The sequence below is a fragment of the Protopterus annectens genome, chromosome 2.part0, assembly GCF_019279795.1.
Source record: "Protopterus annectens isolate FY-2018-M chromosome 2.part0, PAN1.0, whole genome shotgun sequence".
Lineage (NCBI taxonomy): Eukaryota > Metazoa > Chordata > Ceratodontiformes > Protopteridae > Protopterus > Protopterus annectens.
Genome location: NC_056728.1, coordinates 1237754488 through 1237898666, shown reverse-complemented (window position 1 = coordinate 1237898666; position 144179 = coordinate 1237754488).

Here is a 144179-nt window from a genome sequence, read left to right as displayed (position 1 = left end):
CAAAACAGCATACCCATCATATCTGTTTTCTCCCAATCCAAGATGAGGACAGGTTTGTGAGGCCACTAACCCACCAGGGAATTGCATCTACTTTTGAAAAATAACACACTGTGAGCTGCCCTTACATGAGTTTGAGAGATGGCTTTCCTACACCAAACTGCATATGGTTGCAGGCTTTCTTCCTCTGACTCTTGAAACCTGCAGTATAACTCCACCTGTATGTAAAACTCAGTAACACAGACAGTTTGGCTTCTCACTATGTGCAACCTGTATACACTAGCGACATACAGGAAGATCTTCTACCTTGCTAGGAAGCCAATTAAGTTCAATGGATAGTTTCCATTCCAGGACTAACCCAGTCAATGTATAACACATACAAGCATGCTTCTCTAAAGGCTATCACAGAGGTATTTCACATACCCCTAGTTTTCTTGCTAAAAATGATCATCCATTATAGAGAAATATTTATTACAGTAATATCTGTGTTATTAACTGCATATCAACCATTATACATTTTACAAAGAGTCTTATTATATTCCATTTTGCTTTAGTTACGATTTATTTGAATACAAATGCACTTATTTATTGATTTATTGTCTGCTTGCTTAATTGAGTGCCTGATTGTGCTGCAGCCTGTGTTACTTTGTTAAAATCAGATGCAGAATATAGAATACATGCCAACCTACTACAGGCTGCTTAACCCTGGTATTACAGTATCAGAAAGTAGAAAGGTATTAGTCAGAAAATGGATACACAGACCAAGGTCACCAGTTGGTATGAACTGGTAAATATAGGGTGTGAGAAAAGAATGATCTTGGAAGCCAGGGGCGGCCTGTGCTATTGGACTGCTGGACTGCAGCCCCCCAGCTGTAAAACATAAAGAAATTAGAAAATAAAAGAAAGAAAAAAAAAATTCAAAATTCGCGGACTTCACGCATGGGCACTAGTCCGGACTGCTGCTGAGACAGTCTGGAGCATGCACAGACTGTTTCGGCAGCAGTCCGGACTGGGAAATATGTTAGATCAAGATCCCAGAAGTCTATGTAGTACAACTGCTATAGACTGTCCTGGAAACTCACTGGGAAACCTCATCGGAGTCAGACTGAAACATCAGCAGTCTCGTCGGGAAGATCTCGCAAGCTGTACAGGCAGGGTGGAGTTTGCTGCAGTCTCATCGGGAAGATCTCGCGAGCTGGACAGGAAGGGTGGATTTAAGAGGGATTTATTTGCTTGCAGCTATGGCGGAGTCTTGTGTGGATGTTTTTGCTCTCAGCTATGAGATCAGCCTACTACAGGTAAGGGTGTGTGTGTGTGTGTGTGTGTGTAAATGCCCCAGTTGCTATATACTGGTGGCTAGACAAATGGTGGTGTGGTAGGGAATACCTCAGGCTTGAACCCTGTACCTTGTATTGAGGTGTTCAAGACCTGAATTTTTTGCCTCATATTTGATCTGATCTGTTCCTCATAATATCTGTGGTTTCTAAATACTGCAGTGCTTGATATTTGATGGTGCAGTGGTAGCATTGTTGCCTCACAGCTGCAGGTTCTCAGGTTTGATTCTTGGCTGTTGTGCCTTCTTTGTGGGGTCTGCATCTTCTCCCTGTGTTTGTGTGGGTTTGCTTTTGTGTCCTCCCTTGTTACAAAGACATGTCTGCATTATTTCTTCCTGGGCCTCTGCTGAAGTTTTTTTTTTTGTTGTTAAATAAAATTGACAGGCATTTGAATTTCAGACTTCAGGTTTCTGAATGTTTAATTCCTTACATATTTGATGGTGCAGTGGTAGCATTGTTGCCTCGCAGCTGTAGGTTTTCTGGTTTGATTCTTGGCTGGGGTGCCTTCTGTGTGGAGTCTGCATCTTATCCCTGTGTTTGTGTGGATTTGCTCTGGTGTCCTGCCATTTTACAAAGACATGTGTCTGCAGTATTTCTCCCTGGGCCTCTGCTGAAAATTGTTTTTGTTCCATCGAAGTAAAATTGACAGGCATTTGAATTTCAGACTTCATATTCTTCAGAAAATACATAGTAACACAACTTAAGTTTATAAGATGAATATTTGAAATTTGTCCTTATTTTTGGGACTGTATTACCCCATTATTGGCTTTGTCCAGGTTTTTTGTGCTAAGTTTGACAGCTATGGCAAGAACTGAATTCACTGAATATGTTTGAGGGCTTTATTCCCTCATTACTGGGTTTGTCTAGGTGTTTTGTGCTAAGAGGTTGACAGCTATGGTGAGAACTGAATTCATTAAATGATAGCCATTTAAGTTTCAGTCTTCCGCTCTTTCACAAAGCAGCTGATTTGGCGTAGTGGTATGGTGCTCTGACTGTTTTGCACGGGGACCTAGGCAGTAAAATGTATGGTGGTAACACAGCATTTTTCTTTCACAAAGCAGGTGATTTGGCATAGTGGTATGTTGCTCTGGCTGTTTTGTACAGGGACATTGGTAGTAAAATGTATGGTGGTAACACAGCATTTTTCTTTCACAAAGCAGCTGATTTGGCATAGTGGTATGTTGCTCTGACTCTTTTGCATAGGGACCTTGGCAGTAAAATGGATGGTGGTAACACAGCATTTTATTCTAGCAACTTTCCAAGATTATACAAGCAATGTTTAATGTGTCCCTAGTTTTTGGGCTTTTGACCACCCCCCAATAAATTTGGCTTTTTCCAGATTTCTTGTGCTGCGAAGTTGAGATGCAGTTGAGTATTGAGTAGATTTTACAAGGAGCTGAGAGCTGCAGGGGAAGAGAAGTTTAGTGCTGCTTATGCTAAGTCAGCTTGCATTGTTAATACCACAACAGGTTGTGTACTTGCTTTTGATGCAGAAGGTTGTTGGTTCTACTCCCACAAGGGGTGAATGCTGCCATACTGAAAAAGTTAAGATACTAACTATGAGCCTGTTATCAGTTTGCCATCCATTTCCTATTGCAATATTACTAGCTTATCATTTTTAATGTAATATAGGCAATTTATTCCTCAGGGGCATCAGCCACTTTATTTTTCGATGAAACCATGAAATATAAAGATGTTTGCTAGCAGCAACCTCTTGATTAGTTACAGATTTATTTAATGTGGAATTATTTAGATGACTTTTTTACTTCTTCAGAGATTGTGCATATTTACTGCTAATGGTGGACTGTAGAATTGTATATTTACTGATAATGGTGGACTGTAGAATTGTGCATATTTACTGATAATGGTGGACTGTAGAATTGTGCATATTTACTGATAATGGTGGACTGTAGAATTGTGCATATTTACTGATAATGGTGGACTGTAGAATGGTGCATATTTACTGATAATGGTGGACTGTAGAAGTTTGAGTAGACTTTTATGATGGAAATGTTCTGAACTGGGCAGTTTTGTCATTATGGGTGCATGCATTTTGTTTCATTGTTTACTGGAAAGATGTTCTGAATTGGGCAGTTTTGTCATTATTGGTGCATGCGTTTTGTTTCATAGTTTACTGGAAAAATATTCAAAACAATAGGAAGGTGTATCAAAGAGCATATGTTTCATATGCAAGGGGCCTATGATTTGAAAACAGCCCAGAATTAATCTTTATCTGCCACTGGTAAAATGTATTTTATTTGAATATGGGTTTCAATGCTGTTTCAATGAATGTGAGTTTCAAGGGCAGAGAAGTTTTAATGCTAAGTTTGTTTAGCAGATGTCTTAGTGTTTGTGCTGTAAAATGCAAAATAAAACTTTCAAATGAAGTCCAAATCATCATAGAAGTAAATCGGTATGCACATTAGTGTTTATGGTAAATGGAGTGAAATAGCCAAGTAATGGATCATTGGAATGGCTACAGGGGGAGGCTCCATTTGACCATGATTTTGTGAGGGGGAAGGGCGGCAAACTTAAAGACAGCCCCATCTGAACTATACCTCCCAACTGTCCAGATTTTCAAAGAATGAATAGATTTCTGCTTCTTATTTTTGGTTTGTTCCTCATAAAATTGTGGTTTTCTGGCAAATCATTTAGGAATTAAGTCACCTAATAATGACACACTAGTTTCAGACTTCATAACCTTCAGAAAAATGCATGCTAAAGTAAGACCTGTTGTTCTATCAACTGTCTCAGTTTATACAAGAGCAATTTTTAGTACTGTTTATATGTTCCCCCAATATATTTGGCCTTGTCCAGATTTACTGCATTAACAGGTTGAGAGGTACATGCAAATAAATTGCTTTATAGAATTAGACATGGCCAAACCCCTCAACTGTCCCTGATTTTGGCTCAAAATGTTGCTCTTCCCCCTAATAATCCCTCCTCAAAATACCAATTTTGGAAGAAAACATGGAGAGTTTACAATTAAGAAATAACTGTAATAATCATTTATAGATTAGTTTTATTTCAGAAATGCATGTAGATTCTTTTATTTTGTCAGCTGCTCAAGTTAGCAGTACTAATATTGAAGTGTCCCTTCTTTGACAGGTTCCCAGCTGTATTGTGTGGCTATTTTATATTTTTACATCACATTTTTGGTCCATTTTTCATAAAATTGTGTTTTTTTTTGGCAAATTAGTGACAAATCATTAAAGACTGAAGTTAGAAAATAATGACAGACATTTGAGTTTCAGATTTCATACCTTTCAGAAAATTCATACTAATGCAAGACTTATTCTATTGTCTTTCTAAGTTTATAAGAGCAATATTTAAAAATTGTCCTTATTTTTGGGCCTTTCTCCCACTTCTTTGTATGGCTTTGTCCAGATTTCTTGCTCTGAGGTTGAGAGGTATAACAAATGTGTCAGGGCCATCACAGTCAGCCAGAGACATTTCAAATTGTGACATACTTGTTGCACCCCACTCCCCCATGTAGTGACTCTGGATGTGTCGAAGCAAGGCAAGGAGTAGTTATGCAGTGTAAATGTGCAGATTATCCCCCCCATCCAAGGTAGACAAGTACTAGAGTGGCTTTTCATCTGTCCTTGATTTTTGCAGAATGATCTGGTTTCTGTCATATTTTTTGTACTGTTGATTTATGCTTATTACTCAAAGTGCCTGTTGCTCTGTATTTATGTAGCAATACTTTAATGACAATCAGGTAAGCTTGGCTGAGATCGTAAGATGCAAGTAAGCTTTAATAAGCATACTGTTAAAGAATTGCCAACATTGAAAGCCTTTCTGTTGTTTGCCATGTAAAGAATACTTAACTAGATAATGTATAAGCCTTGGGTATTGAAATGCATATGACAGTATTTGTAATAAAGGACAGGATTACATTATTTTAAGAAGCTCATTACACTTGGAGACTTCCAGTCATCTCTGCAGGCTTTACCCATAAACTAAACAAAATGCCAATCGTGTGGTACATGACCTGTACAGTAATCCTTTTAAGCAATGTATCTTGAGCTTATTTCTTGTTTGCTTTTTATTTTTTACTTTGATCATGTTTTCCCCATGAAACAAGTAGATAGTTGTCAGGCAGCAGGTCTTTTTTGGATAAGAAACATTTTTACAAGTGGGGGCATCAGAGATTTCTACTTTCAGCATGTTACTTGGCACTTTAATAAAGCTGAATATAAATTATAATTAGAACTGCAGTACAAGAAGTGGTTTGAGTTGAGTGCTGCTTGTTTTTCTTATACTTGATTTTGACTGGCATTCCATTAATGTATTTAAAAAGTAATTTATTTTTTCATGCCTCACAACCTTTGTTTCCATTTAGATATTAAGTAAGCTGTTATGCAGCCAATGCATTGAAATATTTTTATTCTTCTACACTTCATTTTGTCTTGATTGGACTCTCATAATGATGGTTTGGCACACAGGGCAGTGTATTTAGTTAGTTTTTGTGGTTTTGAGCATAGCTCCTCCCCTTTCCAGTTGGCCACACCCCTTCACATTGACCCCCACCCATTCAGCTGTCTCCTGCAGCCCCTCTTTGATTTGAAGTCACCAGCCGCCACTGTTGGAAGCCACAATTGCTACTCAGAATGGATGGCTTGACACCATACTGGGAGATCCCACCCCTTTTATGCTGGCATAATTCAGATGGCTATTTTCAGCTGTTAAGCTGAAGCTTCTCTTTAGACAATTCCAAGAACCCTCCAAAAATGGTGACAATCCTCATGGCGTGCACCTGCTCTGACCACTGCTCATGGTTCTGGTCTTCACTGGGTCTTCAAGAATGACCCGCCTCAGACCACAACATCATTCCTATGACCTCTCTGAAGAGCAGTAAGCAGGCATAGCCACGTCATCCTTCATTGTTCCCTTACTCCACTAGTCCACACTGGTGCTTGGGCCACCACATGACTTGAGCCCTAGTAAGGGCTTAATCCTTCTACACCAGTAGAGCTGGCTTTCTTTTCAAGACTTATGGATTTTGGCACATATATGTGGACTCGACAAAATTTGGCAGGCATGACATTGAGTGATAAAAGTCCCCAAATTTCTGCAACTTTGTATGCTAATGAAGTCCATTAGTGACATATGGTGCTGAAGAGCAAAATATGGCAGCCATGTATGTTATACATATCTGCAGTATTCTGAGATGCTGACATAAACTGGATTACTTTTATACAGGGAGATAGTGTATCTGCATTATACCAAGGTATGTCCACTTACATTATGCCCCATCCATTGTGCTTTGCCACTTTTTATGTCTGTGCTCAATAATATGTTCACAACCACACATGGAAAATACGGCCTGTATACTATACTGCCACCATTTATAAGGCTTCATCTGGAAACCACTCTGTGTTCATGATAATACTTTAACTGAAATGCTTGTTTTGACCATGATTGGTGGGCACTGATACATATTTTGTCACACATGTATGTTAGCCATATTTATGTGACATTTTTAATATAGAAAGCTGTTTGCAACCACATCTTCCCATACATGTATGACATATACCTGCACCATCCACAAATAATTGCATACCTATGTGGCTTTGTATCGAAAAGTAATCAGTATGTTTGGATAAAGTATGTTTCATATGTTTCCCTCTCTCTCTCTCTCTCTATATATATATATATATATATATATATATATATATATATATATAAAATCTTTGTGTGTGTGCGTGTGTGTGTGTGTGTGTGTGTGTGTGTGTGTGCGCGCACGTGAGTGTATCTATCTATCTTTTTACATATGGGAGAGTGTATCTATATATATATATATATATATATATATATATATATATATATATATATATATATATATATACAGGAGTATAGCAGAAACCATCAAATGCCAAGTTGATGTCGCTAACATCAACATACATGTCAACAAGGAAGCACTGACATGCTTCTGAGCATGCTCCAAGGGTAATCCTCGAAACATGCAAAAATAATCAAACTGTGTTTTTGCAGGGGGGAAGCCCTATTGCTCCACCCATAGTCTGTGATACCTATTTATTCCAACTCCAAGATTGTACAATCCCTGTCTGCTTGTGCTGTGCTGATGAGGTCAACACTCTGCTTGTGCTGTGCTGATGAGGTCATAACAAGGCCAAAATATGCATATCCACAGTGGGGGGTTTGGCTTTATTGACCTGAAATTTTCCATTAAAATGACGAAACAAGTTATGGGCATTCAGAATCACCAATTAGCTGAAACACCTGATGTTCATAAGGGTAATGTGCATATATCCCATGTGCCTCTGATTGAAGAGGTTTGAGAGGTCATTCATTGGAAGTTCTAGCTTGGCTGGACTTTTATTTAGTTTTTACTTATTGGTTTTTCAGTGTGACCTTCTCACTTATTGTTTTAATCCCTGGGAAAATGGCATATTTCTCAAACCCAGGGTTTGACAGAAGCCCAGTAAGTAATCAAAAGGAAGAAGGGATGCAGTAAAATGTGGGAAATAGAAAAGACAGATCAGCTAAGAAGGAATACTGGTTGGCTAACAAAAAGGCCAAGAAAGGAGCTGCAGTACCAGAGAATAAGGCATCAGAGACACTCTGCCAACTTCTGAAAGTGAATCAGTGGATGACACTCTATTAGGTTACAATAAAGAAAATAGTTAGACACCCTTCATAAGGGATGCCATAAACAAACTGCTCACCAGTCCATAGGACATCACAGACAGATGTAAGAAGTACTTCCACCATCCTCGAAATGAAATAAACACCACAGAAGCTGTACTGCCCTAGACACATACTACAGTGAGAGAAAAGGAGGAGCCCACCCTAGAAGAAATAAGAACACCACTAAGAAAAATGAGGTCTTGGAAAACAGCAGGCTCAGATGAGATCACAACAGATATGATCAAGATGTTGGGTAAGACAGGGGAGAAATGGCTCCTGAGAGTATTCATAGCAGTATGGAGAGAAAAACATATCCCAGATTGCTGTCGAATAAGCATACTAAAGCCAGTCTTCAAGAACAAAGGGAACATTCACAACTGTAGGCAGTACAGAGACATCAGCCTGCTATCCACGGGTGGCTCATGCTATTGGGCTGCAAGACTGTAGCCCCCCAGCTATAAACAAAGAAGAAAAGTAAAATAAAAATGAAAATAAAAAAAATGAAAATACAAAATAAAAACATGAGTCACGGAACATCGTGCATGCACACTCGTGGCATTTCCCGACTGCTAGTGAACCAGTCTGCTGCATGCGGACAGAATCCAGACTGTCTCACCAGCAGTCTGGATTAGGTAGAAAGCATGCAGAAGCACTATCCCAGAAGTCTATGCAGTTGCAACTGCATAGACTTGATGGGGGATTAGACTGCAACATCCACAGGCTGGGTAGCACTCAGCTTCCTGCTCTCATAGGAAGGACTTGTTCACGGCATCGCAGGCTAGATGGAATATGTGGATGGTGTTTTACAGACAGAGGCTAGATGGAAGGGCTGTGGATGTTATGGATGGCTGGGATGGACTTTGGATGCATTTAAAACCTGAGGTAATGAATACAGTGTGTGTGTGGTGGGTAGAGAACAGGCTAGAACCCTGTACTTTGGGTCCAGGTGGCAAGAGCCTGAATTCCCTACCCACCACCATTTGTAAAAAAATTGCAGATTTTTCCCTCATACTTGTTCTGTTCTATTCTGTTTATCATAAAATCTGTGGTTTCTGTATTTTTGCATCCTTACAAAGTCAGTAGTGCATTGGTGCAGTAATAGCATTGTTGACAACTACCAGTTCTCTGGTTTGATTCTTGGCTGGGGTGCCTTCTCTTTTGAGTCTGCATGTCCTCCCTGTGTTTGTGTGGGTTTCCTCTGGGTGCTCTGGTGTCCTCCCATCCCATCTTACAAAGACATGTGTCTGTCTGGAGTGTTTCTCCCTAGGCATCTGCTGAAAATTGGCTTTTGTTCCAAGTCAGAATTTCCTGGTTTACAAATGTTAAATAAAAATGACAAGCATTTGAATTTCAGACTTCATATTCTTCAGAAAGTACATGGTAACACAAAAGCTTTTATTCTAGCAATTTTCTAAGTTTATAAGATGGATATTTGAAATTTGTCCCTATTTTGGGTCTGTATTCCCCCATTATTGGCTTTGTCCAGGTTTTTTGTGCTAAGGTTGAGAGCTATGGTAAGAACTGAATTCACTGAATATGTTTGGGGGCTGTATTTCCCCCATTACTGGCTTTGTCCAGGTGCTTTTTGCTAAGAGGTTGAGAGCTATGGTGAGAACTGAATTCATTGAATAGATGTGGGGCCTGTATTCCCCCATTGTTGGCTTTGTTCAGATGTTTTGTGCTAAGATGTTGACAGCTATGGTGAAAACTGAATTTACTAAATGGTAGCCATTTAAGTTTCAGCTTTCCTCACTTTCACAAAACAACTGATTTGACATTGTGGTATGTTGCTCTGACTGTTTTGCACAGGGTGCTGGGTTCAAGACTTGGCAGTGAAATGCATGGTGGTAACACAGTGTTTTATTCTAGCAACTTTCCAACATTATACAAGCAATGTTTAAAATGTGTTCCCTGATTTTTGGGTTTTTGCTGCCCCCCCCCCCAATACATTTTAGCTTTTCCAGATTTCTTGTGCTGCAAAGTTCAGAGATACAGCTGAGTGAGTAGATTTTACAAGGAGCTGAGATCTGCAGGGGAGCAAAAGCTTAGTACTGCTTATGCTGAGTTGGCTTGCATTTTTAATAGCACAGCAGGTAATCTACTTGCTTTTGATGCAGAAGGCTGTGGGTTCTACTCCCACAGTAGACAGATGCATTACTGATACTATACTGTGTTACAAAGGGGGTTGATTCTGTACTCCTTTTTGGCAAAGACGCCTAGTAACTATGAACTTGCTTTCAGTTCGCCATCCATTCCCCATTGCAATATTACTAGCTTATCATTTATTAGTGTAAGATAGGCAATTTATTCCTCAAGGGCAACAGGCACTTTATTTGTAGATGAAACAATGAAATATAAAGTTGTTTGCTAGCAGCAACCTCTTCATTAATTACATATCTCTTTAATGTGGAATTATTTAGATGACTTTTACTTCTTCAGAGATTGTGCATATGTATTGATACTGGTGGACTGTAGAAGTTTGAGTAGACTTTTATGATATAAATGTTCTGAATTGGGCAGTTTTGTCATTATTGGTGCATACATTTTGTTTACTTAATTATTGGAAAAATGTTCAAAATAATAAATTTAAAATGCCCTCTAAAAGTGTACTGTATTGTACAAGGAATATAATGTAATATAAGCAGGAAGGTGTGTGAAAGAGCATGTGTATGTTTCGTGTGCAAAGGGCCTGTGATTTGAAAACAGCCCAAACCCAAAGTTAATCTTTATCTGCCACTGGCAAAATGTATTTTCTTTGAATGTGGGTTTCAATGCTGTTTCAATGAATGTAAGTTTCAAGGGCAGAGAAGTTTTAATGCTAAGTCTGTTTTCATTGTGAGACTGCATTGCTTTGTTTAGTAGATATGTTTTAGTGTTTGCGCTGTAAAATGCAAAATAAAACTTTCAAATGAAGTCCAAATCATCGCAGAAGTAAAGCAGTATGCACATTAGTGTTTATGGTAAATGGGGTGAAATAGCCAAGTAATGGTTCATTGGAATAGCTGCAGGGGGGAGGCTCCATTCGACCATGACTTTGCGAGGGGGGAAGGGCGGCAAACTCAAAGATAGCCTCAGCTGAACTATACCTCTCAACTGTCCAGACTTTTGCAGAATGAAAGATTTTTGCTTCTTATTTTTGGTTTGTTCCTCATAAAATTTGTGTTTTTCTGGCAAATCATTTAGGAATTAAGTCACTAAATAATGACAGACACTGAGTTTCAGACTTCAGAACCTTCAGAAAAATGCATGCTAAAGCAAGACCTGTTATTCTATCAAATGTCTCAGTTTATACAAAAGCAATTTTTAGTACTGTTTATATGTTCCCCCAATATATTTGGCCTTGTCCAGAGTTTCTGCATTAACAGGTTGAGAGGTATGTGCAAATAAATTGCTTTATAGAATTAGGCATATCCAAACCTCTCAACTGTATCCGATTTTGACTCAAAATGTTGCTCTTCCCATAATAATCCCTCCGCAAAATAGCAATTTTGGAAGAAAACATGGAGGGTTTACGATTAATAAATAACTGTAATAATCAGAGTTATAGATTACTTTTATTTCAGAAATGTATGTAGATTCTTTTATTTTGTCAGCTGCTCAAGTAAGCAGTACTAATATTAAAAAAGCTTCCCTTCTTTCACAGGTTTCCAGCTGTATTGTGTGACTATTTTATATTTTTGCATCACATTTTTGGTCCGTTTTTCATCAAATTGTGTTTTTTTGGCAAATTAGTGGCAAATCATTAAAGACTGAAGTTAGAAAATAATGACAGACATTTCAGTTTCAGATTTCATACCCTTCAGAAAATTCATACTAATGTAAGACCTACTATTCTATTATATTTCTAAGTTTATAAGAGCAATATTTAAAAATTGTCCTTATTTTTGGACCTTTGTCCCACTTCTATGTATGTCTTTGTCCAGATTTCTTGCTCTGAGGCTGAGATGTATGACAAATGTGTCAGGGCCATCACAGTCAGCCAGAGACATTTGAAATTGTGACATACTTGCACCCCACTCCCCCATATAGTGACTCTGGATGTGTCCAAGCAAGGCAAGAAGCAGTTATGCAGTGTAAATGTGCAGAGTATCCCCCCATCCAAGGTAGACACAAGTACTACAGTGGCTTTTCATCTATCCTTGATTTTGCAGAATATTTTGGTTTCTGGCATATTTTTATACTGTTTATTTATGCTTATTATTATTCAGAAATTGCCTGTTGCTCTGTGTTTAAGTAGCAATGCTTTAATGGCCATCAGGTAAGCTTGTCTGAGATTGTAAGATGCAAGTAAGTTTTAATAAGCACACTGTTAAAGAATTGCCAACATTGAAACCCTTTCTGTTGTTGCCGTGCGGACAATACTTACATAACTAGATAACGTATAAGCCTTGGGTATTGAAATGCATATGACAGCATTCGTAATAAAGTACAGGATTACATTATTTTAAGAAGCTCATTACATTTGTTGGAGACTTGCAGTCATCTTTGCAGGCTTTACCTGCAAACTAAACAGAATGCCAATCTATCATGTGTAGTCCATAACCTGTGCAGTAATCCCTTAAGCAATGTATGTTGAGCTTGTTTCTTGTTTGCTTTTCATTTTTTACTTTGATCATGTTTTCCCCATGAAACAAGTAGATAGTTGCTGTCAGGCAGCAGTTTTTTTTTTGGATAAGAAACATTTTTACAAGTGGGGGCATCACAGAGATTGCTACTTTTAGCATGTTACTTGGTACTTTAATAAAGCCGAATATAAATTATAATTAGAACTGCAGTGCAAGGAGAAGTGGTTTGAGTTGAGTGCTGCTTGTTTTTCTTACACTTGATTTTGACTGGCATTCCAGTAATGTAGTTAAAAAGTAATTTATTTTTTCATGCCTCACAACTTTTTTGTTTCCATCTAGATATTAAGTAAGCTGTCATGCAGCCAATGCATTGAAATATGTTTTTTCTTCCACACTTCATTTTGTCTTGATTGGGCTCTCATAATGATGGTTTGGCACCCAGGACAGTGTATTTAATTAAAGTTAGTTTTTGTGGTTTTGAGCATAGCACCTCCCCTTTCTAGTTGGCCATATGAATTTCCATTGACCCCACCCATTCAGCTGTCTCCTGCAGCCCCCCTTTGATGTGAAGTCACCAGCCGTCACTGCTGCTTTCACACTTCATGAAAGTTCTGGAGAAGGTGATGGGTAAGCAAATATGCAGACTAGTAGAAAGTAAGTAGGGAAATGAACAGTTCAGATTCAGATCAGGATGTAGCCCAACAGCCTTAATGTTAGCAATGAGACAGATACTTGAAAATAATACTTGTACAACTGGCAGTAGAAGTAAAAGACACAGAAACTTGGAAGTAATCACTAAAACACATCTTCAGGCCACTTTATTCCAAGACAAATAATACACACATGAAAAGAAGCAAGAAATGAGGAAATAGTCCAAATGGGAATTCCCTGACTTGGAAAAGCATATGACCTTCCTAGACTTGGAGAAAACATGTGACAAGGTACCAAGACAGCAGTAGCTCAATGTCCCAGAAACATTGGTGGAATTAGTACAATCTATGTACATGGACCCAGTGACTCATGTATGGACAGTGTTCGGTGTTAAAGAGGGGTTCCCAGTGATAGTGAATGTGCATCAGGTTTCAGCTCTGAACCCACTGCTGTTCATACTGGTGATGGACTTCATTAACAAATAGGTCAGAGAGGACAGATCAAGAAAGTTGCTGTATGAAGATAATGTGGCATTACAGGCAGACTCTGAGCAAGAACTTCAGCAAAGGGTGGGGGAATAGAATGCAAAACCTAAGGCACATGGGATGAAACTGAGTACAGATAAGACAGTCATAACAACAGCAAATTGGGGAAGTCAGAAGATGTTAAAAATTGAGATGGAAGGGAAACTAGTGGGACAAGTTAACAGCTTCATGTGTTTGAGAGGGGTATGTGAGGAGACAGGAAGTCTGAATGAGGAGATCAAAGCTAGAATCAGAGGGGCTGCAGCCAACTGGTACAGAGTGTCAGGAGTAATGTATGTCAGAAAAATGCCTAAGAAACTGAAAAGAAAGGAGTAGAAAGCAGTTGTGCAACCAGTATTACTGTATGGTACAGAAACCTGGGCAGTAAAGACAGAGCAGGTGAGGAAGCTATGATGCAGATGAAGTGCCTGAGACTGGTGGAATGCACACTGTGGGACAGATGAAGAAATGGGGACATAAGAGCAGAAGACAAAGTAGCTCCAGCTGTAGAAAAAGTCAAACCAAACAGATTGCAGTGGTTCAGGCACATGAGCAGGAAAGTGGAAGACAATCTGGTGAAGATTTGAGACAGACAGGAAGAAGGCAAGAGGAAATGAGAGTGTTCAGCAATGAGGTGGATGGATTGTGTGAGAGAAGACCTGTGACAGTCAGGCATGAGTGTTTAAAAAGGTAGACGAGTGGCACTGAATAGGGAGAGATGGCAACTATTGACATGACCCCCGAACCCATGTTGAAAATGTGAAAATGGGGTGAAGATGGTGATGATGATGATGAAGATGATGATTACTGAGGACATGCAGCAGGTACTAATGGAGACAAGAAAGCATATTACTGGAAAACCATATATTAGCAAATGGAAAAGGTTTTATAATTGGTGTCAACAATATAACCAGCACCCATTCAGGGCTTGTTGTTTCTCTGATTTTACAAAATTTGACTGTGCTAGTAGCCTTTGGTCTTTCTTACTCTTCCTTCAACGTTCATCTATCGGTCGTTTCAACATGTCTGCTCATGGTTCCTCTTCTTTCAATGCATTCTCATGTCAAGATGTTTTGGAAAGGGGTTTTGCATAAGAGGCTTTCAAGAAAACTGGTCCCCTCCTTGTGATCTTAATTTTGCTTTAGAGAAGCTAATACTTGTTCCAACTGAACCAGCTTATCAGGTTAACTTGAAGTTCTTAACATGGAAAACAGTCTTATTGATTGTGCTGACCTCTGCAAGAAGGGTAACTGTTTTCAGGCTCTTATGGTGAGTCAACCCTATCTCTTCTTCCACAGGGGACAGGGTTTTTTTGAGAACTAATCCTTCATGCCTAAAGTGGTATCCCAGTTTACTTTAAGCTGAACTATCCATCTCCCATTTTCTTTCCTGAACCTATAAATGGGGGAGAAAGGATACTCCATACCTTTTATGTCCACAGACAACTCAGGTAGCATCTTGATAAAACTAAATCTTTCATATTTTTGGATCAATTGTTCTTTTCTTATGAAGGTAAGAAAACAGGATAACCTGCATCAATGCAGATTATTTCCAAATGGTTGTCTAAGGCTATTACCTTTTGTTATATACACCACACAAAACTATTCCAGGTAGAGTCAAGGCCCACTCTACCAGGACCTTGGCTTCATCTATGACTTTTTGGAAAAGGTTTGATTTTAGAAGTATTCTAGTAGCAGTAATTTGGTCCTCTGTAGATACATTTACAAAGCACAATAGGCTTGATTCCTTCTCTAGGTCTAGATCAGGCTTTGCTAGGACCATTCTCCAGTAGCTCTTGGACTTTTCCCTTTCCACCTCCCAATTGTAGTCAACCTGGAAATACTGGAACTGGACTTCTTGTCTGAGCAGGGCTTTCACCCTTCATTGGCATGGTAGGCTCAGCCTCATTGGTGATCTCAGCCTTGTCTTCCATTATTGATGGCTGTAATGGGGATGACTGGTGGACAGCTTTCTTTCATTTATGACAGCCATAGGAGTAACACAATGGGAAGGCTGAGGCAAGTGGGAACTACCATAATATGTAACTGAAATCTAATTCACTGTAAACCATCTGCCAAGCCTCCCCACCCTGCTGTGCCATATTAGGTCTTTGCTGCCTCCTGTGGCAGCCCTTCCCATTCATCTCATACTTATCACATGTTATAAGGTACAGATGTGCATCAGGACAGTGTTGCACATGTAAGATGAAGAAATTAGAACAAGGCAGGACTAGCACTGCTACTGGTCATTCCAATGCAATGGCTATAATGTGTTACACATCCCTATCTGCTCCAAACAAATGATACCACAGATAGCCATTGTGGCTTGTAGCTAAGTATAATCAGAGAAAACAGCCACATCTCAGTGTGCGCCTATGTTTCCTAGTTTCAGTGACATACACATTGCAAATAAACTTAAATAATTTATAATAAATATCCATATATATTTTTGTGTGTGTGTCTGTATATATATATATATATATATATATATATATATATATATATATATATATATATATGCGTGTGTGTATATCATTCCCTCCACATTGGCTCTACAGAGAGTGCAATAACTGTGTTTAGGTACACACGAACAGCACATCTCTAGGTGCTGCTGTTGAAGTTCCTCGTCCCGCAGATAAGGATGGTATCACCAAAGGTCATCATGATACTATTAACATTGATCATAGTTTTTTTTATTACACCAAATGCGACCCCTTCTCCAGAACTCATTCTTTGCTGATGCCTATGCAATGAGTACTCTCACTCCTTAACTGCAGCAATATGGTAGATAACTGCACATTCCGCAGCTTGTGTTTTTGAAGCATGAGTAGTGTGTTAGAATGGGAGTGTCTTGCAAGTGAATTGTGACATTACACCGTTTGACATGTGCCTCAGAAATAAATTGTTTATAAATGCTGAAGTGCACAAAGTGATAATAAAGTAAGTCATAGATGGTCATGCTCTCACCACCTAAATGACATTGTAATATAAAAGAATATACATTTGTAAATCTTGGAAATGCATTATCTATTTAGTCACTGTGAAGCAGAAAAGAACACAAAATGATACAGTCAGTTCTTTATTCAGCTTGGAAGAAGCATCTTTTTCATTTTTGACCACTGTGTTCTCAAGTTAGGGAGCTGATAGAACAGTATTCCAATTTTCCAGGTGTAGTGTTATAGCCCAACAATGGTTTCTTGTGTTTGTCAAGCACATACTGCAAACATAACCTATACAGCTGCTTTAAGTTATATGTGACGTCTACAGAGAACTTACCCTTTTCGCCAAACACATGTATGCCCAAACCCTTGCTACAGGTATTACAAAGTACACCCTAGTTCAGTTATGCAAGAGTCTCTAGTTGAGGGAAAGATGTTAGGACTACTAATGTATCTTAAGACCATAGGAATATTTGAAACAGAAGCAAAAAGGTATGAAAAAGCTCTTATAGGTTACATGGAAGGAGCCACTTTTGCCAATGAAACCTAAGAACCTCCATTTAGACTACTAACTTTGGTCATACAGTAAATGCATTCTACCTCTTATTTGCCCCACCCTATCCATCTTAATTGGACAAAAAATATCCACATATGTAGGAATTCTGCTGTGTTATAGATGTAATTTGTCAGATGTATACCATATGAGCTGCTAACATTCTGGAGATATTTTCTCCAGTAGGTTGATATCACATGCATTCAACTATTTAGTTATGTCTACCAGTTATGGGCAAACATACTTTTACCAGTGCTCAGGTCAGGAACCCACCTTGCTTACTATCCCCTTAGCTGAGCTGCTGGGGGCTGCATGCTCTGAATAGTGCCTGTGAGAAGCAAGTACATTCACACTATCTGTACACACATCCCTTGTAAGCATAATAAATGTTACTAGAGGATTCAGCATGTCCAGAGGATGACTATCTTAGCAGAAGGTGGAAAATGAGGGAATGAGATGCTGCTGTGAGTCCTCAGATAGCATGGCCTACATCTGTTGGACTTAGGGGAGCAGAATAATAATCTCAGTATCATTTGGAGCAGTTGTTGTAACAGGACATCAGTAGGGAGATTAACCACAGAAGATGGCTGTCTGGGGTCTACACAACTCAAAGGAAGAGAGAGAGAGAGCCGAACTGCCAGTACTCATGTCAGGAGTTGATGGATCATGCTTATCCCTGGATGTGGACTAGATGTTGGTTGCAGGATACCCACTTGTCATATTTTTGTGGGTGAAAGTCAGTGTTAGTACTATGTATCAAAAGTTTGTCTACCCTGCTTTTACACATGCTAAGTGTAGAACATTTAGAGTGTATGATGCACATTTGTCTTTGTAGTCATCCTCAGGCCTGCAGCAATGTCCTAAGGTTGGGTAAATCACCACATGCTACATAAACAGCCTTACCATGCATGCCTTATGAGCACCCTAATAAAAAATGTAATTGATTTATCCATGATGTTGTACATGTCTTGCATTCAGAGTTAGCATTAGTGATGGGCATGACAGAGGAATGTATGAGGCTAGACAAAGGCCTGATGTTGGCATTATAGCTGTGTCCAACAGCAATGTCAACAAACATAGCTATCAGTTACATTGCAGAGACACAGAGCTACTGTCTTTGACATTTTGGGTAGTGAGACACATCCACAAAGGGTATAGATATGGCCAGAATTATTGACAAGGCTTTGGCTGTAGAAGGTGAGTGCATTCCCCAAATATAATGGGGTTCCATTGGATGATACCTTCATATGTAGTTTTCCTGTCTCAGAACAGGCAAGTTCACATGTGCACTGTTTTTGATGTGAGTACACCTAGCATAGGCTAGTGACAGAAGGGATACCTGATAGCATCACAGCTGCCATTTGGCCTTTGAGATTCAGTCATTGCTGGAAATAAAACCACAAAGGTGTAGGAATGTCAGCCATTGCCAGTCTGCTGCTATGTAGTCTGCAATGGAGAAGATGGTGCCTTGCACCACTGTGACATCCATGTGGACATGGAGTATTGCCATTGGGAGATGATAGATGCAATGAGAGTTTTAATGGCACACACTGCTGCAATGAGCAGTTCTGTGTTTATGAATGCCACTGTCATCATGGCTTCACAATCGTAACAGTGGGGAACATACCCACAATGCACTATACTGGGCATTTACAAGGTACATACAGAAAAATATTGTCATGAGATGTCAAAGGCCCTGTCCCCTCTCTTGATGAGTACTGTAGATCAAAGCATGTGTATGTACCTTTAAGAAGCATTTCCAGATGTAGCACATGCATATAAGTACTGAGCATGTGCAGGCATTAGTGCCATTTTGAGAGCACAGCCAGAATGTTAACATGTATGAGTGCAGTAGTCAGTCTGTTTATAAGTCTATTTAAGTTTAAGTTGCATAGCTTCATTTCTGATGTGTTTGTGTGCAATAAAGCAGCTTGAACAGAACCCATTAATGTTCATTTGTTTTATCCTGACCAGACGAGCGACATGGTAGCAGAACCAGGTTTAAAAGTACAACTTCTATGAGCCATGAGGTACAGAGCTGAAGGTGAAGGCAGACTAAGCATGTTGAGTGAAAAGGAGCACAGACAAACAAAAAAGGTCCAGAAACAAGCTAAATGTAAAGAAAACTGTGTGACGATGGGGGAGAGATGGGCGAAGGCTGCCAGCCTAGTCAAATAGAATTTGATACATAATTCTATCAACTGTATAAATAAATGTAAAATACAGGCTTGTGTTTTTAAATGTAAGAAAACACTGTAAATGTGAACTTCAGGATTCTTGCAACATTGCCATCTGCTGTAATAAAAATCAAGCCAAGTATTTCAAATGTGTCTTTTTAAGTTGAAAAGATCTTATGAATCCCTTTAATGCTTTACAATTCGTCTCCAGTGCGGCTGGATGAAGGTTTCATGTCCATTGTTTTAAGGCTAAAGTTTTTGACCAGAATTTAGATGTGGAAGGTGTTTTATTGCTCTAGTTTCTGTTAGAATACACATATGAAATATCTTCTATTGTTGTAAGTTTCTGTACAGGTGTTAGATTGCTAAATAATGAAGTTTGTTTGCCTGGGAAAACCTAAGTGTGAAAAATGATGCAATTTGGGGAGGGACCCAGCAAACAAGTTTGTTAGTAATGTTTAAATACTATTTCTCACAAGAGACTGGGAGTATTTTGATCTGGATATCCCACTTATCAGCACTCTGCCCTGAGCTCACACGGAAGTGTTAGCATTGTGATTTCTTGTAGGAATAGTTAAAGCTAGTAAAGATTAATTAGGTATTTTTCTTTGAAATCAGACCTGTCCTACTGTATTATTTTAAGTTTCTGTGGGATCTCTGAACTCTTAGATATCTCTGCGGTGTAGTAGTTTTGTCTTGTGTTTTAATTATTTATTATTAAATATTTTTAAAACCTTCTACCTGTGGCTGTTTTGTGTAGAGATAAGCTCTAGAGTACATTGCATATTTATAGAGGTTATTGTAATAGGCCACTCTAAATTAAGCCTTGACTGTTAGTCATACTACCATTAGATAATAATATTGCACAGTAATAACTGGACACCTTTTAAGGGCCTTTTAGTAGCTGATATTATTAACTGGGTGGCAATAATTACTACCATATAGTCTGGATAAAGGGGCACAGTTGGAGAATCTGTGTAAGCCTTTCCCAGGAGTGTCTGTGAAGTTGTATAAATACTTATCTCAAAGTGTGTGTGTGTGTTGTGTCAGCTACTTGGCAGGGACACGAAGCACTGGTTTGGACAGAGAGGGTATGGGAGGTTTTAGCTTGCCTAGTTAGACTGAGACCTGGACCCTATAGCTGTGCCAGTGGGGAGTCTTAACAGGGAGTGGTGAGCAAGGGAGCAACCAGCCCCAGACTGACTGTGTTCTCTGTGTACACTTAAGGGAAATTGTACTTTACTGTGTGTATTAGTTATCATTTCCCCTTCTATGAGACAACCTCCCTGGTGTTAGTGGTGAGGACTGAGGCTCCTTGATTGCTGGGCCAGGGCATGGTCGTCACAAGTGTTTGGCAGTGGTGGGATCTACTTCACATGCTAATTGGCTTGTAGTGGTGTGGGGTAGAGCGAATTCCTGTAGCTTATGTACAGTGATCTGTAAAAGTGTTTTGTACTCTAAAACAGCCATGCAGTGTATACTCGGAGTTCAGATCACAATTGTTTTATTTCTTTTGTTAGCTTAGTGTTAATCAGTGTGAGGAGGCAGCATGTCAGCAGAGGAGTATGGAAAGCTGACAAGGAGCCAGCTAGTGGAGATGTGCCAGGCTAGCGGACTGGTGCATGGAAACCTGACTAAAGCAGACCTGATAGCAGCCTTGGTTACAGCTGCATCAGAAAACAGCAGCTGGGAGGACAATCAGACTGACAGTGGAGATACAATATCCTTGGAGAATGGACAGCTCAACCTTTCTGCAGTGGACTTAGAAATCCAGCTGGAGCTAAACAGACTTGAGTTGGAGGCCAGGCATATGGAACTGGAAGCAGCCGAGAAAATGAGGAGTCTACAAGCTGAGGAAAATGAATGGCAGAGGAGGCATGAGAGGGAAATGCTGACACTTCATCAGAGTCATGGAGGTAATGGGGAAGGGAGTAACTGGATCCCAGAAGCACAAAAGGTCAGTAAATTTCTTCCACAATTTAAAGAGGGGGATAATTTTGATAGCTTCATTCATATGTTTGAGTGGGTATGTAAACAGTATGAAGTTGACCAAGGGCTCTGGGTACGGTTCCTGACCCCCTTACTCCATGGCAAATCTGTAATTTCTTTAGCAAAAATGCATGACACTCACTGTTTTGATTATACTGTTGTAAAAAGACATTTATTAGAATGTTTTATGCTAATACCTGAAATGTATAAGAAAAAGTTTCATGAGCATAGACGCAAGGCAGATGAAAATGTATGTAAATATGTTGTTGAACTGAGCACTTATTTTCATAGCTGGGTGAGTGGATGTCAGGTCACCACTTCTGAAGGGCTGGCAGACATTTTGGTAAGGGAACAAACCCTTAGCACTTTGCCTGAGGACATGAGGATTTGGTTAGCTGACAGTAGTGTGCTACTTCAGAGAAGTTGGGGAAGAAGGGAGACCTATACCTAGCAAGCAGGGACTAAAGGAACCCATGGTGGGCAGTACAGACTGCCCCAACAGAATCCGCCAGTAGCAGGGGAAGCCACTAGTTCAGGTACATGTCCAGGAGCTAGGGTTGAATGTTTTGAATGCAACCAGTGGGGCCATGTGGCATACAGGTATCCATGGAGGCAAGGTGGGGAACCAAAGGTGAGGGAGCCAGTAAGTGGTAAAGACAAAATGCCAATAGTAGGTTACCTTGAGACAACAGGGGTATGGAACTACCATCCTGCAGATGTCCTGAGAGGGAAGGATTTGGATGAGGCAGTACTATGTACTTATGCAGTTACATGCAGTAAATCTAGGAGACAAGCATGTGGGTCTAGTAGCCTGGGGGAGACCCAGACAGACTGCATACTTGCGGCCAGGACTGCTGAGGTGGTTACTTCAAGGAGTGAGCTACGCTGTAGCAGTGAGACTGACTGTGAGCCACAGATGCTTGTAGGTACTGATGCTCCCTTGGACAGGGTAACTACAAAGGTAGAGGTGAGTAGTAGTACCCAGGCTGACAGTGAGGCACCACTGTCAGAGGATGCCAGATGTCCTGTGGAAGGGGAACTGGGAAGGGTTAGCAGGAGAGACTTGAGACAGGCTCAGTTCTCAGACCCTACATTGCATAGTCTGGGTAAAGTGGCACAGTTGGAGAATCTGTGTCAGCCTTTCCCAGGAGTATCTGTGAAGTTGCATAAATACTTATCTCAAAGTATGTGTGTTTTGTATCAGCTACATGGCAGGGCCACAAAGCACTGGTTGGACAGAGAGGGTACTGGAGGTTTTAGCTTGCTCAGTTAGGGTGAGACCTGGACCCTATATCTGTGCCAGTAGGGAGTCTTATTGGGGACCTGTTGAGCAAGGGAGCAACCAGCCCCAGACTGACTGTGCTCTCTGTGTGCACTTAAGGGAAATTGTACTTTACTGTGTGTATTAGTTATCCTTTCCTCTTCTATAGGTTGATAGGTTCATACTAGGCTATCTGCCCTGGGGCATTTATAAGCCTAGCCCGATTGTGTTTGGTTTACGCCACCCCTTGATTTGAGTATACTGTGCCCTTTTTAAAGTTTAGTTTACTGTGCCTCTGTCTAATAGTGACACGGAAGTAATCCCCGGGACAAACCTACGATCCCCCATCCACTCATCAAGATTCTTCTTGAAGAGAGTCAGTGAGGTGCTCTGCCTAACATGAATTGGAATTCTATTCCAGAGCGAAGGGAGCCTCTGGGTTATGAATCTGTCCCTCCAGCATGTTCTATTTATTTCTGTGCTGAGGTTCAAGTCCCTCGAGCACGTGGCTCTAAGGGATTTAGATTTACTGAGGTGGAACATGTCCATTAATTCTGGGTTGGACATAGCTTTATATGTCAGGCATAGATCACCTCAAAGTAGGTGGTATGCAACTGAGTAGAGCTGGAGGTTTTTTTAACCGAGCAGCATATGGCATCTGTTTGAGTACCTTGATCCTCCTGGTGAGGTACTTTTGGGGTCTTTATAATTGCTGCAGGTGTTGGGCAAGGTACATCCCAAAGGGGGCATTGTATTCTATGATGGGTCTGATGAGGGATGAATAAAGGGGCACGATTACCTCTCCTGATCTAGATGTGAATCCTTTCATGATGAGGTGGGCTATGTAGAAGGTCTTTCTAACCACTTTGGCAATGTGGTTGTCAAAGGAGAGAGTGCTATCAACTTGGGTCCCCAGATCCCTAATTACTTTCTCTGTACTTAATGGGTTACCACCTATGTGGTAATTTGTGGGCACATTGTTTTTGCCAAAGGGTATGACTATACACTTTTTGGCATTTAGCTTTAGACCATGGCTCTGGCACCAGTTATCCGTCTCTGTGAGACCTTTTTGAAGGATGTTTGTGTCAGCTGGAGAGTTGATTATGGTGCCCAGTTTGCAGTCATCTGCGAACTTGGTGAGCCATAGTCCTCCCACGTTGGCCTGTACCTCAGAAAAGTAAATACCGAACAAGAGAGATCCCAGGACAGAACCTTGTGGGATGCCACTTGTGACCGGTTTTGAGTCTGACATGGCTCCAGCAACTCTGACTCTGTGGGTTCTGTCTTTGAGCCAGTTTGCGACCCATCTTGTGACATAGGGGTTTATATTTAGGCTGGATAGCTTATCTATGATGGCCGAGTGGGGTATTGTGTCAAATGCCTTTGCGAGGTCCAGATAGGCTGTGTGGACTAGCTTCCCTTCATCTATGGCCTTGGTGACTGTTTCGAAGAAGTCGACCAGGTTCAAAAGGCAGGATCTGCCCGTGACGAAGCCAAATTGGGTAGGATCTAGTGTCTGTAGGTCTCCAATGTCTTTGTTTATGAGTTCCATGATGATCCTCTCCATAGCCTTGCAGACTAGGCTAGTCAGGCTTATGGGGCGATAGTTTCCAGGGTCCGCAGAAGCACCACCTTTGTGGAGTGGGACCACTGTTGCTGTACGCCATTCTTTGGGCACATATCCTGTAGTGAGGCTGAGACTGTACAGCAGTTTTACTTGAGGGATTAGTTCTTCTTGGAGTTCATGTAGGACACAACCCGGGATGCCATCTGGTCCCATGGAAGCAGTGTTTTTTGCTTTGGAGAGGGCGGCCTTCACCTGAGCATCAGAGATGTTTGGGAGGCTGCACTCTGCCGAGATAGATACTTGCTCTTTTGGGGAGGAGGGGGTGGAGAAGTTTGCACTGAACCTGTCTGCCAGGATATTGGCGATATCTGTGGGTTCAGTGTATTTTTTGTCGCTTAGACTCAACTCAGAACAAGTCTGGGAGTTGCATCCCAGTTTCCTAACATAACTGAAAAAAGCCTTATGATTGTCTTTAGTGTCCTGTGCAACTTTTCTCTCAAAGCTGGCCTTGGAGGATTTTATGAGGTATCGTAATTTTTTGCTAGTACTGATCAGAGATGCCTTCCCTTTTAGGGAGCCTCCCTGGTGTTAGTGGTGAGGATTGAGGCTCTTTGATTGCTGGACCAGGGGCACGGTCATCACAAACTGCACAAATGATTTATTTGGCAAAGAAAATGAAATGGCTCATTTATAAGGTGCAAAACATACTATTAATCAAACGAGTAGCACAAAACATATTATTAATCAAATGAGTAGCACAAAACATATTATTAATCAAATGAGTAGCACAAAACATATTATTAATCAAACGAGTAGCACAAAACATATTATTAATCAAACGAGTAGCACAAAATATATTATTAATCAAACGAGTAGCACAAAACATATTATTAAGCAAACGAAAGGCACAAACTGCATTATTAATTAAACAAAATGTTCAAAGCCCTGATATCTAATAAAACTAACAAAACTATTCTTAAGGGTCTCAGAATTATATTTGGTTTACGTAATGAGCATGTTTAAAGTAACATGGGCACAAGAAAAGTATACAAGTACAATAAAAGGGCAAAATTAAGCTTAAAAAGCAAGGTGACTGGAAGTTATTAGTAAAAGACCTTGTTTTGGTCACAAACTACTATTTCCCATTGACCAAAGCCAGTGAAAGTATAACAAGAGTTGTTCGAAGAATCTCAGAGGGTACAAAGTGTTTGCAAAATGTGTGCTTTATTATGGTACAATTATTTCAAAGAGTTTGTTGTGTGCAAAGTACAGTTATATATCACAGTACAGTTAAAATACAGACATTTCAAAAAGTTTATTGTGCTGTGTGCATTTACTCACAAAAAGCCATTTCAGAGGGTTTCTTACACTGTGCAGAGTTATTTTGCAAAGTACAGTGATTTTAAAGTGTTCTTGTGCTACGGAGACTTATTTGGCAAAGTGCAGTTATTTCAACAAATTTGTTGTGTTATTGGGCATAATTACAAGTACTGGCATAAAGTTCTGGTATATATATATATATATATATATATATATATATATATATATATATATATATATATATATATATATATATATATATATATATATATATATATTTTATATATATGTGTGTGTGTGTGTGTGTGTGTGTCTATGTTCATACATGATTTCAAGCACCTTCACCACTGTGTGTTGATGGGATCAGTACTGATCCCCAATGGAACTTTTCACCAAAACACAAACAGCCGGACATACTTCCACAAAAGTGCTTTTTACCGAAAAAGCACTTTCACAGACGTATGCCTGCAGCTAGAGGGAGTCGTGGGGGAATGACTGTTGCAGAGATTGTACTATAGTGCAGATAAGGGAATATTCCCTTTTCCTCACTGTAGTGCAATCTTGGAGTGAGAATAATAAAGTAGGGGGTGTGGGGTGCAGCGGGGCTTGCCCCCCTGCATAAAAGTAGATTTATTGTTTGTTTTTTTAACACACTTTAACGAAAGTGCTTTTTGGTGAAAGCGCTTTCATTAAAGTGTGTTCGGTGATTGTGGATTTGGACTATTGAACTTTTGTTCAGTAGTCCTAGATCCGTGTTGATATGGCAGAGGCATGTCGCAGACCAAGTCCACTTGTGTTTGTTCATAATATAGCAGAGAACTGGATAGTATTCGAGCAGGAATATATTTTCATACAAGCAGCTTTTTCTGACAAAGATGCACATACAAGGGCATTCATTTTGTTTAACTTAGCTGGGTCAGAAGCTATTGAAGGAGAGCATTCATTTGTGTATGCACCAGAAGTATACACAGGAGAAGGGGAAACCATCATATTATGGTACTGGCTGAATCAAGGGAGGACCCAGAGTGCTTAAAACATAAACTTAGAGAAATGTGCAACCCCAGACAAATGTTACATTAGAGAGGCACTTATTTTACACAAGAAACCAAAAGCCATGTGAAACTTTTGCAGCTTATATCACTGACTTGAGAGACAAGGCTTAAATGTGCAGATTTGGTGACTTGAAAGACGAGTTAGTAAAGGACAGGCTTGTGTGTGGTATTAATAGTGCTGCAGTGAGAAAGATTTTGCTTCGTGACAGTGATTTAACATCAAGCAAAGCCACAGAGATTTGTTAAATTCATGAGCTCACAGAAAGGCACACAAGTATGCTTACAAGTGATAAGAGCATGGTTTCAGAAGCCTCTAGAGAAAACGTAGACAGCATGCAACACGTGGCAAACAGAAACAGGCCTACTCACATGGCAGCAGCAACCCCTGTGGGGGTGGCAAGAAAAACCCGTAGCTTTCTAGCAAGTTCCAAGGCTAGCTTAATTAAAGGAATATGCTCAGTACAGTACAAGAGTGGGTCAATAAAACCCAAGTCAAGCCTTATTGCTTACTGTCATAATTGTGGAGGCAACCATGAGTCTAAAAGAAAGAAGTGCTTAGCAGTTGGTCAGCAATGCCACAAGTGTAAAAAATTGAATCATTTTCAAAACATTTTGTAAATCAAGCAAGCCTCATTCAGTTATTAAGAAAGGACATTCAAAAAAGCAAGTTGATCATATAGAGAGCTGCAAACCTACTTTCTATGTAGATGGTGTATTAGTGGTTGGTGAAAATGTTAATGTAGTAGATTTATTGGCAAAGAATGAAGTATTTTGTACTGTCCTTATCAATGGTAAACCCACAGAGCTCAAAGTAGACATTGGTTCAAAGTGTAATGTTATATCAGCAGAAACATTTGCTAATGTGAGGGCTGGTGAGCAACTTAATTTGGCTAATTGTGCAAAGCTTGTTGCTTATGGAGGTGACGAAATTCAAACAAAAGGCTCAGTAATGCTTTCATGTTATTCAGCTGGAAACAGTTACATCTTGTAATTGTATGTAGTCTGAAAACCTGTGCAGTCATTATTAGGTCTCAGAAACAGTGAAACTGATATCTTTTACTAAAGAAGTCCATCATGTAAACCCATGTCCCAGTTCCAGCTTCAGTGATATTATTTTCTCAGAGTATGTCGATGTTTTCAATGTCAAGCTAGGCAAACTTCCAGTCGCATTCTCCATGAAAGTAGACCCAGAGGTTAGTCCAGTGGTCAGACCAGCAAGAAGAGTTCCAATAGCAATGCAGGACAAAGTCAAGGTTCGGTTAGACAAAATGCTGCAACAAGGTGTGATTTGTCCAGTCACAGAACCAGCTGAGTGGATGTCTTACATGGTAGCTGCTCATAGGAAAGTTTCAGATGAAATTAGAATATGCATTGACCCAAGAGACTTAAGTACAATCTTGGAAATTGCAACCCTCATGCCAAATGCCACAGTTTTTTCCATCTCAGATGTAAAGAGTTCATTTTGGCAAGTAATGCTTGAATGCAAATCTTCACTACTGACTACATTCAATACCCCATTTGGTAGATACAGATTCCTCAGAATGCCTTTTGGAATATTTTTTCCAGTGAGTCTTTCAGTGTGCAATGGAGCAAACTTTTTTTTCAGGTAACCTGTGTGCAATAATAGCTGATAATGTACTAGTTGGAGGTAATGGTGAAGCAGATAATGACAGAAACCTAAGGAAAGTTCTGCATAGAGTGTGTGAAGTGACTTTAAAGCTCTATCCTCTGAAGTTCAACTTCAGGCTACCAGAAGTTACTTATGTAGGTCATTTAATTACCAGCACATGCTTACAACCAGATCCTTCTAAGCAAGCAGCCATTTTTGAGATACCAGCTCTGGAAAATGTCCAAGCCATACAGTGTTTTCTTGGTATGGTTAACTTTTTGGGCAAATGTATCCCTGACTTTAGTGAGTTATCAGCACCTTTACAAAAGCTGACACACAGAAATGTTGCTTGGTCATGGTTAGAACAACACCAGAGAGCATGTGATAACTTTAAACAGCAAATTTCAAACCCTCCTACATTAAGATACTATGATGTCCACAAACCAGTAGTTCTTTCCTGTGATACTTCAAAGTTCGGTTTTAGTGCAGTTATTCTTCAAGATGGCAGACCAGTTGCCTGTGCATATAGAACTCTTACCCAAACTGAAACGCAGTATGCTCAAATTGAGAAGGAACTTTTGGCAAGTGTGTTCGCATGTTCAAATTTAAATGATTATATTTATGGCTGAGATATCTAGATGGAAACTGACCATCAACCTCTAGTCACTATTTTAAAGAAGCCTATAATTCTGCTCCAGCAAGAGTACAAAGAATGATGCTCAAATTGCAAAAGAACAATTTCAAAATGGTCTATACAAAAGGTAAACTACTTCATCTGGCAGATACCTTATCCAGATCACCTAGATATACTACGGAACAGCTTGATGCAGAGAAATTTGACTTTGATGTCATGGACGTGCATAATTACACGAGACTTGATGAGCTGAGAGATCATACAAAGACTGATCCAATTTTACAAAAGCTCAACTACTTTATCAATGCAGGATGGTCTATCAAAGTAATCCTGTGTACTGCCAGAAGTACAACCTTACTTTCCATACAGAGATGAGATGTTGATGGAAGATGGTATCATTTTCAAAGGTCCAAAAGTTATTGTTCCTACTTCTTTACAACATGAATACATTCAGATTTGACATCATGTCCACCCAGGTTCTGACTCTACCAAAAGAAGGGTGAGAGAACTAGTGTTTTGGCCTTCTCTATCAAAAGACATTGATAAAGTGCTTTCTTCTTGTTCGTTGTGCAACAGTACTAAGCCGCATTTGCAAAAAGCCACTTCAGCTAAGCCAAATTCATGAACTATCTTGGTCAACAGTAGCAGCTTGGACATAATTGTTTTCTATGTATCTAATTTTGTTTAATTGCATGTCAAATAATTAGTTATGTATAATTGCATGTCAAAAGATCATTTCTGTAAATTGCATGTCATTGAATGCTGTCATTTTGTATAAGGACTATTTCTCAAAGAGGGAGGATATACATCACAGCGTGTGTACCTTTATGAAGCATTTCCAGATGTAGCACATGCATATAAATACTAAGCACATGCAGGCAGCAGTATCATTTTGAGAGAATAGCCAGAGTGTTAACATGTATGAATGCAGTAGTCAGTTTATAAGTTTATTTAAGTTTAAGTTACAAAGCCTCATTTCTGATGTGTTTCTGTGTAGTAAAGCTTCTTGAACAGAACCTACAATTGTTCATCTGTTTTATTCTGACCAGATGAGTGACAAGTACCTGCAAAGCTTAGTATGTAGGTCAATCACCTCACCCCTGCCACAGGAGGTCATGAGTCCTGTCAACCCCTCACCAGCCAACAAGACCCAAATCTAGTACCTGGTCATGCATTGGCACCACATCTGTGTCAGAGGAGGTCATGATCCCTTTCACCCTTGCCAGCCAACAAGATATACATCTAGGCCCTGGGCACTCAGCGCCATTCCATCCCTCTCACAGGAGTTTATAAACCATATCACCCCCTGACAGCCAACAAACTCTGCATTCATGCCCTGTCAGTTAACAGTAGCCCATCCCTCTCTCAGGAAGTCTCAAACCCTGTTATTAGTGTTAGTTATGCATAGACAGCCGACACTGCCCCCCCATCCTTTGCCCTGTCATGTGCTGCTCCCACCCCATGTGTATCCTGCATTTCTCCCCATGCATATTGACAGTCTAATGATATTATAACCCCTGCCACCTGTGCAAATGATGACAGCTGTGGTTAAAATCACCCTCCATCCTGTGTTGTTTGAGATGATGTCTGATACAGTGTAACCCGTGTATTATTTTCAGCATAGCCCAATTTATGTCCATCATGGCAACTTGAGCGCAACACTACACTCCTATGGTTCATTCTGTGCAATACTGTCATTTTACCAATGTCAGAGCCTATAGTTGATGATACATCACCACATGTCCAGCTCTGTCATATACAGTGCCCTTTGCTGCTCTGAATGTGAAGGGGTCTACCTGTATGTGTCAACATGTTCCATGTCAGTGTCCTCTCCTGCTCCTACTGCTGCTGTAATGCCTGGACAAATTTCAGCGAAGACATTTCATACCATTGATTAGCTTGCCTCTATATGATCATGTTGTACAGCATGGTGTAGACAACAACCAGCTGGCTTGCAATGTCAGAGATACATTGCTATGTTCCATCAGATGTGTCAAGGCAGAAAAAGCATGCCGTCAGTACAACAAAAATACATTCCTCAATATTCCTTTTTTCAACTTGGGTAGTGTTATATGCATTTCAGCCACAGTGTTAGGATATTGAAAATGAGTCATTCAGTAGGGCTCCATGGTATTCGACATTGCCTACAACACACAAAAATTTTTTTGTGGGATGTTAGATGTTATATGCACAGTTAAGTTTTAGTAAATATTTTGCATGCTTAACCTGCACTTATGAACCACATTGCATTGGGGGGTGCTGAAGAGACATTTGTCTTGTATGGGAATTATAGGAACTGCTATGGTAATGTGCACACACATACATTGGAGATAACATCCCCTACATGGCACATGACCTGACAGTTAAAGAAATGGTACTCCTTCCTTTTTAAATACACTGCTTAGAGGTCTCTCTCTTTCTCCTCAGTATTCTGGAGGGGGTGGACTAGATATGCTCTTCCACATACTAAATCATAGTACTGAGGAATATCATGTATATATCATGGAAAAGGACAGGTTAAAAATAAAAAAAGATGGCTGAGATTATAGGTCCCAGGATAAAAAAATGCCCAGTCCTGGTATATGCATTGGTACCAGAACCTGAAAAAAGGGCAGAACGAAATCCTCAGGACATGGAAATATTCCTACCACAGGGTTAGGCCAAGATCAGGGGGAGGATGACCACCTTGTGGCAAAAAGTAGTAGTCCACAACAAACACAAAAATTGACAGAGCAAAAAAGTAGTCATATAGATGACAAGGCAGACTACTGAGGATAATTTAAAATTTGCATATCGTTACTATTATGCAAGAAGCCCAGAATTTCCATATAGAGGATATTCAGAAAGATTAACAATGAAATTAGAGGAAAGAAAAATACTTGCACCAGAAAAACTGTCAAAAGCTACAAATGAAAATGCATGCTCTTTAACAGATGAGTTGAACAAAAAACAACATATAGACAAAAAATGAGCTGCCTGGAAAAAGAAATGATAGAGAAAGTGAGAAAGTGTAAAGAACAAAACTTATAGCTTTTTGAAAGGTATAAAAAAAGAAAACAAGATCGAACGTGGTGCCAAATATATGCATTGGAGATAGCCTAATTAATCAATGTAAAAATGCAGCTCTAAAGATATTTGAGAAATACAGACAAAGGTGGAAGTGGAGAAGAGGATTATTAAGCTAAATGTTAAAAAGAAACTGAAGTTATGGACCATCTGTGAAGGGAAGGGTGACACCATGACTATGACCATGGGTCCTTTTTTGATTAAGGAGCAGCAGCTAGAGCTGGAGGCATCTGAAGAAAAATTGCTTCTTTGTGGTACTCTGAATCCTTCTGTTAGGAATTGGTATGAAAGTCTAGTTAACATTTTACAGCAAGAGAAAGCTCAGGAAACAGTGACAACTCTGATGAAGGTAATGTTGTGGACTGATAGGCTAACTGGTTTCCATATGTAGGGGTAGAAATGAAGCAGGGTGCACTTGAAGAGGATATGCCACAGGAAGATGTTCTGGAACTTTCTGTAAAATACTCCTAGGAAACAGACAGCAGAAAAGATACTCTCAGCCCAGAAGCAAATGATCTAAGTGAACACACCTGCTTGATTTAATGGAACTGGATAGACATATTAAGATAGATGCAAGAAACAGATTACAGAAATTAAATAAGGCTTAAGATGAACACAATGATCAGTACTATTAAGAAAAATTCCTATGATGTAAGATAAATAAATAGGATGTATTGCTGTGCAGCTAAATTAATAATGGATAAAGTGTTACCACAAAAATGCAGGGTAACAAAGGAAAGGAGACGTGAGGAAAGGAAAGGAAAGGAAAGAGGTAGACTGCCACCATGGAAGCATAGATTAGAGAAAACCATAAACAAATAAGACAAGAAGCATCACTGTTAGAAAAATATAAAAGGGAAGATTTTCAAAAATACTTAGAAAGATAGGCATGGAAAAAGCAATGCACAGTATCAAAACAGTCCAAGATTTAGCATGCAGTATTGCTAATAATAAGCCAAAACTATCAGCAGAAATCTCGTTACCTGATCCTTTCATAGCAAGATTCCCAACCATTCATTACCTCATCATTGTGACATAGTGAACTGAGTGAATCCTGTCAATGGGATGATGTCATCTGGACCAAAAGGGAGAGAAATGCTTCCCCTCTCACTGGTAAGCAAGGTAACTTCTGCTGTTCTGGTCCCAGATATTCTATGTTGTTTGATTCTGTGGCAACCTGTGAATACTGTAGAATTGGCCATCTACAGAACAGATAAAGAAACAGACTACAGAAAATAAATAAGACTGAAGATGAACACAGTAATCAGGACTATTAACAGAAATCTGTCAGAATATTGGCCGGGATTAACTAATCCTCCGTGCAAGACTAAATAAGTCTTACTCGGAAACTGCAACAAGAGGATGGCGTCAGCGTGCCATGCATATTCATGAGGTTTTTTTTCAAAGAACAGGCAGTGCGGGGTGTAGTACAGCAAACAGTCTATAAATGCTATTAACCAGCTTTACAGCTAACACAGAAATGAAATCCGCTACAATACAGTTTATAAGTAACAAACACTCCCCACATTATAAATCCCTGCACAATTCTAAAATGTAAAGCTTTCCTTTTTTTATTATTCTGATAAAACAGTTGCAATGTAACAGCAAGGCAGGCGAGCTACAGTTAGGTATTCAGATGATAAAAGCAACAAAAAAATACTTATTTATCAAGAAAAGCAATAGCAGTGGTAGAACCCTTTTTCAGCTCTCTGTAGCCAGTATAGATAACTCTGCTGACATTTATCTTTAAAACTTTAGTAAAAAGCATTGAAATGGCCTATGCAGTAGTGAACTATATTTTATATATATATAAGAATGTGAATTGGTTATGCATACTGATGAATGCATAAGTAACATTGCTTAAGCAATGTGAAGCACTGCTAAGCAAAGTTTACCAGTATTAAGCACATTTAATTATAAATGCTCATAGCTTAGCACTACTTTAACTAGCGCAATGACTTTGCGTGGAGCTGCGCATCACGCCAACTAGCACAAACAAAACATGTTTGCGTGTAGCTGCGCACCGCGCTAACTAGAGCGTCGTTGGGCAACATAGGGCACCGTAGAGCAATGTAGAGCAATGTTGGGCAAAGTTGAGCAAAGTCAGCTAAACACAGCCACACCCCCTAGCTGGTCAGGCCAGTAGTAAAATAAAAAGCAATGACAGGCTTCGAACCCGGGATACTGTGCACCATAATCACAGTACTGAACCACTAAGCCATGACAGCTTTTGATATTCATGCACTGTCAACACACATATACATATTAATGAAAGTTTACCCAGTGCTAAGCAGGTGTGCTTTCAGCTGAGAATTTTCAAAACCGGCCAATCACAAATAAGTGCGGGAAATGAGGCATATTTAAGCTCCATAGGTGGGAATACTTGCCATAACTGATTGTAGCTCCTATCTGCAGGCAGCATGGCTGGTGCTGGAGAGGGCTCTTGCTTCTGAGTGCAACGGTGGGGCATTGAGGAGTCAAAAGTGATGGTTTGGCTCCTCATCCATAATCATGATGCTGGACTTCTGCAGGGCCAGTTCCAGGGCACTGAATACAAAGCAGAAGCCTGGAACCATCTCACGCATGATCTCACCAGTGTCACAGGCATCCCTCGGACTGGTGAGCAGGTCAGATACCACTACTCAGACCTGAAGAGAGGCAAGGATGACCGACTGAACCAGTGGATACAGGAGGCCTGTGGGATGGAAAATGCCCCACTACTGAGTAGGTAGCCATGGAATTAATTATGTAAGAACTGCTATCGTAGTCTATATTATGGATAGGTATGCCTCAATATCACTTCATTTACTTCACAGCTGTAGGTGTCCGTGCTGCAAATCAGCAAGCCTATGCAGATAGGCTGCTAAGGCTGCACCGCCAGGCAGGTTAGTAATTATTCTGCATGTATTGTTATGTAAAATAAGTGAGAGAGCCTGAAAAAAGTGTTGTAGCCCAATAATAAAGGTATAATAAGTCGTGAATAACATCTCTGCATGCACTGTTATATAAAATAAGTGAGAGAGCCTGAAAAAAATTGTTGTAACCCATTAATAAAGGTATAATACGTATTGAATGAGTCTTCTGCATGCACAGATATATCAAATAAATGAGAGAACCTCTAGAAAAGTGTGTAATGTAATTAATAAAGGTATAATTCCTGGAGTGTGTCCGTGTCACTTTCTTCGAAATGTTGTACTCTTGTATTATAGAAGTAGTACTGTTGTATTAAGTACTGTCAACCCACACTTGGGTAGGCCCATAGAAAGTGGATGAAGGGAGTGCCAGTAGCTGTTAAGCATATATACAGTCCTCAACTGTTGGTTCATGGCTGGCATGTATAGGTAAACTGGCACATGGGTAGCTTGTTATTGTGTTCCCCAGAAATGTCAGTGTGCTGCTAGAAATGTAGGGGGCTGTTAAAATATAACTGATAATGTCACCTGAACACATCCAGATATGTAGATATATAAATATAAATAAAATATATAAATACATTGCAGTAACATCTGCATCCTGGACAGTTTGTATGTTTGATACAGGTCAGGTATATAAGGAACTAGCAAAACCCATTTCACAATTTAACAGACATTGCCTAGTATAATAATACATGTAGGGGATATATACCTGCAGTCAATAGGAATGTCGTGTAAACTATAAGTACATATAAGTTGTTAATGGAGGTATCTTTTTACACCCTACTGTATGTGCATAAACAATGCAATTCCACACCTCAATGGGTATGTCTAATCTCAAAACATTTGTTGGGACATATGTCCTATTGATTTATAAATATCTGCATTTACTTTGATGCATGTGCCCTGTTCAAATACCACAATCTTGGTGGCCTGTTGCCACCAATCAATCCTGCATGTTGTTGGAATGTCCACTGTTGTTCTATATATGCATGTGTTATGCTTGCTGTTCAACTGTTGGAACTCTGGTGTGTTGGGTTAATGGGAATATTACTGCATGCTGTTACAACTAGTTTGGAATGCTGTTGGCTGTTACCAACCCATATTGTCATTAAACCCTCCTAAACATAGAACGTAAGGGAAGGCTGGTCCCAGCGGACCCACCTATCCCACCTCAGCTGGCGATGGCACATGGCACCAGTAGGTCCGGTGCCCAGCCCGGACCTCCTCCTCCATTGGCCCTGTGCCACCTTTGGGTGGAAGCACTGCAGGGAATGGGGCTCGTCCCCCCCTGCAAGCATGGCCAGAGGAGGGCCACCTATCACCCTCCGAATGGTCCGGGTTGTGGTGCATAGGGAGATCAAGCGTTCAGTCGCTGATCCTCTATGCCAGCTTGAGGCACGTGTGGCATGACTCATGGGTGAGCCTGCCCCTCCTACACAGCCCCCAGGACAGCCACCCTCTGGGCTGTGAAGGTGCAGTGGTGACTGCCCATGGGTGGGGATCTCAGTTCCACTGTTGCCATCTGTGGGCTCATGGGCTTGTGATTTCCAAACATCCTTCCCCGTCAATGTTGTTCACCCACCACATGTGTCATATTCTGCCCCTGTATGCATCTTGTTTGTCTTGTCTGTTTACCTCCCCAACCTACCTCCCCAAATATACCTACTTCCGCTACCCCACATTATACTCTCACCTGAAAAAAAAAGGGCAATCTGCTCCCAAAAAAAAATTACGCCCCATACATAGCTGCCCATTTTGCACACATGTCTGATGGATACATAAACTGATATTTAATTGGCAGTACAACATACTTTGTTGTCCTCACCCCTCTCTCAGAGGTGGAAGGTTTCAAATTTCCCTCCAAATTACTAGCATATGCACAGCTGTTGCTGTTAAAGAAATGGGCAGCTATGGACCTTCCCTACACCCATCCTGCACATCCCGAGCTGTTTTCCCTACTGTATTTCCCTCTCTGTGCCCCTTTTTCACCACTTTCCTATCTCATTTTCTTTTCTTTCAAAGAAATGAGTGCATGGGTTTGCGGGAGTAAGCACTTTTAAGCAGTAGTTAGTGGGTTTGCGCGAGTGTGCTCTTGTGTGTGCTTAGCTAAGTATGGCTAAGCTTCATGCAAACCCACGCAAACCCGCATACAACTGCTTAAAAGTGCCTTAGTCACCCTGCATGTGAGGGCCCCTGTTCTGCTCAGCAGCAAAATAAAACACCACTATCAGTCTCGAACCCCGGACCTTGGACACACTAGACTGCATGAAGTACAACTAAGCCACAGTAAATATACATCAAGTTGTTGCTGAAATATATATATATATATATATATATATATATCATGCATCACAATGAGTGAATGTAAAGGAAAGATAGGAATGCCATAACACAAAACCTGTTCTGTGGAACTTTACCAGCAGTTGTTGTGGAATTGCATTACATGAGTGTTATAACAGAACCAGACATTCTAGCAGAAAATAATGTTACAGCAGCACTTTACAATCCCCAAACACTATCATAGCAGGACAATCCCCACCCAAACGTACAAAATACCTGTGTGTTCACGGTCCAGCAAGGATGTAGGTAGGCATACTCAGTACTGGAATTGTCCAGTTTCCATGAGCATCCTGTGCTAATGTCAACAATACAAAAGCACCAACTGTGCAGAAGTGAGTACATTAATATTCACAGTATAGCAGTTCACAAACAGTTCATGTGCCAAATGAATACATCTCAATAATTACGTATGTATGGCAGCTAAATGTGTAAGTAGAAAATAAACTACATACTCCCATGTATCTTGTGTTAGCATTTGTAGGGGTGAGTACAATTCTACACTGACAACTGTGTACTGGAAGTGGCAACATTCAGGTCTGAGTACAACATTCAAATCACTGGCTACACCCCTAGCTCCAGATATAAGAAGTATACCAACCTTCTGACTTACACAATGGTGTCCACAGCAAACAAGCATGGGCCCCACTTTGGAAAACTGAAAGGGCTATGCCTACCTGACCTAGCAATTTATAGCATTGGGTTGCTATGATAGTGAGTACTGCAATTACCACACAGCAGGCTGCATGCAATTACCAAATGGTGGCCACCAATTGGTGCAGAGGCCATCACATGCACATGTGCAGATACCTATAAAAGCAGGCTGTACTTGCTGTCCACACATGCAATCATTTCATTGCAGCTACAGAGAGAGAGAGAGAGAGAGCAAGCAAGAGAGAGCGAGACACAGACAGACACCGACAGCTACAACAAGAGCAACAGCAATAGCAACAGGAAAAAAAAAGATATAAAAAAAAAAAAAAAAAAAAAATATATATATATATATATATATATATATATATTAACAAAAAAAAATTTTTTAAAAATATATTAAAAAAAAAAATTATAGAAAACACACGGAACTGACAAATACAAACACATACAAAGGAAAGGTATGTAACAGATATGTATTTACTGGCATGTAGTAGATGTTTTTGAAGAATACTCTACATACTTTGAATCATCCATATGTGGCAGCAGTACGTATCTATGCACAGATGCCCTCCATAACTACTGCCATGGAAAAATCAGTGTGTAGCTGTATGCAGTGGGATATGACTGTGACATATGTAGTTCAGCATTAAATGTCAAACATCTGATCCATGTTATCTGTGTTCTGTACAGTAGTGTGTACAATGTCTGTTTGGGGGAGTAGCTCATACAGTTATATAAACATGGATGTGACAGAGTAACAAATGCATGAAAGTCATATTAACGTGTAGCTTAACATTGGCAACAGCTGTACCAGGCAAGTATGCTAATCTAGCATTTGCAGCTATATATACACCCTCTGATATTACTGTGTGCTCACATGTGACACATGTTCATGTTGCAGCAGGGCCCAACAGGTCAGCCGTGAGGTCCACGGACTTACAACAGTGTGGGCCGTGTGTGTGTGTATGGCACACACATATGGAGAGATCAGTCTGGGTCAGATATATTAGCATCTGTACATGTGCATAGAGCAAGGGACGTACTGCAACTGTCTGTGAAGGTTGGACATATATATGTTGGTGAAGGTTGTTATGTGCATATTTCTATGTAGGTTGTAGTGTGTGGTAAACAAGACATGCTGGTATATGATATGTAGTGGTTAAATGCTGTGGGTATGATTTCTCAGGTTTGCAGTGTTGCAGCCAGTGAGGCCTGCTAAAGCTACATGGGCTGATAACACCTTCAATGCATTCCGCACAACACTGTGCAATATTATTACATAGCTGTATACCTCACAACCTTTGCATAATTGATATTCCCACCATGAAAGGTGGGCTGTATATGTGCCTATATGTATATCTATATGTACACCAATGGATGTTAATATGTATGTGTATATATATATATATATATATATATATATATATATATATATATATATATAAATATATATATATATAGAGAGAGAGACAGGGTCATATTTACTGCGGCAGATGCCTGGACTCGAGCTCAATGCTGAAACTCCATTGGCATCCCTTCTGGCAAAACCTCCGTACCCATGAACTACCACATAGGTGGTAGTCTACTTATCACCGAAAGTGTGATAAGAGACCATGGGACACAGGTGGACAGTAGTCTCCCCTTTGATAATCACAGTGCCACACTAGTCATGTAATCTGTCTATGTGGCACACCTCCTCACAAAAGGTGTTTCATCCAGGGAAATATAGGTCAGTGTTCCCCTCTACTCATCACACATAAAACCCATTATAGAGTACAATGCCCCATGTGGTATGTACCTCACAAAACATCTACAGCAACTGGAAAGGCCACAGACATACCTCACAAAGAGTAATACTGGCCTCAAACAGATGCCCTATGCAGACTGTCTCACAAAACCGCAGCTAGACTGTGTTGCATACCGCCTACCCAGAGGTGACCTCTGCCTAACATACAAAGCTATGTCAAACCCAGTGCTGTTGGACATGCTCCACGTAAACAGATCAAAATCCCTGCCAGCTACACGCTTTAGGGACCTAAACCTTGTCACCTCAATAGACAGAACATGCTGGAGGGATAGATTCCTATCTCAGAGACATCCGATACTCTGGAACAAACTACCTATCAATAGGAAACTAAGCTCCTCATTATCAGTCGTCATGAATAATCCTGATGATTGGATGGGACATAGGAAATACACACCGGGAATCACCTCTGTGACTCTGCTGGACAGGGGCACATGAAATTAGATTACATGTGTGTCAAAGGCCAGGGTAGTATATGGCTAGGCTTTTACAGACCCTAGGGCCAATAGCCTATTACCTACCTATGAACCGATACACACCCACATGTACTTGTTGCAATAATTGCTATGTGAGGTTGACTGAGTGTGATGGTGAAAGTGTTGGTGAATGTGTCAAGGTTCTGTCAATGTGTGATAGCTTAGTGGGAAACTGTTTCCGTCATGCTATTTTGTGTCCTAGCTCTGATCCCAGCAAAATATGTATATGCTATTGCTAGGCAGAAAAAGCAGTATGGCATATGGTCTGACATAGACCATGGTGTGGACTGGGGTGTACCATTGTAGGCTAAAGCAGTACATGTATGCTTATTGATTGGTATTGCTGGTGAATCCAAATCCTGTATGAACTGTAGTACTACTACCTGAAGCTGTATACCTAAACAGCACAGTATGGTGTATGTCCACATTGCTTGGAAACACTGTTATGTGTGTTCCCTGTAGTCCTCACAGATTACATACCTCAGGCATAATGTTTTGTAAGTACTGACACACAGTACTGTATGGTATACAGGTAAAGCTCATCTGGGTTGCCATACCTTTGTGTCTTGTATGTATGTGTGATGTGTGTGTGGGTATGCCTGTAACATGCCCTCGGTCATATGTGTATAACAGGATATAAGTGCATAGCTAGCAACATGTATAGTCTAGTACAGCAGTATGCCACCTATACTAACGAATGTGCACATATGTTAGGCAGGGGTTTGCCACCAACTAGTGTAGTATACCCGTAATACTGTAACTGGACTTTACAATCATTGCAATGGATGACATATTTCATTATGCATTAGCTTGATGTATACCTCCTGTGGCTAGATGGTGCATTGTGTCGCATACAGTGTGACATGTACTGTTGTATAGTCATACATACTGGTTTCTCTTTGTTGCTGTGCAGAACATGGTTTGATATATAGAGCATGCCAGGCACTGTCAGGCAGTTGTGGTATGAGCACTGATATGTGGTATTGAAAGTGTGTATCCTCTGACAGCCAATAGGTTGCCATATATTGCAGTTCAGTGATATCTGTACTTTAGAATGTTAAGTGTGCCACATGATTTGCTCACACTTATTGTTTCATTGTCTTCCTAGTTCATGGCTCACAATCGCAATATGACATACAGCCCAGCTGAGGATGAGCAAATCACAATCAGCTTGGTTCAGCACTACGCCCTGCTGTTCTCAAGAACCAGCCAGGACCAGTATGAGCGGACTGCACTGTGGCAAGATGTTGTCCATCAGGTAAATGACATAGGCATGCATAACTGGACATATGAGCAGGTGCACCATCACTGCAGTGATTTACTTAGACATGTCTGGCAGCATGCGTCTGATGTCCATAGACAACAGCTTGCCACAGGTGGTGGGGTAGCCATCCATTCCCCCCTCACCAGAGTGGAAGAGTTGCTCCTCAGCCTGGTGGCTCCTGGCCAACAACAACAACAGCAAAGATGTATCATCTTGGAGGCCGGAGCCACCCAGTGAGTTGACACAGAGCGTGCAGGTAACATGGCATATCTGTAGACTACTGTTACCTCTATTGGTAGATCATGCATATGTGAGATGTGTACTGTGTAGTTAGAAGATGTGGAGCCTGGTGTTGTGCAATACTGATAATTTGGAACATAATCTGTAGGCCTGTGACTGTCAACCATTGTACTACTGTAAGACTGCAAACCCACAGTAGCAATGCCACAGTTGTTGCTACTGACAAACTGTCTCATATCCTTGTAGGTCCCTCTGGTGTGACAGCAAGGCAGCAGACCCATGCTGGTGAGTGTGTTCTACATTTAATATTGCATGATATATGTGCATGTCATAGGTGCATATGTGAGATGTGTACTGTGTAGTTAGAAGATGTGGAGCCTGGTGTTGTGCAATACTGATAATTTGGAACATAATCTGTAGGCCTGTGACTGTCAACCATTGTACTACTGTAAGACTGCAAACCCACAGTAGCAATGCCACAGTTGTTGCCACTGACAAACTGTCTCATATCCTGATGATACCAGGTTGACTGGTGAAAGCGCTCAGTCCTTGTTTTCTTAAAGAATAAATCTTTTTACCTTCATGTTTGAAAGCTGGTGTCTTATTTTGCCTACATTGTGGTCGAGTTGTTGTGGTGTCTCATATCCTTGTAGGTCCCTCTGGTGTGACAGCAAGGCAGCAGACCCATGCTGGTGAGTGTGTTCTACATTTAATATTGCATGATATATGTGCATGTCATAGGTGAGGTGTAGGACATGTACACGTAACACACCTACGCATAATGCATGCTGTGCATGTTTGCTGTGAGACTATGCACATCCCAGTAATTTGTGTAGCTGCCTCAAACACATGCAATACACAGAGCATTCCACACAATTGTGGCAAAACTGTAGTGGACATTGGATAGGCAGAGTCGATACACATGTACACAACATACACAACATTGTCATACGCAGTACACGTTAATATGCTACACATGGCGTATTCAGACACCCGCTGTAAGGTCACACTCCAGTATCCCAAATGTCATCCACACAGCACGCATAATATACCTGAGGGGTAGGGACCTATCATGGGGCTGTGCAACACTCTGCAACACATAACACATTCACGTTAGGCAATGCTCCCTACTGGGCACCTTACAAACCCATGTAACAACTAGTTGTGAAATGGTGAATGTAGCCATGGTACTGCAGTTCAGGTACAGCATGCTAGTTGCCAGTCTGGCACACAGGTTCGACTCCTGGCTGGCTCGCCATTGAAAAAATTACATGGAGCTGCTTACTGCTTGCTGTGATGGATTTGAAGTGTTCTTAAGACACTCAGTCTTGCTGGCTGGATTCTGCTAAAATTCAAAGTCTAGTTATATTTGCATTCACAGTCTGTTGCATACAGAAACTTGCAGAATATACACTGATGAGAGAATATACTTTGCAGCATCAACTTTAGAGAGCAGTAACAAATAACTTTTTATAATAAACCAAACAGAAACACGTTACAGCTTAAAAGTACTGTTCCAACTTTACTTCTCATATAGTACAGATGATGTGAGATATAACATTTACCTCAGAACACCAAATGTGTTCCTACCATACCCCTAACCTAGCTGGATTTATACAGCTCTTTATATACTCTTTTTAGTTATGCATAAACATATTTTGGAGAATTGCTTATCCTGTAGAAACAATACTAAACTTCCTTGTTTAACAATGTCTTGTAAGAGACCAGCTTTTCTGACAGTGTGAATATCCTGTAACAGTGTCCTGATGTCCATGTAGAAAAACATATTTTTGAGGAAACACATTGTCCTGTATTCTATTTGAATCTGTGTATAGAAACATGTGTTCTTATGTCAATGCTGATAAGCATATTCTGTTTTTTATGAAGAAAAACATATTTTTGAGAAAACACATTGTCAGAGATCAGCTTTTCTGACAGTGTAAACATCCTGTATTTTATTTGGATCTTTGTATAAAAACATCTGTTCTTGTGCCATCCTGTTTTTCCATGCAGAATAACATGTCATTGTTCTTTAAAAGCAGATTTTGCATTTTTGTTCTTGCATACATCCTGTTTTGAGTCTGTAAGCGAAAAATGTCCATTCTTTAAAAGCAGATTTTGTATTTTTGCTCTTGCATACATCCTGTTTTGAGTCTGTAAGGGAAAAGTGTCCATTCTTTAAAAGCAGATTTTGTATTTTTGCTCTTGCATACATCCTGTTTTGAGTCTGTAAGGGGAAAAATGTCCATTCAGCAGATTCCTTTTCCAAGCCATGGTAAATTAGTATGGATGCTGATTACATATTACTAAACTCTATTTCTACATTTAAACAAGCTTTATCTTATACATTATTTATGTTGCATAATTGCAGCAAAATTACTTTCAACCTTAGTATATTGTTGAGCACACTCTAACATTAGTAGCCTTGAGTGACCACATGATGCTGCATGATGCTGGCACATGGTACTACACCCCATCCATTTACAGTAACTACTGTACTACACATAGCATTCATTGCTATGCACCTCACTGTTGTGTGTGTGCAAACATATGCACCTATACACAATATGCATAGCAATCTCCATTTGTACAAAGTGACACATATATGTCTTGTAATGCTATGGAGTGTATAGGTCACATGACACACATTGGGTATGTGTGATGTTTAATGTTGCAGTTGTGTTGTAGCACACCATGTCATTGCTGGCACTGGCATGTACACAATATGTCCTACACTCACCATAACCACTGTACAATGGCTATGTTGAACAATGGTATTCCATCAGGTATACATGCACCACTCATCATGTGTGTATACATAACATGCATGTGCTAAACCTGTGTCCACAATTATCTGCTAAAGACACAGACGCTCTAATCAGAAATGGATATCTATGTGACACACAGATACACATGCAGCCATGGTATGTATACCTGTAAGTGATGGTGCACAGGACATTGCAGAGCTTTCAATACTTGCACATCAATGTTGTGTCCATGTACACATTGCGTTCCAGGGTGAGGCCAACCACTGAACAACACACATGCATCAGAGCCATGTATACTGTTATTAGCAAGGGCTGCCTACACCCGCACTGCATGCTGTTGAGCAACACACATCATGCATGCTGACACATGTCATATGACTGTTTAGCTTGTGATACTTTACCCCACCATCAACCGCTATTGAATATGTTCTGGATTGCTGGTGGTGTGTGTGTGTGTGTGTGTGTGTGTGTGTGTGTGTGTGTGTGTGTGTGTGTGTGTGTGTGTGTGTGTGTGTGTGTGTGCCTGTGCATGTGTGTGTGTGTCTGTCTGTCTGTTTAAGAGAAGAGTGTATTTGTGTGCATGTGTGCATGTGTGCATGTGTTCATGTGTGCATGTGTGCATGTGTGCATGTGTGCATGTGTTCATGTGTTCATGTGTGCATGTGTGCATGTGTGCATGTGTTCCAACATCATGTACAGGTCGTAAAGTGTGTTTCCTGTCTTTCTCTCACAGGTGCTGAGGTTGGGCTGGTTCACTGCAGCAGGGAACCTGATGTCACTGAGCAAAATAGTGATTATGAGGATAGATGTGTTGAGGCACAGGCATGTTTGACAGGGTCTGTCGTTGGGCCACCAATCAACAGAACACAAGTTTCCACTCCATCCATGTACACAGTCATACTGCCAATACATCCATCACCAATGCCCTTAGCTGAGGGACAGTGTACAGTTGGCATTGGCCAGGACAGTGTGGTATCTATGGCATATGCATCACAACACAGCAGCCATACCCAGATGTCTGGAAGGGTACCACATAGGCAGATGTCCAGGGGTTCTCGTCAGAGCACTGCTGCTCATCATGCCCATGGCAAAAGTGCCACAGGTCTTACAACCTCACGCATATTCCAGGCTGTCATAGAGGCACAGACACGTATGGAACGGTACACCAGACAGGGACTAAGGGCACAGAGGGCACATAACACCGCTGTAATTGACAGTATCAATGACCTAGCAGGTGCCATCCGTAATTACACTAAGATCACTAATAGACATTGGGGTGAGACATTAGATGTCCTCCACAATGTCATGTCCATGTGTCAGGACAGTGCGGGACAGTTGAGACATTGACGTGGATGTATGCTAGCAACATCAGCAGCTGGCAGTCATCGCGGATGTCCCTCAAGTCACAGCCGCTCCCATAGTGCCAGTACCAGCCCCAGCAATGTTGGGGGTGGGCTGTCCATAGACCGTCCTAGAAGACCACGTGCACGTGGCTCTGGACAGTCCCAGCAGGGACCTGGGTCCAGTGTACATCTGTCCACCTCTGAGGATAGTACCCAGTCTGGCTTAGTACCTGATACTGTCAGTAGCACACCTGCCAGTCACAGGTACCATGTCCGTGGCCAGAGACGGTGATCTGTAAAGCCTTGCAGGTACAGTCTGTGGCTGTCCAACAAATCCCCATATATGGCAGCCACATGGTGGAACTGTGTGCATACAGACACACACACACGTAAAACAGACACCTAGGGCTAACACATACCCACACACATTACATCAACATTGGCCCATAGCAGTACTCTTGGCCCTCACACACACACACACACACACACACACACACACACACACACACACACACACACACACACACACACACACACACACATACATGTCGATTGTATGGCTCAATGTAGGCCTCTAGCAAACCAACAACACACCCTGTGCATATGATGAAACCTGTGCCACCTCCTATCATCTGTAACGTTGATTCAGGAACAGGCTACCATGGTGCTGATGCACAGGGTGACCTTACAGCAGTATAGCAATATTACCATGTTGTCAGCAGTAGAGTGTAATGATATCCTTGAAGGTGTAGCTGAGCAGGCATGATGCATTAAAGCTTTGATTGTCAATGTAGTATTGTTTACACCAGTGTTAGTTCCAATAGTGTATTGTTCGCCCATGTGCCACTTGGCTGATATGCGTAGTATTGGCAGCATGTATTAGAGAGTGGACAGTACGTGTGGGATGTGTGTAGCAAAGATTTGCAGGTGTACATTTGTGAACATGGTGGAGGTGCACTGTCTGCATGTACATGCATAGTGGACACATGGGCAGGGTGACATGCCCTGTGTTACACAGTAACACTCCATAGTTTCTATTGGTGGCCAGTAGGCATTGTACTACACACATTTTGGAACTTGAGTACACATGTGTGTATGACATGGTTTGACACTGTGCTGTGGGTGATACTGTTACTATCTGTCATTGTTTTGCATTCTGGTAGTATATATAACCTCAACAGCCTGACCATAAACAATCGTTAGATGATGTCTTGAACTTGACACACAGATGTAGGACACACAGTAACATTTGGATCCTTCAAGTACTATACTATGCCAGTAACCAGTGGTATTCACCTGCACCCATTCCTGAGACCACTCCTGTTTGCCATATAGCTTTCTTAGGTACAAGCAATCACAGTAGGGATATGTCCATCCACATCTGGAAATGCATACTGTGGCCTATAATGCATTCTCCAGATGACACACACATCCTCCACAAGGCTATCATACAGACAGATACCTGTTGTCAAACCCATGCTGTAAAGCTATAAGCCAACCAGAGCATAGTCATCCACCTTTACGAAGCATAGTATCCCCACAGTATCACATAGGTAGTAGCCACCAGCATGTTGAACAGGTACCGATGTGTACATGCAGCCAGGTGTTACGTCATCTCTACTTTGGTAATCACATTTCCAAATGTGTTTAGAAATCCCTCGCTGGATCACATAACATCACTTAATTATTCAATATTCCTCCACAGTTGCTGATAGCAGAATATTACCAAGACCACATTCCACCTCCTCTCCAGCCCTTGTAGTGATCTGATTAAAGATGTGAAAAATTCAACCTTTCGTTCCAAATCTCAGATAAATGAAGGACAGAGAACAAAAAACTTGTGCAAAACCAACTGGCATGATACTAAGATAGCTTTTACAACCAGATATACTAATGATATTAAACATATTAATAATATCATTAGGAGAAATTGGAAGGTATTGCTATTAGATACACAAGTAGCAGAGGTTGCTGGCAAAAGACCCACTTTTAGATATAGGAATAGTAAAAGTCTAAAGAGACTGTTATGCACTGAAAAATTAAATAGACCTGTGTTTGATCTTAGACAGTCTTTGAGACATGGAACATATCCATGCAACAGTTGCAACATGTGCAACTTTATTTCTAAAAATCAACAATTTACTGTACCATATTTAGAGTATACATTTTCACCAAATTTTTATGCTACGTGCAATTCTAGGAATTTAGTATATCTGGCTACCTGCGTCGCATGCGAGGCGTATTATGTGGGGTTAACATCTAGAAGGTTAAAAGATCGCATTTATAACCATAGTTATGATATGAGGAAAATGATTTTAACAAATGCTTTGGCTAAACATAAATATGCATTTCATGATCATAATTTTAAATTTAGGGTATTACAGATAGTAAATAAAAATAAACGGGAAGGCAATAATATGGGTTATTTAGAGCTGGTTGAATTAAATTGGATTCTAAGACTGAGAGCACATATTGAACCAGGGCTTAACCAGGCAGTAAATATAAAGCCAATATTGGCTAGATGTAGATGAATTATGGGTGTTGGTTTCCATTGATAGTACACTAAAATATTTGAGATGTGTTGTATTGTATGTAGTCACTTTGTATGAGTGCTTTATTGATGTGCTGGACATTTAGTCTGGATATATATTTCTTAATTTTTTATGTTTTTATGTTTTATGTCCAGAACTATTAAGGAACTGTATTTTTAGTTTTAAAGTAATAGTCCCATATATATGCAATGTTATTTATTTATATATGTTAATATGAAATTTTCAGTGATATATGAATTGAATGGTTTAAATATACTTATATATCTACATATTATATATACATCATATATTCTGCATTTTTAGTGGTGAATAGGTATTGAATATATGTTATTTAACAACGACAAGTACTATTTTTACTTTTATATTATCTCTATTTTGTTTCACTTTATTGTGTGTTTTATAAGTTTTGTGAACTATGTTGCTTTAAAATAAAATAGTGGAACAGTTGATGAGCAACTTCAATTGATTAATTGATTAATTGATTCATTAGATAAATTATCTTGTATATAAATATTTGCCAGAATGAACTGATTTACAAACCTGAAGAAGCGTACCTTGGTAGTACGTGAAAGCGCTTGTTTCGATAATAAATACAGTCTTATTTTATCCTTTGTCGTGGTGACTTCTACTTCAGTTGTTTTACTTGCTGTTATGTGGATTTTCTTGTTCTGGTAGAAGTCTTTGGATGGTAGTATCCTGTTTGTATCTATTATTTTGGTTGCTCTTTTTTGGATTTCTCTACCTTCACACGATGGAAACACCTACAATTGAACTTGACTATAACCCTGGAATTAAGAGTAATGTCAGTGATTGGAATAACATTTTTCATCAACGCGATAATCCACTATTGAACTTGGAATTGCATCTTCCTACCACCTCAAGGAATACAGGTACTGTGGAAAGCCTTAAAGAATTTTATAATGGTCTCAGGGAACTTGAGAATGATTTGTATAAATTACATAGACTATTTTGGCAGAGAAGGCATTTGGAAGCATGCCTTCATTTCCGTGTGATACCTCGGGGCATGCGAGTTTTGTGCATGCCCACCTATGGTGATAGCCACCCTGAACGTCTGAGAAAGTGGCAACAATTGAATATAGATTTTAGCAATCAATATATAAAACTTCTGATTGATTACTTTACTCCAATTAAAAATGAGCTAGTCACAAAAGGAGAGGCTTTGCATAAAGATCTACTGAATCAATATAAAGGAGAAGTTTATGAGAAAAAACATGATGCAAGATTTGTACAAGTCATCGCGTATAGTGATAGACTGCAGCAACTGAAATATAAAAAACTACAGAGAGACTACCATGATTTTTTATCAGGACAAATTTTTGTTTGGGCTAAGACTGATGATCAATCCAACATCCGACAAAATCATCTGCCCCATGTTGATAATAGTATTATCAATGCAACAGATTCTTCTGAGTCCTTGAGTCCGATTAACACGGAAATGATGTCATCGATAAGTACCAGGAAGCAAGATGAGTTGCCAGTGGGCGAGACACCACCACCGAATCAACAAGCTCTAAAGGGATCTAATTCCCTTTGAGCAAGACCAAAACTTGCTACCGGATCAACCCAAAATGCTTTTTTGCCATTACCAGTAGAATACAGAGCCCGAATATCGACGCGGTCCAACAGTCGAGGAAGAAGAAAGAGGAAGTATTCGGGGGAGATAACCGAGGTAAGGAGAAGGAACAGGAACTGAAGCAACTTGTATTTAATTTCTCGAGTCGTGAACTAACTACGTGTGAAGTAGATCTTCTGAATAAAGGACTTTCCTTCATTCCATTTCAGGGCAGTAACCTTTCAGAGGTTCTTATTGATTTAAGTATCTTTGTGAGAACCCTAACATTAAAATCATTGTTTAAAGACGCTAATATGTCTAACTCTAACACTGGTGAACAATTTAAATGTAAAAGTATGTTTATACCCACTCTTTCGTCCAATGTTGAATGTTTTGCAAGGTTATGTGAACAAGATTTATATGATTATTTTTCTAAAGGTAAATCTAAACGTGTTTCATAATTTAAATGCAAATGAGAAACTTTCACTTAAGAGCTTACAACAGGATTTAAGCTTAGTGTTTAAACCAGCTGATAAGGGTGGAGGTATAGTGGTAATGGACTCCACCCTTTACACTAAGCTAATGCTAAATATGCTGAATGATGATGCAGTCTATAAATGTATAGACCATAAGCAATTAATTTACATTGTGAAACAGGTCCAAGATACTTTATATGACCTTCTCATGTGCAAACAAATCTCTAAGGAACTATATGAATATTTCTTGCTAGATTCCCCTTTTATTCCTGTGATTAAAGGCCTTCCTAAAGTGCATAAAGGGGTTTTTCCACCTCCCCTACGACCAATAGTATCTGGTGAAAAATGGGTAACTGAGAATATTTCTCGTTACATTGAATCTAAATTGGGACCCTTAGCCAGAAAAATACCTACCATCTTAAAAGATACCCATGAACTATTACATGATTTACAGACTTTAGCTGTAGACAATGTTTTACCCTCCTCTATTATTTTGATATCACTTGATGTCAAAAATCTTTTTACAACTATCCCTAATGAGTATGGGATTGAGGCCATTAGGGAATTCATACATGCAGATGGAACACTTGATAATGACTCTCAAATGTTGATTTGTACACTACTAGAGATAGTTTTGAATAATAACATCTTTTTATTTCAAGACACTTTATATGCACAGACATGGGGGGTGGCCATGGGCACCCCCTGTGCGAATTCTTATGCAAATCTAGTGATGTATCAATGGGAATGCAGGTTTTTGTTTGATAGTGCATTTTTCAAGCATATTTTGCTATACAGACGTTTTGTAGATGACATACTAATATTTTGGAAAGGAGATGATGATTTATTGGGGCATTTGGTCCCCTATCTAGAATCCACAACTGATTTCTTGAGATTTACCATGGAGAAATCTGTTAACAAGATAGATTTTCTAGATGTTACTATTTTTAAAAAACTGGATAGTGCAATCTCCACTACTCTATATAGGAAACCCTGCTGGAGAAATGCAATACTACATTATAATAGCATGCATCCACGCCATATATTCCCGAACATCGTTAAGAGTCAGTTTTTGAGAATTTCCCGTCTATGTAGCAATGATAAAGATAGAGATACACAATTAAATTTAATAGAGGGGTTATTTGTTAATAGGGGTTACTCCAGTTCTCTGATTAAAGATGTGAAAAATTCAACCTTTCGTTCCAAATCTCAGATAAATGAAAGACAGAGAACAAAAAACTTGTGCAAAACCAACTGGCATGATACTAAGGTAGCTTTTACAACCAGATATACTAATGATATTAAACATATTAATAATATCATTAGGAGAAATTGGAAGGTATTGCTATTAGATACACAAGTAGCAGAGGTTGCTGGCAAAAGACCCACTTTTAGATATAAGAATAGTAAAAGTCTAAAGAGACTGTTATGCACTGAAAAATTAAATAGACCTGTGTTTGATCTTAGACAGTCTTTGAGACATGGAACATATCCATGCAACAGTTGCAACATGTGCAACTTTATTTCTAAATATCAACAATTTACTGTACCATATTTAGAGTATACATTTTCACCAAATTTGTATGCTATGTTAATGTTAATTCTAAGAATTTAGTATATCTGGCTACCTGCGTCGCATGCGAGGCGTATTATGTGGGGTTAACATCTAGAAGGTTAAAAGATCGCATTTATAACCATAGTTATGATATGAGGAAAATGATTTTAACAAATGCTTTGGCTAAACATAAATATGCATTTCATGATCATAATTTTAAATTTAGGGTATTACAGATAGTAAATAAAAATAAACGGGAAGGCGATAATATGGGTTATTTAGAGCTGGTTGAATTAAATTGGATTCTAAGGCTGAGAGCACATATTGAACCAGGGCTTAACCAGGCAGTAAATATAAAGCCAATATTGGCTAGACGTAGATGAATTATGGGCGTTGGTTTCCATTGATAGTACACTAAAATATTTGAGATGTTTTGTAATGTATGTAGTCACTTTGTATGAGTGCTTTATTGATGTGCTGGACATTTAGTCTGGATATATATTTCTTAATTTTTTATGTTTTTATGTTTTATGTCCAGAACTATTAAGGAACTGTATTTTTAGTTTTAAAGTAATAGTCCCATATATATGCAATGTTATTTATTTATATATGTTAATATGAAATTTTCAGTGATATATGAATTGAATGGTTTAAATATACTTATATATCTACATATTATATATACACCATATATTCTGCATTTTTAGTGGTGAATATGTATTGAATATATGTTATTTAACAACGACAAGTACTATTTTTACTTTTATATTATCTCTATTTTGTTTCACTTTATTGTGTGTTTTATAAGTTTTGTGAACTATGTTGCTTTAAAATGAAATAGTGGAATAGTTGATGAGCTACTTCAATTGATTAATTGATTAATTGATTCATTAGATAAATTATCTTGTATATAAATATTTGCCAGAATGAACTGATTTACAAACCTGAAGAAGCGTACCTTGGTAGTACGTGAAAGCGCTTGTTTCGATAATAAATACAGTCTTATTTTATCCTATGTCATGGTGACTTCTACTTCAGTTGTTTTACTTGCTGTTATGCAGATTTTCTTGTTCTGATAGAAGTCTTTGGATGGTAGTATCCTGTTTGTATCTATTATGCTGGATCATATAAGCAATAAGGGGTCTGCATGCATATCCACAAAGGTTGTTGTACACCTATAATGAAAAGCCATCATTGACAGACTTTGCTGCATTTGAACAGGTCTGTAATATACCTCAGCCATAAACCCTCACTCACACAATTCAATAGAAAACATAATGTGTATGTGTGACACGGATGACCTAGGCCAGGGATCACTGCAGTCGCTGGCCTTGTCACAAGCATACAGATGTGACCTAAGGTCTGGAAAGAGGCAGCACACTCTGGCAAAGATGACAGATGTGTTCATGGAGAAAGCAGGGTTCCCACCTATGAAATAATTGAGGTCACATGTACGTATATGTATTTGCCACAGCTACCTGACGTGCAATGCACATACTGTTGTCATACAGTAGTAAAAGCAAAACCCACCGCACATTGACCAACAGTGTCACACACACTCACCAAGTGCAGGATTCAAACCCCTACCTAACTACTTCCTGATACTAGAGAAGTACGCATTAACACGATGCACTATATACATTACTGGGAGTTCAATTTTCCACAGGTATATTTGTAGGATGGTGACATCATCAGACTTGACAAATTTTAGTATACCACTTTTAAGGTGTTTTACTACTCTCCAAAAAGGTTGCTCTTCTTTAACGAGATCACACACGAGCACAAACTTGTCAAGTGCAGGATTCAAACCCCTACCTAACTACTTCATGATACTAGAGGAGTACGCATTGACACATTATGCTATACACATTACTGGGAGTTCTTTTTTCCACAGGAACATTTGTAGGATGGTGACATCATCAGACTTGACAAAGATTAGTATACCACTTTTAAGGTGTTTTACTACTCTCCAAATAGGTTGCTCCTCTCCAAGGAGATCACACATGAACACTTGTCAAATGCAGGATTCAAACCCCTACTTAACTACTTCATGATACTACAGGAGTACGCATTTACACGACGCGCTATACACATTACTGTGAGTTCTTCTTTCCACAGGTATATTTGTAGGCTGGTGACATCATCAGACTAGACAAAGTGGGTTACATTAGGTGACATTAGGTGGGCTACATAGAAGGAATGTCTAAACACTTTGGCCATGTGATCATCAAAGGAGAGTTTACTATCTAACTGTGTCCCCAGGGCCATAATGACTTTCTCCGTACATACCAGATTACCACCTATGTGGTAATTTGTGTGCACTTTGTTTTATCCAAAGGGGATGACTATGCATTCTTTGGCATTCTGCTTGAGGGCATTGTTTTGACACCAGGTATCTGTCTCTGTAAGATCCTTCTGGAGGATGTCTGTGTCAGCCGTAGAGTCGATTATGGACCACAGTTAGCAGTCATCTGCAAACCTGTTCAGCCATACTCCCCCCGTGCTTGCCTGTACCTCTGAGCAGTATCTACTGAACAGGTAGGGTCCTAGGACCAAGACCTGTGTGATGCCATTTGTGACTGGTTTAGAGTCGGACATGGCACCCGCAACCCTGAACATGTGTGTTTGATCTGTGAGCCACTTGGCCACCCATCCTGTGACATAGCTGTTAATGTTCAAGCTGGTAAGCTTGTCCATGATGACAGAGTGGGGAATGGTGTAGAAAGTCCTTAGAGAGGTCCAGGTGGGCTGTGTGGACTACTTTCACCTCCATCTATGTCCTTGGTAACTGTTTCAAATAAGTCAACTAGGTTTAGGAGGCAGGATATGCCTTTAACAAGGCCAAGTTGGGTAGAGTCCAGTGTCTGGAGGTCCCCAATGTCTCTCTTTATGGGTTCCATGATAATTTGCTCCATAGCTTTGCAGACCAGGCTGAGTAGACCTATAGGGCAATGGTTTCCAGGTTCTGTTGTGGCACCCCCTTTGTGGAGCTGGATGACTGTTGGTGTATGCCATTCTTTGGGTACATAGCCTGTGGTACGATTGAGTCTGGACAGTGAATGTAGGTGAGGGTGTAGTTTCTTTTGGGGCTGGTGTATGACGCAGCCTGGGACACCATCCAGTCCCATTGATGCTGTGTTCTTAGCTTTGGAGAGAGCTGTCTTTACCTGCCTGTCCATGAAGTCTGGGGCTCTGCATTCTTCTGGGATGGACACAGGCCCATTTGGGGGTGATGGGGGGAGTTTGCACTGAACCTGTCCCCCAGGATGTGGGCAATGTAAGTTGGTTCAGTGTATTTCTTGCCTTTTTTCAGTAGCTGACAGCATATTTGGAAGTTGCCACCTACATGTTTGGTATAGCTAATGAAGGCTTTGTGGTAGGTTATTCTTACATTCCTTGGCAATTTGTCTTTAGAAATTGGCCTTAGATTGTTTTATGAGCGATCATTGTTTCTTCCTAATAATGATCAGTGATGCCTTTCCTCTTGTGAAGTTTGCTCTGTCATGTGCTTGTTTCCTCCTGCTGTTGTCTAGCTTATTTATGGGCGATGACCACCAGACTGGTTTCTTATTTTTGGAGGAGTACATCTTGGTTTTATTTGGGATGTCTCGATCAATGCATCCCTGTAGATGCCCATAGGATGCACTTGTAAATTATTTGGTGGATTGTATCCTATAGCAAGGGGGCTTTGGAACTTTCCACTTTGGTCTTGGGAAGTGTGCAGTTTGCTTTTGAAAATGTCTTCACAGTGGTTTCATTGACTGGGGGGGTGGGATGTGGATGTCCACTGTGATTACTTTATGATCTGATATTACCAGCGAGGGGTTTATCTCTGTTGTGGTACACTGGTACCCCGTGTTGGTGATGATCAGGTTCATAGGTTCATAGGTTCATAGGTTCCTGCCCTGGGGCAATTATAAGCCTAGCTCCGATTCATAGTAGTATGGCTTACCCCTTGATTTGAGTATACTTGCTCCTTTAGGTTTAGTTTACTGTGCCTCTGTCTAATAGTGACTAGGGAGTAATCCTGGGACAAACCTACGATCCCCCATCCCACTTATCGAGATTCTTAGAAGAGAGATTCAGTGAGGTGCTCTGCCTCACATGAACTGGAAATTCTATTCAGAGAACCTCTGCCTCGAAGCAGGCAGTGGCAAACTGAGTAGAGCTGGAGTTTTTAACCTATATATATATGTGGTGTGTTTTTGAGACCCTTCCTCTTGGTGAGATACGGCATTGTATTCTATGATGGGCCTGATGAGGGATGAATAAAGGGCACGATTACCTCTCTTGATCTAGATGTGAAACCTCTGATGAGGTAGGTGGGCTATGTAGGGCATTCTCTAACCACTTTGGTGGTGGCAATTTCAGAGGGAGAGATTGCTATCAACCTTAGTCCCCAGGTCTCTAATAACTGTACTTAATGGGTTTGGGTTATGTGTTTATGTATTAATTTGTGTAGGCATTGTTTTGCCAAAGGGTACACTTTTTTGGCATTTAGCTTTGCTTTAAACCATGGGGCACTTGGCACCAGTTATTCACATCTCTGTTGAACCTTTTGAAGGATGTTTAGGTCAGTTGAGAGTTGCGCCTATTTCAGTTTGTAGTCGCCTGCTAACTCCCACGAGAATCTCCGTTCCCTAATGCTGTCTGTAGGAAAAGTAAGTATATAATGGACAAGAGTCCCAGGACAGAACCTGACCGGTGGGATGCCACTTATGGCGAACTGGGTGATCTCTTGTGTCCAGGTCCACCTTTGCTTTTATGAAACTAAGCTAGTCAGGCTTATGGGGGCGATAGTTTCAGGGGTCCATTAGATGTTTTGTCATTTAGAATCAACTCAGAACAAGTCTGGGAGTTGCATCCAAGCCTTGGAGGATTTTATGAGGAGGGATTGGTTTTTGCTAGTACTGATCAGAGATGTGGCAGGGTCCACCAGACTGACTGCCTTTGCCTTTGGACAGTCAGGTTTGTTTGGGATTTTGGATCCATGCATTCCTGGAGATGTCTGTAGAATGCATTTATAGGATTTATATAAGTTCTGCAGTTCACTTCCCCACTGGCACTGGCCCTGTGGCCTTGATTTGACTTGGTTTTGAGAAGTGAGAGGTTAAACTTGTTTCAGTTTTTCACTGTGGTTTTGGGTGGGGGGGGGTGGGGTGAGGACATCCAATCCAGTGAAGTCCTATGGTCCGATCTTACCAATGAGGATCAGGTCCAGTATGTTGTCACCTCTAATGGGTGTGGTGACCAGCTGTTCCAGGGTGTTAGAGTTTTTTAACTCTAGGAAACATTGGGCAAAGGACGTTGTACATGAGTAATTCTCCCACTCAATGTTTAGGTAGTTGTAATCCTCTCATATGATGGTGTTTGATATGACCTTTATATTTTCCACTGTTCTCAGGACTACTGAGTGAGGTTCCTGAGACAAGGTAGGTGATCTGTAGCAGGCTACAATCTGATAAGCAGCTTTGCCCAATTTTAGTTGCACTTGCATGGTCTCCAAGGCTTCATGCTGTGCCACTAACCTGTAGGTGTGGGTATCCATAAGGTAAATGGATACACCCCTTCCTTTGGTATTTCACTCATGGTTTTGGGTCCAAAGATCAGAGGGAATGTGAGTGTTTTATGTGGAGCATGTCCAACAGCTCTGTGTTTGACATAGCTTTGTATGTCTGCATAGGCAATATGCAAGGGAGTACGGCTGGAGCATTTTGTGATGGTCTGTGTATGGCATGTATTTCAGGCCGCTAATGCTCTTTGTGAGGTATTACTGCAGGCTTTCCAGTTGTTGTAGTTGTCTTGTGAGGTTCATAGCAAAAGGGGCGTTGTACTCTATCATGGTACTAGTGAGTGATGAGTAGAGGGGAACAATGTCCTCTTCTATTCTGCTTGAGACACCTTTTGTGATGAGGTGTGCCACATAGAAGAATTTCCTGACTACTGTGGGGATGTGATTATCACAGTTGCGTCCACTGTCCACCTGTGACCCAAGGTCTCTTGTCACAGTTTCAGTGTTAAGTATGCTACCACCTATGTTGTAGTTCATGGCTACAGAGTTTTTAACAAAGGGGATGACAATGCACATTTTGGCATTGAGCTTGAGGCCATGGCTTTGACAACAGCCATCTGTCTCAGTGAGGCCCTTTTGTAGGATGTCCACATCTTTAGTATTTACAATTATGGCTCCTAGTTTGCAGTCATCTGGAAACTTCAGTAGCCACAGACCTTCCATGTTAAAGTATACTTCAGGGAAGTTGATACTACACAGGACAAGAACCAGGACTGGACTCTGTGGTACTGTACTTGTCACTGGTCCAAAGTCATACATTGAGTCTGCTACTTTCACAGTGTGTGTTCTGTCAGTAAGCCTGTTGGCAACCCATCTTGTGACATAGTAATTTATACCTCGTTTAGTGGGTTTATCTGTATTTACAGAGTGTGGGGTGGTGGTGTAAGCTGTGGCAGGATCTACATAGGCTGTGCAAACCACCTTACCCTTGGCTACGGTTCTAGTGACTGCTTCAATGTCATCTATCAGGTTTAGGAGACATGATCTGCATTTTACAAACCCAATATGGTTGTGGTCCAGGGTTTGGGGATTACAACTGTATTTGTTATAAGTTGTATGATGATACATTCCATCACCTTGAAGGGCAGGCTCATCAGGCTAATGGAGCACTAGCTCCTGGGGTCCGTGGTGTCTCCACCCTTGTGTTGTGGGATAGCCATCACTGTGCACCATTCAGCTGGCACAAAACCTGAGGTGTGGCTATGACTGAACATGGTACGTCGGTGTGGTGCCTGTTCATTCTGTGGTTTGTGTAGAACACAGCCTAGGAGGTTATCTGGTCCCATGGCTGTTGTGATACTGGCTTTTGAGAGTGTTTTTTACCTGTGCAGCCGTGATGACAGCAACTTTGCAGTCTTCCATTATAGTGATGTGCTTTTTCATGGGTGAGAGGGGGGTAAAGTTAACACTGATCCTATTTGCCAGGATGTTGCCAGTATCAGTTTAGTTTGTATATTTAGTGTCATTGAGCTGTAACTCAGAACAGATCTGAGTGTTGCCATGACATGGACCTGTCTGTTGTGCAGAGATCTCCTGAGTAGACAGTATGCAACAGAGTACAGATTGGGTTAAATTCAGTCTTGTTGCATGGGGCAACTGTTTGAGGCCAGTGATCCTCTTGTTGAGGTACTTCAGTGGTCTTTACAGCTGCTGACGGTGCCTAGTCGGATTCATTGCAAGTGTGTTGTGGTACTCTCTGACGGGACTGATGACTGATGAGTAGAGGGAACCTCCTTTGGCCTACACACAAAGACCTTGGCAGGTTGTGTGAACACATAGCATGATTTTCTGAGCAGTTTGTGAATGTGTTTCTGGAAGTAGAGATGACTAACCACATCTGTCCATAAATCCGTTATTATCACCTTAATATTTAGCCTAAGTGTGTGAGCATGCCCAGTATGACCTTTCAGTATGTTGTTGCCTGACATTTGCTTTGTTGCTGAATGAAATCCACTACATTTGTTGAAGTGTGTGAGCACGGCTGCTATAGACATTTATACTATATGTGTGTGGAAAATCAAGTTGTATTTTTACAGCAGGGCTCACCTTTTTGTCATAAATCAACAGGGATCATGCTGTGCCTGCAGGGCTTCCATGAGACACTTTGCATAGACTTATCAACATTTCTACATACAAGGGAGACAGCTATTCTTTGTACATTTCTACCCGGGGGCACACCTGATTGTTACCGTGGGTGTACATAGGATGAGGGGTTCACCTGACACTTATACACATTTGCTAGGCCTGCACTGCTCTGTAAGGTACTCCATTTCAGTCTGTACTGTTGCCTATCATACTGGCTTGAGGCATACTACTGTACTACAGATCTTAGCATCCACTGTCACGTATATTAGATTGCGACTTCATAGCTTACCCAACCCACATCACACCGCCTGGCCTGCTGTTCTCTGTCTGCATAGGCCTTTGAGGGAGGTTATCCATATGCCTCTTTAGGGGCATGCTACAGCATTTCTTTGTGTTTGCATTAGTGTACAATTGTCCTGCTGTGGCTATGCCAGTGTAATGCTGTCATGGCTTAGTGGTTCAGTACTGTGACTACAGTGTGCAGTATCCTAGGTTCAAGACCTGTCACTGCTTTTTATTTTCATGCTGGGAAGACCAGACTGCTTAAAGAACAGTAAAGCAGATATGAGCATGTTTACCTGACTTTGCTCAACTTTGCCTGACTTTGCCCGACCTTGCTCAACGTTGCCCGACGTTGAGCTAGTTAGCTTGGGCAATTTTGTTTACATATACTAAATAGTGGTAAAAGCTGCTTAGCACTGCTTTATATTGCTTAAAACATGGCAATCATGCCTCAGGTGGTGCTGCAGGGCTGCCTATGTCGGATGCACATAGTACACTCCCTATACATGTGTGGAAACAGGTAGTGTCAAGTTAGGCATCCCTTTTATTTTATGTGTGAGTAAGAGAGAGGTATCATTTCAGGCTTCCTACTGAGCCAGTGTATGTGTTATGCGTTGCCTCTTTGCCAAGGCCAAGGCATACTGGGCACGCCTCCTTCTGCCTACTGTGGCAGGCTCAGGTTGTTCCTCCTCTGAGTCACGCTGTGCTTGTGCAGGCCTTGGCAATGGTGGGGGACTGTTTGGCCCTGCCCCATGCTGTTCCTGCTGCAGCTGTTTTTGCAGGATCATATTGTGTAGCATGGCACATACCATGACAATTTGGGTACATGTAGTTGGTGAGTACTGCAAGGATCCACCAGATGTGTCCAGGCACCGGAACCATGACTTGAGCATCCCAATCACATGCTCGATTACATTTTGTGTTTGTGCGTGTGCCTCATTATGGAGTTCTTGTTCAGGTGTGTGTGCATTTCTGATGGGTGTCATCAGCCACGGCTCCAGTGCGTATCCAGCATCCCCCACTAGGTGACCATCAGGGATGTCCCCACTGGCAAATGTCTGGTACAGCTGCGTCAGATGCCAGATATGGGAATCATGGTAGCTTCCAGGGCAGCCAGCACACTCATTCAGTATTATGCCCTGGGCATCGCACACAACCTGGCAGTTGATGGAGTGGAAGCCCTTGCGGTTGATGTAGGCCCTACCCCACTCACCAGCTGGTGCTTTGATGTGTATGTGCGTGCAGTCAATTGCACCCACTACCTCAGGGTATTCCACTATTTGCTGGAAGAGACGCATATTGCTGGCCAATACCTCACAGGAATTGGGGAAATATACATGATCACCGACATGTGCTGACATGGCATTCAGGAACTGGTGCAGTACCCTGGATGCTGATGCCTGTGTAATCCCCATCATATCACCAGTTGGTCTCTGGAAGGTACCTGTTGCTAGTATTCTTAGGCCAACACATACTTTGGTTTCCACTGGGATGGGTTCCCCTCTGTTGGTTCTGTGTGTGAGGCGTGGCCTGCACAGCTCAACAATTTGCTGCAGGAGGTCTCTGTCTACTCTATAGTGCTCCACTATCTCCAGAGGATGTAGCCCCTGGTAGGTTACCCTGGGTCTGTACACTCTTCTCCATCTCCTCATTGTGGGTTGCTCAGCAGCATTCGCAATGGCACCACCCTCAGCATCTTGCACATGTTGCCTTATAATAGCAATGGCAGCCCCTAACATTTTTTTGTCTCAGTTAAGCTTTTTAAGTTTTCACTTCTGTTTGTAGACTGCAGTATCGCAGTGTTTCTGAGAAAAACATGGGGGGATGTTGTTTGCAGAGTTTTAAGTGCTGGGCTGGGCTAGTGTACTGCCTGTGTAATTGGCTGATTCTGATTGATTTCACCTGGCAGCTCTGCTAGTTCTTCTTGGTTAACTTCCTACTACTTCTTTTCCTTCCTTTTCCCTTTTTGTTTCCACAGGGGGCAGCGCCACACAAATACGTGCACGCAAGCGCACACGTGTGCACACAGGCTTACACAGGCTTACACAGGCTTAGGCGGGTGCACACATGCACACACAGGCTTAGACGGGTTTACAGACGTGCACACGTGTGCACACAGTGTAAACATCTTTGCAAGAAACTTTGGTGATATCCACGGCGTACACCTTTGGTTTCCGGGTTTCAGTTAAGACAACTGGAGACACGCCTCTTCCAGACCTGAGTAACTGTCAGCAAACACATGCCACTCTGCTCCAATAAGCTTACAGTCTTTGATACATACCCCCTCATAATGTCACCTATCTTCTACTCTACTACTCCCCTAATCCTACACTTACACTCTAGGGACATGGTTCACATGGCAGGCAAAATTGGGATTCACTTTCCTTATCCTCATTTGCATAGGATTGGCTACTAATGCTTGGTTACATCTCTCAAACTGAGCTTCCCCCCTTAGCAACCACTACTCAGTAGCCATGTTGTCTTCAGCCTGCCATTCACCTGCATGACAGAGGAATATTTTTAATAAAATGCCTATTTTTGGCTTTTTTGTTTTTATTTTCTGGTTTTTATAGTGCCGCACATTTGTGCGGCACTGCGCTTAAACATTGGAGATCAGGAAAAAAATGTATTTTTAATATTTTGCAACAGATTAAAATGCCAATTGCCTTATATTTGGCCATTGGCATGCTTCCTCAACTGGATGCATCCTTTATTTGGAGCTGTCATAGCTCCATTTTGCTATTTGCATTATGGTACTCCGTTACCAACGGAGTGCATTTCTGCAAATAACTCTACTCTTACTCGGACAGGTTAGTGTTTCCTGGATCACAAATTTACCTCATTTGCATAGGTTTCAGCAGCAAATTAGGTAATTTGCATAACATAACACTGTCCGTGAAAGAGTAGCTTTAGGAGCTCTCATGCACACCCCTGCCGGCTGTTGCTGGATCACTCGGCAGACATATTGGATGTCTGGAGTCTTACTCTACTCTTAGACTCAGTGCAAGTCTTCGTGAATCCGGCCCATAATGTTTGTTAAGACTTGTGTTGTCAATACCAAAGAAAAAAAAAGTTCACATGGCAGTATTCTCTTAAACTTTGTATAAAGGAGTTTGCAGAGGGATTTATTATGACCATACCTTTCATGTTCACATTCTTAATATGGACTTTGAGCATTTAAACATTTTAAGTAGGTTGTTTCTGATTTTCAAGAACACATCATTGAAAGCTTGATGGTTCTTTTCTATCATCTTGCAGTTTGACCCTGTTTTTCTCCTTACATGTAACTTGGGAAAAGATTTAAAAAAACACCCTCTAACTTTGACTGCTTGACTACAGTGTTCTTACTTTAAACAATACTAAAATGTTTTCAATTACTATCTTGAGTTTCATTTCTAACTTTTCTAAAGTAATATGTGTGCCTTGATCTCTGTTGTTCTCTTAATTGCTCTTGACAATGGCAGATTCAGAGTACTGATTTCATAGCTAAAATGGTTTTCAGTTTAAAAAATGAATTTGTAACTGATTTAGACAGAACAACATCATAGCTTTAGTAGAACTTCTTTCTTCAGAATGAAATTATCTGTTACTGCACTATTTTGAGACTGTAACCCTTTGCAAGGACTTCTGCTTACAAAGCTTTCATGTTATCCGACTAAGATATTTCACCTTTCTAGATCTTCACATATCATACATCCTACTTTAGTGTTCTTCATGAATACTGAAAATAATCATTTTTTTAGCAAGTTACCAGATAACACTTAAAAGTCTAATGATGATATTGCAAACATCAAGCAAATGAAAAAGATATTAATCAAAAAATAACCTCAATGTACATGCACAGGTCCAAGAGTCCTTTTAGAGGTACAGTCTAATCTGCTTAGATGAGTACACTAAACAAAAATGCATTTATAATATGCTGGCAATTATATCGAGTGACAAGAGAGCAATGAGCAGGGCGTAACTCGCACACTGAAACAGAATGGTAATGTGGGATTCATGTCTATATAGATAGTTTTCATAGGAAGATCTTGTATCAAGAGTTAAAGTAGTGCAGTTAATAATGCTCGCAGACTATCCTATAGAAAAAAAGGTATCCCCTATATGACAGATCTAAGCAGATATACATGCTGGCATGTCAACATGCTAGCTATAGCTTTGTAATGCTATCTGCGTGAATTCTTGAATGGATGATATAAACTGATTTTGTGCACATATTTCCAGTTCTCTGCTCTATCCCTTTACTGAGGCAACTCTGCAGTTTCACATAGTATTGAAAGAACTTTTCAAATTGGAAATAAAAATATGTACTTTAAAACTGAAAAATAACTCTTCAGTTACAGCAATATAACTTTGCCATCTACTAAACTTGCTTTGAAGGTGTGAAAAACAAAGATGAAAATGAATTTTTATTTCTCAAATGCTTTTCTAAAAAACTCACCTTTCCAAGATAAACTGTCTTATGCTAGGACACACCACAATATTCCCAGCAAAGTAAAATAAGCTGTATATCTAAAGCAAACACAAATATTCCTAAAATTGTAGGCATATTCCATTATGTAGCACTAACAATGTACAGCGAAAAAAGGGTGTGGTGAATATGTTTATCAGGTTGTTGTTGTCTTTCAGTTTTTTCCAAGTAAGGGGTCGCCACAGCGGAACTCTGGTCTGCTAATGATTGGCAGTAGATTTTTACGAAATGCCGAGGTGCCAGCTCGATGCCCAACCTTCAACGAAGGCACGCCCATTTACGCATGCATGTCTTTCGAACACTACCCAACCACGGGGAGGACATGCAGACTCCACACAGAAGGCACTCACAAGCCAGGCTGAGAATCGAATGGGAGAACCTCTTGCTGTGAGGTAATAACACTACTGCCGTACCACCGCGGCATCAGGTACAGAGTACAAATATTTTTAAAACCACTATATGCGTACACTCAAGCATTTACCATCACTCTGTATACATTATCAAACTTTCTAATAGTATAACTGTGCAATAAGAAGGAGCTGCAATTCTGCTAGATCACATATGTTGGGGGAGGGGTGCTATTTTTAGCAAAGGCAAGGACTCCTACACTGCCACAAACTATGCAGATGAACACACTGGCAGATTATCAGTAGTTAGTCCCCACTGATGACAGTGTACATTGGTGGGGGATGGGAACTGAGCGTAAGGCATAACAAAAATATCTACAACACCCATGACTGATGATTCTGCTCTGCTTGACTGCCCCCCCAGCTGGTGAATAACTGTGTCCAAGCAGTAGTATGAAGAATACGTCAACAGAGTGATGAAGGGGGACTAGGGACCACCAAAATAAAGTACAGGCTATACAGATATGTACACATGTGTGTGCAAGACCACACAAACGCACACACACACACACACACACACACACACACACACACGCACACACGCACACACACACACACACACACGCACACACACACACACACACACACACACACACACACACACACACACACACACGCATATATACACAGACATATTGTGATGCCCCTGCACTGGCCCAGTAATCTTGGAGGCTCAATGCTCACCACCAGCACCAGTGAGGGATGTACACAATGGGAGGATGACAAGTACACACACAGAAGTGCCAGACAGTAGGGTCTGAGCACTACCAACTGCTGTATTCTCTCGCCCTCTAGCGATCACTCAGGGGTCCTTTTGTCCCTGTATACAGATTCCCAGTATACAGATTCCCCTTTGACTTAAGAATCAGGTGCCTCACTAGCTACCTCCCTCAGGCCTTGTAATGTAGGGTCTGACAGTTGAGCCTGTCTCAACTCTCTCTTAGTAACCCTTCCCAGCTCCCCTTCCACAGGAAGTCTGGCATCCTCTGACAGCGGTGCCTCACTGTCAGCCCGGGTAATACTGCTCACCTCTACACTTGCAGTCACTCTGTCCAAGGGAACATCAGTATGCACAAGCAGCTGTGGCTCACCTTCAGTCTCACTGTTACAGGGTAGCTCCCTCCCTGGAGTAACCACCTCACCAGTTTGGCTGCAAGTGTGCGGTCTGTCTGGGTCTCCCCAGGCTACCAGACCCACGTGCTTGTCTCCAAGCCTGACTACATGTAACTGCATGCACACATGGTACTGCATTATCAAAATCATTCCATCAGGACATCAGCAGGGATATCCTCAAGCACACCTACTTGCTGGCATCCTTTTCCACCCTCCCAGTCAAGGTGAACCCTAGCCAATGGCATTTGGAATGGGATCCCTCCTAAAGCTCTGACTGAAGTAGACTGCCCAAGCAAGTAGTGCTCCTCTGTAACCATTGCAGGCTTCACAATGGTTTGGTCAGAGTCATGACCTGTTTCCCATTCACTAAGATAGAATATAACCTCTTGTGGTAGTTTGGTACCCTTGTTGTCTCGAGGCAACCTCCTGTTGTCATTTTGTCACTTCATTTACTGGCTCTCCCACCTTTTGTTCCCCACCTTGCCTCCTCGGACATCTATATGCTACATATCCCCATTGGTTGCATTTAAAACATTTAACCCTTGATCTTGGATATGTACTTGGACTAGTGGCTTCCCTGCTAGTGGCAGACTTGGTTGGGGCAGTCTGGGCTGCCCACCATGGGTTCCGTTAGGCCCATGAGCAGCACTGGGTGCCCCTTTCCTGTGCAGTGATGTCCTGCCTGCTAGGTATAGGTCTCCCTTCTTCCCCAGCTCATCTGCAGTAGTGCATTGTCTATGAGCTAACCAGATTCTCATGTCCTCAGGCAAAGTGCTAAGGGCTTGTTACCTCACCAAAAGGTCTGCCAGCCCATCAAAAGTGGTGACCGGACATCCACTCACTCACCTATGAAAATAAGTTCTTAGTTCAGCAACATATTCACACACACTTTCATCTGCCTTGTATCTATGCTCATAAAACTTTTTCCTATAAGCTTCAGTTGCTAACTTAAAATATTCTAGCAAACACATTTTGACTGTATTATAATTTAAACAATCAGTATCAGATAGCTTAGAAACTGCAGTTACAGCTTTACCATGGAGCAAGGGGGTCAGGAACCATACCCAGAGCCCTTAGTCAACATTATACTGTTTACATACCCTCTCAAACATATGAATGAAACTATCAAAATTATCCCCCCTATGTAAATTGTGTAAGAAATTTACTGACCTTTGTTGCTGCTGGGGCTCGGTTACTCCCTTCCCCGTTACTTCCATGACCCTGGCAAAGAGTCAGCATCTCCTTTTCATGTTCCTCTGCCTCTCATTCTCCTCAGTCTCCAGATGTCTCAGTCTCTCTGCTGCTACTATTTGCAAAACGCTTGGCCTCCAACTCAAGTCTCTTTAACTCCAGATGGCTTTTTAAGTCCTCTGTGAAAAGGTTGAGCTGTCCATTTTCTGAGAGTTTTAGACTTCCACGGCCAGTCTGATTGTCCTCCTGGTTGCTATTCTGTGATGCAGCTGTGACTAAAGCTGCAATCATTTCTGCTTTCGTCAGGTTGGCATGCACCAGTCCTTTAGCCTGGCACATCTCAGGCAGCTGGCTCCTTCTCAGCTTCCCATACTCCTCTGCTGACATGCTTGCCTACTCTCCCTGACTAACTAAGCTAACCACAAAAAAATAAAACAATTGTGATATGAACACTGAATGTTCACTGCGTGGCTGATTGAGAGTCCAAACACCTTCATTGACCACTGTACACAGGCTACAGGAATTAAATATCCACACAACTACAATCCAATCAATATGTGATGTGGCTAACTCACCACTGTCAGCCAATTAGTATGTGATGTGGATATCCCACCACTGCCAAACAATTAATGTTTGATGCCCCTGCACTGGCCCTATAATTAAGAAGCCTCAATCCTCACCACTAGCACGAGTAAGGGACATCCACATTGGGAGGATGACAAGTACACACACAGTAAAGTACAATTTCCCTTAAGAGCACACAGAGATCACAGTCAGTCTGGGGCTGGTTTCTCCCTCTTTCTCCAGATCCCCAATAAGACTCCTCACTGGCACAGCTATAGGGTTAAGATCTTAGCTGAGGGGTCAAGTCATGACCTCCAGTACCCTGTCTGTCAACCCAGTGCTTCGTGTCCCTCCCCAAGTAGCTGACACACACACACACTTGGAGATTTGATTTATATAAAAACACACACACACACACACACACACCTGGGGAAGGCTGCTACAGGTTTACTAGCTATGCCCCCTTCTGCCCAGACTATAAGGTAGTTATCACTCCCACCAACCCCTACTTATCAGGTACTATAAAGGCCCTTACAAAGGGTGACCAATCCTACTGTATAATGTTACTATTATCCAAATGGTAAGTGTGACCAAGACCAAGGCTATTGGAGTGGCCTATGCAGTGTCACCAGCTACATATGCAAGTACTTTAAGAGCTTAAATATCTCTAAACAAACCAGCCACAATTAAAAGGTTTAAATATATTTAATAATAAATAATAAAAGAACAAGACAAGACTCAAACAACACAGTAACTATAGAGTTCAGAATCACAGGAAATATTTTAAAACAGCAGTGCAGGACAATATCAAATGAATACAGAAAACATCTAAACTAATCTTTTCTATATTCCTATCTATCTCTCAAAGATACTATTCCCTAAATAACTTACTTACAGAGCAAGGCAAATGTAGATGAGAGAATGTTCTTGCTAAATCCAAGGCAAAACACAAAGTGCACACTCCCTCTATGAGAAATTAATATCACATATTACTGCTGGGTTAGCCTGGATGACATCACTCTTTGTCACCTGCCTTCAGTTCACAGGCTAACAGAAACTTAACAAAATGGAACATTTATGTGTGAAAAATGCATATCTCTCAGGGGTTTGCTCAGAACTGGAAGTCATAAAACAATTAAACTACATTTGCTCTATACCAACAATCAACTCCTCCCTGGTTAGATTCAACCAAAAACTAATCACCTTGGAAATCCACATCCCTCCCACACACCCCCCCCCCCCCCCCCCCACAAAGGTAACCACCATGAAAAACTTCTCCAATGCTAACTTTGGGCTCCTAAAAACAAAAGTGGCTAACTTCTCTGCACCCATGCAATTGGAGAACAGCTGCATGACCGCTGAATCATACACTAATGCCCTGTACAAACACATACACATATGCATGGATCCTGCCATACTCAATAGAACCAAGATGCTCTCCTCCTCAGGAACCATACCCAGAGCCCTTAGTCAACATTATACTGTTTACATACCCTCTCAAACATATGAATGAAACTATCAAAATTATCCCCCCTATGTAAATTGTGTAAGAAATTTACTGACCTTTGTTGCTGCTGGGGCTCGGTTACTCCCTTCCCCATTACTTCCATGACCCTGGCAAAGAGTCAGCTTTTCCTTTTCATGTTCCTCTGCCTCTCATTCTCCTCAGTCTCCAGATGTCTCAGTCTCTCTGCTGCTACTATTTGCAAAACGCTTGGCCTCCAACTCAAGTCTCTTTAACTCCAGATGGCTTTTTAAGTCCTCTGTGAAAAGGTTGAGCTGTCCATTTTCTGAGAGTTTTAGACTTCCGCGGCCAGTCTGATTGTCCTCCTGGTTGCTATTCTGTGATGCAGCTGTGACTAAAGCTGCAATCATTTCTGCTTTTGTCAGGTTGGCATGCACCAGTCCTTTAGCCTGGCACATCTCAGGCAGCTGGCTCCTTCTCAGCTTCCCATACTCCTCTGCTGACATGCTTGCCTACTCTCCCTGACTAACTAAGCTAACCACAAAAAAATAAAACAATTGTGATATGAACACCGAATGTTCACTGCGTGGCTGATTGAGAGTCCAAACACCTTCATTGACCACTGTACACAGGCTACAGGAATTAAATATCCACACCACTACAATCCAATCAATATGTGATGTGGCTAACTCACCACTGTCAGCCAATTAGTATGTGATGTGGATATCCCACCACTGCCAAACAATTAATGTTTGATGCCCCTGCACTGGCCCTGTAATTAAGAAGCCTCAATCCTCACCACTAGCACGAGTAAGGGACATCCACATTGGGAGGATGACAAGTACACACACAGTAAAGTACAATTTAACTATTTATATATTAAAATATAATACTATGTCACCAAATGGTTTAAATTTAGAAGTAAACTGAAAAAGTTTGTTATAATTTTTATAAGTAGTAGTTTTTCTGAATATAATATGTTTTCTTTATTTATTTATATGTATTTTGATTGATTAATTTAATGTAATTGTTTAATTGATTAGAGTATATATATGAGAGGGTGTGTTTTGTAATTTGTGCTCATTGAAGGCTATTATGCTGAGGCGCTAAGCTGGATTAAATTTCTTTGTGGAACTGGCGTTGTTTTTTGGCTGTTGCCTTATTCTTTTTGTTGTTTGTGATTTCTGGCGTTATGGATACCAGTTCTTTGCTTAATACTCCGAGAGTTTTCAGAGAGAATTTTACTCCGCCAGTTAATGGCTTTACTACAGATACAGGTGGTGGCAATGAAGGTGCTAAGAATGTTTCATTTCTTACAGATGCTAACGGTCACTCTGTTGGGTCTAATAATTTGTTTCCCGCGATGACAGCGGTTCCTGATACTGTGGTGAGATCGAAGGTTTCTATGGATGCTCCAGGTGTGCTTCCCACGATGATGGCGATTCCTGAGGCTATGGTTAGAGCGAAGGCTCCTACGGATGTTCTGGGTTCTCCTGTAACTTCGGATACCCTTCAAGGTAGCAGGTTTTTGTCTGCAGTTACTAATTCTCATCAAGCGAAACCTGGAGAGAATATGGCACCTAATGGTAACGTTACTTCAGAATATATTTCAAAATTTTTTCAGGAAAGACAGCAGAAATTTGTTAATCCCTTTGGTACCTTAGGTGGCCGTACTATTACCTCTACATTCCCACAAGAAGTTCAGGATACTGTTAAAGAGTTTGAAAAATTGTTATTCCGGGAAACACGCTGTCATTTTAACTTAATAGGATTAAATAGGTATGTTGAACTTGATATCTCCCCACGGGGCTTAAGGGCTTTTAAAAGTCCTGTGACACCTTTTGATAATGCTGATAAAGATGACTTAATGTTTAAAGACCGCTGGCTTTTGGCGGCTCATAATTGTGCAATGGAGTGGGTGAAGATACTTGTGGACAGAGAACAATTGCTTTTACAAAAACTACAAAGGCAATTACACGCTATGCATTCTAGATTATTAGTAGATATTGGTACTGTCAAGGTCAATGATATTTTCGTTAATTTAAAAGAAAATCTTAATAGATATGAGACTGAACAAATACAACATAAATCAACGAAAATTAAAAGAGATATTAAAGATTATGATAATGGGCGAGTGTTTCTTTGGAAACGGAAACAATCTTCCCGCCCCTTTAAAAGACAGATAAATACAAATAACAAAAAACAGCTTTCTGTGTCATTTGCTTCTTCGGAAGGCCATGGTTTAACTACGGACTCAGATGCTGATTACAATGATTTTCCTCCCCTTCCGGCTGCTACAGATTCTTTAGGTCACCAACAACGCTTTCGGAATGAAGGTAATAATTCCAAAAGAGGAAATAAAAAGAAAGACTTTGGTGCGGGTTCTTCGCCAGGTGAAGGACAATCTAAACAAGTATTTAAGAGGGGTAGATGGAATTGATTTTACGAACTCTGCCTTAATCAATGACTCTAATGTAGTAAATATTTCTGGCTGTAATATATCTAATGAAGAAATATATGTACTCAATTTGGGTCTTAAATTTGTTCCTACTGTTATACCTAGACATCATTTACTTAAACAAGAGACTTTTAAATTTGTTAGAAAACTTCACTTGAAATATTATTTCTCTAATGATAAAAAATGATGTTTGTCTTGATGAGGTTAATAGTGATAGTGATACTACTGTGGACAGTTATTATTCATGTCTTTCTGATGAAATGTTATTATCTATGTATTCTCAAGCATACTCTTTACTCAATACTGATGGTATTGATTTTCATAGCAAATGTATACCTCCATATAGTAATTCTGCCATTATTCAGTTTTCTGAAATGGTGCATTTCTCTATTCAAGAAATGATGACTTCAGCAAGTAATGGTTGTTGGATGTATAATATGACAAAAAATGAATGGGATGCTTTGAAAAATCTATCAATTAGACATGATATTGTTATCAAACGGTCTGATAAAGGAAACAAAGTAGTATTACTTAATCACAAGCAATATTTAGATATGTGTATGAAACATTTAAGTGACCCTTTAACATATGAAGTCAGTGATTTTAATAGATATTCAGCAGCTATGAAAGAATGCACCTATTTACTTGATAAAGGTGTTAGATTAGGATATATTTCTAAAAATGACCTTGATAGAAAATTTTGTTTGGATAACTGTAATTTAGCTACTTTCTATTGTCTCCCAAAACTGCACAAAAGTATGACAAACCCTCCAGGCTGTCCTATTGTTTCGGCAAGTAATTATTTTTGTCGTAATATGGGTATTGTCATTCATAATTATTTATTACCATATATGCAGAAATTAGAGTCTTATATTAGAGACTCTTTTGATTTTATTGATAAAATAAGTGAAGTTATTTGGACAGAAAATATGTTTTGGGTTAGTGTCGATGTTGTTAGCTTATATACAAACATCAGACATTCAGATGGATTACAAGCATTACACTATTTTTTAGGAGATAATCCAACCACTCACTTTATAATGGACTTAACTTCTTTTTGTCTTTCTAATAATTTTTTCAGTTTCAATGAAGTTATTTACCACCAACTTAAAGGAACTGCTATGGGGGCATCTTTGCCCCATGTATGCAAATCTGTTTATGGCCAAATTTGAATTAGAATATGTATATACTAATAAATTTTATCAAAGTCATGTTTTGTTATACTACCGCTACATAGATGATTTGATCTTTCTTTGTAGCGGTGGTTATGAATATATTCATGAATTTTTTTCAGATTTAAATAATAATAGATATAATTTACATTTTGATGGCCTACAGTTTGGGAACAAAGTTCATTATTTAGATATTTTATTATCTGGAGTGGTAGATAATCGGATTCAAACTACTGTATATCGTAAATTTATTGATGGAAATCAGTTCCTTTTTGGAACTAGTTGTCATCCTTCACATACTTTATCTGCCTTACCTTATGGAGAAATTATCAGATTATCTAGATTGTGCAATAATGAATTAGATTTAGAAAAAAATATTTATGATTGTATTGTTATGTTTTTAAAAAGAGGCTATAGTATGGAAATATTAAATGCATCTATTAATAATTTATTAGATAAAGATAATAATAGTAATGTTAATAAATTAATTGTTAATAGGAATAGAGAAGATTCTATTTTTTCTCCATATGTTAAAAAAATTAAAAATGTGGGGAATAATAAATATTTAAAAGTTTTTGATCAAGAAATCCAGGATATTTATTTTGTTACTACTTATAATGTATTGAGTAATAGAATTTGGGATATTATTAAATATTTCTGGAAATTTTTGATTTCTGATAAAAATCTTTATAAACTTTTTCCCAACATTCCCAAAATATCCTTTAAAAGAGGTCAAAATTTATCTGATAAATTGATAAAAGCTTATTATATTTTTCCTGTTAATAAGGTTAATTATAATATACATACATATGGTACTATTGCTTGTGGCCATTGCAATATATGTAAATATGTGAAGTTATATTTTGATAATATTAATGGAGTTATTTTTAAACCAAATAGTAATTTTTCTTGTAATTCTGTAGGTGTAATTTATTGCATTAGATGTCCTTGTAAACTGTATTATATAGGGGAGACAAAAAGAAAATTTAAAACTAGAATGCAAGAACACATTAGAGATATAAAAAGAGGAATATTAGTTAGTCCAATTGCTTCTCATTTTATGGAGTTTCATAATAGTAATGTAGACGCATTTGAATGTTGTGTTCTCGAGAAAGTTTTTATTAAGAAAGGTGATGATAGGTTAATAAAAATGTTTTACTATTTAAAGAAACTATTTATATATTAAAATATAATACTATGTCACCAAATGGTTTAAATTTAGAAGTAAACTGGAAAAGTTTGTTATATTTTTTATAAGTAGTAGTTTTTCTGAATATAATATGTTTTCTTTATTTATTTATATGTATTTTGATTGATTAATTTAATGTAATTGTTTAATTGATTAGAGTATATATATGAGAGGGTGTGTTTTGTAATTTGTGCTCATTGAAGGCTATTATGCCGAGGCGCTAAGCTGGATTAAATTTCTTTGTGGAACTGGCATTGTTTTTTGGCTGTTGCCTTATTCTTTTTGTTGTTTGCGAGTAAAGTACAATTTCCCTTAAGAGCACACAGAGATCACAGTCAGTCTGGGGCTGGTTTCTCCCTCTTTCTCCAGATCCCCAATAAGACTCCTCACTGGCACAGCTATACGGTTAAGATCTTAGCTGAGGGGTCAAGTCATGACCTCCAGTACCCTGTCTGTCAACCCAGTGCTTCGTGTCCCTCCCCAAGTAGCTGACACACACACACTTGGAGATTTGATTTATATAAACACACACACACACACACACACACACACACACACACACACACACACACACACACACCTGGGGAAGGCTGCCACAGGTTTACTAGCTATGCCCCCTTCTGCCCAGATTATAAGGTAGTTATCACTCCCACCAACCCCTACTTATCAGGTACTATAAAGGCCCTTACAAAGGGTGACCAATCCTACTGTATAATGTTACTATTATCCAAATGGTAAGTGTGACCAAGACCAAGGCTATTGGAGTGGCCTATGCAGTGTCACCAACTACATATGCAAGTACTTTAAGAGCTTAAATATCTCTAAACAAACCAGCCACAATTAAAAGACTTAAATATAGTTAATAATAAATAATAAAAGAACAAGACAAGACTCAAACAACACAGTAACTATAGAGTTCAGAATCACAGGAAATATTTTAAAACAGCAGTGCAGGACAATATCAAATGAATACAGAAAACATCTAAACTAATTTTTTCTATATTCCTATCTATCTCTCAAAGATACTATTCCCTAAATAACTTACTTACAGAGCAAGGCAAATGTAGATGAGAGGATGTTCTTGCTAAATCCAAGGCAAAACACAAAGTGCACACTCCCTCTATGAGAAATTAATATCACATATTACTGCTGGGTTAGCCTGGATGACATCACTCTTTGTCACCTGCCTTCAGTTCACAGGCTAACAGAAACTTAACAAAATGTAACATTTATGTGTGAAAAATGCATATCTCTCAGGGGTTTGCTCAGAACTGGAAGTCATAAAACAATTAAACTACATTTGCTCTATACCAACAATCAACTCCTCCCTGGTTAGATTCGACCAAAAACTAATCACCTTGGAAATCCACATCCCTCCCACCCCCACCCCCCACCCCCCGCAAAGGTAACCACCATGAAAAACTTCTCCAATGCTAACTTTGGGCTCCTAAAAACAAAAGTGGCTAACTTCTCTGCACCCATGCAATTGGAGAACAGCTGCATGACCACTGAATCATACACTAATGCCCTGTACAAACACATGCACATATGCATGGATCCTGCCATACTCAATATAACGAAGATGCTCTCCTCCAAAAAAGGAAGCCAATCTGGTGGCCCCCTGCCATAAACAAACTCTTCAACAGAAGGAGGAAACTGATGCGAAATAAGGTGAAGTCCCAAGACTGGAAAAACTCCCTTATCAGCCTCAACAAAAAGTTGAAATCCCTCATCAAATCCTCTAAATCTAGCTATGAAAACAGAATTCCAGCAGATAGTAAATACAACCACAAGGCCTTCTATAGTTATGTAAAGAATCTCCATGGCAATACCCAGATTTGCTCAGAGCTGTTGCACAATGGCACCTCCTATACTGAGCCAACAGATATTGCCAATATACTGTCTGACAGATTCAGTGCCAACTTTACCCCTCTATCCCCCACCACAGGACCAATCACAATACCAGTAGATTGCCAGACACCCAGTATTACTGCTACATAGGTTAAAACAGCACTGTCCAAGGTCAAGAATACAGCTTCTATGGGACCTGACAATATCCCTGGGTGTGTTCTACATGAGGTATAGAGTGAACTGGTACCTCAACTGTGTGTCCTGTTCAATCACAGCCTCACCTCAGGCTGTGTCCCTACCGAATGGCACACTGATACAGTCATCCCTCTCAACAAAGGAGGAGCGACTACAGACCCTGGGAACTATCACCCCATTAGCCTGACTAGTCTGATATGCAAAGCTATGGAATGCATCATCATAGACCTAATAAACAAGGGTATAGGGAATCTCCAAACACTGGATCCCACACAGTTTGGTTTTGTGAAGGGTAGATCATGCCTGCTCAACCTGGTTGATTTCTTTGAGTCAGTCACCAGAGCTGTGAATGAAGGCAAGGTAGTTCATACAGCCTACCTCGATCTGGCCAAGGCCTTTGATACCATTCCTCACTCAGGAATCATAGAAAAACTCACTAAGCTAGGCATCAACCCCTATATCACTAGGTGGGTTGCAAACTGGCTCACAGATAAAACCCACAGTGTGAAAGTAGCTGACTCCAAGTCAGACTGCCGACCCGTCATGAGTTGAGTCCCACAGGGTTTGGACCTGGATCCTCTTCTGTTTGATATCTACTTCTCTGAAGTCCAGGCCAACACGAAGGGACTCTGGCTGACAAAGTTCACAGATGATTGCAAGTTGGGAGCCATAATTAACTCTTCAAGTGATATTGACATCCTACAGGGAGGCCTCACTGAGACCAATGACCGGTGTCAGAACTATGGCTTTAAGCTCAATGCCAAAAAATGTGTCATAATCCCCTTTGGGAAAAACCTGGTTCCTATGGATTACCACACTGATGGTAGTCCTCTGATCACAGAAGGCGTCATAAGAGATCTGGGAACACAGGTTGACAGCAGCCTCTCTTTTGACCACCACATTGTCATTGTGTAAGAAAGTCCTTCTATGTGGCACATCTCATTACTAAGGGTTTTGCATCCAGGAAGAAAGAGGTCATTGTCTCCCTCTACTCTTCCCTCATTAGGCTAATCATCTAGTACAATCCCCCATTTGGCATGTACCTCACTAGACACCTACAACAACTGGAGAGGCTGCAAAAGAACCTCACAAAGAGGATCCCAGGCCTTAAGCACTTGTCCTACATGGACAGTCTCAAAAAACTCCAACTATTCTTTGTCTCATATCATCTACTTAGAGGCAATCTCTGCTTGACTTACAAAGCCATGTCTGACCCAGGTCTCTTAGAAATGCTACATCTAAAGAAATCCCAATCCCTCCATACTACATGCTCCAGAGACCTTAACCTCATTACCACAATCAACAGAACAAGCTGGAGGGACAGGTTCATAACCCAGAGACTGCCCATGCTGTGGAATAGACTTCCCATACATGTCAAGCGGAGTGCCTCACTGGCCCTCTTCAAGAGAAATCTTGATGCTTGACAGAGGCACTGGAAACTAAGGTCGGGTGGCACGATGCCAGGGTAATCCTATGGGCTAGGCCTGTAAAGGCTCCAGGGCTATTAGCCTAGTACACACTTATGAAACTATGAACCTATGAACACTTTACATTTGAAACCTAGTAATTATTTCTGTTTCAAGACAATAGGACAACATCTAGCTTTAGACATTGTGTCTCCTTACTGCACTGAAACTGAGATAACACAATTGTAAAACACTTTACTTTTCAACTTATTTTCTTGATGTTTTGCAAGTTAATTCTGTATGTTCCAGCTTCTACTATTGAAACATACATTTGCACAGGTATATAGTTTATATATATTTCTGTTCTTTTCCAGTAGGGTACACTGTGGATACATTCTTGAAGCTCAGAACATAAAATACAGTTCAGCACACACTTCTGCACCAGTAGTTTAATATCCACATAACATACAGTTCTCTTATATTTGTAAGACAAGCATATAAATCATATTACTATTCACAAATGACATATGATTATTTACAAAATTCCAGATGGCTGGGTTGGCAGTGTCAGATTTCTATATAAATCAAATTAATATTTTCAAATGAAATATAATTATTTACAAAATTCCAGATAGCTGAACTAGCATTATTTCTCTGGTGTCACACACACACACACACACACACACACACACACACACACACACACACACACACACACACACACACACACACACACACACACACACACACAGAAACATAGAGAAAATGCTATACTAATGCAATTTAACCCCCTAAAACCAACAACATAATTAGAATGATGAAATCAAAGCAACAAAGTGAAGAAAATTCACAACCACTAGCAGCCAATGAGAAGGTGACATTGCTGGAAAACTGAATGATTTTATAAATCTACATTTTAATGAAATTAACTAGTTTAAAATTTAAATAAACTATAAAACTAATGTATCTGAAAAATACAATTTAATAGCCTAGTAAAAATAATAATGCCACAAATTGCCTGAATATATTTAAAACCACTTCAGAAGTACACTAAAAAGCCAGCCATGAGACAGACCATTCATAAAAGCAATGGAAACTGCATGAAGTCCTTTTAACAGACAACTTAGACAATTACCATATCTGATCAAATGAAAAACAGTAGTACAGATAAAAAGAAGACAAATGGTGTACACAGAACCAAGAAATTAACTTGCGTGATAATGAATCTCTTGTACTGTTAAGCATACTCAGTTTTCATGACTTATGACTTTGACACTCATAAAAACATTCATTAAAGCTGCAGTAAAAGAAATTTTGCAAATCCCATACTAAACCAGAATTACTCAATACATATTCAATATTTTAGCTTAACTGTTGAAATATTTCAGTTTAATAAGGATAAGCTATGATATGTAAACTAAGTAAAATAATTCAGATGAAACTAATAAAACAAAAGAAAATAATACATTCACAGTTAAGTGATTCCATATCTTTCAACCTCTTGAAATGTGGACAAAGCCTATAATAATGGGGGACAAAAGCCCAAAAAATAGGGACAAATTTGAAATATTGCTCTTATAAACTTAGAAACCTACTAGAGTAATGATATTTTGCTGGCATGCAATTTCTGAAGGATATGAATTCTGAAATTCCAATGTATGTCATTATTTAGTGACTTCAATCATCAGTGATTTGCCAGAAAACCAAAACTTTTGTGAGGAACAGGCCAAAATGCGAAGCAAAACTCTGGACAACCTGTGAAAATCTGGACAGCTGGGAGGTACGAGTGATTCATAGTTTTATTAAAAGCTAATCATCAAATATATGCACTTGAATAAATAAATAAAAATCAATACGTGAAGAACATATAGAGTCAGATTTGAAAGGAGCTGGTGCAGTGAAATGAAAGGCTTTTGCTAAGAGGGACCCACAATGTGTCTCAGATTAATAGTGCTACTAACCTTGTCTTAAACTACTAACACACTTCACCTGCCATGAACAGGACCTATACCTACTCTACCTACAATGTTCAGTTTCACAAAATGAAATCCACAATCAAACCAACTATCTCTATAAAATCTCCCCAAATCTAATCAACACATTCACTATATGTCAATCAAAACCAAAATACTTATTCCAAAATCTCTGCTTCTCCAAATTTGGCTCTAAAAAATGGCTCCATGCATATCGTTACTTTTCACCATATACTAAAACTATGAGGAGGCATCCATCCCAGTCTCAGTCCTGCACAACCATCCCTTATCTCTTCCACCACAGCCTAGCCCCTCAAAATCCTCAAACTTAAAACTGTTCACTGTAAACTAAGAATCATTCAAAACAACATTCCCAAGGTTCATGCCTAGTCTACCCTTCACTTCCCTGATATATTTTCCTTAACAGAAACATGGTTAAGGCAACATACAAAAGATGAAGAAATCCTTCCTCCAGGTTTCATATTAGATAGAAAAAAAATCAGGTGGAATTACTTTATCTAGAAAAACTCCTTACAGCTCAATATCTCCTCCTAGAACCCTCCATCCATCAGAAAAGCAAAAGTACGTTTTACTCCTCTTAAACTCAACAACCACAAGATTCTCTACATAATAGCCATGTATATCCCTCCAGGTGATAACTCTGATGCTGCAAATGAACTTCAGTCCTGGGTCTCTACAAATATTCTAAGAGAAACAATAATTCTCAGTAATCACAATATAGAATGGCAACACCTAAACACTGCCCCACCACCCAAAAAAGAAAATAAAAAAGGCAACAAATCTTTTTGGATTTACTCAGCTTACTTCAACACCTACTAGATATAACAATGTGAATGCATCACTTAGGAGCAGGCAGTTTGTTTGTATGTACTATCTGTAATACAAGTTTGGAAATGCAGGTGGAGAATTCTCCATGCCACATAACCCAAAAGAAATTGGACTCAGATATTTAGATGTTATATGTTTTAACATTTGTAACCTATGACATTGTGAAAGCAGAGATGGTCTGAGATTTGGGAGAAGGATCAGTAATTTCTCATCAGAACACATAACATGAGATATTGCAGAATAACATGCCTGACTAATTAATGTATTAATGTCTACTTCATTCATTATCTTTTTAACATTTAATCAGACAGCTGGCTTCTCACAGTCTTGATCTCTAAATAATATAGAAAAATAATGTCATCTTATATGAAGAATGCATAAACAAAAAAATACAATTGCCTTATATGTATTAGAAATAGACAAACACCAATTCACAGCTGTGAAGAGGGCTTGTACGTATCATTCTAACTATCTGTGGAATTTCAAAAGAATACCAGTTTGGGATAGCATGCTACCCCATACAGTTATATTGCACCTGACTGCAAAACATCCGATTACGTTATTCCTCAAACTGAGTAGGCTAATGAAGACTGCTGGAGTCCTATGCTCAGTTTCAAACCAAGAATCAGGCTGGTTATGCCAAACCATTTAGTACTTCTGCATTGATATTGATTGCCAGTGTAAGATCCCTAAGCAATGTGGCAGCCAGTTGAGGTCAAAATGCTGTTGTTGCATAGTGACAACTTCACCTGTTTATGGGACTTGGAACTGCAGGCAGTTCAGTATCAGGTCCCAAGTATGTCGAGCTGTACTACATGCAAAGGGAGCTTGGAAAGGGGTCATTTAATGATCTTATGTATTTTGTGAGTTGCCTCAATAAGTGCAGTGAGGAAAGACTCAGAACTTTCCAAATTCTATGCTCTTATCCTGCACTTTCCTAGTGCAGATCCATAGCATGTTCTCCCTGTGGTTTGGAGGATGAGAATACATGCATGGCAAACTGTTTACTTGACAAGCATGCATTATTATGTAAAATACACAGGTAGCACTGTGATTCACAACCTTACACTGTCTACAGTATTGCAAAATATCCACATTTTTACCTTATTAATGTGTGTTTTTTCACAAACCATTGAATATTGCACTGACTAAATAGACACTTTTTGAGTTTCAGACTTCACAACCTTAAGAAAAAATGCTTGATAATTCAAAATCTGTTTTTCTAGCAATTTCTATGTTCAGACCCTGTCCTTTATTTTTGCCCTTTGTCCTCCCATTATTTTTGGTTTTGTCTTGAGCAAAGAAGTTAAGAAGTATGCACAGAACCTCTGTGGAGATGTGACATCCCACGTATAGTAGCTCTGTCACTGCAGGATGGGTAGGTTCCTGCAGTACCAGTGCTGATAAATAAGTGGCACTATGGAAATGGACAAATTTAGGTGGGCTGGAATTGCTGTGATGAGCTCAGCAGTTATCAGATTACATGAAGAACATTAAAGTGATTCATTAACATATAGATTCCAAAACATTTGGCGTAGCAGTGCAGTGAGCCTCTGCCATCCTCTCCTTACTTCACTGTGCTAGCTTTTCCTCCTGCTGATGCATGCAAATGACATCACACTAGGGACAGGGTATCCACAATCCAATACCCCACAACACCAAGGTACTGAATGGCTGTGAATTTCGTCATGTTAGGAGCAGGTAGTGAGATTCCAAGATGTGCTACTCAGTCCCACTACATATGCCTAGCTTAGTGCTAACCTACCTGGCCAAAGTTGTTTGGTTCCACAGTCTACAGCTCCAGTGGTTTAACAGTTCTGGTATTGTAGGCAGGGGAACCTGGTTACCCAACCCCAGTGCCAGGGCTACCACACAGATAGAGCTGCACAGGTATAAGGCCATTCTGCACAACACCTTCACCTGCAGAGCAGATGGAAGAATGCAGGCATGTGAGGCATCATAGCCATCATGTCTGCATTCTCTTTTTCCACTGCAGGGAAAGTGTAGGGGATAGGCATGTGAGACCACTAGTCTACCAACAATGTAAATCTATTTTAACATAAAAATCTTTGCAAGGCCATTCCCCTGTAAAGTACAGGGATGGTTTACATGCCATCCATCTGCATGAGTGACTGGTCCTTAGTCTCCTGCACACACCTCCCAGACAGTGCGGTACATCAACACCTGTATATGAAACTTGCTACTGCAGGCAGTCTGACACCTGGTACTACTTGTAGTGCCAAGTCCCACATACAGAGAAACTGGTTTGCCAAAATATCCTTTTTTCTTCAATGAGCCATTCTGGTGCTTCAGGAATGCCAATGTACAATGGTGACATTTTTTGAAGAAACAAGTGGCTGATTCCCTTTTTAAAATCAGGTTTAGAGCTTTGGTCGTTTCAGTTACTATATGCTGAATGGGGATTAGTGGAGTCTTAGATTTAGCAATCAGACATAGAATAACAGCTCAACACTCCATGCCCAGGTTCTTTTAGAATCTGCCACATAGTTTAAGCATTTATTTTGGGGATATCTGGCACCTTGGTTTATTTGCTGCATTGCTGCAATTGCAGTTTAGTTTATGTGCTGCATATGCTATGAATTTTGGCACTGTTTTATCTTGAATGGTCTCCTTTGTTACAGAATGCATTGATTTACCACTTTGTAACTTCTGAATGCCTCAGCATTTGGACAATGTTTACTGCTCCTACATTTGCACCCAGGGAAGTAGATGTTGTATTCCCCAGCGTTATCTGTTACCAAGCTACATTTGTACAAACTTATTTGCCCCTGTTTTTAATTTGGAGTCATGTGTAATTTGAACTGTGAACTGCCAGCTGGAACATCAAGAATTTTTTGTTCTCAGACGTTTCTAGTATACTAACTGAGATATCTATTTTTCAGTCCTTTGATGACTCATAATGGCTGGAGGTAGCAGACCAAGTACTGCAGGGACTGGCAGTCTTCGACTTTGCTAAGGACTTGTCACCATTCCTTTCCTTACCAGGAAGCTTTTTAACTTTCAAATGTTTACCTGGGACATTCCTCTGTGGTATTGTTACAATCTGTCCCTTTGGAAGGCACGTAGAGTGCTTCAGTCCCCTGCACCATTGAAGCCAAGGCTTTCTTCAGTGAGAATCTATAAAACATGGCAGTAACTACACAAGCTATTGCAGGAGTTACATGAGCTGACTGCAGTTTATAATAGTGGCTTCATTCTATTTGTATCTGTTGCTGTTGCACTTTTAAAAAGATGCACATTGAGTGCTTGCTTTTAAAAGGCATTCATTACTTTGCAGTACTTTTTCTGTTTTTTAATTTGTATTATGTGTTGTTTCACTTAGACTGAAGTTGAAGTGGAAGGCTAGACACAAGGCAGTGAAATAAATCAAGAAGGCAAAGATGAAACTGAAAAGTTCGCAGATGACATTAAGACTAGAAAGGAGATCCTCTTCAGATATGTAGAGAAAAAAGAAGGTGAGGAGACGTGAAGGGCAAAAACATATGAAGACCAAGAAATGGGAACAAGTTCTAAGTGAACATGTTCCATCAATGTTGCCAAAGAAAAAAAAAGTTAAAATAAAAATTAAAATGTGTCATCCAGGTAAACCTACTGGACACACAGCCCTTTCTCAAGGGTATCAGAAGCAATATGTGATTAAATGACTGTCTGAGGGTCACACCCTAGGCAAATGTAGACTGCAGGGATCAAAACCAGGACTGATGCAAGGTTTGAGTCTAGAAACACTAAGCCCCTGTGCCATATTGTGGTCTGGGAGGGTGAGGAATAGGATTAGGGGATAATGGAAGATGTTGAGATGGAAATGGAAGAAGTAGAAACTGAAATTGTGATTGTGAAGTAGTGTAAAACACTGGAGCCAGAAGGGATTGCATTTATTTACCTTTCTTTGACTACCAGGTTTATCTCCATAAGCTAGTGGCCTCTTTTCAGGGGAGACTCCAGGTAGCATTTATACTAGTAGGGGACATTTGGCCAGGGCATCAGAGAGCATCCTGTACTCTTTTTAATAGGTGCTGTGGGATCTTTTACCTCAACCCGAATTATCACCAACTCAAGCAGATGGGACCACAGTTTAACATCTCATCCAATGGACAATCCTACTAAGGATTATACAATCAGCTACTGGGGTTTTGATCCTTCATCAGTCAAAGCTATTCACCACATTCTTTTGGGGGTAGGTGTTTCTTTTGGAAAAGGGCAGTCACTTGTGGTGTCTATCTACAAAAGGCAGAGCATGGAGCAACGTACAAAGCTAAGTCTCACGAGTGTGAATAACTTAAGTGGTGGCAAAACAATGGGAAAATCTCTGAAATGAAGACCTGTAAAGTTCTTGTAGATGAATGAACTGCTCAGTGATTCCCAACATGGGATCTGAGTAGGAAGATCACATTACATAATCATGATAACGTTCTATGAGTGGATCATCTGAGATGCAGGCAGAGGTAACAATGAAGATAGATTTCAACGTGGAAAGGGTTATGTTTTCCTTCTCATGACTAGTTTATGTAATGCTATGCCACATGGCAGTAGCGAACCCTGACATGCCTCTCTGGGAATCCATGTGAATGCTTTATCTCTCATATGCTATCCAGATTTATTTGGGAAAATGGCATGGGCACACATCTAGGCTCTCTGGCTATATTCTTCTCTATGTGACATCCACAATGACCAATAATATGCTGGTGTATGTGGTATGGTTATATCACACATGTGCTATGTTGATGGCCTGTTAATGTATGTGGCGTTCTCCATGCTCACTAGATACTTAGTGTTTCTTTTGTTTCTATCATTCTCTTTTTATTCTTACTAAAAGCAGCTATTTACCTAGATATGATTATTATTCTTTTTCCAAGCTGTTCTTCTAAGTGCTTTCTCTGTGCCCAGCCATGAGAGGTGTGTCTTGCTTACTTTTCCATTGTCCATCACTAGACAACTACTGCCAACTTTCTGAAAGGTGTAGTGTGCAGTTTGCATGCTATAAAAGTGTTACCTTTTTGTATCTTGCCACTCTCGTCATATTAAGCATTTTTTCCTTACAATTTCTATGCTTATTTGCAGCATCTCAATATTTTCTTATATATTTTTTTCCTCTGTCTGACAGTTTCCAGCATGCTTTGTCATATATTAGTCTGTGCAGCTGTAGTAGTTATGTCATTCTCCAAAAATGTTTTCTTTTGTTATGGCATTACACATAGACAGGTGACACTGTGCTGAACAGTCCTGCTAGGGAACCGTATGGCTTTGCATATAAGTTTACTTATGGCATTTTGTAGTAAGTGTTACTGTTCTCCATTGACTTCATAATATTTATACACTGCTGTCTGTAGTGCTGTTCTCTTATTTATGTGTACTGTGTTGGATGGTAAAATGTTCTCTGTCTCTGCATTGTGCCTCCTAAACACAGACGCAGATATAATACTTTGCAATGGATCATTTTTATAACGTGCTGTGCTTGAGAGGAATATATATATATATATATATATATATATATATATATATATATATATATATATATATATACATGTGTGTGTATGTGTGTGTGTGTTTGTGTGTGTTCCATTAGTGCTATATTGTGCTGTTTTGTTTGTTTAGAAATCCCATTTGATACTTTCATAATTATCCCTGTGCAACTCCTTTTTATTCTTTATTGATATGACAAACTAGATCTTTGGTTTCCCTTCCCTACCCCTAACTCCACTTCAAATATTAATCCTTAAGATTCTTTACCCAAAATAATGAGAATGCTTAATGAAGATCTTTAAAAGGAAAAATCTGGGCAAAAATGTATATGTAACAGTTTTAATTCCTTGGGGTTAAAATATAACTATATGTAAATCAGATAAACAATTGCTATTAACACAAAATCAATATAGCAAAGTTAGGACACAAATAAACTATAGCTTAACATCCAAATTCCTTGTGCAAGCCTCTGTAATTGCACATTATCACAAGTTTCTAAACTTAGTCAGCAAAGTACCATATTACATTACCACTTATGTGATCATAAATGCTTTGACCCTGTACAATGAACTTTTGCATTATTTAATTATTTGCCAATAATAATATTAGAAATCTGTATCTACAGTTATATCCACTGTAGAACATCTGGACAGCAGTGAATACCAGTCAAGTTTATTTTATTTCTTAACAGTTTAGGAATGCTCAGACCAGTCCTTTGGTACTGATAAAATGTAAACCTCCTTACTAAAGAAATATTAGCTAGTAAACCATATATGACATTTAAAAAGCAGGTAAATATATATGTTATCATGACTGTCATGACAATCCTTGGTTTTGTTGTGCATATAATGGTCAAAATCTGATTTTGAATTTACCATTATTTTTTGGTATCTGCAATACAAACCATAAGTATATTTTATAATCCTATTTCAAATGTACAGGAAGTAAGATAATGCTGGCATCTGTATGAAATTCTTTTAATACATTTTTTTTAATATACATTCTGGTAGAGTCAGTTACAATTTAAAATATATGTGATCTTAGCCTAAGCTTGCAACATTGTTGCACAACATTCAGATGCAAACAAAGCTATTCATTTTCCATGTTCATTATGTGGTACGTTAGTAACTTCAGTATCTGTAGTCCAATAATGTAACACTATTTGCTTATGTAGACCTTTTCAAGTCCTTTTATTCAAATAGTTTTTATGGGAGTAAACCATCTAATCTCTTAACTACTCACGGAGATCCAGTTCATCAAATACCTTGTGATGTACATTTGTTTATTAAGTGTCTCTACAAACTGAAAATTTACAATCACACATGGAAGGAAAATGTGCTCCACACATACACACACACACACACACACACGCACACACACACACACACACACACACACACATATATATATATTTATATATATATATATATATATATATATATATATATATATATATATATATATATATATACTTTTCTTTGTCGAAATTGCACTGGACCACTTAAGCGAAAGTGCACTTAAACTAAAGTGCACTTTCACGGATATCAGTTCAACGAACTGATAAACACAATAAGGAAACACAAAAAATAGTGCTTTGCAGGGGGGGCAAGCCACCCTGCACCCCCATGTGGGGGCCTGCGCCTGCCCACACCCCCACTACTTAAATATCCTAACTCCGAGATCGCAATACAGTGGGAAAATAAGTAAATTCCTTTTTACCCACTGTAGTGACCTTCGGCACCACAGTGTTTCCTGTTTCCTTTCTTATCACTTCGTAGAACTGGTCTTCGCGAAAGTGCACTTTCATTTAAGTGTACGCTCGCATAAGTGTCCTCTACTTTTCTTTTTCAAAATAATGAAATTTCAATAAAGTAAAGTAGATCCATATGTATATATATATATATATATATATATATATATATATATATATATATTAATTATATATATATATATCTATATATATATATATATATATATATATATATATATATATATATAGAGAGAGAGAGAGAGATATATATATATATATATATATATATATATATAGAGATATATATATATATATATATATATATATATATATATATATATATATATAGATATATATAGATTATATATATTTTAGATATATATATATATATATATATATATATATATATATATATATAGGGTGTGCAATCACAGAAAAATGGGAACAGTCCTATATAGAGAGTGTACAGTCACATATGAACAATCCTATATGTACAGCTCAGACTGCTTTCCCTTTTCTTTGGCTCTGCAATCTCAGAATTGAAATATATTAGTAGCAGTGACCATGGAGTGTACAAAGAGCTTCCCCCTGCACATATGCTGTAGAAATCAAATTTTGTATGTGTCAGTGAGTGTACAGTAACTGAGAATTTGGTCTTCTCGAAGGGCAGTCACTGAGAGGCTTTCAGTGAGACAGAGAGCTTAAAAAAGACTTTTGAGTGATGGTTCTCAAAGGGTTGGCTCTCACTGAGATTCCTGTCAAGAATACAGGCCTAACCTATTTTTACTAAACGTACTTTTCCATGGCTGAAGAAGGGAATGGAGGATAAGTTCAGAATATACAATTAAAGTGCTCAAAGGAGACACGATAAGGTATATTTTCACTAATAATGCATGTTTGGAACAGACTTCATGTGTAGTACTAATGCTAAATTTGCAGATGGCATTCAGTAATGCACAAGACAATTCAATGGCAATTATTATAATTAGACGGAAGAACTCACATTGGTTTAGTAGAATGTTTTTCACTGGTTAAAAAATTAGCAAACTACTGAGGAAAGTAGCCTTATCTTCCATCAAGCTGGGGAAAGCAGTGTGTGGGAATGTGTGCATATGGCCTAAATGCAAGCCATCATATATCTGTAACCCTAAGTAGAAAAATGATAGGATAGGGAAGCATGGAAAATTGAAAATCCATAAGTCACACAGTATAATGCCATTTTTCTCAACTGTCAATGATTACTAGCAATCAAGGAAATTAAATTGTTGAAGAACAAGGACTAAATGGTGGAAAGCAGACGCCTGGAAAAAAACATATGAGAAGTAAAATAAAAGTATTACTCAGGGTACTAGCTGAATTGTTGTATACAAACAAAAGAGTCAGTGTGACTTCTGGCTAAACTAACCACAGTCCACTTAGGGAAGCACTTTCTACATACAAAGTTGTCTCTGCAGCCAGAATCAGAACCAGAGATGGTTTATCATCACTGGCATTTGGCCTGTCATTTCAGCTGTTGTGATGTCAGTAGAAACAATAACCTCCTTGTATTTTTCAAATAATATTTGGTGCACATGTACAGCCAACACAAACATATGTTTGCTATTTCCAAATGACTAGCATCACAATATGCAGACACTATATTGTAAAATGTAGTTATGTATGAAGACATAGAATGACGAGCTCACTGTTCCATTCCAGGGGCTGAAAGATAAGCAGGACTTGAGGCTCTGACTTCCACAAAGGGTTTTTAATCATCATGTGATGCTATGAAATAATATATACATGCATTTTTATTGGGTATCTAGTAAATAATGCACCATTAGACATAGAAGCACAGTTATAAACACACACACACACACACACACACACACACACACACACACACACACACACACACACACACACACACATATGCACAGTGTACATCCCAAACATGCACATATACACATGCACAAGCACAAACCCACATGTACAGACTCAAGTGTCTTGAATTTAGCTGCCATTTTCCATAAGTCAGACTATGGCTGAAGCATGTACTTTTTGTTTACACCTTAGTAGCAGCTCAAATGCTACCTGAAGAAATGTCCAGGTAGTGGAAGATGGAATGGATTAACTGAAACACATGGATTCTGCACACACTGGCTGTGGTTCAAGTAATGAGATACAGACTACATCTAAGATCTCATTAATGCAAAGAATGTATTTCTTAACATCTGTATTCTGATTTGTGTTTGACAGCTAACAACTAAAAGTTCAATGGGTCTGTGCAATGAGTCAATGTGTATGTGTGTGTGTGTGTGTGTGTGTGTGCGTGTGCGTGTGCGTGTGCGTGTGTGTGTGTGTGTGTGTGTGTGTGTGTGCGTGTGTGTGCGTGTGTGTGTGTGTGTGTGTGTGTGTGTGTGTGTATGCATTACTGCAAAATAAATTGGCCATACAGTGTGAATTTATGCCTACATTATTTCATAGCATTCTCACAAGTTTTCAGTCTCCATAACATTTGCTATCATTTCTCTCTCGCTCTCTTACTCTCTCTCTCTCTCTCTGTCTATATATATATATATATATATATATATATATATATATATGTATATAAATTTAAACATTCCACAACCTCTTTTCCCATATGGGAGCTGTGGTGTCACTTCAACAGTGACAGTCATCTAGAACCAAGGTTTACACTGCAGGATGGCAAGCCTGCTGCAGTCAAAATGATACACATTCGAATAAACACAAACACTTGTGGCTGATTTAGAGTGTCCATTTCACCTACTGCATGTCTTTGGAATGTGGGAGGAATCAGGAGCACCTGGAGGAAACTCACGTGACCACAGGGAGGGCATGGAGATTCTTCACAGAAGGTTCTACAGCTGTGAATTGAATGAGGAAAAACTATTGCTGTGAGGCCGCAACACCATCCATTGTGCCACTGTGCAACCTACCTATCATAGTATGCATTTCATTTTCTAGATTCATAGTTTCATTTCACATTTCAGCATGTATATAAATGAATAAACTATGTATATTCTTGGATTGAGATCAATAGCAACGCATAGTATTGTATTCTGCCATTCTCAGCTGGTCATGCTGAATAGAGCTTTGCATAAATGCACATGCCTCTCTAACAAATGTAAAATATAAACAAATATAATAGAGGTAGATAGATAGGATGATAGATAGATAGATAGATAGATAGATAGATAGATAGATAGATAGATAGATAGATAGATAGATAGATAGATAGATAGATAGACCTATGAACCTATCCTGCTAGACAGGGGTCCAGGGAAGTAAATAGTGTGGGAAGAAATAGCCAGGGAATTGTTATGGCTAGGCTTGTATAGGCCCTATGGCCAATAGCCTAGTACCAACCTATGAACCTATGAACATATGATAGATAGATAGATGCAAAGATAGATGGATAATCTGCAGCTAAATGTTTTGTTATTGCAGAAATTTGCTTTATGCAGCAAACAACAATTGCAGTCCTGCAATCCCATCATGTTACACATGGCATAGGAATGTGACCATGATCACATCACAGAGATGTAGCAAAGACAATGGTATACTGTAAGCTTCATCTCAAATTATTGAATCATTTTAGAGTTAAAGAGATTAGAAATACCATCTCAGTGGTGTAGAGAAATACTAAAGCCCTTACTACAGCCCAGGTGATATGAGTTCTGTTAGCAGACTGGGTGTCTGAAATAGCTGGAGAAGAAATGATCAACCTGTTCTGAATGGGTAGTATCCTGCCAACATGGGCAGATCACTCAAGCCCTGGTGTAAGCAGGTACTTGGAGCAATTGCCAGGCATGTGGAACGGTCAAAGAGATCTGACTGCCCTGGAGCCAAGCATGCATATACCTTCAGAGGCCTCATCTCCTTGCCTTCCCAGCTCACAGAAGTAATGTCCACACACTGTGGGCAAGTCCCAAGAAAAAGCCTGGTGTGAGAAGTAAATATGATGTTGCAAGGGGTCAGCATGCACCACCACTTGCTGTTGCTTCCTGTTTCTTATCTCACCCACTGTGCAGCCCCTTTCCTCTTTACCAGTATCCCCAGCATGGGGGTTAGTATGAAGAAAGGAGATATGGGGCAGTGAACAGGATGTCTGACAGCTGAAGTTCAAATCACAGGTAGAAAATAAAAACAATTATAAAATTAGAGCTGTCACATTAAGCTAATGTGTGTAACTAATGCAACTTTCAGCATTGCTGCTCTCAGTTACTTGGTTGTATTTTAATAACCTTACATTATAGGTTCATAGGTGTGTACTAGGCCAATGGCCCTGAAGCCTTTACAAGCCTAGCCCATAGAAGTGCCCTGGCATCATGCCGTCATTAGTTCCTGGTGCCTGTATCAAGTAGAGCCACTGGAGTGATCCCCAGGATGAACTTTCTATTTCCCATCTACTCATCAAGATTTCTCTTGAAAAGGGCCAGTTAGGTGCTTTGCTTGACATGTATGGGAAGTCTATTCCAGAGCATGGGCAGTCTGTGGGTTATGAACCTGCCCCTTCAGTATGTTCTGTTGATTGTGGTAATGAGGTTCAGGTCCCTGGAGCATGTGATGCAAAGGGATTGGGATTTCTTTAGGTGTATCATTTCTAACAGGGCTGGGTCAGATATGGCTTTGTAAGTCAAGTAGAGATCGCCTCTTAATATACGATATGAGGCAGAGAAAAGCTGGAATTTTTTGAGTCTGTCAATGTAGGGCATGTGTTTAAGGCATAGGATCCTCTTTGTAAGGAACTTTTGTGGTCTTTCCAGCTATTTTAGTTGTTTAGTGAGGTACATGCCAAATTGGTCATTATACTTGATGACTGGTCTAATGAGGATGAGTAGAGAGATGATGACCTCTTTCTTCCTGGATGCAAAACCCTTGGTAATGAGATGTGCCACATAGAAGGACTTTCTGACCACAGTGGCAATGTGGTGGTTGAAGGAGAGGTAGCTGTCAACCTGTGTCCCCAGATCTCTTATAAAACCTTCAGTGTTCAGTGGGCTACCATCAATGTAGTAATTAGTGGGAACTGAGTTTTTCCCAAAGGGAATGACAACGCATTTTTTAGCATTAAGCTTAAGGCCATGGTTTTGACACCAGTCGTTGGTCTGAGTAAGGCCTTTCTGTAGGATGTCTACATCACTTGGTGAGTTAATAATGGCTCCCAGCTTGCATTCATCAGTGAACCTGGTCAGCCAGAGTCCCTCTGTGTTGGCCTGGAGTTATGAGAAGTAGATGCCAAACAGGAGAGGACCCAGGACCGATCCCTATGGGACTCCACTCATGACTGGTTGGCAGTCTGACTTGGAGTCTGCTACTTTCACACTGAGGGTTCTATCTGTGAGTCAATTTGTAAACCACCTAGTGATATAGGGGTTGATGCCTAGTTTGGTGAGTCTATCAATAATTCCTGAGTGAGGAATGGTATCAAAGGCCTTCGCCAGATCGAGGTAGGCTGTATGAACTGACTTGTCCTCATCCACAGCTGTGGTGACTGACTCAAAGAAGTCAACCAAGTTGAGCAGGCATGTTCTACCCTTCACAAAACCAAATTGCACGGGATCCAGTTTGGAGATTCCCTATATCCTTGTTAATTAGGTCCATGATGATGTGTTCCATAGCCTTACATATCAGACTCGTCAGGCTAATGGGGTTATAATTCCCAGGGTCTGTAGTCACTCCCCCTTTATCTAGAGGGATGACTGTAGCAGTGCACCATTCAGTAGGGACAAAGCCTGAGGTGAGGCTGTGATTGAACAGGGCACACAAGTGTGGTGCCAGTTCACTTTGTAATTCATGTAGAACACAGCCAGGGATATTGTTGGGTCCCATGGAAGCTGTATTCTTGGCCTTGGACAATGCAGCTTTAACCTGTGCTGCAGTAATGCTGAGTGCCTGGCATTCTTCTGGTATTGTGATTGGTCCTTTAGGGTGGAGAGAGGGCTAAAGGTCTCACTGAATCTGTCAGCTAGTATGTTGGTAATATCTGTTGTCTCAGTATAGGAGGTACCAGTGTGCAGTAACTCAGAACAAATCTGGCTATTGCCATGGAGATTCTTGATGTAACTGTAGAAGGCTTTGTGGTTGTTTTTAATGTCTGCCACAATTTTGCCTTCATAGCTAGCTTTAGAGGCTTTGATGAAGGATCTCAACTTTTTGTTGAGGCAAATAAGGGAGTTTTTCCAGTCTTGGGACTTCACCTTTTTCTCCAACAGTTTCTTCCTTCTGTTGTAGAGTTTCTTAATGCCAGGGGACCACCAGATTGGCTTCCTTTTTTTGGAGGAGAGCGTCTTGGTTCTGTTGGGTATGGCTAGTTTCATGCATTTGTATACATGTTCGTACAGTGTATTGGTGTATGATTTGGCAGTCGTGCATCTATTCTCCATTGGCATGGGTGCCGTGAAGTTAGTCACCTCTATGAACAAAGTATGAGAAATGAGTATGTCACACTTTAAAGTAGGTTTGTATAACAAAAAATGAAACCAATGTTTCTGTTGCAGTAAATACATATTTAACTTGGGGTGCAAAGTGATTTTGTTCACCAAAGATGAAGCATATTTTCTGGTTTTTATAAATACATAATTAAATGTTTTTTTGAATATAAGTGCTAAAACTGTCAGTATCACTGGGTGATCCAAAGGTTATTCCATTATGTGAATTCTAAATTAAAATTGTGCTAATAAAAGTCTCAAAGCCATCTCTACGAAATTATACAAAGAATCATTATATGAGAGGTTTTCAACATTTATGTTTCAGACTTCAGTTGGGAGATTTATAACTCTTCCTCATTAACAAAAGTAGAAAAAAAGTCTATGGCTTACCTCCAAGGTGATTTCACCATAGCGAAGATGAAAACTTCAGTGCCTTTTCAGCCATTCCTGTCTCTTTAAATAATCACAGTAGGGATCAGTCACTGATAGTTGGCATACACGCACCACCGTTTCTCTCCTACATTTTAGGCAAAATGTTTCTAGTACCCTGAGCATAGTTTACCTTGAGTCATGCGTTCTCTTCTGAGGTAAGGATAGGACATCTCTACTGGACTATCACCTCAGATCTTTTTAAGCATTTCTCCTGTCCACCTGGTGAATCTGGGCATACTGAGGCAATGCAGCAATTGCCTCATGTACACAGACAACCCTCTCCTCCTACCACCAAACACTACAACCTATGGGAGATGCACTTACATAGCCAAACTGAAAGCAAAGCTCTCTCCAGCCAAGATTGTGCTAGTCAGTCAAGAGGAGAAGGTTAACACCTGCACAACACCTCAAACAACACATAGTCCTTCAAAACCCACACCACCAAAACTCACACATAGCAACACAATACCCACATATGCAGTGCCTCTTAAAATTAGCCTGCCCAAGCAACAAGGACCTCCAAAGCTGAAACACAAACAAACACCACCCCCAAACACAACCAAATCATCACATAGCTCACAACACCAGTGTGCCACCCAACAGCAGCCCCTAAGGCAAGACAATGTACCCGACACTTTAGTCATAGGTGACTCTATAGTCAGGCACACTGATGTCCCACTCATCAGCCTAAACAAGGAGAAAATTACAGTTAGTTGCCTGTCAGGTGCCAGGCTCCACCACATAATGCATGCACTCAAGTCACTCAACAACAGGTACAAATATGACTCTGTCATTGTCCATGTTGGAGTGAATGACTTGAGACGTACCTCCCTGGACTACATGAAAAGAGACATGGAACAGCTCTCAGATCATGTAGCCCAGGCAGGTATGACCCTAGTCCTGAGTAGCATCCTGCCATTGCCCAGAATGATACCACAGTATAAGGGTATAAGGAAAAAATTATTGACTTCAGTACTTGGCTAAGCCTCTGGTGTCATTCAAAGAGGATCCAATATCTCTCTGCCTGAGACAACATGATTGACAAAACCATGATGCTTTGCAAGAGATGGTTTGCACCTGTCACCCCTGAGATTCAGGTTATTGGCAAAGGCTCCTGCCACCCTTATAGTGCCTTTTTAGGCAAGGTTCAAAGGACAAAACTACCACTATAATGGGTACAAGCAAGCAAAATCTGAAGGTAATGCTACTCAATGCTAGAAGTCTAAACCTCAAAATGCACTCTCTTGAGGCTGTTCTAAAAATGGAGAACATCGATATCTGGGAAGTAACTGAGACCTGGTTCAAAACTCCAGAGAGCACCCCTACAATACCAGGCTACAACTCATACCACACTTTTCAGCCACCAAACCAAGACATATACACTAAAGGTGGGGGAGTGTCCATATTCACCAAGGATATTCACACCTCCAGGCTGGTTGCTCAACACAATGCAGTTGAAATTCTTCAGGTGCAACTAACACCAGGTAAGACTGCAATACAAATTGTAGCTTGCTACAGATCCTCCACCATGCCCCAAGATTCTGCCATTAACTGGGAAATCTAATCCTGTACCAACACCTTTGCTCAACGGTTCTTGGAATTCATAAATTCCAATGCCCTAGAGCAACTAATTCATAGTCCCACCAGGGGTACTAATATTCTAGACCTGGTCATTACCAACATGGGAGATCAATGCTCCACACCAGTGGTCACCCACTCATTGGTCAGATCAGACCATAAGCTAATCACCCTTGACATCCACATCCCACCCCCATCCCCCTTTAAGGAAACCTCTGTAAAAATCTTCTCCAAAGCCAACTTCATGTTTCTCAAGTCAGAAGTAACAAACTTCATGACACCCATGCAGATGGGAACTGGAAGTTCAACTGCTGAATCCTACACTAAGGTGCTGTATGAGCACATTCACTCGGGCATGGACCGAGCCATCCCAAATAGAACCAAGACTCTGTCCTCTAAAAAAAGGAAGCCAATCTGGTGGTCCTCTGTCATAAACAAGCTGTACAACAGAAAGAAGAAACTGTTGCAGAAAAGACGAAGAAACCAGGATTCAAAAAACTCCCTCACCAGCCTCAATAGAAAGCTGAGATCCCTCAAAAAATCTTCCAAAGCCAGTTATGAAAACAAAATTGCCAAAGATTCCAAAGACAACCACAAGGCATTCTATAGCTATGTCAAGAATCTAAATGGCAATACTCAGATCTGCTCTGAGCTACATCAGAATGGCACTAGATATACTGACCCCAAGGATATTGCCAATATCCTGGCAGATAGATTCAGTGCCAACTTCACCCCTCTCTCACCCCCTAAAGGGCCCATCTCAATACCAAAAGAATGCCAAATTCCAGTAATCATGGCCACTTAGGTAAAAATCACACTCTACAAAGCCAAGAATACAGCATCCATGGGCCAGACGACATCCCAGGCTGTGTACTGCATGAACTACAAAATGAACTGACACCTCACCTATGTATCATGTTTAATCATAGCCTCAAATCAGGCTTCATGCTCACAGAGTGGCACATAGCTACAGTCATCCCACTCTACGAGGTGGGATCTACTTTGGATCCCAGGAACTACCGTCCCATCAGTCTGATGAACCTGATCTGCAAGGCCATGGAACGTATCATCACGAAACTTATAAACAAAGACATTGGCAACCTTCAAACTCTGGACCCCACTCAGCTTGGGTTTGTGAAGGGCCGATCTTGCCTCGTGAACCTGATAGACTTCTTCAAATCAGTCTCCAGAGCCATGGACGAGGGTAATGTGGTTCACACATCCTACTTGGACCTCGCCAAAGCTTTTGACACTATCCCCTACTGTGGAATCATAGATAAACTTACTTAGCTGGGCATTAATCCCTACATCACTTGATGGGTTGCAAACTGGCTTACTAACAGAACACACACTGTCAAAGTAGCTGACTCCAAATCCATCTCCAGACAACTGACAAGTGGTGTACTGCATGGTTCTGTCCTGGGACCACTCTTGTTTGGCATCTACTTCTCTGAAGTACAGGCCAACACTAAGTGACTCTGGCTTACAAAGTTTTCAGATGACTGCAAGCTGGGACTCATTATTGAATCCCCAAATGAGGTGGATATACTACAAAAGTGCCTTACCGAAACCAGTGCCTAATGCCAGAGCCATGGGTTCAAGCTAAATGCCAAAAAATGTATAGTTGTCCTCTTTGGGAAAAAACATGCACCTGTGAACTACCACATAGATGGTAGTACACTAAACACTGAAAGTGTGATAAGAGACCTAGAGACACAGGTGGACAGTGGTCTCACCTTTGATAACCACATAGCCACAATAGTTAGAAAATCCTTCTACGTGGCACACCTCATAATTAAGGGCTTTTCATCCAGAAAAAAGGAGGTCATTGTCCCTCTACTCATCCCTCATTAGACCCATTATAGAATACAATGCCCAGTTTGGTATGTACCTCACAAGACATCTACAACAACTAGAAAGGCCGTAGAAATATCTCCTAAAAAGAATCACAGGCCTAAAGCAGATGCCTTATGCTGACCATCTAAAGAAACTCTAGCTATACTCTGTCACATATCACCTACTAAGAGGCGATCTCTGCCTAACATACAAGGCCATGTCAAACCCAGAGTTTTTGGACATGCTGCACTTAAAGAAATCCCAATCCCTCCGAGCCACACACTTTAGGGATCTTGACCTTGTCATCACAATGAAAAGAACATGCTGGAGGATGGGTTCCTGACCCAGAGACTCCCCATACTCTGGAATAGGCTTCCCATAATTGTCAGGCAGAGCACCTCAATGGCCCTCTTCAAGAGGAACCTTGAAGATTGGATGGGAGATAGGAAATTCACCCCGGGGATCACATCAGTAGCCCTGCTAGACAGGGGTTCAGGAAAGTAAATATTTGTGGGAAGCAATAGCCAGGGAATCATTATGGCTAGACTTGTATAAGGACCTAGGGCTGATAGCCTAGTACCTACCTATGAACCTATGAACCTATAAAGAACAACACTACCACAAACTGCTTCTCTGTGGATTGTCATATATAGAGTAACTTTCTTTTTTTACTGAAATATTTTTATTAAAATTTGAAAAAAAAAACAAAGATTACAAAAAAATAAACTTTAAAACAACATACAATGCTGAAATATGGTGAATCTTAATTTTAAAGAACAAGTAAAGTTCTAACTATTTACAATATATACAAGAGTGGAGACCAGCAAAGTAATAATTAAAAAAACAAGCATAATAATAGCCCAAATAATTAAGCAGATGAATATGATTCAATAAGGGCTAAAACCTTTGCCCAAGGATTATTGTATAGTTTGGATAAATTCTTGCTTCTTTTACTTTGACATTTTGAATTGCAACTTCCTTTTGAAGCATTAGAAAGTCTTCATATTTTGTTTCTGAAGATTTCCAGTTCCTAGTAACATTTTTCTGGACACTGCAAGTATAGGCCAAGTTAAAAAAAGTATTTCTTTTGTTTATCTAAACATAGAACATTAAAGAGAACAATGTTTTTTTTTAAAATAAATGTATCATTCTATAATGCTTTAAAAAAATCGTATATTTTTACCCAGGAATTCTGAACCATATGACAATCAAAAAACATGTGACCAGTTAGCTTTAGTTTGTTTATTACATCTCCAACAACCAGAATATTTTCTTTTTCATTTGTGCAACTCTAACAGGAGTTATAAATGATCTAAATAAATATTTCTAAGTAAATACACTCCAATAAAGGGACCAAAATGTGCTTTTAATAGAGGAAAGAAGTTGATTTTTTGCTTTGAGCAGGGAAAACTACAGAGAGTTATTTAATAAAAAAAGTTACAAATATTCTTATCTAATTTTGAGTAATCCTTGGTTAACATTTGATATATTTTTTAAACTAAATTATTACATTCTTGATGTTTAAAAGTAATTTCAAATAGCATTAGTATCCATTCAGGAATTTCAACTAAAGCAGGTAAAAGAGAAAACATAGCTTGAGATGATGTTAAGACTAATTGTAAATAATTTAATTAATTGTTATTTATGTTAAATTCTAAATGAATAGTTTCAACAGATTTACATACAGGTCCTTCAGAACATTGGTACCTATAATAAAGATGTTTATTACTCAAACAGTTAAACATATGAGAAGGTAGTTCATTCATAAAACTTTTAGTCAAAGAAAGGGGAATTAGGTATTCAAGCCAAAATTTGTAATTTGAGTTATTTGGTACTGTTATTTTAAAAAATGTTAAGATTGAATTTCAGTAAGTTGAATTAGATGGGGAACTTCTAGATATTTGAATATATTTACAGATAAATTGCCAAAATGGGTTATATAATTTGATATTGATTGAGTCTAAAAAGTTAAGCTTATTGATATTCAGTAATTGTAGATATAGACTTTTCCAGTGAGATATGTAATTTGTGTCTAACCAGTTAAGAATCATTTTTATAATGGCTGCTTTCGCATAAGTTTCTATATTAGGAAAATTCAAACCACCACAATTCCAAGGTCTGAAGTGATGGTTTATATTCAACCAAAGCTTATTTCAATAAGATAACAATTTATAACTAATCTATTTATTGATTTTATTTGTTTCTTATTTTGTGTTAATAGAAGAGATTGTGCTTTATATAAATATTTTGGGAATACATTTGTTAAATAATATATAACCTATTTTCAAATGAAATGTATATCTTATTCCAATAATTAATGAGGGTAGTTAAAGAAATATTTTTTTTCATAGTTATAATTTACGGTTTCTTCTGCAGTATTACAAATATGAATGCCTAATTATGGTGTATGTTTAGATTCTTCACCTAGAAATGAAATATTTGCATTTAATGGGTTTTTCTTACTAATAAAGCTATGTTTTGACTTGGAACTATTAAAGTGTAGATTTGACTTTCTTTGAACATTCTCAATTAGATTATTTAGTTCTTCTAGTGTTTCTGGATTTTTTTAATTGTTAGAAGAATATCATCAGCAAACAACATTAATTATGAGATATAGTCTTTGTTAAGCTCTAGACCAATGATTTTAATATTTAAGTTAATAAAGACTGCAAATATTTCAATAGCTAAATTGAATAATAAGGGGGAGAGGGACAACCTTGTTTAGTTCCTTTAGTTACATTTATGAAATTAAAATTATATGAACCTAATTATACATATATTTTATTTTTATTATTATTATTATTATTATTATTATAGATATTCTTTAGTAATTTAATGAAATTAGGGAAATCAAATAATGTTAACACTTTAAATAAGTAATCCCAATGAACAGAGTCAAATATTCTTTCAGTATTGAGACTGATAATCAAAGATTCAATGTCCATATTATTCATCACATCTATAAGTGTAATTAATCTTTTAATGTTATCAGAAGTTTGCCTTCTGTAAATAAATCCCAATTGATCTAAATGAATTATCATTGATAACATTTATTTTATTCTATCAGCCAAGATTGACATGAATAATTTGTAATCTACATTAATGAAAGAGATCAGTAAGAGAGACATTCTTGACCATCTTTACCTTCTTTTAAAATTGGAGTAATTAGTGAGTATTTTCCATGAAGCAGGGATTTGATCTATATATTGTACTTTTGAAAAATAACTATAATCTTTTGAGGAAATAATTTATGCAATTCTGGTATTATTCCATCATTTCCAAGAGATTTATTAGATTGGATAACTTTTATTTTTTGAGTAATTTTTTGTAGAGAAATAGGTTTTAATAAATTATTTTTCTGTGAGGAAGAGATTTTTTTTTAAATCAAAGTGGAATCAATATCATCAAATGCATTTTCACCTCCATTTGTATCTGATTCATTTAAAAGTGAAAGTTGGTTTCTGAGATGTCACCAGTATCTTACCTTAATTTTTTTGTAGTGGTATTTTTAATTTATTTAATATTATTATTGCTTGTTTGAAACTTAATTATTTTGGTTATAGTTCTTATATGTCTAGGAGATCTTGACTAATATGTCTTGAACTTTTCTAGCGCTAACTCAGTTTTATGTAAGAATATTTCATTATATTTAGTATTTAATTTTCTTATCTCACCCTTATTTTGCATAGACCTGTCTTCATCTTTTTTATATTATCTTTTAATTTTAACTCTATCTCTAACAATTATTTGTTCCATTCTTTTAGCTTATATTTATACCAATACATTGTTTTTCAATAAATATATGCTTTGAATGAGTCCCAAATCATTGTTTGATTAGAGTTAGGAGTTTCTTTGAATAATAAAGAACAGTCTATCTTTTCCAATGAGCACTTTTTATATTCATCATTTAGGTGAGATATGATGGAATTCTATTAATAAAAGTAAGGTTTTTAAAATGTATTTCTATTTTTAAAATAAATGCATTGTGATCTGAAAAAGGACAGGGTATTATATTCAAGTTAGTTATTTTAGATGTGATATTTTGAGAAATTAATAACTTATCAATTCTTGTTTGAGTACCATCATTAAAAGAGTAATGGGTGAAACTTAAAGAATGTTTATCTTTAAAGTTAAATGTGTGTTTTATATTGAAAGTGTATTTCCATTCTCTGAGAGACTTTGCTATAGGGAGTAATTTCAAATTAATACCTGAATTCAGTATCATTTAATATACAATTAAAATCTCCACCTAGGATTAGATTAACTTTATAATTGTTTATAATAAAATTAAGATTTTTTTTGCTATTTTAACTCCAATTCCAGGAAACCAGTGTAAATTTGCCAAAGTCCAAATTCTGTCAGAATATTTTATAGTGATCAATGTAAATAATCTCTGTTTATCTTCATGTTTTAATACAATTTGAGGCATTTGAATCTCCTTTTTCCAGAAAATTGCTACTCCTTTTTTTGGATTTAAAAGAAGAATTAAATAAATTTATATACTTGCTAAAGTTCCTAAAATGAGCATCCATCCCCTGCAAAAAGTATTTTTGTAAATGTGCCCTCTTTTTAGGATTATTTAGACCATTAACATTTAATAAGTTTATTTCTATGTTTTAGAGGAAAAATAAAATAAAATAATTTATTAAGATTAAATATAATTGTGTAATTAACAAATATTTGGGAGGTGGCCTAATGGTTAAGGTGTTTGCCTTACAAACACAAGGTGCAGAGTTTGAGTCTCACAAGGGATAATTGGCTAAGCTTAAAATGACTCGCAAGGGCAGTTAGCTTAGTACTAATCTATGAACCTATGAAGCATATGTGTAATTTAAGATCTCAGGCAAAAGTAACAATGTTAATAAAATATGTTATTTTTCTTAAAATCCTATCATTATCATTAAAGTAACAAACGCATCTCACTGATAATAAACAGGTGCTGCTATCTGAATTGCCTAAGATCAAATTATCTAATTTTTATGATGTCGTTTTTATATTTTCTAGCATGTGATCTGTTCAGTCTTCAATAACCTCCCATACATAAAGGCCCCCCAGTATAATTTTAAGAAAAAAACATCTATTATAATCTGTCTCTCAATCTGTGTTCCAAGACATATTTTTTTAAGTTACAAATCCCAATTGCAAATAGAAATATTTTCTCTCTCTTGCCCTCTTTTCCTTCATTCCTTCTCTCTCTCCCTTCTATCCTCCAGTCTCAACCATACATGTGATAGTATTTAAATATGAGTAGATTTTGAGCATTAGGCTTACATTAGTGTTATTGGATGTTAGTCCAGCATGTTTCTATAAATCAAATGAGCTTAAATCTTGTCAGGTTGCTAAGAACTCTGGAATTCATATTTGTTGAATATTAGATGCCTCATAGACATAGAGGTTTGCTGACTGTAATATATTATCATCAGCAAAACCAGCATCTGATGTAAACACAATAGTCTATGCCTACTAATCTGCCAATTATCAAGGAGTTATCGATTGTTCATTCTTTGTGCCATAGAAGGATGAATTGTGGTTGCAATTAAAACCATCCAATACCATCTAGTAATTTAAGTAACAATTAAGACAGGATCAAATTGAAGGGAAAGAATATTATTGACAGCTCATTCAGCCCATGAGAGGGGAGTTTCCTACCAATAGAATATTATACTGATGGAAATGTGTCATGACTATATGGACAAATCTTTAGCAGGATCTGGAAAATATACTGGGGAACAGTGTTAATTAACATTACTTGAGGTGATAAGTGCAAAGTTTTTAGCTCAGCCAAGTTGTAGCACAGCTGACTGGTCATCATAACATATAAGATCAATTATGTAACACTATAAACTACTCCATTTCTGGTCTAGGATTCCACTTAAGTGATTACAGCCTTGAAAGCCATAGCAGAAAGTCTTGAACATATTATTGAACTTGTATATGTATACTCTCACGGTTGACTGTATAACTGGTTTAACGCTTCACCTAAGTCTACTAGTTAACAAATACACCCATCTTTTATTGTCACATTTTTATACATTTTTAAATCAACTTCTCAACAAAAACAGAATTGGTAACTTCAAGAGAAATCATAACCATATAAAAGAGTCTATTTTCCATCTATATGTGAAGCTTGAATATTTATTAAAGACGAGAGTTTACAAAATGCTCCAAAAACTAATATTTACATTTTGTTAGTAAATGCAGAATCTTATGAGTATTACCAATATAAGATACTTCTTGAAGATAAAAACTTGGTGTCCAATGAACCACAGGCCAGAAAGACAAAAATGTTAATGAAGTACTTTTCGTTTGACACTATATTCAAACTTTACATCAGATAAAAACAAGTAAAAAACACAGTATTTCAAAAGTTGCTTAGGAAATGATGTGATCCAGCATAACCAATCAAAGTAAACTAAGGCTACCTAATCCCACTCTCTACAGTAAATGTTCGTTAAACCATACACGTTCTACAAACATATAAAAATATGAAAATAATCATGTAATACATAACAAGGACATAAAATATACATATGCTATATTGCATAACACATTGATACCTAAAATGAATCCCACACTCATTACGCAACAAACTATTGTACGATCTGAGCATATACAACTTAATAAATTTAATAAAGAAGAAACAGCAAAGGCACCAAATAACTCTTTAAAAAACAAATCTAAATGGTGGCTCTGTAGACACAATGAAAAACCAGGCAGTAAAATCCAATCCAAAATTTATTAAGCGCTTTCATCAGAATAAACATTATGACAACATTCGGTGAAAGCTAAAATACACTACCCATTAAGTATCCCGCCAATTAATGTGCTGATGAATTAAAGATAAATACACACCTCAATGATCTTCAATGTAAAAAATGCAAAATGTATATAAAAATATTCTTAAAGGTTGCTTAAAAACACTGTGTTAAAATGGCCCAATATAAATACAACAAACAAAGAATAAGCCAGAAAGTAAGAACAAAAATAAACTCTTAAGTATAAAATACATAAAATACTAAAACAGTATATGTATCAAAAAATCCTAGTATGTATAAAAACATACTAAAAAAGTACCAAAAGTAGCCAGAAATACCACTACCTAAACATAGTTGCCCTATTTTTAAGGATAGGACCCAGATTCACATGATCATTTAATCCGGGGGGGTGCAACTGCATTTAAATCTTAGTTGCCAATACAGTTTTCACATAGCAATATTATTTTCCCAATACCCCCCCACATTATATTTTGCTGTTTCAATAATTCCAAATTGAAACTGGTTGAACTGGGGGCAACTCAAAATATGTTTATAAAGTGCGTTATTGCTGTTACATTCTTTGTAGTTGGTTTAGAATGCCTTGTTCAAGCTTTGTATAGAAATTTATTAAGTTGTATATTCTCAGATCATGCAATAGTTCATTGTGTAATGAGTGCAGGATGCATTTTAGGTATCAATGTGTAATGCAATACAGCATATGTATATTTGATGTCCTTGTTATGTATTATATGATTATTTTCATATATTTTATATGTTTGTAGAATGTGTATGGTTTAACAATCATTTACTGTAGTGGATGGGATTAGTTAGCCTTGGTTTTCTTTGATTGGTTATGTTGGATCACATGATTTCCTAGGCAACTTTTTAAGCACTGTGTTTTTTACTTGCTTTTATCTGATGAAGTTTGAATATAGTGTCAAGCAAAAAGTGCTTCGTTAAAATTTTTGTCTTTCTGGCCTGTGGTTCACTGGACACCAAGTTTTTATCTATTTGTTTCAGTAGTTCTATTGTGTTTTCCTTTACTTCAGTTAGTTTGTATTCATGGTGTCTAATGGACCGAGCAGTCTGAGCCTTTTCTCTCAACAGCAAGTCAACACTGATTTAGGCAACCTTACTGCACTGGTGGATATCTTATCCCAATGGGTGGAATCCCTCACCACATGACTTGAAGCCATTGACCAACAACAGCACAATTTCTGTTTGGGACTTGTAGCACAGAATAATCTCACTGTGCTACAAGAATCTACATTGCTTAACCAACCACTTCCACCCTCTTCTGCTTTGGACTTTAACCTGAGTGGTAACCATGTAGCTGCTGCCAGTTCTCTTTTAATAACATGTTCTACTTCTATGGTAGGGCAAGAAACTAACCCTGCTTCATGGCTTATTGAGGTCCCTGTTTTAAATGATTGTTTGAATGGTTCCATATCTCTGTCTTACAGTACCCATATCAATTCACAGGGGCAACCGGCTGGAGACAGTGGAATTAACCAGGTCAGCAGCAATAACATTATATCCAAGTTGAAAACATTTGACCAAAAACTTACAAAACTTAAAAAGCTCCAACTGGAAATTTCTTATTTTAAAGAATGTCTACAATAACGTGTAGTCCCTAAGGGGCTACGATCTTAACAGTACCCTACTGGTTTAGAAGTTAACTCGCCATTTCACATGGACCTTCTCTGATTGTATGATAAGCATGGTTTCAAACTGCTGGAGCTCATGATCAAGCAGTATACATTGTCTGTGTATAATATATCAAAGGAAGTGCTTGACTTCGACCATGCTATTAAAGTGGATACTGATTTTGCTCATTATAAATTTGAATACACTAGAATTTTTTCAAGTATTGATCAATACTTAGAGAAACTGAAGGCAACTAAATTGAAAAACTTCAGCGAGACCGTTTTGCTTATGATAATGGGCTTGCATATCCACACCCACCAATTTCCCAAACATGGGCTCCTTCTAATCACCATCCAGTGCAGGAATTTCCTAGAGGTGTGGAGAATATGAATGACATCACAAATGTAAGTCTAGGTAACACCAATGAGTTCAGCCCACATGGAAGTACGGAGCCAGTGCCTATAAGAAGGAGTGAAAGATTGCAGCATTTGAATCCAGGACCTTTTAATTTGGTTAGTAACAATATACCCCAGCAACAAAATTTTTGGAATGCCAAACAGACAGGGGCAATCCTGAAGCAAGTGAATCAGATACAGACTCCGAGGAACAAGCAGAAATTCATCAAAGCAAGCGTTAATACCTGGTGCTTTGACTAACATGGAAATTATTATCAATAATACAGGTGACTTTGAAATGTATAATTACTCATCTGCTTTTGTGGACCCAGAGACTGTTGAACCTTTGGCCAAAGGCTACACATTTGTTCCTACTCAATGTATTAATGTCACTAAAACAGTCATGGACATAACATTTTTATAAGAAAATTGTACCTAACATTGCTATTAGGGAATAAGAGTGTTGTTTGAGATAACCCATTTAGTATTCCCAGCACTTATAATCCCCCGTTCATCCAGTGTTACTCACTTTTGAATGCCTATGTGAATAAGATCTACATTACTTATTTGATAGACCTAATATGTCTAGCTATCTATAGGGTAGTAGTAATACTACTAAAGGAAATATCAGTAAAGCAGAATGGTAGGCATTAAATCTACTGAAAACATCTATTAAAGTGTGTAAACCAGATAAGGGAGGGGGTTTAACCATTATACACCAGAGCGACTATGTTATCCGCACGAAGAATACTTTACTCGGTGAATCTTATGTCCGAGCTTCATTGAGTGAAGTTAACAGAGCATATAGTTGCATTAAAAGTTATATAAATGGCCTCTTCATTGAGGCGAGGATTGATGTAGAAATGTTTAATTTCATGTCAATGCCATCTCCCAGAATACCTGTTTTATTCAGGATACCTAAGGTCCATATGGATTTATTGAGCCCACCAATGAGACCCCTTGTGGACGGCCATAATTCAGTGACCTATCCTTGTGCAAAGATAGTCAATTCAATTTTGAAAAAGTGTTTAATATATGAAACACAAATTTGCAAGGATTCTTGGTCTTTTCTAGAGAAAATTAATGAATTAGATTTTAATGTCGACTATGGGTTCTTCACAATCGATGTGAAACATTTATACACATCAATTCCACACCAGGAAGACATTGAATGGGTCAGCTTCATGTTAAGAATGAATGGGGGCCACACAACCAGAGACTGACTTAGTAGAAGAACTACTAGATATTATTCTCTTGAACAATTATTTTTTGTTCGATAATGAATATTACCTCAAAAAAATCGGAGTCGTCACGGGTCCCCCATGTGGAGCCAGCCTGGCGAATTTAGTATGGCGTACTGGCAAACAGAGTATATCTTCAAGAAACGTGATATTCAAGACACTATTTCTTTCTATACATGTTATCTTGATGATATTTTTATTTTATTTAAGGGGAACATTTCACAAGCCACACGCCTAATGGAATACCTCAATGGTACCACCAATTTCTTGGAATTCACCTTTAACTATAAAGCAGATGAGATACTTACTTACTTACTTGGATATTTACCTCAAGAAAGATAGAGTTAGGAATAGATTCATAACCAAAATACATAGGAAGAGTACTTACTCTAATTCTTTCTTACACTTTTCTAGCTGCCATCCCTACCACAAGAATCAATCAGTGGTTAAAGAACAATTAGTTAGGGCAGCTAGAATTGTCACTTTAGATGAGGATTTTCTAGCTGAATGTGAAACAATGAGGAATATGTTTTTGCAACATGGCTATCCTAATAACTTGATTGTCTCCTTAATAGAGGAAGTGAAGGGTAAGAGGTTCAATAGGGTGTAATCACCTATTTTAAGTGTAGCCGATCACCAAGCAAGTTCAATAAGTATAGTTCAGGAAACGGCTTACTCAACATATGGCGACAGGATTAACACCAACTTCACTATGAGTTTAATTACAACTTTTGGTGCAGGTAGTTCAGTACTGTCTCATATTATTCACAAAACTGGGGGTTATTTAGGAATGATCCCTTAGTGATGGATAAAGTAGGTCTGTTCCCTAAAATCATTTTTAGAAGAGGTTGCAATATGAAAAATGTCTAAGCACACAAGTGTTTCAAAACATCCTGGTATGTTTAGATGTGAGATGTGCAGGTTTTGTAAATTCATGGATGTAGGCAGGACATTTGAAATCAATGGCAAGGTTTATAGGTCTAGGAATAAATATAATTGCAACTCTAAACAATTTGTTTATCTAACAAAATGTCAAAAATGCCCGGCATGTTATATATGGAAGATGGAACAGAAGTTCCGAGAACGTCTTTATGAACACCTATATGCCATTGATAAAAATAAGACTGAGAATGCATTGGCCAGACATAGTTTGGCAGTAAGTGACCATAATTTTAAATTTAGGGTGATAGACCAATTGATCTTGGATGGTAGAGGTAGACCAAACTCTTTGACACCTGAAGAATTGAAATTGTATTGACAAATCCACTAGCATGCCTATAACCATCCAAGTATAAATGATGCATGCTCGATAGCCTGTTCCTCAAATTAAAGAGCCTTGTGAGGTAATTTCATAGCCATTCTATCTTTCCTAGTAGAAGAACTTTAATACATATTTCGGATAGGAGATACATTCTTTGTAGTTAGTTTAGAAGGAATTGTTCGAGCTTTGTATAGAAATTTATTAAGTTGTATATGCTTAGATCATACAATAGTTTGTTGTGTAATGAATGCAGGATTCATTTTAGGTATCAATGTGTTATGCAGGTTCTACGTTATGCAATATAGCATATGTATATTTTATGTCCTTGTTATGTATTACATGATTATTTTCATATTTTTTATATGTTTGTAGAATGTGTATGGTTTAACGAACATTTACTGTAGAGAGTGGGATTACTTAGTCTTGGTTTACTTTGGTTATGTTGAATCACATGATTTCCTAGGCAACTTTTTAAACACTGTGTTTTTTACTTATTTTTATCTGATGAAGTATGAATATAGTGTCAAACAAAAAGCGCTTCATTAAAATTTTTGTCTCCCTGGCCTGTGGTTCATTGGACACCAAGTTTTTTATCTATTTATTTCAGTAGTTTTCTTTTGTTTTCCATACCTTCTTGGAGAGTAGCTTGGCTTTTACATTTAATATGCAATATTCATGGTTCCAGCAACAATATTTGTTTGAACTGCAAGGATGCAATTGTATTCTGTCAAAAGTGTTAGAAAAAAAGATAAACAACCTCATTGTGTCATTTACACATAGAATATAAACTCATTTCACACATTTATTTGTGTCAATTTTTATAATAAAGTACATCTGCTGGTGTCTTCTCTGACAGGACAGATGCAAAGATCCATTAAATTAATAAAAAATGATATGCAAATGAAAACTTTAAAATCATAAAAATGAATTATTACCGTGTGTATGCGGTAGAATGCCTTCTTAGAATATGATGATAATACACAGTATAAAATAAAATGTAAGTCCATTCACTTAACTTGAAGTTAAATCTTTGAATCTCTGTGAAAGGATTTGTCAGTAAGGATATTGAAGAAAAGAAAACATAGCTGGGTATTTGCTGCCCTCTAGTGACAAATCTCAAAGCAGCAATATTATTTATTATTTTGTTTCTTGGGAGAAGCATTTTTATCCATGATCCAGTGTCTTCGTTAAGAACTAAAATAAAATACAGTTGCATGCCAACAGGAAGTAGACATCAGTAGAGATCAAAATGGCATAAGAAAAAAATATGCCCTTCATAGACATCAGTATACAACATAGGCATTTAAAACAGCATCAGTCATAACTGTGATTTTACCCAGCAGTAAAAGAAATCCAGTAATCCATTATGTCTCAACCAATGGTATATACTTTGAGACATCCAAGAGTCTGTACCCTCATATTCCCATACAAATCAGCATATCCAGTCCATCCATCCATCCATCCATCCATCCATCCATCCATCCACCCCAACCCCTTTTTCCCATTTTTGCACATGGAGTCAGGGTGTCACCTCAACTGTGACAATCATCTAGACCCAAGGTTCACACTGTTAAGGTTCACACTGTTGAGTGGCTAGCCCTGCCACAGATCAGCATATCCAGTCACCGTTCAAGATTCCATCACCTCTAATTCTTTTCTGTTACTCAACCAATAGTGGAATTTCTCCACTCAACTCTTCAAAAAAGAGAAAAGGCAAGAAGGTGTTTAAACTAATACTGCAATTCTGCACTTCTAGCATACACAGTTCACTATCTAAGTAGGTAGTTTGCAATTCCAGTGAAAAAAAACATTCCTCTGGTTTCATTAACATTGAATAATACTTAATTGGTCTCTCAGCCTTTGTGTTTGTCAACATATGAGCTGCACCATCAGCAAATTATTTATTGAAGAATATCCAAGACATCTATGCATCAAGTCTCCACACAAACCAGCAGTGAGCATGGCACTACTATAATACTGTATTTCATATTGCATCTAATGGCTTTGCACAAAACATTTCCTCTCTTTTCTCCCCCTCCCACCCCTCCCCCTTCTATCATTAACCTCATCTCTCATGCCATTACATCTGATTTCTATATCCTTGGATTGATTGGTCAATCCAGTTAAAAATATTACCAGACAATTAGGAGCTCCTATGTTATCAATACCGATTTTCATGTAAAGAATTATGTCTGTGCAGTTGTTAAAACGTCAGTATTGTTAGACGTTTTCAAAGGCAATAACCCTTATTATTTTGCACCAGCATAAAATTCTCTGAGTGGGGCTAACTATGCTCGGACAAATATCATGCTTTCTTCAGAAAACTAGAGTTTGTTTTGCAACACTGCTCGTCACCTTAGCAACTTAAATCTATGATATATGAAGGTGGGCAAGCATTGGAAGAACAACATCAGCATTAAACAGCAGTGAATTTAATGAGATCCTTTGAAAATATATGAAATAGTAAATGTGTGCAGTGTTTCCTTAGGCAGTTTTCTTGAATGCAACAACAGAGGGAATATCTTGGACTTATTCAATATTACAGTGGTTAATATGATGCACCTACATCTTCTTTCATATTCTGGAGTGTTATATTAGTAGTTAGACAGAAGTTACATGCATAACAGCCACTGAGAAGGTGTGCCCAATCACATACAGTGTACAAATTTGTCTAAAAAAATAATAAAAATAAAGCAACGATTATCTATCTATCTAAAGGAGCCACCTTTGAGATTTTAATTATTTTTCCTCTGTTTATTTGCTAAGTTTTTCTGCATAGCCGCCTATTTTGAGCATTTTCTGGCTTGTTAAACTTGATTTCTGCATTAGTAACTGTATTTAGAGCACAACCTAGAGCTGTTTACTGAATTTCCTGTTTGCACTTATTTTTAAAATCGTTTTTTTCTCAAAACTTGCATTTTATCTGCCTTTGGCCTAGCACTCTTGTGTGGGGTCATTTACTGCACTGTTATAACTTGTTGATACTTGTGAACCTCTGCTATCTCTGAAAAAACAAAAAAAAAAAAAATCTTGCTTTTTTCCCACTTTTCTGAGATTTAAAAAAGTTCAGTTACAGGCTTGCTGTTCTTGAACTGTTTGTAAGTTTCTTGGAGGCCATTTTTTGCTTGGGCTAAAGGGAAGTCTCTCTGTTGATCAGTGGCAGTGAAAAACATTGAGCAGCCTGCCTGCCCCTGTGGGAGTGGTTACTGACTTGAAACTGTAGTTTTATTGGCCATTTTGGGTCAATTCCTAACTCCTTCATCTTCCTCTCTTAAAACCCTCTTTTGCGCGGTTTGCACATTTTTGTGCATAGCGCAACAGCGGGCAGCGCGACCTAATTGGGTTTAAACCATTCCGGGCTCCACAAAGTCTGCTCTTCACTTTTTCCCTTAGAACTGCTCTATCTCTCAATTTAAACACCATATTCTCATTCTAAGGCCCTTCACTGGTCCAATTAAGTAATCCTACAAGTTAACACTATTAAACCATAAGCACTACTTACTCTTATACTCTCTACGATTACCCTGTCCTCTATTGGTCCATCTTAAATTCAGTTTCCCTATATTACTCTAGCAAGTCCAAAGGTCAGTCAATGGTTTCCTCTCCAGTCCAGCTGGTGAATCTGGGAATTTTGAGGCAATGTTACAACTGTCTCATGTACATGGACAACCCTCTCCTCCTCCAAACAGGTTCAAATATATGTGAGAGATGCAACTATTTATCCAAACTGGAGGCTGTGCTCTCTCATCTCAAAACTGGTGCAACCGGTCAGGAGGAGAAGGTAACTTCACACAGCACAATTCCAGTATCACATAGTCCCACCACATCAGCGAACCAAACACATAAATACACAAAAACATACTTGCAGGCTCTAAATAAAAATCTACCTAAGCAACAGAGACCTCCAAAGCAGACATCCAAGCAAACGCTACCTCAAAACAAAACACGCACAACACATAGCCCACAAAGTCAGTGTGCCAAGCAGCCACAGCCCTTAAGGCTGAATAACACACCTGATACTCTTGTAATAGGTGACTCTATTGTCAGACACACTGACGTCCCGCTCACCAAGCTGAATAAAGAGAAGGTCACGGTGAGCTGCCTGTCGGGTGCTAGGATCCGCCACATAAAGCAAGCACTTAGGTCACTCCAAAGCAAATACAAATATGACTCAGTCATTGTACATGCTGGTGTGAATGATGTGAGATGTACCTCCCTGGACTACATGAAAAGAGACATAGAGGAGCTCTCTGATCATGTAGCCCAGGCTGGTATGACCCTGACCTTGAGCAGCATCTTACCCTCACCTAGAATGATGCCACAGTACAAAGACAAAATGATCAATTTTAACAATTGGCTAAAATGTTGGTGTCATTCAAAGGGGATCCAGTGTCTGTCAGCCTGGGATGACATGCTCGACAAGCCACATTGCTTCGCTAGGGACGGCTTGCACCTGTCACCACTGGCCTTTCAGATTTTGGCAAAGGCTCTTGCCACACCCATAGTGCCTTTTTTAGGCAAGGCTCAAAAGTCAAACCCACCCCCATAGACAGCACAAGGAACAAGAAACTAAGGGTAATGCTGCTTAACGCCAGAAGTCTTAACCTCAAGATGCATGCACTCGAAGCTCTCCTCAGTATGGAGAACATTGATATCTGTGCAGTGACAGAAACCTGGTTCAAGGCTCCAGAGAGCACCCCAGCATTACCAGGCTATACCTCATATCATGCTTTTTGACCCCAAAACCCGGACAGAACCACAAAAGGAGGGGGAGTTTCCATATTTATCAAAGATAGCAACACCTCCAGGTTAGTGGCATTACAGGAAGTATCAGAGACCATCCATGTGCAACTAACAGTGGGCAAGACTGCTTTTCAGTTTATAGCATCCTACAGACCACCCTCTCAAAGTCAGGAATTCCACTCGGCTTTCCTGAAAACATTGGAGAACATGAAGATCTCTCCGAACACTATTATATTGGGTGACTTCAACTACCCAAACATTGACTGGGAGCACTACTCAAGCCCCAGCACCTTAGCCCAAAGGTTCCTGGAAATTATAAACTCAAATGCTATGGAACAACTAGTCACCACTCCCATAAGCTTCAAGAGAAAAATTGCACAGGACACCAAAGACAATCATAAGGCTTTTTTCAGTTATGTTAGGAACCTGGGATGCAACTCCCAGACTTGTTCTGAGTTGATTCTAAACGACAAAAAATACACTGAACCCACAGACATCGCCAATATCCTGGCAGACAGGTTCAGTGCAAACCCCCCCCCCCCCCAAAAGAGCAAGTATCTATCATGGCAGAGGGCTGCCTCCCAAACATCTCTGATGCTCAGGTGAAGGCTGCCCTCTCCAAAGCAAAAAACACTGCTTCCATGGGACCAGATGGCATCCCAGGTTGCATCCTACATGAACTCCAAGAGGAACTAATCCCTCAAATAAAACAGCTATACAATCTCAGCCTCACTACAGGATATGTGCCCACAGAATGGCGTACAGCAACAGTGGTCCCACTCCACAAAGGTGGAGCCTCTATGGACCCTGGAAACTATTGCCCCATAAGCCTGACTAGCTTAGTCTGTAAGGCTATGGAGAGGATCATCATGGAGCTCATAAACAAAGACATTGGGGACCTACAGACACTAGATCCTACCCAGTTTGGCTTTGTCAATGGCAGATCCTGCCTTTTGAACCTGGTTGTCTTCTTCTAAACAGTCACCAAAGCCATAGATGAAGGGAAGGTAGTCCACACAGCCTATCTGGACCTTGCAAAGGCATTTGACACAATACCTCACACGGGCATCATAGATAAGCTATCCAGCTTAAATATAAACCCCTATGTCACAAGATGGGTCGCAAACTGGCTCAAAGACAGAATCCACAGAGTGAGAGTTGCTGGAGCCATGTCAGACTCAAAACCGGTCACAAGTGGCATCCCACAGGGTTCTGTCCTGGGACCACTCTTGTTCGGTATATACTTTTCCGAGGTACAGGCAAACGTGGAAGGACTATGGCTCACCAAGTTTACAGACGGCTGCAAACTGGGCGCCATAATCGACTCTCCATCTGACACAAACATCCTTCAAAAAGGTCTCACAGAGACAGATAACTGGTGCCAGCGCCATGGTTTAAAGCTAAATGACAAAAAATGTATAGTCATACCCTTTGGCAAAAACAATGTGCCCACAAATTACCACATAGGCGGAAACCCATTAAGTACAGAGAACGTTATTAGGGACCTGGGGACCCAAGTTGATAGCAATCTCTCCTTTGAAAACCATATTGCCAAAGTGGTTAGAAAGACCTACATAGCCCACCTCATCATGAAGGGTTTCACATCTAGATCAAGAGAGGTAATCGTGCCCCTTTATTCATCCCTCATCAGCCCCATCATAGAATACAATGCCCCTTTTGGGGTGTACCTTACCCGACACCTGCAGCAATTAGAGAGACCCCAAAAGTATCTCACCAAGAGGATCAAGGATCTCAAACAGATGCCATATGCTGCTCAGTTAAAAAAACTCCAGCTCTATTCAGTTGCATACCGCCTACTTCGAGGCGATCTATGCCTGACATACAAAGCTATGTCAAATCCAGAATTAATGGACATGCTCCACCTCAGTAAATCTAAATCCCTTAGAGCCACACACTCAAGGGACTTGAACTTCAGCACAGAAATAAATAGAACTAGCTGGAGGGACAGGTTCATAACCCAGAGGCTCCCTTCTCTCTGGAATAGAATTCCAGTTCATGTGAGGCAGAGCACCTCACTGAATCTCTTCAAGAAGAGTCTCGATAAGTGGATGGGGGACAGAGGCACAGTAAACTAAACCTTAAAGGGCACAGTATACTCAAATCAAGGGGTGGCGTAAGCCATACAGAATTGGGCTAGGCTTATAATTGCCCCAGGGCAGATAGCTTAGTATGAACCTATGAACCTATGAACCTAACATCAGGTGCAACATTTTAAACATTTTAGAGAGATTTACAGCAACAACTGTTGAGTGCAAGGTGGGAAAGGGCCTCACAATTAGCAACAGTCTTGAAAGTTGACAGAAACCTTTAAAGAAGAAAAGCACTGTTCTCGAGCCTAAACAGCAACACTCAGTCATAGTAATATATCACATCTCCCCACAAACAACCCACAACTCAAGGACAAAAATGCATCAGAACATCCACACAATGAACTACAAGGCTTTTGAATAGAATGTAAAAGGGCAGACACAAAAAAGAAAAGAGAAAGAAGAAAACTCACCATCATTTAAACAGTTCCCACTGAACAGCCCCCTTCCTCATCATCCAGCAACCCTCCTACACCATCAGTTCAACAAACAGGAATGCGACCCAAACACACCACAGATTAGAACCATATCTCTCTCACAAATGATACAGTATCATACCCGAATAAACAAAATCCACCAATAGTTCAGCCCAACTTGTCTAAATATACCAATTCAATCTATAGACACGGTCTCCCTTTATTTTCCTTCCAAACCATTTCTAAACAAGTCCTTCATAGAAATAGAGAGGATCTAAGTCCATTTAGCTGCATGCAGTCATTCCTACGTCTTCTTTCACTATGAGATATTTCAAACAAGTCAGGAATATTAAAATGATATTTTAAATGAAAAGCAGAGTTATAAATGCTTATATAAGTTAACTTAAAAGCATTAATAATGTTCTTTACTATTTATATACTAAAAAATAAGCTAGAGTGCCTAGTATATACTGATATAATGTGGTATATTACAAGACATGAGAGAAGGAAACAATAAGAAAGTAAGTAAGGAATTCTGCATGTAAAAATATTTAAGTTTTATGAGATCTTATTATGAGATCAAAAATTAGAAAAAAAATAATAATAAAAAAGTTTGCCTGATATGATGATGTTGTGACAAACAGTAATTAATAAGGGATAAACATTTTACTTTAAACAATGTTGCAAGACAAATAATGATGGCAATGACATGTTATTTTTTTAGAAGATGGGTCGGATTCACGAAGGCTTGCACAGAGTCTAAGAGTAGAGTAAGACTCCATGCAGCCAACATGTCTGCCGAGCGATCCAGGAACAGCCGGCAGGGGCATGCAAGAGAGCTCCTAAAATGACACTTACACGGACAGGGCTAGGTTATGCAAATTACCTCATTTGCTGCTGAAAGCTATGCAAATGAGGTAAATTTGCAATCCAGGAAACCCTAACCTGTCCGAATAAGAGTAGTGTTATTTGCAGAAATGTACTCCGTTGTCAACTGAGTACCATTCTGCAAATAGCAAAACGGAGCCGTAACAGCTCAAAATAAAGGATGCATCCAGTTGAGGAAGCATGCCAATGGCCAAATATACAGCCATTGGCAATTCTTCCCATTGCAAAATAAAAAAAATATAAATATATATTTTTTTACATCGATCTCAGAAGTTTAAGCATAGCGCAGTGCCGCGCAAAAGTGCTGCACTCTAAAAACCATGAAAAAAAAAATTAAAAACCACAAAAGGGATTTTATTCAAAATATTCAACTGCCATGCAAGTGAATGGCAGGCTGAAGACAACATGGCTACTGAGTAGAGGTTGCTAAGGGGGGAAGCTCAGTCTAAGAGATGTAACCAAGCATTAGTAGGTAATCCTATGCAAATGAGGGTAAGGACAGTGAATCCCAATTTTACATGGAATATGAGCAAAGTCCGTGGAGTGTAAGAGTAGGATAAGGGGAGTATCAGAGTAGAAGATAGGTGACATCATGGGGGGGTATGTATGAAAGAATGTAAGCTCATTGGAGCAGAGTGGCATGTGTTTGCTGTCAGTTACTCATCACTGGAAGAGGCGTGTCAACAGGTATCCTAGCTAAAGCCAAGAAATTGAAGGTGTATGCCGTGGATAACACTAAAGTTTCTTGTAGAAGTACCTGCAATGTGTTTGTGTCTGGGTGCACGCCTGTCAATCCGAGTAAGACTGTGTGCGCGCATTTAAGCTTGAGTAAGCATGTGTAAGGTTGTTGAAATCTGTGTAAGTGCGTTTGCACCTGTGTGTGTGCGTTCATGCAGGAGTCAGCAAGTGTTAGGCCGTGTAAGCATGTGTGCATGCATGTGCGCGTGTTTGCGCTTGTTTGCGTGGCGCTGCCCCCTGTGGAAACAGAAAGGGAAAAGGAAGCACAATAAACAGTAGGAAGTTAACCAAGGAGAACTAGCAGAGCTAGCAGGTGAAAACAATTAGAATCAGGCAATTACACAGGCAGTACATTCGCTCAGCCCAGCCCAGCACTCAAAACTTTGCAAACAACTTTCCACCATGTTTTTCTCAGAGACACTGCAACACTGCAGTAAACTAAGAGAAGTGAAAACTTAAAAAGCTTTACTGAGACAAAGAAATGTTAGGGGCTGCCATTGCTCTTATAAGGCGACATATGCAACATGCTAAGGGTGGTGACAATGCGAATGCTGCTGAGCAACCCAGAGTGAGGAGACGGAGAAGAGTGTACAGGCCCAGGGTCACCTACCATGGGTTACATGAGCTGGAGATAGTGGAGCGCTATACAGTGGACAGAGACCTCATGCAGCAAATTGTTGAGCTGTGCAGGCCACACCTCACACACAGAACCAACAGAGGGGAACCCATCCCAGTGGAAACCAAGGTATGTGTTGGCCTAAGAATACTAGCAGCATGTACCTTCCAGAGACCAGCTGGTGATATGATGGGGATTTCACAGGCATCAGCATCCAGGGTACTGCACCAGTTCCTGAATGCCATATCAGCACATGTCGGTGATCATGTATATTTCCCCAATTCCCGTGAGGTATTGGCCAGCAATATTCATCTTTTCCAGCAAATAGCGGAATACCCTGAGGTAGTGGGTGCAATAGACTGCATGCACATACACATCAGAGCACCAGCTGGAGAGCGGGGTAGGGCCTACTTTAACCGCAAGGGCTTCCCCTCCATCAACTGCCAGGTCGTGTGTGATTCCCAGGGCATAATAATGAATGTGCGTGCTGGCTGCCCTAAAAGCTACCATGATTCCCATATCTGGCATCTGACACAGCTGTACCAGACATTTGCCAATTTGGACATCCCTCATGGTCACCTAGTGGGGGATGCTGGATATGCACTGGAGCCATGGCTGATGACACCCATCAGAAATGCACACACACCTGAACAGGAACGCCATAATGAGGCACACGCACAAAGACGAAATGTAATCGAGCGTGTGTTTGGGCAGCTCAAGTCACAGTTTTGGTGCCTGGACACATCTGGTGGAGCCTTGCAGTACTCACCAACTACATGTACCCAAATTGTCATGGTATGTGCTATGCTACATAATATGATCCTGCGAAAACAGCTGCAGCAGGAGCAGCATAGGGCCGGGCCAAACAGTCCCCCACCATTGCCAAGGCCATCACAGGCAGAGCGTGACTCGGAGGAGGAACAACCTGAGCCTGCCCCAGTAGGCAGAAGGAGGTGTGCCCAGTATGCTTTGGCCTTGGCAAAGAGGCCACGCATAGCACATACACTGGCTCAGTATGAACCCTGGAAATTATACTCACACATATAGTGAAAGGGATACCTAACTTGACACTACCTGTTTTCAAACATGTATAGATAGTGTACTATGTGCATCTGACAATATTAAGCAGTGACAGTCCTCAAACCCGGGATACTGTGCACTATAGTCACAGTACTGAACCACTAAACTATGACAGTATTTCGCTGGTCAGCCTGTATGAAGAAATGTTGATGAGTCTATGCAAAGTGTCACATGGAAACCCTGCAGGCACAGCATAATCCCTGTAGAGTTATGACACAAAGGTGAGCCCTGCAGTAAAAATACAACTTGATTTTTAACACACATATAGTATAAATGTTAATATAGGGCATGTTCACACACGACAACAAATGTAGTGTACCTCAGACAGCAACATACTGAAAGGTCACACTGGGCATGCTCACACACTTGAATAAATGAGGCAAATGTCAGGCAACAACATACTGAAAGGCCAAACTGGGCATGCTCACACACTTAGGCCATGTCTGAGTACAGCAGTGGGCCACACATATCTGGCCGTTGCATGTGTTAACCCAGGAGCCTCACACTATTCACCAATCCTGCCTTGTGCACACAGTTATATGACAACAGACACGTATATAATATATTGGAACCCTGTCATAATCAAATATGTACTACAGATACTTAGATTGTTCATAGAAATTGAAAAAGCAAAGAAGATAAAAAACCTGCAATAAATATCATCAATAAACAATGTGCACTCCAAACATTATCCAATCCAGGTTATGGAAAGATTATCTGTGAAGGAGTCCATACAGAACCATGACACTTCCTTCAGCTATGTCATAAATAGCAATGTACACTCATATATGTCCTGAGTCAGGGCCAATTGTAAATGACTGACAATGCCAACATCCTGTCAGACAGGCCCATACATACATACCAACCTCCCACTGACAAAAGTCCCTATCATCATACCAGGAGATATCACATGTAGAATGGGTAAACAGCTCCTTCCAAAGCTGAAAACATGGCATCAGTTAGATTACATTGTGCCCCTATACATGTCATAAGTGAACTGCAGAACAAACAGACCCTGCACCTGAACAGTCTGTTGAGCCTCACCCTCTTTACAGGATATGAAACTGTTGAATGGGTTACAGCAACATATGGCACACTCCACAAGTGTTGGTGCACAACAGACCATTGGAACTATAGTCTTATAAGCCTATGAAGTTTGATCTGCAAGGCCATGGAGTCCATCATGATTGAAGTCATAAACAGAGCTATTGGAAGCCTACAAACACACAACCCTACCAACTTTGGTTTGGTCATGGGCAGATCATGGTTCCCAAACCTGCTAGACTGTTTGCAAGGCAGCCACCCAGGACATACATCAATGAACTGAGCTACACACGTCCCACATACACTTTGAATAGCCCTTTTCCAACATGCCAGACACATGTTGTATCCACAAAATCAACAACCTGTGCATAAATAAGTATTGTCATCTGATGGATTGGCAACTGGGCCACAGATAGATCACACAAGGTAAGAATTGTGGAGTCCTGTTCAAGCTGGTAACACCTGCTGTCCCCCATGGCTCAGTCCTGGGATTGCATAAAACAAAGTGCACACACATTACCATGTCTAATCTGATGATGTCAGCATCCTACAAATATAGCAGGAGAAATGAAAACACCCAGTAAAGCATATAGCACGTCGTGGTAATGCGTATCTCTCTAGTATCAGAACATAGTTATGTAGGGGTTTGAATCCTGCAATTGTAGAATGTGTGTGTGTGGGGGGGGTAGTTTCTGTGTGATTTCCTTTGAGAGGAGTGCCCTTTTTGGAGACTAGGAAAACACCTTAAAAGTTTTATATTCCTCTTTGGCAAGTCTGATGATGTCAGCATCCTACAAATATAGCAATGGAAATGAAAACTCCCAGTAAAGCATATAGCGAGTTGTGTTAATGTGTATCTCTCTAGTATCATAACATAGTTAGGTAGGGGTTAGAATCATGGTCTGTTATCACACTTTCGGTGTTGAGTACACTACCACCTATGTGGTAGTTCATGGGTACAGGGTTTTTAACAAAAGGGATGGCAATACATTTACAACATTGAGCTTGAGCATACATATAAACTTCCATTGGTGTACATATAGATTTACATATAGGCACATATACAGTCCACCTTTCATGGTGGGAATATCAATTATGCAAAGGTTGAGAGGGATACAGTTATGTAATGATATTGCACAGTCTTGTGCAGAATGCATTGAAGGTATTCTCAGCCCATGTATCTTTAGCAGGACTCCCTGTCTGGAAGACTAAAAACCTAACAAATCATACCCACAGCGTTTAAACACCACATGTCATATACCAGCACTGTATGCTGTCTTGTTTGCCACACACTACAACCTACATAAAAATATGCACATAACAACCTTCACCAACATATATATGACCTTCCTTCACAAACAGTTGCAGTATGTCCCTTGCTCTATGCACATGTTAAGATGCTAATATATCTGACACATAAATATCTCTCCATATGTGTGCACCATACACACACAAGGTCCACATTGTTGTAAGTCCGTAGACCTCACGGATGACCTGTTGGGCCTTGCTACAACATGAACAGTTGTCACGTGTGTATATCAGTAATATTACAGGGAGTATTTATAGCTGCTAATGCTACATTACTATACTAGCCTGGTACAGTAGTTACCAATGCTAAGCTACACATTATATGACTATCATGCATGTGTTACTCTGTCACATCCAGGTTTATATAGCTGTTTGCACTACTCCCCCAAACAGCCATTATACACAGTACTGTACAGAACATAGTTGACATGATCAGATGTTTGACATTTAATGCTGAACTACATATGTCACAGTTATGTCCCACTGCACACAGCTACACACTAATTTGTCCATGGCAGTAGTTATGCATGGCATCAGTGCATACATACCTACGGCTGCCACATATGCATGTTTCAAAGTATGTACAGTACTCCTCATAAACATCTACTACTTGCCGGTAACCACATATCTGTTACATACCTGTTTGTCACTTTCAGGTCCGTCTGTGTATGTTTTGACAATTTTTTTTTTGGTATTAATTAAGTAAAGTTTGCTTTTACTTAATTTTTTTTTGGTTATTAATTAAGTTTTTTTTTTACTTAATTAATATTTTTGGTTAGTAATTCAGTAAATTTGTTTTACTTAATTAAATTTTTGTTTTATTAAGTAATCATTATTTTTTACTCCTCTCCATGTTTACAGATGCTATAACATGTACAATGTAATGATTGCATGTGAGGATAGCAATACAGTCTGCTTTTATAGGTATCTGCACATGTGCATGTGATGCCCTCTGCACCAATTGATGCCCAGCATTTGGTAAATGCATACAGCCTGCTGTGTGGTAATTGCAGTACTCACTGTCATAGCAACTCAATGCTATAAATTGCTAAGTTATGTAGGCGTAGCCCTTTCAGATTTCCAGAGTGGGGCCCATGCTTGTTTGCTGTGGACACTGTTGTTTAAGTCAGAAGGTTGGTATACTTCTTATATCTGCAGCTAGAGGTGTAGACAGTGATGTACATGTTGTACTCAGACCTGACTGTTGCCACTTCCAGTACAGAGCTATCAGTGTAGAGTTTAACTCACCCCTACAAATGCTTACACAAGATATATGTGAGTATGTAGTTTCTTTTCTACTTATATAATTAACTGCCATACAAACGTAGTTATTGAGAAGTATTCTTTTGGCACATGAACTGTTTGTGAACTGTTATACTGTGCATATTAATGTACTCACTTCTGCAGGGTTTGTGTTTTTATTGTTGACATTAGCACAGGATTCTCAGGAAAACTGGACAATTCCAGTACTGCGTATGCCTACCTACATCCTTGGTAGACCCTAAACACACTTATATTTAAAATTGGGGGGGGATGCAGACATACAGAGAGCATTATGTATTATTGTGTGAATGTTATCTTACTGGACTTAAAGGATTGGTGTGTACCTGTTAGTTTATCAACGCAGGTGGTCTGTCTGCATAGTTCCCAACTGTGAACCTACCCAGATGGTAGCCAGATGTTAGCCTGTTATTCTTTGTCTATGCAACCCATAGGTGTTTTCAGCACTGGTACAGTGGCATTGTTACAGTCAGTTGCTACCAGTACCTGGCTACATCCTTTGATATTTCTGTGTTGTACTCCTACATAAGGGTATGCTTGTGGAAGTCCTCCCACAGCTATTTGCAGAATGTGTAACAGCAGAAAAGCTGATATGCCTGTGTGTTTGTGCCTCTGCCAGGCCTATGAAACACTCAGATACATATTTGCATGGGGTTAGGGATAGGTAGTTAAAAGTGAGGTACACCTTCCAAATAATAGAGACAGTAAGTGTAGACTTGAGTGAAGCAGTGCATCTGGATTAGTACACCTTTTATGAAGTACCAAGCGGTGTCTACTGTTATTATTGTCATTACTCATTGTGTAATACCCCACCTTTCTGACTAACGTCAGTACTTTTCAGAGGGATACAGCTAAAATATGTTTCACAATCAGGGTCATCCCTGAAAAGTAGTCACAGTTAGGAAGTATGGCCTCTGCCCTAATCAGATATGCCAGTGTTTGTCCTGCTATGGTACTGTGTGGGGGCTGTAAAGTGCCTCTATAACATTCTTTGCTGCTAGAATGGCTGCTTCTCTTATCACAGTCATGTAATGCAATTCCACAACAATTGCTGGTAAAGATCCACAGAACAAGCTTTGTGTTATGGCCTTCCTATTTTTCCTTTACATTCACTCATTGTATTGCATGATATATTTATTTCAGCACCAAGCTATTGTATATCTGCTGTGGCTTAGTGGTACTTCATGCAGTCTATGTGTCCAAGGTCTGGGGTTCGAGACTGACAGAAGTGCCTTATTTTGCTGCTGAGCAGAACAAGGGCCCTGACATGCAGAGTGACTAAGGCACTTTTAAGCAGTTGTAAGCGGGTTTGCATGAGTTTGTGCGATGCTTAGCTAAGCGCACACATGCACACACTCGCTCAAACCCGCTAATTACTGCTTAAAAGTGCTTACTCCCGCTAACCCCCATGCTAATTTCTTTGAAAGAAAAGAAAATGAGGAGATAGGAAAGTGGTGAAAAGGGGGCACAAAGAGGTAAAGACAGTAGGGAAACCAGCTCGGGGTGTGCACGATGAGTTTAGGGAAGGTCCATAGCTGCCCATTTCTTTACCAGCAACAGCTGTGCATATGTTAGATATTTGGAGTGAAATTTGAAACCTTCCACCCCTGAGAGAGGGGTGAGGACAACAAAGTATGTTGTACTGCCAATTATAATTATCAGTTTACATGTCCAGTGGACATGCGTGCGAAATGGTCAGCTATGTATGGGGTGCAATTTTTTGTGGGAACAGATTGCCCTTTTTTTCTTTTTTTTTTTTCAGGTGAGAGTGAAATGTGAGGTAGAGGAAGTAGGTATATTTGGGGAGGTAGGTTGGGGAGGTAAACAGACAAGACAAACAAGATGCATACAGGGGCGGAGTATGACACATGGGGTGGGTGAACACAATTGATGGGGACGGATGTTTGGAAATCACAAGCCCATGAGCCCACAGATGTTAACAGTGGAACTGAGATCCCCACACATGGGCAGTCACCACTGCACCTTCACAGCCCCGAGGGTGGCTGTGCTGGGGGCTGCGTAGAAGGAGCAGGCTCACCCGTGAGTCACACCACTCTTGCCTCAAGCTGGCGTAGGGGATCAGTGAGTGAATGCTGGATCTCTCTGTGCACCACAGCCCGGATCTTTCGGAGGGTGACAGGTGGCCCTTCTCCGCCCACGCTTGCATGAGGGGGGACGAGCCCCACCCCCTGCAGTGCTTCCACCTGAAGCTGGCACATGACCAACGGAGGAGGGGAGCCCAGGCTAGGCACCGGACCTGCTGGTGCCAGGTGCAATCGCCAGCTGAGGAGGGACAGGTGGGTCCACTGGGACCGGCCTTCCCATACGTTCTGTGATTAGGTGTGTTTAATTGCAACATAGACAACAGCATTCCATATTTGTTGTAACAGCATGTAGTAATATTCCCATTAACCCAACACACCAGGGTTCCAACAGTTGAACAGCAAGCATAACACATGCATATATTGAACAACAGTGGACATTATAACAGCATGCAGGGATGATTCGTGGCAACAGGCCACCAAGATTGTGGTGTTTGAACAGGGTACATGCATCAAAGTAAATGCAGATATTTGTAGAACAATAGGACATATGTCCCAACAAATGTTTTGAGATTAGACATACTCATTGAGATGTGGAATTGCATTGTTTATGCACATACAGTAGGGTGTAAAAAAAAATCTCCATTAACATCTTATAAGTACTTTTAGTCTACACTACATTCCTATTGACTGCAGGTGTATATATCCTCTACATGTATTTTTACACTAGGCAACATGCATTAGGTTGTGTAATGGGTTTGGCTAGTTCATTATATACCTGACCTATATCTGACATACTAACTGTCCAAGATGCAGATGTTACTGCTACATAGTTATATATTTTATTTATATTTATATATCTACATATCTGGATGTGTTCAAGTGACATTTTCAGTTAAATTTCTACAGAATCCTACATTTCATGTAGCACACTCACATTTCTGGGGAACACATTAACAAGCTACTCATGTGCCAGATTTACTTATGCATGCCAGCCATTAACCCACTGTTGAGGACTGTATATATGCTTCACAACTACTGGCACTTCCTTCATCCACTTTATATGGGACTGCCCAACTGTGGGTTGACAGCTCTTAATACAACAGTATTATTTATATAATGCAAGGGTACAACAACATTTCAAAGTAAGTGACACAGACACACTCCAAGTATCATACCTTTATTAATTGCATTACACACTTTTCTACAGGCTCTCTCCTTTATTTGATATTACAGTGCATACAGAAGACTTATTCAAGACATATTATACCTTTATTAATAGATTACAACACTCTTTTTCAGGCTCGCTCACTTATTTTATATGACAGTACTTACAGAGATATTATTCTGGACTTATTTTACCTTTATTAATGGGTTACTACACTCTTTTTCTGGCTCTCTGACATATTTTATATAACAGTACATGTAGAGGAATTATTCAGGGCATTTTATGGCTCTATTATTGGGCTACAACACTTTTTTCAGGCTCTCTCACCTATTTTATATAACAATACATGCAGAATAATTACTGACCTGCCTGGTGGTGCAGCCTTAGCAGCCTATCTGCATAGGCTTGCTGATTCGCAGCACGGACACCTGCAGCTGTGAAGTAAATGAAGGGATATTGAGACATACCTATCCATCATATAGACTAAATTAGCATGTCTTACATACTGCATTCCATGGCTACCTACTCAGTAGTGGGGCATCTTGCATGTCGCGGGCCTCCTGGATCCATTGGTTCAGTAGGTCCTGCTTCCATCTCTTCAGGTCTGCATGGTGGTGATGGGCCTGCTCACCAGTCTGAGGGATGCCTGTGGCACTGGTGAGATCATGAGCTAACCAGTTCCAAGCTTCTGCTTTATACTCCGTCCCTTGGAACTGGCCCTGCAGGAGTCCTGGCTCATGATGGTGGACAAGGAGCCAAACCATATATTTTGACTCCTCGATGCCCAAGCGTTGGCTCAAAAGCGATTACCCTCTCCAGCACCAGCCATTCTAACTGCAGATGGGAGCTACAATCAGTTATGGTGAGTAGTCCTGCCTATGGAGCTTAAATATACCGCATTTCCCCACACGTTTTTGTGATTGGCCATTTTTGAAGATTCTCGGCTGACTGCAGACCTGCTTAGCAATGGTTAATCTACCATTTATAAGTATATGTATGTTAACAGTGGATGTTTATCCTAAGCTGTCATGGTTTAGTGGTTCAGTACTTTGATTATGGTGCACAGTGTCCCGGGTTTGAACATTGTCATTGCTTTTTATTTTACTACTGTCCAGACAGGCTAGGGGGTGTGGCTGTGTTTAGGCAACTTTGCTCTACGTTGCTCCACATTGCCCTACGGTGCGCTGGTTAGCACGGTGCACAGCTCTGCGCAAACCTATTGCGCTGGGTAAAGCGCTGCTTAGCTATGGGCAACTATATTGCGCTGGGTAAAGCGCTGCTTAGCTATGGGCAACTATATTGCGCTGAGTAAAGCGTTGCTTAGCTACGGGCATTTATATGTCAAGATCCTTCTTACATTTATATATATACATTTTGTTCACTGATACATAGGCTATTTCAATGCCTTTTAGTAACATTTTTTTCATATATGTCAGGAATTATTTCATATACTAATTTAAAACGTAAAATAGAAAGGGGAGTGGTGGGACTCGAACCGTGAATGCCTCCTCTTTGTGCGAAGGCTCTATCACTACGCTATTGCTATTTGGATTAATTTGCATAAACATTTCTTATTATGTTCTTCAATGTCGACATTGTTAACTGCAGCTAAGCAATGGGCACACCCGTGCAAACACGCGCAAATACGGGCAGCTATATCGGGAATTAGAAGAAAAAATTAAAAGTTTTACATTTTATAACTGTACTGAGGGTTTACAATGTGAGGGAGTGTAGTGTTGGGTATGCAGACATTTGAGCGGACTCGCTCATGTGTGCTGACATTTCACAATTCAGACACTTGCAGGGGTGTGGACCTTTGGACTGCTTGGCAGTCAGACACGCCCCCTGCCTTCCTGCATGGTCCGTGTTAGACTTGGAGTGGAGTCAGTGTACCCTCATGAATATACATGGCATGCTGATGTCATACCATTCAACTGCAGTTTCCGATTAAGACTTATTTAGTCTTACACGGAGGATTCGTGAATCCGGGGGGATGTGTTTCTAGAAACCTCTATTTTTTTTGTTTCTTTATCTGTACATCTGACCAAGTATCCTTTTCTGTTGGTCTTTTGTAGGAGGAAGGTAACTACCCCATGTCATCTGAAAAAGAAATGATATTATTCTTGATAAGAGTAAGTGCTTCTTCTGTAGTTGAAAAAATCTTAGTGCCAGAAGATAAGTGAAGCTTTATCTTGGCAGCGAAAATAAGTTGTGCTTTAATGTTCTTCTTTTTAAGGTATTTTATTAATGGCCATGTTTTCTTCTTTAGATCCATGGTCTTAGGCAAATAGTCATTATCAAATCTGATGTTTGTATGCTCAACTTGTATTGGAGCTTTCAACCAGGCAGTTTTTGGAACCGTTTCTTTGTCTAAGTAGGATACAAAATTGACTATAATAGATCTTGGTTTCAGTGATGCTGTAATATTATTTAATTTCCCAATGCAACGGTGAGCTCTTTCTATTCCAAAAGAAAAGCTTTCTTGTAGGTTAAGTAGTTTAGGTATCCATGTTGATAAAGAGGAGATCATGTTGTCACCCTCTATTTTCTCTGGCAGACCAAAAATTCTAATGTCATTTCTTCTATCTCTGTTCTCCAAGTTATCTAGTTTATCCAGGAACTAGGAATTTTGGTTTATTTGAGATTAATTTTCTTTAAGTCTAGGATCAATGTCAGATATAGCATACTCAATGTCTGAGATTTTTGTATGAAGCTGTTAGAATAAGTATTTAATTATATTTGTTTGTTTTAGACTGTTCTCTGACTTCTTGTATGTTTTGTTGAAATCCATCCAGTTTAATGGTTAAGTCTTGCAATACTGATGTCACCTGATGTAGTTCATTCTTAATAGCAGAGTCAGTATGGTTATTCTTTGAGTTGTTCACCCTTTAGTGTGTTAGGAAAACTCTTCCCTTAAGTATTTTGACAGGAAATTTACTTTCAATAAATAACAAACTTTCCAAAATGATAAAAAAGAGATTGAAAATAATGGTGAAGTAATAGTTTTTCCTGTCAATACTTTTAACAAAATGCAGAGGTCTAAGAAGAAGCTAACTCTGTGCCATCTGAGCTCCACCACATGTAGAGCAACTTTCTAGTGTAAGTTTTTTTTGCCCCATTATTTTTCTTAGTTAGTATTACTGATCGTATACTTTTCTATAAAGAAATTTTCACTGCGCAAAAGTGAATTCTTCTATGCCTTTGTCATAGCAGGTCTTCTGCACTGCTTGTCCTGGCCATTCCTTTCTATCATGAACACAAGTATTGGCAGTCACACTCATTATATGCAAATGCATCAATTTTATCAGTGCCAGAGGTGATAGGACAACATTCTGAATAAGCACTGTGTGTGTGTTTATGTGTGTGTGTGTATAACTCCACGTACACAGAAGTGTTGTCTCATAAGTACTTTATCTGTCCAAATTGCTTGCACCATGTTCTGCATTTGTATCATGAACTCTTTTATCTGCAAGCTTTTATAGAACAGGTGCACCTTTTGTATAGTAGAATACCTCTCCAGCATTATCTAGTTGCATTGCAGAACACTTCACAAAGTTTTCCAAGTGTTTGGAACATTTTTGTACAGATTTTTAGGTCAAAAATAAAGAGTAAATAGTAAAGGAAAGGTGTTTTGTAAGTATGTGTTTAACCACCTAAATCATGTGTGGCTCATTATCTGATGGAAATCCTTGTTGCATTTCTGAGTTAAAGAATATACTTTTTTGTTTTGTTAAACAAGAAACATCTTTATTGAATTATCACTGATGACACTGACAATCATACATTTATATAAATGAAAACAAACCATATTGACATATATTCAGTTGCAATCATTATACATCACATCACATACAGTCTTCTATACCATCGTCAATCAAATATTGAAAAGCTCATTCAATTCCTGCCTTCCCTTAAACCTCATTATTCTGCATGTATTGTTCACACAATTCACATTTTTTTATGTAATTTACCCTTTCCTAAAAATCCCACTTCCAATTATTTTATCTCTATTATTATGTTTACTATTTATATTTCCATTTTCTACTAATTGCTTTTTTGGCAGCCACCAGAATTAAACTGGCCTTACTGTTTCTAAGCAATTCGAATTCTGTATCACAGCTCAAAAACTCAGTTTCTTAGATACACCAATTTGCTCACGCAGTATTTCTGACAGAGTAGTCTGCAGGTGATTTTTAAAGTCTGCCAGCTCATTACACTCCCAAAAACTATATTCCTAATTATTTATTTTTTCCTCATTCCCACCTCCAACATTTGCAATCTATCTGAAGAACAATTCTTTGGTATTTGCTTGGGAGTTAGAGAATATACTTAAAACAAGCAGACATCTCTCTCACACATCTTTGCTTGTGTTGAACAGATAAGTATCCAGGAGTGTGAAGCAGCGACGTCTGAACTTGTATCAGTGAAGAAGAGAAGAATCACGGAACTTTATGTTTAGTCTGATGGCGGATCTACTGCTTGCACTTTACGCAGAGTAAAATGTTGCAGACACTTACATATAACCAGTCTGTCTGTGGTAACTGCAACGGCTGGCTGAAATGATTCATAGATAGCAAAGTTATCTGAGAGATCACGTGCCAGATACCTAAGCCCACCGTCATTCATTCAAGTTCATAAATTCTCAAGCATTAATCCTCTGGTAGCTTAAACTGGGATATGAGATAAAAAGGTCATGGCCGAATTATTTAATTTTAATGAGAAATAACTAAATCTCCGTAAGGTGATGAGGAAGTCAGTGCTTAGACAATTTGCATAGCATATGCTGCAATACTGGCAGGGTTAAATGTCGGTCTTAGCTGAATGTTGCTAAATTCTTTAGGATCTACTAGTAGTCAATTAATTCTGGCATTCCTAATAGCTGTCAATATGGATTAAATTTGTGTAGTGGTGTGAGTCACCCAGAAAATTAAATGTGCAATCATTTCCACTTAACAAGGAAAGCAACGTTTTGTATTTCTGAAGTCATTTTTCACATCTCCTGTGTTTAATCACAGCACTGAATATCATAAATTTAGTACTGTGATTTAAGTTACAATGAGGTGCCTTTCAAGCACAATCAGCTTGATGGGACAAGGAGGTCCACAGAGATACTACTACAGATACATTTAGTAGGACCACATGATCAGGGCTGTTGGCATTAATGAATTGTAAATTGAACTAGGCTATGCTTTACAGGTAGCTGTGTAGCAGAACATTGCAGTCATTGTGAAAACATAATGCGTTGAGTCTGCATCCTTGGTGTCTTGTGCTATGTGCAATGGCAACATAACAGAACTGCACTTTTTTAATTTCTCCAAGATTTTTGGGTCTCTAATACCATGATGGGAATGGGACACTCACATAAGTCAAAGTATGATTACAGTTCATGAAATTAGTATTGTTTTGATCTTTGATGTTAGTCAAAAGTGCTCTTCACAGCACCACAATGTGCCCAGTAATTACTCCTTCTGCAGTTTGTATGGAGTTACATGGATCAGTAACACATGATTGTAAATTCTTGCTCCTACTACTGCTGGAACAGTTTGGGGTAACTTTCCTCCACATTGACCTAATTTCTGCCTGCAAATCCTAGTATTTTATGAGTTTGTGTCTCTCTGTACATAAGACACTGAAGTCACTGGGTGTAGCAATTTCAATGAGCAATGCTAGTTTTGTGTTCTTTTCATGGACTACTACATCTGGTTTTCTTGCATCTATTTTCTGAACTGTGGGTAATGGATGATCCCATGTGATATAAACCTCATAATTTTGTATGATGCTTTGTGGATCATGTTTCCAGTGTTTTTCATAGGTTCATGGGTTCATAGGTAGATAAGAGGCTATCGGCTCTAGGCCCATGTAAGCTAGCCATCAAGGTTCCCTGGCTTTTGCCTCCCAAGAAAGTTATTTTCCTGTGCCCCTGTCAAGCAGAGCCACAGAAGTGATCCCCAGGGTGAATTTCCTAATTCCCATCCATTCATAGGTTCATAGGTTCATAGGTTCATACTAGGCTATCTGCCCAAGGGCATTTATAAGCCTAGCCCATAGTTATGTGGCTTTCGCCACCCCTTTAGTTTGAATAAACCTATGCCTATCATTTTTCTGTGCCTCTGTCAAGCAGTGACACTGAAGTAATCCCTGGGGTATATCTGCGATCTCCCATCCATTGGTCAAGATTCCTCTTGAACAAGGCCAGCGAGGTGCTCTGCCTCACATGTACCGGGATTTTGTTCCACAGCATAGGGAGTCTCTGGGTGATGAATCTGTCCCTCCAGCACGTTCTATTTATAACCGTGTCAAGGTTTAAGTCTCCCGCCCTTGTGGTTCTGAGGATCTAGATTTTTGAGGTGAAGCATATTCATCAAATCTGGGTTTGACATGGCCTTATATGTCAGGCACAGGTCACCTCTGAGCAAGCGGTATGAGACTGAATAGAGCTGGAGTTCTTTCAGTCGGGCAGCATAAGACATATTTTGAGACCCTTTATCCTTTTGGTGAGGCACTGTGGGGGCCATTCAAGATGCAGCAGGTGTCTGGTCAGATACATTCCAAACGGGCATTGTACTCAATCATAGGTCTAATGAGTGATGAGTACAGGGGACGATGACCTCCCTTGATCTAGATGTGAATCCCTTCATGATCAGGTGGGCGATATAGAAGGTTTTCCTAACTACTTTAGCAACATGAGTGTCAAACAAGGCTACTGTCAACTTGGGTCCCCAGATCCCTGATGACTTTTCTGTGCTCAGTGGATTGCCACCTATATGGTAGCTAGTAACCTTGTTTTTCCCAAGGGTATGACTATGCATTTTTGGCTTAACTTCAGGCCATGGCTCTGGCACCAGTTATCCATTTTTGTGAGGCCCTTCTGGAGGATCTCTGTGTCAGATGTGTTTTCACTATAGCCCAGTTTGCAGTCATCTGCAAACTTTGTCAGCCATAACCCTCCTGTGTTTGCTTGTACTTCAGAAAAGTAGATGCCGAACAAGAGTGGACCCAGGACTGAGCCCTGTGGGACACCACTTGTGACAGGCTTTGAGTCTGACATGGCTCCAGCAACTCTGACCCTGTGGGTTCTGTCACTTAGCCAGTTTGCAACCCATCTTGTGATGTATGGGTTTACATTCAAGCTGATGAGTTTTTCGATGATACCTGAGTGGGGTATTGTGTCAAGGCCTTTGCCAGATCGAGGTAGGCTGTATGGACTGCCTTTCCTCATCAATGGCCTTGGTGACTGTCTCAAAAGTCAACCAAGTTTAAGAGGCAGGATCTGCCTTTGACAAAGCCAAACTGGGTTGGATCCAAAGTCTGCAAGTTCCCTATGTCTTTATTTATGAGTTCCATTATGATCCTCTCCATGGCTTTGCAGATAAGGCTTGTCAAGCTAATGGGGGTAATTTCCAGGGTCTGTGGAGGCACCGCCCTTATGAAGTGGGACCACAGTGCCACTCCTTGGATCCTGAGGTGAGGCTAAGATTAAACAGCTGTCCTAACTGTGGGTTTAATTCCTCGTTGAGTTCATGAAGCACACAGCCAGGGACACCATCCGTCCCATGGATGCTGTGTTTTTGCCTTAGTGAGGGCAGTTCTCACCTGGGCGTTGGAGATGTTTGGGGGCTACAATCCTCTGGAATAGATATCTCTCCTTTGGGGGAGGGGAGAAGTTTGCACTGAACCTGTCAGCCAGTATGTTAGCAATGTGTGTAGGTTCAGTAATTTTCACATCATTTTGAACTAATTCTGAGCATATCTGGGAGTTTCCTCCTAGGTTTCTAACATAGCTAAAGAAGGCCTTATGATTGTCTTTAGAGTCCTTGGCGATTTTTCTCTCAAAATTTGCCTTGGATGATTTTATGAGAGCTCTTAGTTTTTACTTATAATGATCAAAGGTGTCTTACCTTTCAAGGATTTTGCTCTATCTTGTAGTAGCTTCCTCCTTTTGTTGTAGAGCTTGTTTATGGCTGGGGTCCACCAGACTGGACGCTTGCCTTTGGTACAGAGAGTCTTAGTTTTGTTTGGGATTGCCTGATCCATGCAGTCCTCTAGGTGCTGGTAGAAGGCATTTGTAAGTGATTCAGCGGTTTGAGTAATGTTTACCACTGGCTCAGGGGCCTTAAAGGAGACCACACTAGTTTTAGAAGTGTGAAATCGGCTTTTGAGAAGTTTTTCACTGTGGTCTTTTTGTTTCAGGTGGGGCGGGATGAGGACCTCCAGCAGATTAGTTTATGATCTGATCTCACCAGTGAGGGGTATAGTGTTGAACATTTTGATCCCATGTTCGTGATGATGAGATCAAGTATGTTTTCTCCTCTTGTGGGGATGGTGACTAGTTGTTCCATGGCATTTGAGTTTATGAACTCCAGGAATCTTTGGGTTAGAGTGTTCGGGCTTGAGTAGTGTTCCCAGTCTATATTAGGGTAGTTGAAGTCACCTAGTATGATGGTGTTTTGAGATACATTTATCCCCTCCAATGTTTTCAGGAAGGCCATGTGAGGTTCCTGAGTTTGAGAGGGTGGCCTGTAACATGCTACAAATTGCAGAGCAGTCTTGCCTATGGTTAATTGCACCTGGATGGTCTCCGATGCATCGTGCGTTGCCACCAACCTTGAGGTGTGGGTGTCCTTTATGAATATGGACACCCCCCAAGATTTTTCTTGGAGTGCTAATGAGGAACTTTGCTTGACATAGATAGGTAGCTTGTTCCAGAGTATGGGAAGTCTCTGGAACAGGAATCTATCCCTCCAGCATGTTCTATTTATTTGTGGTGACAAGGTTTAGGTCCCTAGAGCATGTATCCGAGAGGGATTGGGATTTCTTTAGGTGTAGCATATCCAACAGCTGTGGGTTTGACATAGCTTTTGTATGTTAGGCAAAGATCACCTCAGAGTAGGCGATATGCTCAGAGTAAAGCTGGAGTTTTTTGAGACGGACAGAGTAGGACATCTGTTTAAGGCCCATAATTCTCTTTGGGAGGTACTTCTGTGGCCTTTCCAGCTGTTGCAGATGTCTTGTGAGGTGCATTCCAAAAGGGGTGTTGTACTCAATAATGGGTCTAATGAGAGCCGAGTAGAGGGGAACAATGACCTCTTTTTTTTCTGGAGGAGAACCCTCAGCTACTTCAATATTATGATTGTACAATACCCAATGCCGCAGTCTTGCCACATTATTATGCCTTTCAGTATCAGTCCTTCTGCCATTTGTACATCACAATCAGTAGTAAGATATATGACTGTTTCCAGTTCTGTTTTACAAAACCTACTTATGTCTGTCTGTCCCACATGTTCAATGGACTTTTAAACCAATGTGTACGTAGTCCTCTATCTTAGGCTGCCAATATTAACCTTTTGTCTTTTGTTTTAAATTCATCTTTCCTTAACTATTACTGCGTTTGATCCTGATCAACTTGAGGTTGTTCCAAGAGTTTTCTAAACTTGCAACTGTATTTATGCAGTTTCCATGTTTCTTGCCTTCTCATCTGATCCTTCACCTTATATTCTTAATTTTGTTTTTTGGCACATTCAGTTGCTGCCTGATTTTTATCTACCTCTGGTTTGATTTCCATTCACACTTGATGCAGATATGCTTCTGCTAAACTAAAAAGGGAAGTCATCTTAGACTTGTACTCGTCATATTTCAAAACTTTCACTACATTTGGGTCTTGTGAGGTCAGCAGATATGTATGCAGAAGTGCACTGTAAGGAAACAGCGGTGGTAAGCTAATTGCTGCAGCTTTTTAAGTGCATTACTTTAATCCAGAGTAACACTTTGCTTAACACAAATATTTCACCCCTCATAAATTATTTAATTCCAGTCTTTGTAGTAAGTGCAAATGAAACAGTGTTGTGACCACAGTTGTATAGTCAGTGCACAGCTGTTGGCTACTTTACTTAGAGTATGCCTTTTTATTTATTAATTTATTTTTTGGTCACTTATTGTTGCTAACTTACTGAAATGTAATTGTACACTTTTACAGTATATTGATATCTTATTGATAATAAATTGCTGAAAATTAATTGAGTCATATCAGTACATTACTGTACGTCATGCCTAAGGTTTCAGTGGTTTGTTTTTACCTCACTACATCTGTACTTCCATATGGCAGTGGAATGCAATGTCTAAGTCACAAATTGATACACTGTTAATATAGATAGTGGCAGAGCACTGATGTATTTAGTGGCTCAGACTGTATGTTTTTACTGATACAAATAGCTCTGTTACACTGGCTGCATTGTAACACAGAGGCGTGTCACTGTTTTGGACAGTATGTTAAGTCTGTCATCTCTCTCATACTCAGGCCTGTTGCAGTGCATTACAGTAACCAGACCAGACTGGGTGATGTGATGTAGCAAAAGGTTACTATGCACTCCAGAAAGCCAGTGTTATTCAGGAGAATGAGATTTTGGGTTGGATTCCAAAAGCTACTTGTTCACAGTGCAGCATGCCAAAGGAAGGCTTCATTGCATCAACTGCAGATGTGATTTCAGAAGACACACCAAAATCAGTGAGTACTTATTTATTCAGTGTAGGATAATTATGGATTCCATGCATGCCTGTTGGAATACAAGACACAACATGCACACCCAATTCAACTTAAATGCAACAAAATACAACATCATACTGTGACACAAGGAAAGGAAACTATCAGCCAAGCAACAGCTACCCCAAAACAAAACATGTGCATCACATAGCTCAGAAAGCCAGTGTGCCGAACAGTCACAGCCCTTAAGGCTAAACAACACACCTGATACACTTGTAATAGGTGACTCTATCATCAGGCACACTGACGTCCCGCTCACCAGGCTGAACAAGGAGAAGGTCATGGTGAGCTGCCTGTCGGGTGCTAGGATCCGCCACATAACACAAGCACTCAGGTCACTCCAAGGCAAGTACAAATATGACTCAGTCATTGTCCATGCTGGTGTGAATGACCTGAGATGTACCTCCCTGGACTACATGAAAAGAGACATAGAGGAGCTCTTTGAGCATGTAGACCAGGCTGGTATGACCCTGACCTTGAGTAGCATCTTACCCTCACCAAGAATGATGCCACAATATGAAGACAAGATGATCAATTTCAACAAATGGCTTAAGTATTGGTGTCATTCAAAGGGGATCCAATGCCTGTCAGCCTGGGATGACATGCTCGACAAGCCACGATGCTTCCCTAGGGACGGCTTGCACCTGTCACCCCTGGGCTTTTGGATATTGACAAAGGCTCTTGCCACCCCCATAGTGCCTTTTTTAGGCAAGGCTCAAAAGACAAACCCACCTTCATAGGTATCACAAGGGATAACAAACTAAGAGTAATGCTACTCAACGCCAGAAGCCTAAACCTCAAGATGCATGCACTCAAAACTCTCCATAGCATGGAGAACATCGATATCTGTGCAGTAACAGAAACCCAGTTCAAGGGTCCCAAGAGCACCCCAGCATTACCAGGTTATACCTCATACCATGTTTTTCGGCCGCAAAACTCGGACCGAACCACAAAAGGAGGGGGAGTATCAATATTCGTCAAAGATACCCACACCTCCAGGATGGTGGCCCAGCACGAAGCATCAGAGACTATCCATGTGCAACTAACAGTGGGTAAAACTGCCTTCCAGTTTATAGCCTGCTACAAACCACCCTCCCAAACCCAGGAACCCCATTCGGCCTTCCTGAGAACACTGGAAAATATGAAGGTCTCTCCAAACACCATTATATTGGGCAACTTCAACTACCCAAACATAGACTGGGAGCATTACTCTAGCTCCAACACCCTAGCCCAAAGGTTCCTAGAATTTATAAACTCAAATGCTATGGAACAACTTGTTACCACTCCCACAAGAGGGGAAAACATACTGGACCTGATCATCACCAACATGGGGGCTCTATGCTCCAGACCAGAAGTGTATCCCTCACTGGTAAGATCAGACCATAAACTAATCTCACTGGATATTCACATCCTAACCCCACCCCCTGCCTAGAAAACCACAGTGAAAAACATCTCTAAAGCAAATTTCAAACTCCTCAAAACTGAGGTGGAATCCTTCAAAGCCCCCGGGCCTGTGGAAAATACGACCCAGACTGCAGAATCATTTATAAATGCATTCTATGAACACCTTCAGGAACGCATGGATCATGCAATCCCAAATAAAACCAAGACCCAATCCTGCAAAGGCAGGCGTCCTGTCTGGTGGACCCCAGCCATAAACAAACTATACAATAGAAGGAGGAAGCTACTACATGATACAGCAAAATCCCAAAAAGGCAAGGCATCTCTGATCAGTATTAGCAAAAAACTACGGGCACTCATAAAATCGTCTGAGGCCAGCTTTGAGAGAAAAATTGCACAGGACACTAATGATAATCACAAGGCTTTCTTAAGTTATGTTAGGAACTTGGATGGGAATTCCCAGATATGCTCAGAATTAGTCCAAAATGACAACAAATACACCGAACCCACAGACATTGCCAACATCCTAGCTGACAGGTTCAGCAACCCCCCACCAAAAGGGCAAATATCTATCCCAGCAGAGTGCTGCCCCCCTGATATCTCAGATGCTCAGGTAAGAGCCACCCTCTCCAAAGCAAAAAAACACAGCATCAATGGGACCAGATGGTGTCCCGGGCTGCGTCCTACATGAACTCCAAGAAGAGCTAAACCCAAACATAAAACTACTGTTCAATCTCAGCCTTACTACAGGATATGTACCCAAAAAGTGGCGTACAGCAACAGTGGTCCCTCTCCACAAAGGTGGTGCCTCAACGGATCCTGGAAACTATCGCCCCATGAGCCTGACTAGCTTGGTCTGCAAAGCTATGGAAAGGATCATCATGGACCTCATAAATAAAGATATTGGGGACCTACAGACACTGGATCCTACCCAGTTTGGCTTTGTTAAGGGCAGATTCTGCCTCTTAAACCTGGTCGATTTCTTTGAAACAGTCACCAAGACCATTGACGAGGGGAAGGTGGTCCACACAGCCTACCTGGACCTCGCAAAAGCCTTCGATACAATACCCCACTCGGGCATTATAGATAAGCTCACCAGCTTAAATATAAACCCCCATGTCACTAGATGGGTTGCAAACTGGCTCAAAGACAGAACCCACATGGTTAGAATTGCTGGAGCCATGTCAGACTCCAAACCAGTTACAAGTGGTGTCCCACAAGGCTCAGTCCTGGGACCTCTCTTGTTCAGTATATATTTCTCGGAGGTACAGGCCAACACAGAAGGACTGTGGCTGACCAAGTTCGCAGATGACTGCAAACTAGGCACCATAATCAACTCTACAGCCGACACAAGCATCCTACAAAAGGGCCTCATAGAAACAGACTACTGGTGCCAGAGCCATGGCCTCAAGCTAAATGCCAAAAAGTGTATAGTCATCCTCTTTAGCAAAAACAAAGTGCCCACAAATTACCACATAGGTGGTAATCCATTAAGTACAGAAGAAGTAATTAGGGACCTGGGGACCCAAGTTGATAGCAATCTCTCATTTGAAAACCATGTGGAAAAGTGGTTAGAAAAACATTTTATATAGCCCACCTAATCATGAAGGGATTCACATCTAGATCAGGGGAGGTCATCATGCCTCTTTACTCATCCCTCATCAGGCCCATAATTGAGTACAATGCCCCTTTTAGGATGTACCTTACCAGACACCTGCAGCAACTGGAAAGACCCCAAAAGTACCTCACCAAGAGGATCAAAGGGCTCAAACAGATGCCATATGCTGCACGGTTAAAGAAACTCCAGCTCTACTCAGTGGCATACTGCCTGCTCAGAGGCGATCTGTGCCTGACGTATAAATCCATGTCCAACCCGGAATTAATGGACATGCTGCACCTCAGAAAATCCAAATCCCATCGAGCTACACACTCAAGAGACTTGAACCTCAGCACTGAAATAAATAGGACATGCTGGAGGGACAGATTCATAACCCAGAGGCTCCCTTCACTCTGGAATAAAATCCCAGTCCAGGTTAGGCAGAGTCCCTCATTGACTCTCTTCAAGAGGAATCTTGATGAGTGGATGTGAGATCATAGGTTTACCCTGGGTATCACTTCTGTGTCACTGTTAGACAGAGGCACAGTATACTAACCTCGAAAAAGGGCATAGCAAAATTAATTTAAAATGGGTGGAGAAAGCCAAACACACTCTGGCTAGGCTTATAAATGCCCTAGGGCAGATAGCCTAGTATGAACCTATGAACCTATGAGCCATGGTATCCTATGGAATCTGTAACAATACTTAATAAAAAAATGTAACCCTCAGTGAATGAGCTGCAACAGGCTGTGGTATTGCAAGCCATACAGGAGGATCTGGCCATGTATCCTATAATGCAGCCAGCTACACAGAAAGCAATGATACAACTACACCAACTCTCAGATCAAGAAATTATTGACAGGTACCATTAGATAGACAGCTGGTGCAGGCTGTGTGCAATATGTGTGCCCTACACATCTGCATTTACATTGTGTGGCAAGCCCATACCTCCTGAAACCAAAATCTATCTTAGTCTAGGTGTACTGGTGTCTGGGACATTCCAACAATATATGGGAGATGCTGTAGAAGTATCACACATGCCAGTTACATCTTCGCACAATTTTTAGCAGCAATGTGCACCACTGTAGATGAACATATACACTTCCCATCTACACCCATGGAGTGGTGAAAAATCATGCACCAGTTCTTTAACATTGCCAAATTCCTCCATGTTCATGATGCAATTGACTGCTCCCACATCCCTATTAAGACTCCTGTGCAACCAGAATCAGAAAGATACATAAATATAAGGGGGAGGCCATCACTGAACTGTCAGGTGGTATGAACACCAGATGGCCACATAGCAGACATGGCAGCACACCTGGGAGCATCCATGATGCTGCCATATGGAGGAAAAGTGGTCTGAGGGCTGCTTTACAACATGGTGAAATACCTGAAGAACTACGACTTGATAAGTACAGGAGCATAGCTAGGATGTAAGCAAAATACATCCCTGTCAACAGTATGCCTGATGACAACATATGTGTCTCCCCCCAACAACAGGTGACTGTGGTTATCCACTTTACCTGTGGCTAATGACCCCGTACAGACAGCCTTCCAACCCTGCAGAGGAGGCCTGCAACAGAGTGCATACCATGACAAGAAACACCACAGAGCATGTGTGTGGTGTACTAAAGGCCAGGTTCAGATGTCTGGACATATTCAGGGGTGCACTGCAATACACACCTGAAAAGGTAATACAGTTGATTACTGCGTGTGCCAGGCAACACAATATGTTAAGAACAACACATGCCAGTCTTCCTGATGCAGGTGTGGGTGAACTACTGCAAGAGCTTCAGATGTCTAAAGATGACATCCCAGAGATATCAGAAGAGAGGCAGGAGAACACAGGGGGCAGAAGAAACTGGTGTGAGCAATGGAGGATGTGACCACAAGTGCAGCCTCAGGCAACAAGACAGAATCTGACATAAACCTTTGAGTTATGACAAGCCACACAGATTAAACATTGTTGTTCAGCTGTTGTATCACCACAGCAGCAGAGATTGTATCTAGTGGAAATTACCTAGCATATGTACACACTGAGCATCAGATGTAACAACATAATTGTAACATATAATAGTACGAACATATAGAAATCTATCATGACAGGGACCATCAACTCAGGCTGTAAGTGACACAGGCATGCATACTCAGTAGGGATGTATGATTGTATGGCAGACAAGGGACATACTTTTCTGAACTGCATCCCTATCTCTCTACTAGCAAATGAAGCAAACAGGAAAGCCAGTCAGGATATGCTGCTGAAATGTTGTCAATACCTCTAGGAACATATAGCAATGTTACATATAGATAAATTATCCTGGGGGGTATGGCCAAGATAGTGAACAGTTAACCGCACTGTTTTTAAGCTCTGCTTATTTTAAAATCTCTGACAGGTTTTTACCAAAAACTCAAACAGAAATTTTCAAAACTTGATGGATTTATAGTTGAACATCTACTGAAAGATTTATTACAACAAATAATAAGTTTGAAAATCCTTTAATTGCTTTTTCTTGGCAAGAAAACTGGAAAGAACTAATTGTCTCAGAATGAGCAACTCTAAGCCTAATGTACAAGTTAGTGCAATAAAAAAAAGACATACAGGCTAAGTAACAACAATGAGTTATCTGTAAAGACAGATAAATTAGAAAGTAAAATGGACACTTTTAAAGAAGAATATAAAAAACAAGTTGAAGTGCTGAGTGAACCTCTTAAACAACAACCATCACAAATCTTGAGTATAGAAGAAGCAATGTCTGATTTTGATGATAGACTACTTGAAATTGAGAATAACAGTGAATTCCATCTGAAACAAAACAACTTATTCTGAGGAAAAATACAAGACTTAGAGAACAGATCTAGAAGGACTAACATCAGGATTTATGGGATTCCTGAAAAAGAAGAGGGAGACAGTATGATTCAATTCCTTAACACCTGGCTGCTTAAAACTTTTAACCTGCCTGAAGCTTTTTCCTTTGGCACTGAAAGGGCACGTAGATCACTTTTTAACTCATCTTTAAAAAAAAAATCTTCACAAAGGTCAGTGATTTTTTTCAAGTCAAGAAGTCAAGATAACGATTTAGTCTTAATATCCAGTTAAAAGTAAAGAAGACACTATAAGATTTGACAATGACTATTCAACATTAGTGATGTCAGAGAAAAGCATGTGTGCCACTTGTTAAAAGCTTAAAGAAAAACAATATAAAAGCTTAAATTCTTGTTTCCAGCAAAAATAAGGATTTAAATTCCAGAAGGCAAGAAGGTTGCTAACACCTTGGATAATGCAATGGACTATACAGAAAAATAAAATCCTAGAAAAAAACAGAAGAAATGGACTGGACTCTATCAACTTCTTTGAAGAGAAATGCAACAAGAGATAGTTGGCTAATAAAAGACAAAAACAGTAAAAAAAATGAAGAACAAATGAAAATCAATGTATTTCAATGTTATGAATTCTTATTAATTTAAAGAAGTGCTTGAATACTTATGAGCACGTACTGAATATTACTTTTTACAAGGTAAAACATTTGTTTCTTTCTTTTCATATTTCAAAGGGTTACTAGTTCCTATTTTAGAATGTTAGAATTGGATTCTTTTAGCAATATATGAAATTAAAGTCACTTATTTTCATTTAAAGTTCAAAAGGTTAAACTATTCATTTTTTAAAAGTTAATCATTATGATGAAACTTACATTAGATGGCACACTTTCTGTTATCTTGGCATAGTTTAATAATGTATTATTAAATATAATACAAGATGCAACAACAAAAGACACTAAAGAGGCATGTTAAGTTACATTCTGCGCTCTTAAAAAGGTCCAGAAGTGAGCTACTGATAGTATATTTTACATGCAATAGCATCCACGAAAGACATGCTATGTTATAAGCAAAGTATAAAAAATATAGCTTTTTACATATATAAAAGTTATTATTGGAATGATATCAAATACTTAGAGTAACATTCACACTTTTATATGTTAAACATGGATCACATATAGCTGTCATTCTTTTAATGCAAGTTTATATGCTATGACTTCTTTGAAAAATGATAGGCTTCTTTATATTAAACATCTCATACAAATAGTGACTACTGAATCATTAAATGTTATCATTAAATACAATTGCTTCTTAGTGATTAAAATACTTTGAAATAATTGTTGTTGCTTTTTAGTGGTTTGGAGGGGTTTGAATGATTAATGTGTAATGCAGAGATGGCTTGGGTTCACTTGTGAGCATTTTTATGTGAATTGCAACTGATGGACTGTTCACTTTCAAACCCTTATAGTGAAAACCAGCATGAAACAACTTAGA